Here is a 144,179-nt window from a genome sequence, read left to right on the forward strand (position 1 = left end):
TCAGAGTAAGGAGTAAGCTGCTCTTATTCTGCCTTGCTGTTACTTTTACATCACCTCCCCCATGTCAGAGTAAGCTGCTCTTATTCGGCCTTGCTGTTGCTTTCATATCACCACGTCCATGTCAGAGTAAGCTTCTCTTATTCTGCCTTGCTGTTACTTTTATATCACTGCGTCCATGTCAGAGTAAGCTGCTCTTATACTGCCTTGCTGTTGCTTTCATATTACTCGCCCATGTCAGAGTAAGCTGCTCTCATTCTGTCTTGCTGTTTGTATTTGTATTTGTTTATTTATAACGCGCAAACCATCAGGCCCGGGGGCATCAGGGCGCAATTTGTACAGGGTTGCAAGAAAAGAACATACAGGGAGATAAATTACAAAAAGTATAACAATACAGCGTAATAAACAATACAGCATAATAAACAGACTTAATAATTACATATCTTACACATGGTACAGTGGTACAGTGTCCCAAGGCTCTGCAGAGGAAGTATCCCTGCGGTAGTTGGGAAAGGAAGTAGACCGGAAATCGTGCAGGGAAAGGCGGGTTGGGTAAGTAGGAACGATGTCTGACACAGCTATTGCTGGTCAAAGAGCCAAGATTTAGTTTTCTTCTTGAAGGCGTTGAAGGCGTCTTCAGCTCTGATGGCAGCGGGGAGGGTGTTCCAAAGTTTGGAGGCTAGGACAGGGAAGCTAGTGCCTCCTGCTTTTTGGAGCTTAAACCTAGGGATAGTCAGGCAGTGAGTCTGAGCAATTCTTAGTGGTCGGGCAGTGGAGTGGCGCGTAAGCCGACTGCAGAGATAGATCAGAGCCTTGTTGGCTAGGCATTTGTGCATGAGGGCAAGCGTGTTTAGGGAAATTCTCTGCTTCACGGGTAACCACCTAAGGCTAGCTCTGGCTTCTGAGATGTGGTGGTTACGAGGTATGTTCAGAGCCGCTCGAATAGCATTGTTCTGGGTGGTTTGGAGTTTGGACAGATTTTCTTGGCTGGTGCCTAGATATAGGGCACTGCAGTAATCTATTTTTGCCATGATAAGTGTTCTCGCTAGTGTGACGCTATTGTGGGTGGTGAGGAATGGTCTACAGGCTGAAATGAGTTTGCACGTGTAGGCGGAGGTGGATCTGACTGCATTAGTTTGACGTGACAAGGAAAAGGTGGAATCCAAGTAAAAGCCTAGTGTTTTGGTGTCTTTCGAGACTTGTATGGAGTTGCCGTCTATGATGAATGACTGATAGGATGGCTCCAGTTTGCTCAGGCGTTGTGAAGTACCTAGAATAAGTAGCTCCGTCTTATCGTCGTTCAGACATAGTTGGTGCTGGGCCATCCAGGCTTGGATGACCAGGTAGACGTCATTGAGGGCCTTGGTGTCAGCAAGATAGTCACCCGAGATGGGAATGAGTATCTGGGTGTCGTCCGCATAGTTGGTGTAGGAGACACCCAGATAATCGAGCACATCGAAGAGTGGTTTTGTAAAGATATTGTAAAGGGTAGGAGACACGCAAGAGCCCTGAGGAACACCGCAATGAATAGGGGAGGGAACTGCGGCAGCGGAGGGTGCAAAGACCCTCATAGATCTGTTGCTCAGGAAGGATTTGATCCAGGCCGCTGCGGAGGGAGAGAAGTTGGCAGCAGAGTGGAGGTGCCTGCAAAGGATCTGGTGGTTAACCAAATCAAATGCGGCGGAAAGGTCGAGGAGTAATAGCATTGCTAATTTGCCCTTGTCCTTCAGGACTTCGATCTGGGTTTTTAGGTCTAATAGAGCCGTTTCGGTCTCGTGTCTGGGCCGGAATCCGGATTGTCATAGACCTAGCAGATTGTTTGATTCAAGGTAGTTTTGGATCTGCAGGTAAGCTGCACGGTCCAGTATCTTCAGCAAGAATGGTACTGTAGTAATAGGTCGGAAATTCGTAGGTATGTTTGTGTCAAGGGAAGGTTTTTTTAGTAGCGGGATCACCCAGGCGTCTTTAAGGTTGTCCGGGACAACACCTGTTTCAAAGGAAGAGTTAATGAAGGCTGTAATGAAAGGGGCTAGGTCATGGGCAGAGTCCTTAATGATGGGAGCTGGGCACGGGTCACCTTGGCAGTTGGAAGGTTTCATCCTGAGGATGATATTTTCTACTTCGAAGATAGTGAGAGGTGCGAAGGTGAAGGGTTTGATGTTGGCAGAGTTGGAGGGGGTGGGCCTAGTGGGGGAGGATGAGCGGTTGTCACGCCTCAGGCAGTCCTGCTTATCTTTTATTTTAGATTGGAGCATAGAGATTTTGTTTAGGAGGGCTGCTTGAATGTTAGCACACCATTTACTGTCTTTTGTGCAAGTGTCTGGCGGGGATACTGGGGTTTCGAGCTCTTTTAGGACTCTGAAGAGTTCCTTGGAATTAGAGGCGGCTTGTGTGATACGATTATTAAGCGATTCTTTTTTAGCAATGATGATGGCGTCTTTATAAATGAGGGAGGCGAGGAGGAAGCCGTCTTTATGCTCATCAGATGGGTGGCTTTTCCACCGGTTTTCAGCACAGCGTTTGGCTTTGCGAAGGATTCTTAGCTGTGGAGTGAACCATGGAGTTGAGGTGTGCTCGTGGTTTAGCCTTTCTAAGTTTAGTCGGTGCTAAGGTGTCAATGGCCGTGAGCATCGTTTGGTTGTAGATGTCTGCAAGGGAGGTGGGATCAGAGCAGGCGTTGGTCGCCGCATTAAGAGAGGGGAGTAACAGTGGGAGGAGATGTTCTCTTGTTATATTTTTTTTATTGCGGGTGGGAGGGCTGGGGCTATAGGTGTTGGGGCTCGCGGGGAAGCTTCAATGTTAAATGTTATGATGTGATGGTCAGACCATAAGCAAGGGGAGTTATTGAGGACCTGGATGTTGCAGTTGGAGCCGGCGAACCAATCAATGGTCCTGCCTTTAATATGGGTCGGTTCTTGTAAGTACAAGGTGAGGCCTAGGTCAGTAAGAGCATACTCCAGATCAGTTGCTACAGGATCCTTAGGGTCGCCGCGACCAAGATTGAGGTCACCTAAGATTATTGTTTGGGAGTTGTTTTTAGTATTGTCAAGAAGAAGAGTGGAAATTTCGCTGACAAAGGTGGGTGCCGGCCCTGGGGGCCTGTAGATAAGGTGAAGGGTGGCCGTTTGGTTAGGTGTTAGTAGTAATTTGATTGTCAGCAGTTCAGCTGATTCGGGTTTGGAGTCGGATACCACTCTTAGGTCAAGGGAGTTTTTGTGGATGAATGCCACGCCACCGCCTCTAGTATGGGCAGAGGAGCGGTCACAGCGTGTAATGCCATAGTCAGGCGGTAAGGCCAAGGATCGAGAAGGGCCAGAGGAGGCATGTAGCCAGGTTTCGGATATAGCAATGAAGTCAAGGTTGGCAGTAGTGATAAGGTCGGCTATGTCAAGAGCATGTGCTGTGAGGGATCTAGCATTGATGAGGGCACCCTTGAACACAGGCAATTTAACCCCTGAGGACTTGGTTTTGCAAGTGGCGGAGGGCGAAGGCGGGCTGGGTGGTGTGAGTGGGGCTTGCTTAGTGGTGTGGGTGCGGGAAGGACGAATACGGAAACTGGTGCCTAGTCTCTTGTTCCTGAGCGTAAGGGGGCAAGGTTGGTTAGGGGTTGGTTTAGTGGCAAAGTGTTTGAGCCAGAGAGCAGGGTCATTAAGGTATTGGTTAATCTGGTTGCAGGGGTGGTGAGCGTCAACGGAAGTTGCTGAAGGACACGTAGAGGGTGTCAAAGTCATGGTGGGTGACGCTGGGTCACGTAGGTAAGGGCAGGCCAGGATATTAACCTCAAAGGTAGGAGTGGTTGACTTGGGTGGTTGAGTGAGTGGGGCAAGGTATGTGGTTAGGAGGTGGTGCAGTAGAAGGCGCACGCTGATGTGCATGATGGTGGTGCTGGCTGACAGAAGTAGGTTCCCTATGAGCTAGTTGAGAGGGACAAGTTAGGGTCTGCTTGAGTGGGCCTGGTGAGATAATGGAAGGGGGGGAGGATGCTATGGTATGGCTGGACACAATTGAAATGGTCTGTAAGCGACCTTAGGCACAACACAATTGAAATGGTCTGTAAGCGACCTTAGGCACAACACAATTGAAATGGTCTGTAAGCGACCTTAGGGACAACACAATTGAAATGATCTGTAAGCGACCTTAGGCACAACACAATTGAAATGGTCTGAAAGCGACCTTAGGCACAACACAATTGAAATGGTCTGTAAGCGACCTTAGGCACAACACAATTGAAATGATCTGTAAGCGACCTTAGGCACAACACAATTGAAATGGTCTGAAAGCGACCTTAAGGCACATAAGGCGCAAAATACTTATGGTATACTAAGGTTCGAGAGATTCAAGGGAGGCTTGAAACACATTCAAATAATAGTGGCCCAGGGTACATGCCTAGAGTAGTGTCCCCGGTGCTGGCATGCGTGATTCTACTCCTTGAAATGACGGACCAAGTAGAAAATGGAGTACAGGTAAAGGCGACTGAGGGGGAGTCGTATCATTGCAATGTCAGAAAAGGAGCCAGGACAGGGGCGAAGTACTTACAGTGGGTTCACTTAGTATGAAAGAGGGTATTTGGATACTTGCTTGCGATAGCTTGCCTCGGACTTTGCGGAAAGGCGGTCGGGGAGGTTGAATTGAGCAGGGGGGGTGGCCACGCCGCGCTCCCATGCGCGTAACAGGCGCAGGAACAGGCCTTTGTGTGGCCTTCGTGCTGGCCACCAGCGGATGAAAGCAGTTTTACACTGCTTCGAGCGAGGATCAGCCTCGCTTTCGTGCCGCGCGGCGCCCGGCATGCGGGAGTCAGGCACCCTTGAAGACAGGGTCAGGCAGGCCCTTCGATGGTGCCGGCGAGGTTCTGGGATGCACTCCGTGTGCGTAGAGTAGATGGGAGGGGGGGCTCCTGCCCTCTACCCTCAGCGAGGAAGGATGGAATGGGGGCACAGGCGCAGGAACAGGCCTTTGTGTGGCCTTCGTGCTGGCCACCGGCGATTCCGCCTACCGGCGGATGAAAGCAGTTTTACACTGCTTCGAGTGAGGATCAGCCTCGCTTTCGTGCCGCGCGGCGCCCGGCATGCGGGAGTCAGGCACCCTTGAAGACAGGGTCAGGCAGACCCTTCGATGGTGCCGGCGAGGTTCTGGGATGCACTCCGTGTGCGTAGAGTAGATGGGAGGGGGGCTCCTGCCCTCTACCCTCAGCGAGGAAGGATGGAATGGGGGCACAGGCGCAGGAACAGGCCTTTGTGTGGCCTTCGTGCTGGCCACCGGCGATTCCGCCTACCGGCGGATGAAAGCAGTTTTACACTGCTTCGAGCGAGGATCAGCCTCGCTTTCGTGCCGCGCGGCGCCCGGCTTGCGGGAGTCAGGCACCCTTGAAGACAGGGTCAGGCAGGCCCTTCGATGGTGCCGGCGAGGTTCTGGGATGCACTCCGTGTGCGTAGAGTAGATGGGAGAGGGGGCTCCTGCCCTCTTCCCTCAGCGAGGAAGGATGGAATGGGGGCACAGGCGCAGGAACAGGCCTTTGTGTGGCCTTCGTGCTGGCCACCGGCGATTCCGCCTACCGGCGGATGAAAGCAGTTTTACACTGCTTCGAGCGAGGATCAGCCTCGCTTTCGTGCCGCGCGGCGCCCGGCATGCGGGAGTCAGGCACCCTTGAAGACAGGGTCAGGCAGGCCCTTCGATGGTGCCGGCGAGGTTCTGGGATGCACTCCGTGTGCGTAGAGTAGATGGGAGGGGGGGCTCCTGCCCTCTACCCTCAGCGAGGAAGGATGGAATGGGGGCACAGGCGCAGGAACAGGCCTTTGTGTGGCCTTCGTGCTGGCCACCGGCGATTCCGCCTACCGGCGGATGAAAGCAGTTTTACACTGCTTCGAGCGAGGATCAGCCTCGCTTTCGTGCCGCGCGGCGCCCGGCATGCGGGAGTCAGGCACCCTTGAAGACAGGGTCAGGCAGGCCCTTCGATGGTGCCGGCGAGGTTCTGGGATGCACTCCGTGTGCGTAGAGTAGATGGGAGGGGGGGCTCCTGCCCTCTACCCTCAGCGAGGAATACTTTGATATCCACTTATCCATGTCAGAGTAAGCTGCTCTTATTCTGTCTTGTTGTTTCTTTGATATCACCTCGCCCATGTCAGAGAAGGCTGCTCTTTTCTGCCTTGCTGTTACTTTCATATCACCTCGTCCATGTCAGAGTAAGCTGCTCTTATCCTGCCTTGCTGTTACTTTCATATCGCTTCGTCCATGTCAGAGTAAACTGCCCTTATTCTGTCTTGCTGTTACTTTCATATCACGTCGCCCATGTCAGAGTAAGCTGCTCTTATTCTGTCTTCTGTTACTTTCATATCACCTCGTCCATGTCAGAGTAAGCTGCTCTTATTCTGCCTTGCTGTTACATTTATATCACCTCATCCATGTAAGAGTAAGATGCTCTTATTCTGGCTTGCTGTTACTTTGGGATCACCTCATCCATGTCAGAGTAAACTGCTCTTATTCAGCCTTGCTGTTAATTTCATATCCCCTCGTCCATGTCAGAGTAAGCTGCTGTTAGTGTGCCTTTCTGTTACTTTGATATCACAGTGTCCATGTCAGAGTCACCTGTTCTTATTCTGCCTTGCTGTTAGTTTCATATCACCTCATCCATTTCAGAGTAGGCTGCTCTTATTCTGCCGTGCTGTTACTTTCAAATCACCTCCTCCGTGTCAGAGTAAGCTGCTCTTATACTGCCTTGCTGTTACTTTCACATCACTGCGTCCATGTCAGAGTAAGCTGCTATTATTCTGCCTTGTTGTTACTTTCACATCACTACGTCCATGTCAGAGTAAGCTGCTATTATTCTGCCTTGCTGTTACTTTGATATCACCTCATGCATGTCAGAGTAAGCTGCTCTTATTCTGCCTTGCTGTTACTTTCATATCCCCTCGTCAATGTCAGATTAAGCTGCTCTAAGTCTGCCTTGCTGTTACTTTCATATCACCTCCCCCATGTCAGAGTAAGTTGCACTTATTCTGCCTTGCTGTTACTTTGATATCACCTCATCCATTTCAGAGTAAGCTGCTCTTATTCTGCCTTGCTGTTACTTTCATATCCCCTCGTCAATGTCAGATTAAGCTGCTCTAAGTCTGCCTTGCTGTTACTTTCATATCACCTCCCCCATGTCAGAGTAAGTTGCACTTATTCTGCCTTGCTGTTACTTTGACATTACCTCGTCCATGTCAGAGTAAGCTGCGCTTATTCTGCCTTGCTGCTACTTTCATATCACCTCCCCCATGTCAGAGTCATGCTGGAGCAGTCGCTGTGAAGCACTCCCTGTGCTTCTCTTAGGTGAGCCTCACTCATGAGTGCGCAGTGCATCCCCTCAGGCACCCGAAGCCCACTGCCTGCACCACGCCGCCGAAAGAGCCTCCCAAAATGGCCGCCGCCATTGTTTACTGCGTTGCCTAGCAACGCGTCTCGTTCATCTGCTTGCCAGCCCGCCGGCAGGCGGAAGCCGGCCCAATCGAGGAAGGCCCAGAGAGCAAGGCCCTTCCTGTTTGCCCCTGCCCCTCACTTCTGGCAGCATCTCTACAGGGCAGGAGCCCTCCTCGCACCCGGAGGATCCAGCCTTTGATGCCTCCCCCAGCCCCGATCGACCGCCGACCTTCAACACGGTCTGCAGGAGCAGCCGTGGCCATCTGTACAGCGCTGCTGGAGCAGTCACTGTGAAGCACTCCCTGTGCTTCTCTTAGGTGAGCCTCACTCACGAGTGCGCAGTGCATCCCCTCAGGCACCCGAAGCCCACTGCCTGCACCACGCCGCCGAAAGAGCCTCCCAAAATGGCCGCCACCATTGTTTACTGTGTTGCCTAGCAACGCGTCTCGTTCATCTGCTTGCCAGCCCGCCGGCAGGCGGAAGCCGGCCCAATCGAGGAAGGCCCAGAGAGCAAGGCTCTTCCTGTTTGCCCCTGCCCCTCACTACTGGCAGCATCTCTACAGGGCAGGAGCCCTCCTCGCACCGGGAGGATCCAGCCTTTGATGCCTCCCCCAGCCCCGATCGACCGCCGACCTTCAACACGGTCTGCAGGAGCAGCCGTGGCCATCTGTACAGCGCTGCTGGAGCAGTCGCTGTGAAGCACTCCCTGTGCTTCTCTTAGGTGAGCCTCACTCACGAGTGCGCAGTGCATCCCCTCAGGCACCCGAAGCCCACTGCCTGCACCACGCCGCCGAAAGAGCCTCCCAAAATGGCCGCCGCCATTGTTTACTGCGTTGCCTAGCAACGCGTCTCGTTCATCTGCTTGCCAGCCCGCCGGCAGGCGGAAGCCGGCCCAATCGAGGAAGGGCCAGAGAGCAAGGCCCTTCCTGTTTGCCCCTGCCCCTCACTTCTGGCAGCATCTCTACAGGGCAGGAGCCCTCCTCGCACCGGGAGGATCCAGCCTTTGATGCCTCCCCCAGCCCCGATCGACCGCCGACCTTCAACACGGTCTGCAGGAGCAGCCGTGGCCATCTGTACAGCGCTGCTGGAGCAGTCGCTGTGAAGCACTCCCTGTGCTTCTCTTAGGTGAGCCTCACTCACGAGTGCGCAGTGCATCCCCTCAGGCACCCGAAGCCCACTGCCTGCACCACGCCGCCGAAAGAGCCTCCCAAAATGGCCGCCGCCATTGTTTACTGCGTTGCCTAGCAACGCGTCTCGTTCATCTGCTTGCCAGCCCGCCGGCAGGCGGAAGCCGGCCCAATCGAGGAAGGGCCAGAGAGCAAGGCCCTTCCTGTTTGCCCCTGTTCGCCTCTGGAGTCCCGGAGTCGGCCCTCCCTGGACTCAAAGGCTACGTGAGTAGAACACCACACACCAAGGCTGCTCTGCACTGCCCCAGACTCTGAATTGCGTAAATTCTTAAATTTGCTTATATCACTATATGATTCTACTTTGCAAGTCACTCCTCGAATCTGTAATTTCTGCACATGTATCATTGCAATGCCAAAATCCTGTACTCTTGATTCAAAATGCCTCATTTCGTACTTATAGACAGTGAATGCTTTTTGCACATTTCTACCATCTGACATCCTCTAGGCAACTAGCGCCTCGCACTACTAGAACCACCGCTGCTCAGTCTCGCCTCCCTCCACGTGCACAACAGAGTACTCCAGCATGCTACCAGGGCTGCACCACCAGACTAGCACTCTACTACTCATAGGCACACTCCTCGCCACCGCAATATATGGACGACATTATCTACACTCGTGCTTACCTAGCCCCAGCATCATGATGCAATCCAACACAAATTCTACACCTTCTCACACTAGTCCCAACACCGCGCATCCTCACTCCTCTACACCTAATAGCTGCACCAGACTGTGCAGACTGAGGACACGCACACTACTTAGGTCCTTCTCATCGCAACACATCCCAACATCACACAGAAACTATAGACTAGGTTCTCGCACATCCGTCTCCCACAACCTTTTGGCCAGGATTCCTCACATCCTCACACCGTGTACTAACCTCACACCCACCCCTAAACCACCCACCCCACCCAACCTCAAGCAGAAAAAACAAATGAAACAGCGGCCTCCCAACAGAAGTCAGGTAGCACCAACACTCAAATGCGCATTACTTAACACTCGATCGCTCACCGCCCATGCCCTAGAAATCAACGAGCTCATCTCCAGCCTCGACTTAGATCTGCTAGCCATCACAGAGACTTGGCTACATGAAGCTTCAGGCCCCGCCATTACCCTAGCTGTACCAGTAGGCTACTCCATCCTTAGACAAGACAGACCTACAAAATCAGGGGGAGGGGTTGCCATAATCTATAAAGACATCCACCATATCAGACCCACACCCCACACTTGGGAAGGGAATGCAGACATACTATCGGCCAAACTACCCCTCTCTCACAACAACACCATTAACATTCATGTCATCTACCGGCCCCCAGGACTCCCAGCCGATTTTCAAGGGCAAATCACGCATATTCTCAGCGAAAACCTAAAAAAATCCACCAAAACCTTACTCCTAGGTGATCTTAATCTAGGCTATAATGACCCAAAGGACAAAACAGCAACCTCCTTCCTCAAGGACCTCTCCAACCTAGACTTCATACAAAAAATCGTGTCACCCACCCACACCAAAGGCAGAACTCTTGATTGGCTGGCCGACCATAACTGCAGCTCCTCTATCACATCCAATGCATTCCTCCCTTGGACAGATCACAGCTGCATACAATTCTCTATCCCTACGATACCTACCAAAAAAACACTAGTACATAAATCCGCCACCTTAGCCAGAAGCTCCAAAAAATTAACTGCAGACAATCTACGCCCCCTTCTCAAAACCCCATGCCTCGCCCCTCCTTTCCCACAAGATCCTAACATCCTAGCAGACATACTCAAGGATACGCTCACCAATGCTATAAATTTCATTGCTCCTCTAGAAGAGAAAAAAGAAAAAAAATCTTTCCATTCAAACGCATGGTTCACAGAGGACCTCCAAGCTCTGCGTAACAAAAAGCGCCAAGAACTTAAAAACTGGCAGGCCAACCCATGCGACACCACCAAAGACTTATTCAAAGACACCGCAAAAAAATACAAAACCGCCATCTTCAATGCCAAATCTGAATCATACAACCGTCGAATATTAGACTCAAAGTGCCACTCAAGAGAACTCTTCTCTATCTTTAAAGAGCTCACAGTGCCTCCCACTTCCTCTGACGAGATCATTAAGGATGAAGGCTGGTGCAACAGTATCCAAGCCGCCATGCTCAACAAAATAGACATCTTACAAAACAAAATCCGTGACCACTACAATACCTTGCCGAAACAGAGTCGGCACTTAGATTCCCAATCGCCTAGCAAAACCACTAACATCCCCAAATTTGCATTTAAAGAAGTTTCAGAACTAGAAGTCCTGGACATACTGAAACATTTGAAACCATCGACTTGCAAAGCCGATACATGCCCCCCTAAGTTAATCAAGGACTGCGCTGAACCACTTGCCCCAATCATTACCGCATTCATTAATGCCTCATTCAAGACTTGTTCTGTCCCAGACAGTCTTAAAGAAGCTTGGGTGCGCCCACTTCTAAAAAAGCCCACTCTCGACCCCACGGTGCCTAACAACTACAGACCTATAACAACAGTCCCCTTCCTTCTCAAGATTCTAGATAAAGTGGCACACAGCCAAATCCAACTATACCTCGAATCTAACTCCATCCTAGGTACCAGACAGTCAGGCTTCCGCAAAGGTCATGGAACAGAGACTGCTCTGCTGGACCTTAAAAACCAAATAACCAAGATATTGGACTCAGGTAAACCCGCCCTTTTACTTCTCCTCGACCTCTCTGCGGCATTCGACCTAGTGGACCACAAGACCCTCACCTCACACCTCTCCCACTCCGCACATTTCTCTGACCAAGCCACCTCCTGGATAACATCATTTCTTGAAGGGAGGGCCATGAAAGTCTTTTCAAACACTTCTAGCGCAACACCATCCATAATACACTGCGGTGTCCCTAAAGGCTCTTGTACAGCACCTACGCTTTACAATTTATTCACTAAGCCCCTATTCGAGAAACTTGATGCACTTGGGATTGCCTACACCAATTACGCTGACGACACCCAAGTGCTCCTCCCTCTAACAGGCTCATACCACAAAGACGCCCTAGCTCTAAAACTCACTTACGCCACCATTCAAGCCTGGATGGCCACTAACGGCCTATGTCTTAACGGGGATAAGACTGAAATCCTTATCCTCGGCCAAAAATCCACACTGGCCAGGCTAGATAGTTGCTATGCCAATTTCAACATCGACAACTGCACTATCCCAGTCCTATCTTCTGTGAAAACGCTAGGGGTCTACATTGATGCAACCCTGTCCATGGACAAACAAGTTAGTGCCATTGCCTCCGCATCTGCACTAAGCACTAAACTCATCAACGCCATCAAACCATTCCTCTCCAAAGAAAACTGCCTTTCAATAGCAAGAGCTACCATAGGCGCTAAACTTGACTATTGCAATGCACTCCTAGCCGGCACCTCTGAAAAAAACCTAAACAAACTTCAGGTCACCCAAAATAACGCTCTAAGAGCAGCCTTAAACATCTCCAAAAGGGACCACATCACACTGGCAAGAGAATCAGTTCACTGGCTCCCTGTCAAAGAACGCATCACCTTCAAGGTACTGACTACTACCCACAAATGTATCCACCACACTGCACCATCATATCTCTCAGACACCATTCTCAGACCGACCTCATCCAGACCTACCAGACTGTGCTACACTAACCAACTCACTGTACCACGCATCAACAAGATTACAGCAGGAGGGCAGGGTTTCCCCTACATAGCACCAAAACTTTGGAACAATCTCCCCCACGTTCTAAGAGCAGAAGGCTCCCTCACAGCGTTCAGAAAAAAACTCAAAACCTCTCTCTTTAACTAAATTTCCTCTACCTACAGCCAATCAGGCACACATTGCTAAATATTGCTACTGCCCAAACTTGTATGCCTGTATGCCTCTATGCTGTAACTAAGACGCGCTTTTCCTGTAACCAGCGCTATTCTGTAACCAGCGCCACGATGCCTCAGGGCTGATTCTGTGCGCTTAACAAATACGAATAAATAAATAAATAAATAAATAAATAAGAGTAAGCTGCGCTTATTCTGCCTTGCTGTTGCTTTCATATCACCACGTCCATGTCAGAGTAAGCTTCTCTTATTCTGCCTTGCTGTTACTTTTATTTCACTGCGTCCATGTCAGAGTAAGCTGCTATTATTCTGCCTTGCTGTTACTTTCATATCACCTCCTCCATGTCAGAGTAAGCTGATCTTATACTGCCTTGCTGTTGCTTTCATATCACTCGTCCATGTCAGAGTAAGCTGCGCTTATTCTGCCTTGCTGTTGCTTTCATATCACCACGTCCATGTCAGAGTAAGCTTCTCTTATTCTGCCTTGCTGTTACTTTTATTTCACTGCGTCCATGTCAGAGTAAGCTGCTATTATTCTGCCTTGCTGTTACTTTCATATCACCTCCTCCATGTCAGAGTAAGCTGCTCTTATACTGCCTTGCTGTTGCTTTCATATTACTCGCCCATGTAAGAGTAAGCTGCTCTTTTTCTGCCTTGCTGTTGCTTTCACATCACTGCGTCCATGACAGAGTGAGCAGCTCTTATTCTGCCTTGCTGTTACTTCCATATCACTGCATCCATGTCAGATTAAGCTGCTCTAATTCTGCCTTTCTGTTACTTTCATATCACCACTTCCCTGTCAGAGTAAGCTGCTTTTATTCTGCCTTGCTGTTGCTTTCATATTACTCGCCCATGTCAGAGTAAGCTGCTCTTATTCTGACTTGCTGTTGCTTTCATATCACTGCGTCCATCTCAGAGTAAGCTGCTCTTATTCTGCCTTGCTGTTACTTTCATATCACTGCGTCCATGTCAAAGTAACCTGCTCTTATGTTGCTTGCTGTTACTTTCATATCACCTTGTCCATGTCAGAGTAAGCTGCTCTTATTCTGCCTTGCTGTTACTTTCATATCACCTCGTCCATGTCAGAGTAAGCTGCTCTTATTCTGCCTTGCTGTTACTTTCATATCACCTCATCCATGTCAGAGTACGCGGCACTTATTCTGCCTTGCTGTTACTTTGATATCACCTCATCCATGTCAGAGTAAGTTTCTCTTATTCTGCCTTGCTGTTACTTTTATATCACTGCGTCCATGTCAGATTAAGCTGCGCTTATTCTGCCTTGCTGTTACTTTCATATCACCTTGTCCATGTCAGAGTAAGCTGCTCTTATTCTGCCTTGCTGTTACTTTCATATCACCTCATCCATGTCAGAGTACGCGGCACTTATTCTGCCTTGCTGTTACTTTCATATCACCTCGTCCATGTCAGAGTAAGCTGCTCTTATTCTGCCTTGCTGTTACTTTCATATCACCTCATCCATGTCAGAGTACGCGGCTCTTATTCTGCCTTGCTGTTACTTTCATATCACCTCGTCCATGTCAGAGTACGCTGCTCTTATTTTGCCTTGCTGTTAATTCCATTTCCCCTCGCTCATGTCAGAGTAAGCTGCTCTTATTCTGCCTTGCTGTTACTTTCATATCACCTCGCCCATGTCAGAATAAGCTGCTCTTATTCTGCCCTGCTGTTACTTTCATATCACCTTATCCATGTCAGAGTAAGCTGCTCTTATCCTGCCTTGCTGTTGCTTTCATATCACTGCGTCCATGTCAGAGTAAGCTGCTATTATTCTGCCTTGCTGCTACTTTCATATCCCCTCGTCCATGTCAGAGTAAGCTGCGCTTATTCTGCCTTGCTGTTGCTTTCATATCACCACGTCCATGTCAGAGTAAGCTTCTCTTATTCTGCCTTGCTGTTACTTTTATTTCACTGCGTCCATGTCAGAGTAAGCTGCTATTATTCTGCCTTGCTGTTACTTTCATATCACCTCCTCCATGTCAGAGTAAGCTGCTCTTATACTGCCTTGCTGTTGCTTTCATATTACTCGCCCATGTAAGAGTAAGCTGCTCTTTTTCTGCCTTGCTGTTGCTTTCACATCACTGCGTCCATGACAGAGTGAGCAGCTCTTATTCTGCCTTGCTGGTACTTTGATATCACCTCGCCCATGTCAGAGTAAGCTGCTCTTATTCTGCCTTGCTGTTACTTCCATATCACTGCATCCATGTCAGATTAAGCTGCTCTAATTCTGCCTTTCTGTTACTTTCATATCACCACTTCCCTGTCAGAGTAAGCTGCTTTTATTCTGCCTTGCTGTTGCTTTCATATTACTCGCCCATGTCAGAGTAAGCTGCTCTTATTCTGACTTGCTGTTGCTTTCATATCACTGCGTCCATCTCAGAGTAAGCTGCTCTTATTCTGCCTTGCTGTTACTTTCATATCACTGCGTCCATGTCAAAGTAACCTGCTCTTATGTTGCTTGCTGTTACTTTCATATCACCTTGTCCATGTCAGAGTAAGCTGCTCTTATTCTGCCTTGCTGTTACTTTCATATCACCTCGTCCATGTCAGAGTAAGCTGCTCTTATTCTGCCTTGCTGTTACTTTCATATCACCTCATCCATGTCAGAGTACGCGGCACTTATTCTGCCTTGCTGTTACTTTGATATCACCTCATCCATGTCAGAGTAAGCTTCTCTTATTCTGCCTTGCTGTTACTTTTATATCACTGCGTCCATGTCAGATTAAGCTGCGCTTATTCTGCCTTGCTGTTACTTTCATATCACCTTGTCCATGTCAGAGTAAGCTGCTCTTATTCTGCCTTGCTGTTACTTTCATATCACCTCATCCATGTCAGAGTACGCAGCACTTATTCTGCCTTGCTGTTACTTTCATATCACCTCGTCCATGTCAGAGTAAGCTGCTCTTATTCTGCCTTGCTGTTACTTTCATATCACCTCATCCATGTCAGAGTACGCAGCTCTTATTCTGCCTTGCTGTTACTTTCATATCACCTCGTCCATGTCAGAGTACGCTGCTCTTATTTTGCCTTGCTGTTAATTCCATTTCCCCTCGCTCATGTCAGAGTAAGCTGCTCTTATTCTGCCTTGCTGTTACTTTCATATCACCTCGCCCATGTCAGAATAAGCTGCTCTTATTCTGCCCTGCTGTTACTTTCATATCACCTTATCCATGTCAGAGTAAGCTGCTCTTATCCTGCCTTGCTGTTGCTTTCATATCACTGCGTCCATGTCAGAGTAAGCTGCTATTATTCTGCCTTGCTGCTACTTTCATATCCCCTCGTCCATGTAAGAGTAAGCTCCCCTTATTCTGCTCGCGTCCATGTCACAGTAAGCTTCTCTTATTCTGCTGTGCTGTTACTTTTATTTCTCTGCGTCCATGTCAGAGTAAGCTGCTATTATTCTGCCTTGCTGTTACTTTCATATCACCTCCTCCATGTCAGAGTAAGCTGCTCTTATACTGCCTTGCTGTTGCTTTCATATTACTCGCCCATGTCAGAGTAAGCTGCTCTTTTTCTGCCTTGCTGTTCCTTTCACATCACTGCATCCATGACAGAGTAAGCTGCTCTTTTTCTGCCTTGCTGTTACTTTCATATCACCTCATCCATGTCAGAGTAAGCTGCTCTTATTCTGCCTTGCTGTTACTTTCATATCACCTCCTCCATGTCAGAGTAAGCTGCTCTTATTCTGCCTTGCTGTTACTTTCATATCACCTCATCCATGCAAGAGTAAGCTGCTCTTATTCTGCCTTGCTGTTACTTTCAAATCACTGCGTCCATGTCAGAGTAAGCTGCTCTTTTTCTGCCTTGCTGTTACTTTCACATCACTGCATCCATGACAGAGTAAGACGCTCTTATTCTGCCTTGCTGTTACTTTCATATCACCTCGTCCATGTCAGAGTAAGCTGCTCTTATTCTGTCTTGCTGTTACTTTCATATCACCTCGCCCATGTCAGAGTAAGCTGCTCTTATTCTGTCTTCTGTTACTTTCATATCACCTCGTCCATGTCAGAGTAAGGTGCTCTTATTCTGCCTTGCTGTTACATTTATATCACCTCATCCATGTAAGAGTAAGATGCTCTTATTCCGGCTTGCTGTTAATTTCATATCCCCTCGTCCATGTCAGAGTAAGCTGCTGTTAGTGTGCCTTTCTGTTACTTTGATATCACTGTGTCCATGTCAGAGTCACCTGTTCTTATTCTGCCTTGCTGTTAGTTTCATATCACCTCATCCATTTCAGAGTAGGCTGCTCTTATTCTGCCGTGCTGTTACTTTCATATCACCTCCTCCGTGTCAGAGTAAGCTGCTCTTATCCTGCCTTGCTGTTACTTTCATATCACCTCCTCCGTGTCAGAGTAAGCTGCTCTTATACTGCCTTGCTTTTACTTTCACATCACTGCGTCAATGACAGAGTAAGCTGCTCTTATTCTGCCTTGCTGTTACTTTCACATCACTGCGTCCATGTCAGAGTAAGCTGCTATTATTCTGCCTTGCTGTTACTTTCATATCACTTCGTCCATGTCAGAGTGAGAAGCTCTTATTCTGCCTTGGTGCTACTTTCATATCCCCTCGTCCATGTAAGAGTAAGCTCCCCTTATTATGCTCGCGTCCATGTCACAGTAAGCTTCTCTTATTCTGCCTTGCTGTTACTTTCATATCACCTCCTCCATGTCAGAATAAGGTGCTCTTATTCTGCCTTGCTGTTGCTTTCATATCACTCGCCCCCATGTCAGAGTGAGCAGCTCTTATTCTGCCTTGCTGTTACTTTGATATCACCTCGCCCATGTCAGAGTAAACTGCCCTTATTCTGCCTTGCTGTTACTTTCATATCACTCGCCCATATCAGAGTAAGCTGCTCTTATTCTGCCTTGTTGTTACTTTCATATCACTGCATCCATGTCAGAGTAAGCTTCTCTTATAGAGCCCTGCTGTTACTTTCACATCACTGCGTCCATGTCAGAGTAAGCTGCTATTATTCTGCCTTGCTGTTACTTTCATATAACTTCGTCCATGTCAGAGTGAGAAGCTCTTATTCTGCCTTGGTGCTACTTTCATATCCCCTCGTCCATGTAAGAGTAAGCTCCCCTTATTATGCTCGCGTCCATGTCACAGTAAGCTTCTCTTATTCTGCCTTGCTGTTACTTTCATATCACCTCCTCCATGTCAGAATAAGGTGCTCTTATTCTGCCTTGCTGTTGCTTTCATATCATTTGCCCATGTCAGAGTGAGCAGCTCTTATTCTGCCTTGCTGTTACTTTGATATCACCTCGCCCATGTCAGAGTAAACTGCCCTTATTCTGCCTTGCTGTTACTTTCATATCACTCGCCCATATCAGAGTAAGCTGCTCTTATTCTGCCTTGTTGTTACTTTCATATCACTGCATCCATGTCAGAGTAAGCTTCTCTTATAGAGCCTTGTTGTTACTTTCATATCACTGCGTCCATGTCAGAGTGAGCAGCTCTTATTCTGCCTTGTTGTTACTTTGATATCACCGCATCCATGCCAGAGAAGGCTGCTCTTATTCTGCCCACGTCCACGCCAGAGTAAGGAGTAAGCTGCTCTTATACTGCCTTGCTGTTACTTTCATATCACCATGTCCATGTCAGAGTAAGCTGCTCTTATTCTGCCTTGCTGTTACTTTGACATTACCTCATCCATGTCAGAGTTAGCTGCTTTTATTCTGCCTTGCTGTTACTTTCATATCACCTCCCCCATATCAGAGTAAGCTGCTCTTATCCTGCCTTGCTGTTACTTTTACATCACCTCCCCCATGTCAGATTAAGCTGCGCTTATTCTGCCTTGCTATTACTTTCATATCACCTCCCCCATGTCAGAGTAAGCTGCTCTTATTCGGCCTTGCTGTTGCTTTCATATCACCACGTCGATGTCAGAGTAAGGTACTCTTATTCTGCCTTGCTGTTACTTTTATATCACTGCGTCCATGTCAGAGTAAGCTGCTCTTATTCTGCCTTGCTGTTACTTTCATATCACCTCCTCCATGTCAGAGTAAGCTTCTCTTATACTGCCTTGCTGTTACTTTCACATCACTCGCCCATGTCAGAGTAAGCTGCTCTTATTCTGCCTTGCTGTTACTTTCACATCACTGCGTCCATGACAGAGTAAGCTGCTCTTATTCTGCCTTGCTGTTACTTTCATATCACCTCGCCCATGTCACAATAAGCTGCTCTTATTCTGCCTTGCTTTTACTTTCATATCACCTTGTCCATGTCAGAGTAAGCTGCTATTATTCAGCCTTGCTGTTACTTATATATCACCACGTCCATGTAAGAGTAAGCTTCTCTTATTCTGCCTTGCTGTTGCTTTCATATCACTGCGTCCATGTCAGAGTAAGCTGCTCTTATTCTGCCTTGCTGTTACTTTCATATCACTCGCCCATGTCAGAGTAAGCTGCTCTTATTCTGTCTTGTTGTTTCTTTGATATCACCTCGCCCATGTCAGAGAAGGCTGCTCTTTTCTGCCTTGCTGTTACTTTCATATCACCTCGTCCATGTCAGAGTAAGCTGCTCTTATCCTGCCTTGCTGTTACTTTCATATCGCCTCGTCCATGTCAGAGTAAACTGCCCTTTTTCTGTCTTGCTGTTACTTTCATATCACCTCGCCCATGTCAGAGTAAGCTGCTCTTATTCTGTCTTCTGTTACTTTCATATCACCTCGTCCATGTCAGAGTAAGGTGCTCTTATTCTGCCTTGCTGTTACATTTATATCACCTCATCCATGTAAGAGTAAGATGCTCTTATTCTGGCTTGCTGTTACTTTGGGATCATCTCATCCATGTCAGAGTAAGCTACTCTTATCCTGCCTTGCTGTTACTTTCATATCGCCTCGTCCATGTCAGAGTAAACTGCCCTTTTTCTGTCTTGCTGTTACTTTCATATCACCTCGCCCATGTCAGAGTAAGCTGCTCTTATTCTGTCTTCTGTTACTTTCATATCACCTCGTCCATGTCAGAGTAAGCTGCTATTATTCTGCCTTGCTGTTACTTTCATATCCCCTCGTCCATGTCAGAGTAAGCTGCTGTTAGTGTGCCTTTCTGTTACTTTGATATCACTGCGTCCATGTCAGAGTGAGAAGCTCTTATTCTGCCTTTCTGTTAATTTCATATCACCTCATCCATTTCAGAGTAGGCTGCTCTTATTCTGCCGTGCTGTTACTTTCATATCACCTCCTCCGTGTCAGAGTAAGCTGCTCTTATACTGCCTTGCTGTTACTTTCACATCACTGCGTCCATGACAGAGTAAGCTGCTATTATTCTGCCTTGCTGTTACTTTCATATCACTGCGTCCATGTCAGAGTGAGAAGCTCTTATTCTGCCTTGCTGTTAATTTCATATCCCCACGTCAATGTCAGATTAAGCTGCTCTAAGTCTGCCTTGCTGTTACTTTCAATCACCTCCCTCATGTCAGAGTAAGTTGCACTTATTCTGCCTTGCTGTTACTTTGACATTACCTCATCCATGTCAGAGTTAGCTGCTTTTATTCTGCCTTACTGTTACTTTGATATCGCCTCGTCCATGTCAGAGTAAGCTGCTCTTATTCTGTCTTCTGTTACTTTCATATCACCTCGTCCATGTCAGAGTAAGGTGCTCTTATTCTGCCTTGCTGTTACATTTATATCACCTCATCCATGTAAGAGTAAGATGCTCTTATTCCGGCTTGCTGTTAATTTCATATCCCCTCGTCCATGTCAGAGTAAGCTGCTGTTAGTGTGCCTTTCTGTTACTTTGATATCACTGTGTCCATGTCAGAGTCACCTGTTCTTATTCTGCCTTGCTGTTAGTTTCATATCACCTCATCCATTTCAGAGTAGGCTGCTCTTATTCTGCCGTGCTGTTACTTTCATATCACCTCCTCCGTGTCAGAGTAAGCTGCTCTTATCCTGCCTTGCTGTTACTTTCATATCACCTCCTCCGTGTCAGAGTAAGCTGCTCTTATACTGCCTTGCTTTTACTTTCACATCACTGCGTCAATGACAGAATAAGCTGCTCTTATTCTGCCTTGCTGTTACTTTCACATCACTACGTCCATGTCAGAGTAAGCTGCTATTATTCTGCCTTGCTGTTACTTTCATATCACATCGTCCATGTCAGAGTGAGAAGCTCTTATTCTACCTTGGTGCTACTTTCATATCCCCTCGTCCATGTAAGAGTAAGCTCCCCTTATTATGCTCGCGTCCATGTCACAGTAAGCTTCTCTTATTCTGCCTTGCTGTTACTTTCATATCACCTCCTCCATGTCAGAATAAGGTGCTCTTATTCTGCCTTGCTGTTGCTTTCATATCACTCGCCCATGTCAGAGTGAGCAGCTCTTATTCTGCCTTGCTGTTACTTTGATATCACCTCGCCCATGTCAGAGTAAACTGCCCTTATTCTGCCTTGCTGTTACTTTCATATCACTCGCCCATATCAGAGTAAGCTGCTCTTATTCTGCCTTGTTGTTACTTTCATATCACTGCATCCATGTCAGAGTAAGCTTCTCTTATAGAGCCTTGTTGTTACTTTCATATCACTGCGTCCATGTCAGAGTGAGCAGCTCTTATTCTGCCCACGTCCACGCCAGAGTAAGGAGTAAGCTGCTCTTATACTGCCTTGCTGTTACTTTCATATCACCATGTCCATGTCAGAGTAAGCTGCTCTTATTCGGCCTTGCTGTTGCTTTCATATCACCACGTCCATGTCAGAGTAAGGTGCTCTTATTCTGCCTTGCTGTTACTTTTATATCACTGCGTCCATGTCAGAGTAAGCTGCTCTTATTCTGCCTTGCTGTTACTTTCATATCACCTCCCCCATATCAGAGTAAGCTGCTCTTATCCTGCCTTGCTGTTACTTTTACATCACCTCCCCCATGTCAGATTAAGCTGCGCTTATTCTGCCTTGCTATTACTTTCATATCACCTCCCCCATGTCAGAGTAAGCTGCTCTTATTCGGCCTTGCTGTTGCTTTCATATCACCACGTCCATGTCAGAGTAAGGTGCTCTTATTCTGCCTTGCTGTTACTTTTATATCACTGCGTCCATGTCAGAGTAAGCTGCTCTTATTCTGCCTTGCTGTTACTTTCATATCACCTCCTCCATGTCAGAGTAAGCTTCTCTTATACTGCCTTGCTGTTACTTTCACATCACTCGCCCATGTCAGAGTAAGCTGCTCTTATTCTGCCTTGCTGTTACTTTCACATCACTGCGTCCATGACAGAGTAAGCTGCTCTTATTCTGCCTTGCTGTTACTTTCATATCACCTCGCCCATGTCACAATAAGCTGCTCTTATTCTGCCTTGCTTTTACTTTCATATCACCTCGTCCATGTCAGAGTAAGCTGCTATTATTCAGCCTTGCTGTTACTTATATATCACCACGTCCATGTAAGAGTAAGCTTCTCTTATTCTGCCTTGCTGTTGCTTTCATATCACTGCGTCCATGTCAGAGTAAGCTGCTCTTATTCTGCCTTGCTGTTACTTTCATATCACTCGCCCATGTCAGAGTAAGCTGCTCTTATTCTGTCTTGTTGTTTCTTTGATATCACCTCGCCCATGTCAGAGAAGGCTGCTCTTTTCTGCCTTGCTGTTACTTTCATATCACCTCGTCCATGTCAGAGTAAGCTGCTCTTATCCTGCCTTGCTGTTACTTTCATATCACCTCGCCCATGTCAGAGTAAGCTGCTCTTATTCTGTCTTCTGTTACTTTCATATCACCTCGTCCATGTCAGAGTAAGGTGCTCTTATTCTGCCTTGCTGTTACATTTATATCACCTCATCCATGTAAGAGTAAGATGCTCTTATTCTGGCTTGCTGTTACTTTGGGATCACCTCATCCATGTCAGAGTAAGCTACTCTTATCCTGCCTTGCTGTTACTTTCATATCGCCTCGTCCATGTCAGAGTAAACTGCCCTTTTTCTGTCTTGCTGTTACTTTCATATCACCTCGCCCATGTCAGAGTAAGCTGCTCTTATTCTGTCTTCTGTTACTTTCATATCACCTCGTCCATGTCAGAGTAAGGTGCTCTTATTCTGCCTTGCTGTTACATTTATATCACCTCATCCATGTAAGAGTAAGATGCTCTTATTCCGGCTTGCTGTTAATTTCATATCCCCTCGTCCATGTCAGAGTAAGCTGCTGTTAGTGTGCCTTTCTGTTACTTTGATATCACTGCGTCCATGTCAGAGTGAGAAGCTCTTATTCTGCCTTGCTGTTAATTTCATATCACCTCATCCATTTCAGAGTAGGCTGCTCTTATTCTGCCGTGCTGTTACTTTCATATCACCTCCTCCGTGTCAGAGTAAGCTGCTCTTATACTGCCTTGCTGTTACTTTCACATCACTGCGTCCATGACAGAGTAAGCTGCTATTATTCTGCCTTGCTGTTACTTTCATATCACTGCGTCCATGTCAGAGTGAGAAGCTCTTATTCTGCCTTGCTGTTAATTTCATATCCCCACGTCAATGTCAGATTAAGCTGCTCTAAGTCTGCCTTGCTGTTACTTTCATATCACCTCCCTCATGTCAGAGTAAGTTGCACTTATTCTGCCTTGCTGTTACTTTGACATTACCTCATCCATGTCAGAGTTAGCTGCTTTTATTCTGCCTTACTGTTACTTTCATATCACCTCGTCCATGTCAGAGTAAGCTGCGCTTATTCTGCCTTGCTGTTGCTTTCATATCACCATGTCCATGTCAGAGTAAGCTTCTCTTATTCTGCCTTGCTGTTACTTTTATTTCACTGCGTCCATGTCAGAGTAGGCTGCTCTTATTCTGCCTTACTGTTACTTTCATATCACCTCCCCCATGTCAGAGTAAGCTGATCTTATACTGCCTTGCTGTTACTTTCATATCCCCTCGTCAATGTCAGATTAAGCTGCTCTAAGTCTGCCTTGCTGTTACTTTCATATCACCTCCCCCATGTCAGAGTAAGCTGATCTTATACTGCCTTGCTGTTACTTTCATATCACTCGCCCATGTCAGAGTAAGCTTCTCTTACACTGCCTTGCTGTTACTTCCATATCACTGCATCCATGTCAGAGTGAGCTGCTCTAATTCTGCATTTCTGTTACTTTCATATAACCACTTCCCTGTCAGAGTAAGTTGCTCTTATTCTGCCTTGCTGTTACTTTCATATCACCTCCTCCAAGTCAGAGTAAGCTGCTCTTATTATGCCTTGCTGTTACTTTCATATCACTGCATCCATGTCAAAGTAACCTGCTCTTATGTTGCGTTGCTGTTACTTTCATATGACTGTCTCCATGTCAGAGTAAGCTGCTCTTATTCTGACTTGCTGTTACTTTCATATCACTGCATCCATGTCAAAGTAACCTGCTCTTATGTTGCGTTGCTGTTACTTTCATATGACTGTCTGCATGTAAGAGTAAGCTGCTCTTATTCTGCCTTGCTATTACTTTCATATCACTGCGTCCATGCCAGAGTAAGCTGCTCTTATTCTGCCTTGCTGTTACTTTCATATCCCCTCGTCCATGTCAGATTAAGCTGCTCTTATTCTGCCTTGCTGTTACTTTCATATCCCCTCGTCCATGTCAGATTAAGCTGCTGTTATTATTCCTTGCTGTTACTTTCATATTACCTCGTCCATGTCAGAGTAAGTTGCTCTTATTCTGCCTTGCTGTTACTTTCATATCCCCTCGTCCATGTCAGATTAAGCTGCTCTTATTATTCCTTGCTGTTACTTTCATATTACCTCGTCCATGTCAGAGTAAGTTGCTCTCATTCTGCCTTGCTGTTACTTTCATATCACCTCATTCATGTCAGAGTAAGCTGCACTTATGTTGCCTTGCTGTTACTTTGATATCACCTCGTCCATGTCACAGTAAGCTGCTCTTATTCTGCCTTGCTGTTACTTTCATATCCCCTCGTCCATGTCAGAGTAAGCTTCTCTTATTCTGCCTTGCTGTTACTTTCATATCACTGCCTCCATGTCAGAGAAGGCTGCTCTTATTCTGCCTTGCTGTTACTTTCACGTCACCTCACCCATGTCTGAGTAAGCTGCTCTTATTCTGCCTTGCTGTTACTTCCATATCACTGCACCCATGTCAGAGTAAGCTACTCTTATTCTGCCTTGCTATTACTTTGACATTACCTCGTCCATGTCAGAGTAAGCTGCTATTATTCTGCCTTGCTGTTACTTTCACGTCACCTCACCCATGTCTGAGTAAGCTGCTCTTATTCTGCCTTGCTGTTACTTCCATATCACTGCACCCATGTCAGAGTAAGCTACTCTTATTCTGCCTTGCTATTACTTTGACATTACCTCGTCCATGTCAGAGTAAGCTGCTATTATTCTGCCTTGCTGTTACTTTCACGTCACCTCACCCATGTCTGAGTAAGCTGCTCTTATTCTGCCTTGCTCTTACTTCCATGTCACTGCACCCATGTCAGAGTAAGCTACTCTTATTCTGCCTTGCTATTACTTTGACATTACCTCGTCCATGTCATAGTAAGCTGCTATTCTTCTGCCTTGCTGTTACTTTCATATCACCTCTCCCATGTCAGAATAAGCTGCTCTTATGCGCCCTTGCTGTTACTTTGACATTACCTCATCCATGTCAGAGTAAGCTGCTCTTATTCTGCCTTGCTATTACTTTCATATCACCTCATTCATGTCAGAGTAAGCTGCACTTATGTTGCCTTGCTGTTACTTTGATATCACCTCGTCCATGTCACAGTAAGCTGCACTTATGTTGCCTTGCTGTTACTTTGATATCACCTCGTCCATGTCACAGTAAGCTGCTCTTATTCTGCCTTGCTGTTACTTTCATATCACTGCCTCCATGTCAGAGAAGGCTGCTCTTATTCTGCCTTGCTGTTACTTTCATATCCCCTCGTCCATGTCAGATTAAGCTGCTCTTATTCTGCCTTGCTGTTACTTTCATATCCCCTCGTCCATGTCAGATTAAGCTGCTGTTATTATTCCTTGCTGTTACTTTCATATTACCTCGTCCATGTCAGAGTAAGTTGCTCTTATTCTGCCTTGCTGTTACTTTCATATCCCCTCGTCCATGTCAGATTAAGCTGCTCTTATTCTGCCTTGCTGTTACTTTCATATCCCCTCGTCCATGTCAGATTAAGCTGCTGTTATTATTCCTTGCTGTTACTTTCATATTACCTCGTCCATGTCAGAGTAAGTTGCTCTTATTCTGCCTTGCTGTTACTTTCATATCCCCTCGTCCATGTCAGATTAAGCTGCTCTTATTATTCCTTGCTGTTACTTTCATATTACCTCGTCCATGTCAGAGTAAGTTGCTCTCATTCTGCCTTGCTGTTACTTTCATATCACCTCATTCATGTCAGAGTAAGCTGCACTTATGTTGCCTTGCTGTTACTTTGATATCACCTCGTCCATGTCACAGTAAGCTGCTCTTATTCTGCCTTGCTGTTACTTTCATATCCCCTCGTCCATGTCAGAGTAAGCTTCTCTTATTCTGCCTTGCTGTTACTTTCATATCACTGCCTCCATGTCAGAGAAGGCTGCTCTTATTCTGCCTTGCTGTTACTTTCACGTCACCTCACCCATGTCTGAGTAAGCTGCTCTTATTCTGCCTTGCTGTTACTTCCATATCACTGCACCCATGTCAGAGTAAGCTACTCTTATTCTGCCTTGCTATTACTTTGACATTACCTCGTCCATGTCAGAGTAAGCTGCTATTATTCTGCCTTGCTGTTACTTTCACGTCACCTCACCCATGTCTGAGTAAGCTGCTCTTATTCTGCCTTGCTGTTACTTCCATATCACTGCACCCATGTCAGAGTAAGCTACTCTTATTCTGCCTTGCTATTACTTTGACATTACCTCGTCCATGTCAGAGTAAGCTGCTATTATTCTGCCTTGCTGTTACTTTCACGTCACCTCACCCATGTCTGAGTAAGCTGCTCTTATTCTGCCTTGCTCTTACTTCCATGTCACTGCACCCATGTCAGAGTAAGCTACTCTTATTCTGCCTTGCTATTACTTTGACATTACCTCGTCCATGTCATAGTAAGCTGCTATTCTTCTGCCTTGCTGTTACTTTCATATCACCTCTCCCATGTCAGAATAAGCTGCTCTTATGCGGCCTTGCTGTTACTTTGACATTACCTCATCCATGTCAGAGTAAGCTGCTCTTATTCTGCCTTGCTATTACTTTCATATCACCTCATTCATGTCAGAGTAAGCTGCACTTATGTTGCCTTGCTGTTACTTTGATATCACCTCGTCCATGTCACAGTAAGCTGCACTTATGTTGCCTTGCTGTTACTTTGATATCACCTCGTCCATGTCACAGTAAGCTGCTCTTATTCTGCCTTGCTGTTACTTTCATATCACTGCCTCCATGTCAGAGAAGGCTGCTCTTATTCTGCCTTGCTGTTACTTTCACGTCACCTCACCCATGTCTGAGTAAGCTGCTCTTATTCTGCCTTGCTGTTACTTCCATATCACTGCACCCATGTCAGAGTAAGCTACTCTTATTCTGCCTTGCTATTACTTTGACATTACCTCGTCCATGTCAGAGTAAGCTGCTATTATTCTGCCTTGCTGTTACTTTCACGTCACCTCACCCATGTCAGAGTAAGCTGCTCTTATCCTGCCTTGCTGTTACTTTCATATCACCTCGCCCATGTCAGAGTAAGCTGCTCTTATTCTGTCTTCTGTTACTTTCATATCACCTCGTCCATGTCAGAGTAAGGTGCTCTTATTCTGCCTTGCTGTTACATTTATATCACCTCATCCATGTAAGAGTAAGATGCTCTTATTCTGGCTTGCTGTTACTTTGGGATCACCTCATCCATGTCAGAGTAAGCTACTCTTATCCTGCCTTGCTGTTACTTTCATATCGCCTCGTCCATGTCAGAGTAAACTGCCCTTTTTCTGTCTTGCTGTTACTTTCATATCACCTCGCCCATGTCAGAGTAAGCTGCTCTTATTCTGTCTTCTGTTACTTTCATATCACCTCGTCCATGTCAGAGTAAGGTGCTCTTATTCTGCCTTGCTGTTACATTTATATCACCTCATCCATGTAAGAGTAAGATGCTCTTATTCCGGCTTGCTGTTAATTTAATATCCCCTCGTCCATGTCAGAGTAAGCTGCTGTTAGTGTGCCTTTCTGTTACTTTGATATCACTGCGTCCATGTCAGAGTGAGAAGCTCTTATTCTGCCTTGCTGTTAATTTCATATCACCTCATCCATTTCAGAGTAGGCTGCTCTTATTCTGCCGTGCTGTTACTTTCATATCACCTCCTCCGTGTCAGAGTAAGCTGCTCTTATACTGCCTTGCTGTTACTTTCACATCACTGCGTCCATGACAGAGTAAGCTGCTATTATTCTGCCTTGCTGTTACTTTCATATCACTGCGTCCATGTCAGAGTGAGAAGCTCTTATTCTGCCTTGCTGTTAATTTCATATCCCCACGTCAATGTCAGATTAAGCTGCTCTAAGTCTGCCTTGCTGTTACTTTCATATCACCTCCCTCATGTCAGAGTAAGTTGCACTTATTCTGCCTTGCTGTTACTTTGACATTACCTCATCCATGTCAGAGTTAGCTGCTTTTATTCTGCCTTACTGTTACTTTCATATCACCTCGTCCATGTCAGAGTAAGCTGCGCTTATTCTGCCTTGCTGTTGCTTTCATATCACCATGTCCATGTCAGAGTAAGCTTCTCTTATTCTGCCTTGCTGTTACTTTTATTTCACTGCGTCCATGTCAGAGTAGGCTGCTCTTATTCTGCCTTACTGTTACTTTCATATCACCTCCCCCATGTCAGAGTAAGCTGATCTTATACTGCCTTGCTGTTACTTTCATATCCCCTCGTCAATGTCAGATTAAGCTGCTCTAAGTCTGCCTTGCTGTTACTTTCATATCACCTCCCCCATGTCAGAGTAAGCTGATCTTATACTGCCTTGCTGTTACTTTCATATCACTCGCCCATGTCAGAGTAAGCTTCTCTTATACTGCCTTGCTGTTACTTCCATATCACTGCATCCATGTCAGAGTGAGCTGCTCTAATTCTGCATTTCTGTTACTTTCATATAACCACTTCCCTGTCAGAGTAAGCTGCTCTTATTCTGCCTTGCTGTTACTTTCATATCACCTCCTCCAAGTCAGAGTAAGCTGCTCTTATTATGCCTTGCTGTTACTTTCATATCACTACATCCATGTCAAAGTAACCTGCTCTTATGTTGCGTTGCTGTTACTTTCATATGACTGTCTCCATGTCAGAGTAAGCTGCTCTTATTCTGACTTGCTGTTACTTTCATATCACTGCATCCATGTCAAAGTAACCTGCTCTTATGTTGCGTTGCTGTTACTTTCATATGACTGTCTGCATGTAAGAGTAAGCTGCTCTTATTCTGCCTTGCTATTACTTTCATATCACTGCGTCCATGCCAGAGTAAGCTGCTCTTATTCTGCCTTGCTGTTACTTTCATATCCCCTCGTCCATGTCAGATTAAGCTGCTCTTATTCTGCCTTGCTGTTACTTTCATATCCCCTCGTCCATGTCAGATTAAGCTGCTGTTATTATTCCTTGCTGTTACTTTCATATTACCTCGTCCATGTCAGAGTAAGTTGCTCTTATTCTGCCTTGCTGTTACTTTCATATTCCCTCGTCCATGTCAGATTAAGCTGCTCTTATTATTCCTTGCTGTTACTTTCATATTACCTCGTCCATGTCAGAGTAAGTTGCTCTCATTCTGCCTTGCTGTTACTTTCATATCACCTCATTCATGTCAGAGTAAGCTGCACTTATGTTGCCTTGCTGTTACTTTGATATCACCTCGTCCATGTCACAGTAAGCTGCTCTTATTCTGCCTTGCTGTTACTTTCATATCCCCTCGTCCATGTCAGAGTAAGCTTCTCTTATTCTGCCTTGCTGTTACTTTCATATCACTGCCTCCATGTCAGAGAAGGCTGCTCTTATTCTGCCTTGCTGTTACTTTCACGTCACCTCACCCATGTCTGAGTAAGCTGCTCTTATTCTGCCTTGCTGTTACTTCCATATCACTGCACCCATGTCAGAGTAAGCTACTCTTATTCTGCCTTGCTATTACTTTGACATTACCTCGTCCATGTCAGAGTAAGCTGCTATTATTCTGCCTTGCTGTTACTTTCACGTCACCTCACCCATGTCTGAGTAAGCTGCTCTTATTCTGCCTTGCTGTTACTTCCATATCACTGCACCCATGTCAGAGTAAGCTACTCTTATTCTGCCTTGCTATTACTTTGACATTACCTCGTCCATGTCAGAGTAAGCTGCTATTATTCTGCCTTGCTGTTACTTTCACGTCACCTCACCCATGTCTGAGTAAGCTGCTCTTATTCTGCCTTGCTCTTACTTCCATGTCACTGCACCCATGTCAGAGTAAGATACTCTTATTCTGCCTTGCTATTACTTTGACATTACCTCGTCCATGTCATAGTAAGCTGCTATTCTTCTGCCTTGCTGTTACTTTCATATCACCTCTCCCATGTCAGAATAAGCTGCTCTTATGCGGCCTTGCTGTTACTTTGACATTACCTCATCCATGTCAGAGTAAGCTGCTCTTATTCTGCCTTGCTATTACTTTCATATCACCTCATTCATGTCAGAGTAAGCTGCACTTATGTTGCCTTGCTGTTACTTTGATATCACCTCGTCCATGTCACAGTAAGCTGCACTTATGTTGCCTTGCTGTTACTTTGATATCACCTCGTCCATGTCACAGTAAGCTGCTCTTATTCTGCCTTGCTGTTACTTTCATATCCCCTCGTCCATGTCAGAGTAAGCTTCTCTTATTCTGCCTTGCTGTTACTTTCATATCACTGCCTCCATGTCAGAGAAGGCTGCTCTTATTCTGCCTTGCTGTTACTTTCACGTCACCTCACCCATGTCTGAGTAAGCTGCTCTTATTCTGCCTTGCTGTTACTTCCATATCACTGCACCCATGTCAGAGTAAGCTACTCTTATTCTGCCTTGCTATTACTTTGACATTACCTCGTCCATGTCAGAGTAAGCTGCTATTATTCTGCCTTGCTGTTACTTTCACGTCACCTCACCCATGTCAGAGTAAGCTGCTCTTATCCTGCCTTGCTGTTACTTTCATATCACCTCGCCCATGTCAGAGTAAGCTGCTCTTATTCTGTCTTCTGTTACTTTCATATCACCTCGTCCATGTCAGAGTAAGGTGCTCTTATTCTGCCTTGCTGTTACATTTATATCACCTCATCCATGTAAGAGTAAGATGCTCTTATTCTGGCTTGCTGTTACTTTGGGATCACCTCATCCATGTCAGAGTAAGCTACTCTTATCCTGCCTTGCTGTTACTTTCATATCGCCTCGTCCATGTCAGAGTAAACTGCCCTTTTTCTGTCTTGCTGTTACTTTCATATCACCTCGCCCATGTCAGAGTAAGCTGCTCTTATTCTGTCTTCTGTTACTTTCATATCACCTCGTCCATGTCAGAGTAAGGTGCTCTTATTCTGCCTTGCTGTTACATTTATATCACCTCATCCATGTAAGAGTAAGATGCTCTTATTCCGGCTTGCTGTTAATTTCATATCCCCTCGTTCATGTCAGAGTAAGCTGCTGTTAGTGTGCCTTTCTGTTACTTTGATATCACTGCGTCCATGTCAGAGTGAGAAGCTCTTATTCTGCCTTGCTGTTAATTTCATATCACCTCATCCATTTCAGAGTAGGCTGCTCTTATTCTGCCGTGCTGTTACTTTCATATCACCTCCTCCGTGTCAGAGTAAGCTGCTCTTATACTGCCTTGCTGTTACTTTCACATCACTGCGTCCATGACAGAGTAAGCTGCTATTATTCTGCCTTGCTGTTACTTTCATATCACTGTGTCCATGTCAGAGTGAGAAGCTCTTATTCTGCCTTGCTGTTAATTTCATATCCCCACGTCAATGTCAGATTAAGCTGCTCTAAGTCTGCCTTGCTGTTACTTTCATATCACCTCCCTCATGTCAGAGTAAGTTGCACTTATTCTGCCTTGCTGTTACTTTGACATTACCTCATCCATGTCAGAGTTAGCTGCTTTTATTCTGCCTTACTGTTACTTTCATATCACCTCGTCCATGTCAGAGTAAGCTGCGCTTATTCTGCCTTGCTGTTGCTTTCATATCACCATGTCCATGTCAGAGTAAGCTTCTCTTATTCTGCCTTGCTGTTACTTTTATTTCACTGCGTCCATGTCAGAGTAGGCTGCTCTTATTCTGCCTTACTGTTACTTTCATATCACCTCCCCCATGTCAGAGTAAGCTGATCTCATACTGCCTTGCTGTTACTTTCATATCCCCTCGTCAATGTCAGATTAAGCTGCTCTAAGTCTGCCTTGCTGTTACTTTCATATCACCTCCCCCATGTCAGAGTAAGCTGATCTTATACTGCCTTGCTGTTACTTTCATATCACTCGCCCATGTCAGAGTAAGCTTCTCTTATACTGCCTTGCTGTTACTTCCATATCACTGCATCCATGTCAGAGTGAGCTGCTCTAATTCTGCATTTCTGTTACTTTCATATAACCACTTCCCTGTCAGAGTAAGCTGCTCTTATTCTGCCTTGCTGTTACTTTCATATCACCTCCTCCAAGTCAGAGTAAGCTGCTCTTATTATGCCTTGCTGTTACTTTCATATCACTGCATCCATGTCAAAGTAACCTGCTCTTATGTTGCGTTGCTGTTACTTTCATATGACTGTCTCCATGTCAGAGTAAGCTGCTCTTATTCTGACTTGCTGTTACTTTCATATCACTGCATCCATGTCAAAGTAACCTGCTCTTATGTTGCGTTGCTGTTACTTTCATATGACTGTCTGCATGTAAGAGTAAGCTGCTCTTATTCTGCCTTGCTATTACTTTCATATCACTGCGTCCATGCCAGAGTAAGCTGCTCTTATTCTGCCTTGCTGTTACTTTCATATCCCCTCGTCCATGTCAGATTAAGCTGCTCTTATTCTGCCTTGCTGTTACTTTCATATCCCCTCGTCCATGTCAGATTAAGCTGCTGTTATTATTCCTTGCTGTTACTTTCATATTACCTCGTCCATGTCAGAGTAAGTTGCTCTTATTTTGCCTTGCTGTTACTTTCATATCCCCTCGTCCATGTCAGATTAAGCTGCTCTTATTATTCCTTGCTGTTACTTTCATATTACCTCGTCCATGTCAGAGTAAGTTGCTCTCATTCTGCCTTGCTGTTACTTTCATATCACCTCATTCATGTCAGAGTAAGCTGCACTTATGTTGCCTTGCTGTTACTTTGATATCACCTCGTCCATGTCACAGTAAGCTGCTCTTATTCTGCCTTGCTGTTACTTTCATATCCCCTCGTCCATGTCAGAGTAAGCTTCTCTTATTCTGCCTTGCTGTTACTTTCATATCACTGCCTCCATGTCAGAGAAGGCTGCTCTTATTCTGCCTTGCTGTTACTTTCACGTCACCTCACCCATGTCTGAGTAAGCTGCTCTTATTCTGCCTTGCTGTTACTTCCATATCACTGCACCCATGTCAGAGTAAGCTACTCTTATTCTGCCTTGCTATTACTTTGACATTACCTCGTCCATGTCAGAGTAAGCTGCTATTATTCTGCCTTGCTGTTACTTTCACGTCACCTCACCCATGTCTGAGTAAGCTGCTCTTATTCTGCCTTGCTGTTACTTCCATATCACTGCACCCATGTCAGAGTAAGCTACTCTTATTCTGCCTTGCTATTACTTTGACATTACCTCGTCCATGTCAGAGTAAGCTGCTATTATTCTGCCTTGCTGTTACTTTCACGTCACCTCACCCATGTCTGAGTAAGCTGCTCTTATTCTGCCTTGCTCTTACTTCCATGTCACTGCACCCATGTCAGAGTAAGCTACTCTTATTCTGCCTTGCTATTACTTTGACATTACCTCGTCCATGTCATAGTAAGCTGCTATTCTTCTGCCTTGCTGTTACTTTCATATCACCTCTCCCATGTCAGAATAAGCTGCTCTTATGCGGCCTTGCTGTTACTTTGACATTACCTCATCCATGTCAGAGTAAGCTGCTCTTATTCTGCCTTGCTATTACTTTCATATCACCTCATTCATGTCAGAGTAAGCTGCACTTATGTTGCCTTGCTGTTACTTTGATATCACCTCGTCCATGTCACAGTAAGCTGCACTTATGTTGCCTTGCTGTTACTTTGATATCACCTCCTCCATGTCACAGTAAGCTGCTCTTATTCTGCCTTGCTGTTACTTTCATATCCCCTCGTCCATGTCAGAGTAAGCTTCTCTTATTCTGCCTTGCTGTTACTTTCATATCACTGCCTCCATGTCAGAGAAGGCTGCTCTTATTCTGCCTTGCTGTTACTTTCACGTCACCTCACCCATGTCTGAGTAAGCTGCTCTTATTCTGCCTTGCTGTTACTTCCATATCACTGCACCCATGTCAGAGCAAGCTACTCTTATTCTGCCTTGCTATTACTTTGACATTACCTCGTCCATGTCAGAGTAAGCTGCTATTATTCTGCCTTGCTGTTACTTTCACGTCACCTCACCCATGTCTGAGTAAGCTGCTCTTATTCTGCCTTGCTGTTACTTCCATATCACTGCACCCATGTCAGAGTAAGCTACTCTTATTCTGCCTTGCTATTACTTTGACATTACCTCGTCCATGTCAGAGTAAGCTGCTATTATTCTGCCTTGCTGTTACGTTCACGTCACCTCACCCATGTCTGAGTAAGCTGCTCTTATTCTGCCTTGCTGTTACTTCCATGTCACTGCACCCATGTCAGAGTAAGCTACTCTTATTCTGCCTTGCTATTACTTTGACATTACCTCGTCCATGTCAGATTAAGCTGCTATTCTTCTGCCTTGCTGTTACTTTCATATCACCTCTCCCATGTCAGAATAAGCTGCTCTTATGCGGCCTTGCTGTTACTTTGACATTACCTCATCCATGTCAGAGTAAGCTGCTCTTATTCTGCCTTGCTGTTACTTTGACATTACCTCATCCATGTCATAGTTAGCTGCTTTTATTCTGCCTTGCTGTTACTTTCATATCACCTCCCCCATGTCAGAGTAAGCTGCTCTTATTCTGCCTTGCTGTTACTTTTATATCACCTCCCCCATGTCAGAGTAAGCTGCGCTTATTCTGCCTTGCTGTTACTTTCATATCACCTCCCCCATGTCATAGTAGGCTGCTCTTATTCTGCCTTGCTTTTACTTTCATATCACCACGTCCATATCAGAGTAAGCTGCTCTTATCCTGCTTTGCTGTTACTTTTATATCACTGCGTCCATGTCTGAGTAAGCTGCTCTTATTCTGCCTTGCTGTTACTTTCATATCACCTCGCCCATGTCAGAATAAGCTGCTCTTATTCTGCCCTGCTGTTACTTTCATATCACCTTATCCATGTCAGAGTAAGCTGCTCTTATCCTGCCTTGCTGTTGCTTTCATATTACTGCGTCCATGTCAGAGTAATCTGCTCTTATTCTGCCTTACTGTTACTTTCATATCACCTCGTCCATGTCAGAGTAAGCTGATCTTATACTGCCTTGCTGTTACTTTCATATCCCCTCGTCAATGTCAGATTAAGCTGCTCTAAGTCTGCCTTGCTGTTACTTTCATATCACCTCCCCCATGTCAGAGTAAGCTGATCTTATACTGCCTTGCTGTTACTTTCATATCACTCGCCCATGTCAGAGTAAGCTTCTCTTATACTGCCTTGCTGTTACTTCCATATCACTGCATCCATGTCAGAGTGAGCTGCTCTAATTCTGCATTTCTGTTACTTTCATATAACCACTTCCCTGTCAGAGTAAGCTGCTCTTATTCTGCCTTGCTGTTACTTTCATATCACCTCCTCCAAGTCAGAGTAAGCTGCTCTTATTATGCCTTGCTGTTACTTTCATATCACTGCATCCATGTCAAAGTAACCTGCTCTTATGTTGCGTTGCTGTTACTTTCATATGACTGTCTCCATGTCAGAGTAAGCTGCTCTTATTCTGACTTGCTGTTACTTTCATATCACTGCATCCATGTCAAAGTAACCTGCTCTTATGTTGCGTTGCTGTTACTTTCATATGACTGTCTGCATGTAAGAGTAAGCTGCTCTTATTCTGCCTTGCTATTACTTTCATATCACTGCGTCCATGCCAGAGTAAGCTGCTCTTATTCTGCCTTGCTGTTACTTTCATATCCCCTCGTCCATGTCAGATTAAGCTGCTCTTATTCTGCCTTGCTGTTACTTTCATATCCCCTCGTCCATGTCAGATTAAGCTGCTGTTATTATTCCTTGCTGTTACTTTCATATTACCTCGTCCATGTCAGAGTAAGTTGCTCTTATTCTGCCTTGCTGTTACTTTCATATCCCCTCGTCCAAGTCAGATTAAGCTGCTCTTATTATTCCTTGCTGTTACTTTCATATTACCTCGTCCATGTCAGAGTAAGTTGCTCTCAGTCTGCCTTGCTGTTACTTTCATATCACCTCATTCATGTCAGAGTAAGCTGCACTTATGTTGCCTTGCTGTTACTTTGATATCACCTCGTCCATGTCACAGTAAGCTGCTCTTATTCTGCCTTGCTGTTACTTTCATATCCCCTCGTCCATGTCAGAGTAAGCTTCTCTTATTCTGCCTTGCTGTTACTTTCATATCACTGCCTCCATGTCAGAGAAGGCTGCTCTTATTCTGCCTTGCTGTTACTTTCACGTCACCTCACCCATGTCTGAGTAAGCTGCTCTTATTCTGCCTTGCTGTTACTTCCATATCACTGCACCCATGTCAGAGTAAGCTACTCTTATTCTGCCTTGCTATTACTTTGACATTACCTCGTCCATGTCAGAGTAAGCTGCTATTATTCTGCCTTGCTGTTACTTTCACGTCACCTCACCCATGTCTGAGTAAGCTGCTCTTATTCTGCCTTGCTGTTACTTCCATATCACTGCACCCATGTCAGAGTAAGCTACTTTTATTCTGCCTTGCTATTACTTTGACATTACCTCGTCCATGTCAGAGTAAGCTGCTATTATTCTGCCTTGCTGTTACTTTCACGTCACCTCACCCATGTCTGAGTAAGCTGCTCTTATTCTGCCTTGCTCTTACTTCCATGTCACTGCACCCATGTCAGAGTAAGCTACTCTTATTCTGCCTTGCTATTACTTTGACATTACCTCGTCCATGTCATAGTAAGCTGCTATTCTTCTGCCTTGCTGTTACTTTCATATCACCTCTCCCATGTCAGAATAAGCTGCTCTTATGCGGCCTTGCTGTTACTTTGACATTACCTCATCCATGTCAGAGTAAGCTGCTCTTATTCTGCCTTGCTATTACTTTCATATCACCTCATTCATGTCAGAGTAAGCTGCACTTATGTTGCCTTGCTGTTACTTTGATATCACCTCGTCCATGTCACAGTAAGCTGCACTTATGTTGCCTTGCTGTTACTTTGATATCACCTCGTCCATGTCACAGTAAGCTGCTCTTATTCTGCCTTGCTGTTACTTTCATATCCCCTCGTCCATGTCAGAGTAAGCTTCTCTTATTCTGCCTTGCTGTTACTTTCATATCACTGCCTCCATGTCAGAGAAGGCTGCTCTTATTCTGCCTTGCTGTTACTTTCACGTCACCTCACCCATGTCTGAGTAAGCTGCTCTTATTCTGCCTTGCTGTTACTTCCATATCACTGCACCCATGTCAGAGTAAGCTACTCTTATTCTGCCTTGCTATTACTTTGACATGACCTCGTCCATGTCAGAGTAAGCTGCTATTATTCTGCCTTGCTGTTACTTTCACGTCACCTCACCCATGTCTGAGTAAGCTGCTCTTATTCTGCCTTGCTGTTACTTCCATATCACTGCACCCATGTCAGAGTAAGCTACTCTTATTCTGCCTTGCTATTACTTTGACATTACCTCGTCCATGTCAGAGTAAGCTGCTATTATTCTGCCTTGCTGTTACGTTCACGTCACCTCACCCATGTCTGAGTAAGCTGCTCTTATTCTGCCTTGCTGTTACTTCCATGTCACTGCACCCATGTCAGAGTAAGCTACTCTTATTCTGCCTTGCTATTACTTTGACATTACCTCGTCCATGTCAGATTAAGCTGCTATTCTTCTGCCTTGCTGTTACTTTCATATCACCTCTCCCATGTCAGAATAAGCTGCTCTTATGCGGCCTTGCTGTTACTTTGACATTACCTCATCCATGTCAGAGTAAGCTGCTCTTATTCTGCCTTGCTGTTACTTTGACATTACCTCATCCATGTCAGAGTTAGCTGCTTTTATTCTGCCTTGCTGTTACTTTCATATCACCTCCCCCATGTCAGAGTAAGCTGCTATTATTCTGCCTTGCTGTTACTTTTATATCACCTCCCCCATGTCAGAGTAAGCTGCGCTTATTCTGCCTTGCTGTTACTTTCATATCACCTCCCCCATGTCATAGTAGGCTGCTCTTATTCTGCCTTGCTTTTACTTTCATATCACCACGTCCATATCAGAGTAAGCTGCTCTTATCCTGCTTTGCTGTTACTTTTATATCACTGCGTCCATGTCTGAGTAAGCTGCTCTTATTCTGCCTTGCTGTTACTTTCATATCACCTCGCCCATGTCAGAATAAGCTGCTCTTATTCTGCCCTTCTGTTACTTTCATATCACCTTATCCATGTCAGAGTAAGCTGCTCTTATCCTGCCTTGCTGTTGCTTTCATATTACTGCGTCCATGTCAGAGTAATCTGCTCTTATTCTGCCTTACTGTTACTTTCATATCACCTCGTCCATGTCAGAGTAAGCTGCTCTTATTCTTCCCTGCTGTTACTTTGATATCACCTCGCCCATGTCAGAGTAAGCTGCTCTTATTCTGCCTTGCTGTTACTTTCATATCACCTCGCCCATGTCAGAGTAAGCTGCTATTATTCTGCCTTGCTTTAATTTCATGTCACTGCGTCCATGTCAGAGTAAGCTGCTCTTATTCTGCCTTTTTGTTACTTTCATATGACCTTGTCCATGTCAGAATAAGCTGCTCTTATTCTGCCTTGCTGTTACTTTCATATCACCTTGCCCATGTGAGAGTAAGCCTCTCTTAGTTTGCCTTGCTATTATCTTCATATCACCTTGTCCATGTCAGAGTAAGCTGCTCTTATTCTGCCTTGCTGTTACTTTCATATCACCTACTCCATGTCAGAGTAAGCTGATCTTATACTGCCTTGCTGTTGCTTTCATATCACTCGCCCATGTCAGAGTAAGCTGCTCTTATTCTGCCTTGCTGTTACTTTCATATCCCCTCGTCAATGTCAGCTTAAGCTGCTCTAAGTCTGCCTTGCTGTTACTTTCATATCACCTCCCCCATGTCAGAGTAAGTTGCACTTATTCTGCCTTGCTGTTACTTTGACATTACCTCGTCCATGTCAGAGTAAGCTGCGCTTATTCTGCCTTGCTGTTGCTTTCATATCACCACGTCCATGTCAGAGTAAGCTTCTCTTATTCTGCCTTGCTGTTACTTTTATTTCACTGCGTCCATGTCAGAGTAAGCTGCTATTATTCTGCCTTGCTGTTACTTTCATATCACCTCCTCCATGTCAGAGTAAGCTGCTCTTATACTGCCTTGCTGTTGCTTTCATATTACTCGCCCATGTAAGAGTAAGCTGCTCTTTTTCTGCCTTGCTGTTGCTTTCACATCACTGCGTCCATGACAGAGTGAGCAGCTCTTATTCTGCCTTGCTGGTACTTTGATATCTCCTCGCCCATGTCAGAGTAAGCTGCTCTTATTCTGCCTTGCTGTTACTTCCATATCACTGCATCCATGTCAGATTAAGCTGATCTAATTCTGCCTTTCTGTTACTTTCATATCACCACTTCCCTGTCAGAGTAAGCTGCTTTTATTCTGCCTTGCTGTTGCTTTCATATTACTCGCCCATGTCAGAGTAAGCTGCTCTTATTCTGACTTGCTGTTGCTTTCATATCACTGCGTCCATCTCAGAGTAAGCTGCTCTTATTCTGCCTTGCTGTTACTTTCATATCACTGCGTCCATGTCAAAGTAACCTGCTCTTATGTTGCTTGCTGTTACTTTCATATCACCTAGTCCATGTCAGAGTAAGCTGCTCTTATTCTGCCTTGCTGTTACTTTCATATCACCTCGTCCATGTCAGAGTAAGCTGCTCTTATTCTGCCTTGCTGTTACTTTCATATCACCTCATCCATGTCAGAGTACGCGGCACTTATTCTGCCTTGCTGTTACTTTGATATCACGTCGTCCATGTCAGAGTAAGCTTCTCTTATTCTGCCTTGCTGTTACATTTATATCACTGCGTCCATGTCAGATTAAGCTGCGCTTATTCTGCCTTGCTGTTACTTTCATTTCACCTCCCCCATGTCAGAGTAAGCTGCTCTTATTCGGCCTTGCTGTTGCTTTCATATCACCACGTCCATGTCAGAGTAAGCTTCTCTTATTCTGCCTTGCTGTTACTTTTATATCACTGCGTCCATGTCAGAGTAAGCTGCTCTTGTTCTGCCGTGCTTTTACTTTCATATCACTCGCCCATGTCAGAGTAAGCTGCTCTTATTCTGCCTTGCTGTTACTTTCACATCACTGCGTCCATGACAGAATAAGCTGCTCTTATTCTGCCTTGCTGTTACTTTCATATCACCTCATCCATGTCAGAGTATGTGGCACTTATTCTGCCTTGCTGTTACTTTGATATCACCTCATCCATGTCAGAGTAAGCTTCTCTTATTCTGCCTTGCTGTTACTTTTATATCACTGCGTCCATGTCAGATTAAGCTGCGCTTATTCTGCCTTGCTGTTACTTTCATATCACCTTGTCCCTGTCAGAGTAAGCTGCTCTTATTCTGCCTTGCTGTTACTTTCATATCACCTCATCCATGTCAGAGTACGCGGCACTTATTCTGCCTTGCTGTTACTTTCATATCACCTCGTCCATGTCAGAGTAAGCTGCTCTTATTCTGCCTTGCTGTTACTTTCATATCACCTCATCCATGTCAGAGTACGCGGCTCTTATTCTGCCTTGCTGTTACTTTCATATCACCTCGTCCATGTCAGAGTACGCTGCTCTTATTTTGCCTTGCTGTTAATTCCATTTCCCCTTGCTCATGTCAGAGTAAGCTGCTCTTATTCTGCCTTGCTGTTACTTTCATATCCCCTCGCCCATGTCAGAGTAAGCTGCTATTATTCTGCCTTGCTGCTACTTTCATATCCCCTCGTCCATGTAAGAGTAAGCTCCCCTTATTCTGCTCGCGTCCATGTCACAGTAGGCTTCTCTTATTCTCCTGTGCTGTTACTTTTATTTCACTGCGTCCATGTCAGAGTAAGCTGCTATTATTCTGCCTTGCTGTTACTTTCATATCACCTCCTCCATGTCAGAGTAAGCTGCTATTATTCTGCCTTGCTGTTGCTTTCATATCACTCGCCCATGTCAGAATAAGCTGCTCTTATTCTGCCTTGTTGTTACTTTCATATCACTGCGTCCATGTCAGAGTGAGCAGCTCTTATTCTGCCTTGCTGTTACTTTGATATCACTGCGTCCATGTCAGAGAAGGCTGCTCTTATTCTGCCCACGTCCACGTCAGAGTAAGGAGTAAGCTGCTCTTATACTGCCTTGCTGTTACTTTCATATCACCATGTCCATGTCAGAGTAAGCTGCTCTTATTCTTCCTTGCTGTTACTTTTATATCACTGCGTCCATGTCAGAGTAAGCTGCTATTATTCTGCCTTGCTGTTACTTTCATATCACCTCCTCCATGTCAGAGTAAGCTGCTCTTATACTGCCTTGCTGTTGCTTTCATATTACTCGCCCATGTCAGAGTAAGCTGCTCTTTTTCTGCCTTGCTGTTACTTTCACATCACTGCATCCATGACAGAGTAAGCTGCTCTTTTTCTGCCTTGCTGTTACTTTCATATCACCTCATCCATGTCAGAGTAAGCTGCTCTTATTCTGCTTTGCTGTTACTTTCATATCACCTCCTCCATGTCAGAGTAAGCTGCTCTTATTCTGCCTTGCTGTTACTTTCATATCACCTCATCCATGCCAGAGTAAGCTGCTCTTATTCTGCCTTGCTGTTACTTTCACATCACTGCGTCCATGTCAGAGTAAGCTGCTCTTTTTCTGCCTTGCTGTTACTTTCACATCACTGCATCCATGACAGAGTAAGACGCTCTTATTCTGCCTTGCTGTTACTTTCATATCACCTCGTCCATGTCAGAGTAAGCTGCTCTTATTCTGTCTTGCTGTTACTTTCATATCACCTCGCCCATGTCAGAGTAAGCTGCTCTTATTCTGTCTTGCTGTTACTTTCATATCACCTCGTCCATGTCAGAGTAAGGTGCTCTTATTCTGCCTTGCTGTTACATTTATATCACCTCATCCATGTAAGAGTAAGATTCTCTTATTCCGGCTTGCTGTTAATTTCATATCCCCTCGTCCATGTCAGAGTAAGCTGCTGTTAGTGTGCCTTTCTGTTACTTTGATATCACTGTGTCCATGTCAGAGTCACCTGTTCTTATTCTGCCTTGCTGTTAGTTTCATATCACCTCATCCATTTCAGAGTAGGCTGCTCTTATTCTGCCGTGCTGTTACTTTCATATCACCTCCTCCGTGTCAGAGTAAGCTGCTCTTATCCTGCCTTGCTGTTACTTTCATATCACCTCCTCCGTGTCAGAGTAAGCTGCTCTTATACTGCCTTGCTTTTACTTTCACATCACTGCGTCAATGACAGAGTAAGCTGCTCTTATTCTGCCTTGCTGTTACTTTCACATCACTACGTCCATGTCTGAGTAAGCTGCTATTATTCTGCCTTGCTGTTACTTTCATATCACTTCGTCCATGTCAGTGTGAGAAGCTCTTATTCTGCCTTGGTGCTACTTTCATATCCCCTCATCCATGTAAGAGTAAGCTCCCCTTATTATGCTTGCGTCCATGTCACAGTAAGCTTCTCTTATTCTGCCTTGCTGTTACTTTCATATCACCTCCTCCATGTCAGAATAAGGTGCTCTTATTCTGCCTTGCTGTTGCTTTCATATCACTCGCCCATGTCAGAGTGAGCAGCTCTTATTCTGCCTTGCTGTTACTTTCATATCACTCGCCCATATCAGAGTAAGCTGCTCTTATTCTGCCTTGTTGTTACTTTCATATCACTGCATCCATGTCAGAGTAAGCTGCTCTTATTCTGCCTTGTTGTTACTTTGATATCACCGCATCCATGCCAGAGAAGGCTGCTCTTATTCTGCCCACGTCCAAGCCAGAGTAAGGAGTAAGCTGCTCTTATACTGCCTTGCTGTTACTTTCATATCACCATGTCCATGTCAGAGTAAGCTGCTCTTATTCTGCCTTGCTGTTACTTTGACATTACCTCATCCATGTCAGAGTTAGCTGCTTTTATTCTGCCTTGCTGTTACTTTCATATCACCTCCCCCATATCAGAGTAAGCTGCTCTTATCCTGCCTTGCTGTTACTTTTACATCACCTCCCCCATGTCAGATTAAGCTGCGCTTATTCTGCCTTGCTATTACTTTCATATCACCTCACCCATGTCAGAGTAAGCTGCTCTTATTCGGCCTTGCTGTTACATTTATATCACCTCATCCATGTAAGAGTAAGATGCTCTTATTCTGGCTTGCTGTTACTTTGGGATCACCTCATCCATGTCAGAGTAAGCTACTCTTATCCTGCCTTGCTGTTACTTTCATATCGCCTCGTCCATGTCAGAGTAAACTGCCCTTTTTCTGTCTTGCTGTTACTTTCATATCACCTCGCCCATGTCAGAGTAAGCTGCTCTTATTCTGTCTTCTGTTACTTTCATATCACCTCGTCCATGTCAGAGTAAGGTGCTCTTATTCTGCCTTGCTGTTACATTTATATCACCTCATCCATGTAAGAGTAAGATGCTCTTATTCCGGCTTGCTGTTAATTTCATATCCCCTCGTCCATGTCAGAGTAAGCTGCTGTTAGTGTGCCTTTCTGTTACTTTGATATCACTGCGTCCATGTCAGAGTGAGAAGCTCTTATTCTGCCTTGCTGTTAATTTCATATCACCTCATCCATTTCAGAGTAGGCTGCTCTTATTCTGCCGTGCTGTTACTTTCATATCACCTCCTCCGTGTCAGAGTAAGCTGCTCTTATACTGCATTGCTGTTACTTTCACATCACTGCGTCCATGACAGAGTAAGCTGCTATTATTCTGCCTTGCTGTTACTTTCATATCACTGCGTCCATGTCAGAGTGAGAAGCTCTTATTCTGCCTTGCTGTTAATTTCATATCCCCACGTCAATGTCAGATTAAGCTGCTCTAAGTCTGCCTTGCTATTACTTTCATATCACCTCCCTCATGTCAGAGTAAGTTGCACTTATTCTGCCTTGCTGTTACTTTGACATTACCTCATCCATGTCAGAGTTAGCTGCTTTTATTCTGCCTTACTGTTACTTTCATATCACCTCGTCCATGTCAGAGTAAGCTGCGCTTATTCTGCCTTGCTGTTGCTTTCATATCACCACGTCCATGTCAGAGTAAGCTTCTCTTATTCTGCCTTGCTGTTACTTTTATTTCACTGCGTCCATGTCAGAGTAGGCTGCTCTTATTCTGCCTTACTGTTACTTTCATATCACCTCCCCCATGTCAGAGTAAGCTGATCTTATACTGCCTTGCTGTTACTTTCATATCCCCTCGTCAATGTCAGATTAAGCTGCTCTAAGTCTGCCTTGCTGTTACTTTCATATCACCTCCCCCATGTCAGAGTAAGCTGATCTTATACTGCCTTGCTGTTACTTTCATATCACTCGCCCATGTAAGCTTCTCTTATACTGCCTTGCTGTTACTTCCATATCACTGCATCCATGTCAGAGTGAGCTGCTCTAATTCTGCATTTCTGTTACTTTCATATAACCACTTCCCTGTCAGAGTAAGCTGCTCTTATTCTGCCTTGCTGTTACTTTCATATCACCTCCTCCATGTCAGAGTAAGCTGCTCTTATTCTGCCTTGCTGTTACTTTCATATCACTGCATCCATGTCAAAGTAACCTGCTCTTATGTTGCGTTGCTGTTACTTTCATATGACTGTCTCCATGTCAGAGTAAGCTGCTCTTATTCTGACTTGCTGTTACTTTCATATCACTGCATCCATGTCAAAGTAACCTGCTCTTATGTTGCGTTGCTGTTACTTTCATATCCCCTCGTCCATGTCAGATTAAGCTGCTCTTATTCTGCCTTGCTGTTACTTTTATATCCCCTCGTCCATGTCAGATTAAGCTGCTGTTATTATTCCTTGCTGTTACTTTCATATTACCTCGTCCATGTCAGAGTAAGTTGCTCTTATTCTGCCTTGCTGTTACTTTCATATCCCCTCGTCCATGTCAGATTAAGCTGCTCTTATTATTCCTTGCTGTTACTTTCATATTACCTCGTCCATGTCAGAGTAAGTTGCTCTTATTCTGCCTTGCTGTTACTTTCATATCACCTCATTCATGTCAGAGTAAGCTGCACTTATGTTGCCTTGCTGTTACTTTCATATCCCCTCGTCCATGTCAGAGTAAGCTTCTCTTATTCTGCCTTGCTGTTACTTTCATATCACTGCCTCCATGTCAGAGAAGGCTGCTCTTATTCTGCCTTGCTGTTACTTTCACGTCACCTCACCCATGTCTGAGTAAGCTGCTCTTATTCTGCCTTGCTGTTACTTCCATATCACTGCACCCATGTCAGAGTAAGCTACTCTTATTCTGCCTTGCTATTACTTTGACATTACCTCGTCCATGTCAGAGTAAGCTGCTATTATTCTGCCTTGCTGTTACTTTCACGTCACCTCACCCATGTCTGAGTAAGCTGCTCTTATTCTGCCTTGCTGTTACTTCCATATCACTGCACCCATGTCAGAGTAAGCTACTCTTATTCTGCCTTGCTATTACTTTGACATTACCTCGTCCATGTCAGAGTAAGCTGCTATTATTCTGCCTTGCTGTTACTTTCACGTCACCTCACCCATGTCTGAGTAAGCTGCTCTTATTCTGCCTTGCTGTTACTTCCATGTCACTGCACCCATGTCAGAGTAAGCTACTCTTATTCTGCCTTGCTATTACTTTGACATTACCTCGTCCATGTCAGAGTAAGCTGCTATTCTTCTGCCTTGCTGTTACTTTCATATCACCTCTCCCATGTCAGAATAAGCTGCTCTTATGCGGCCTTGCTGTTACTTTGACATTACCTCATCCATGTCAGAGTAAGCTGCTCTTATTCTGCCTTGCTGTTACTTTGACATTACCTCATCCATGTCAGAGTTAGCTGCTTTTATTCTGCCTTGCTGTTACTTTCATATCACCTCCCCCATGTCAGAGTAAGCTGCTCTTATTCTGCCTTGCTGTTACTTTCATATCGCCTCCCCCATGTCAGAGTAAGCTGCGCTTATTCTGCCTTGCTGTTACTTTCATATCACCTCCCCCATGTCATAGTAGGCTGCTCTTATTCTGCCTTGCTTTTACTTTCATATCACCATGTCCATATCAGAGTAAGCTGCTCTTATCCTGCTTTGCTGTTACTTTTATATCACTGCGTCCATGTCTGAGTAAGCTGCTCTTATTCTGCCTTGCTGTTACTTTCATATCACCTCGCCCATGTCAGAATAAGCTGCTCTTATTCTGCCCTGCTGTTACTTTCATATCACCTTATCCATGTCAGAGTAAGCTGCTCTTATCCTGCCTTGCTGTTGCTTTCATATCACCTCGCCCATGTCAGAGTAAGCTGCTAATATTCTGACTTGCTGTTACTTTCATGTCACTGCGTCCATGTCAGAGTAAGCTGCTCTTATTCTGCCTTTTTGTTACTTTCATATCACCTTGTCCATGTCAGAGTAAGCTGCTCTTATTCTGCCTTGCTGTTACTTTCATATCACCTTGCCCATGTGAGAGTAAGCCTCTCTTAGTTTGCCTTGCTATTATCTTCATATCACCTTGTCCATGTCAGAGTAAGCTGCTCTTATTCTGCCTTGCTGTTACTTTCATATCACCTTGTGCATGTCAGAGTAAGCACTCTTATTATGCCTTGCTGTTACTTTCATATCACCTCGTCCATGTCAGAGTAACCTGCTCTTATTTTGCCTTGCTGTTAATTTCATTTTGTCTTGTCCATGTCAGAGTAAGCTTCTCTTATTCTGCCTTGCTGTTACTTTCATATCACCTCGCCCATGTCAGAGAAGGCTGCTCTTTTTCTTCCTTGCTGTTACTTTCATATCACCTCATCCATGTCAGAGTAAGCAACTCTTATTCTGCCTTGCTGTTACTTTCATATCACCTCGTCCATGTCAGAGTAAGGTGCTCTTATTCTGCCTTGCTGTTACTTTCACATCACTGCGTCCATGACAGAGTAAGCTGTTCTTATTCTGCCTTGCTGTTACTTTCATATCACCTCACCCATGTCAGAATAAGCTGCTCTTATTCTGCCTTGCTGTTACTTTCATATCACCTCGCCCATGTCAGAGAAGGCTGCTCTTATTCTGCCTTGCTGTTACTTTCATATCACCGTATCCATGTCAGAATAAGCTGCTCTTATTCTGCCTTGCTGTTACTTTCATATCACCTCGCCCATGTCAGAGAAGGCTGCTCTTTTTCTGCCTTGCTGTTACTTTCATATCACCTCACCCATGTCAGAGTAAGCTGCTCTTTTTCTGCCTTGCTGTTACTTTCATATCACCTCATCCATGTCAGAGTAAGCTGCTATTATTCTGCCTTGCTGTTACTTTCACATCACCTCGTCCATGTCAGAGTAAGGTGCTCTTATTCTGCCTTGCTGTTACTTTCATATCACATCGCCCATGTCAGAGTAAGCTGCTATTATTCTGCCTTGCTATTACTTTCATGTCATTGCGTCCATGTCAGAGTAAGGTGCTCTTATTCTGCCTTGTTGTTACTTTCATATCACCATATCCATGTCAGAGTAAGGTGCTCTTATTCTGCCTTGTTGTTACTTTCATATCACCATATCCATGTCAGAGTAAGCTGCTATTATTCTGCCTTGCTATTACTTTCATGTCACTGCGTCCATGTCAGAGTAAGGTGCTCTTATTCTGCCTTGTTGTTACTTTCATATCACCATATCCATGTCAGAGTAAGGTGTTCTTATTCTGCCTTGTTGTTACTTTCATATCACCTCTTCCATGTCAGAGTAAGCTTCTCGTATACTGCCTTGCTGTTGCTTTCATATCACCTCGTCCATGTCAGAGTAAGCTGCTGTTAGTCTGCCTTTCTGTTACTTTGATATCACTGTGTCCATGTCAGAGTAGGCTGCGCTTATTCTGCCTTGCTGTTACTTTCATATGATTGTGTCCATGTCAGAGTAAGCTGCTCTTATTCTGCCTTGCTGTTACTTTCATATGACCCTGTCCATGTCAGAGTAAGTTGCTCTTATACTGCCTTGCTGTTACTTTCATATGACCGTGTCCTTGTCAGAGTAAGCTGCCCTTATTCTGCCTTGCTGTTACTTTCATATAACCTCGTCCATGTCAGAGTAAGCTGCTCTTATACTGCCTTGCTGCTACTTTCATATCACCTCATTCATGTCAGAGTAAGCTGCCCTTATTCTGCCCTGCTGTTACTTTCATATCACCTCGTCCATGTCAGAGTAAACTGCCCTTATTCTGCCTTGCAGTTACTTTCATATCACCTCGTCCATGTCAGAGTAAGCTGCTCTTATTCTGCCTTGCAGTTACTTTCATATCACCTCGTCCATGTCAGAGTAAACTGCCCTTATTCTGCCTTGCAGTTACTTTCATATCACCTCGTCCATGTCAGAGTAAACTGCCCTTATTCTGCCTTGCAGTTACTTTCATATCACCTCGTCCATGTCAGAGTAAACTGCCCTTATTCTGCCTTGCTGTTACTTTCATATGACCCTGTCCATGTCAGAGTAAGCTGCTCTTATACTGCCTTGCTGTTACTTTCATATGACCGTGTCCTTGTCAGAGTAAGCTGCCCTTATTCTGCCTTGCTGTTACTTTCATATAACCTCGTCCATGTCAGAGTAAGCTGCTCTTATACTGCCTTGCTGCTACTTTCATTTCCCCTCGTCCATGTCAGAGTAAACTGCCCTTATTCTGCCTTGCAGTTACTTTCATATCACCTCGTCCATGTCAGAGTAAGCTGCTCTTATTCTGCCTTGCAGTTACTTTCATATCACCTCGTCCATGTCAGAGTAAACTGCCCTTATTTTGCCTTGCAGTTACTTTCATATCACCTCGTCCATGTCAGAGTAAGCTGCTCTTATTCTGCCTTGCAGTTACTTTCATATCACCTCGTCCATGTCAGAGTAAAGTGCCCTTATTCTGCCTTGCAGTTACTTTCATATCACCTCGTCCATGTCAGATTAAAAATGCTCTTATTCTGCCTTGTTTGTACTTTCATATCACCTCTTCCATGTCAGAGTAAGCTGCTCCTATTCTGCCTTGCTGTCACTTTGATATCACCTCGCCCATGTCAGAGTAAGCTGCTCTTGTTCTGCCTTGCTGTTACTTTCATGTCACTGCGTCCATGTCAGAGTAAGCTGCTCTCATTCTGCCTTGCTGTTACTTTCATATCACCTCGTCCATGTCAGAGTAAGCTGCTCTTATTCTGCCTTGCAGTTACTTTCATATCACCTCGCCCATGTCAGAGTAAGCTGCTCTTATTCTGCCTTGCTGTTACTTTCATATCACCTCGCCCATGTCAGAGTAAGCTGCTATTATTCTGCCTTGCTGTTACTTTCATATCACCTCATTCATGTCAGAGTAAGCTGCCCTTATTCTGCCCTGCTGTTACTTTCATATAACTTCGCCCATGTCAGAGTAAACTGCCCTTATTCTGCCTTGCAGTTACTTTCATATCACCTCGTCCATGTCAGAGTAAACTGCCCTTATTCTGCCTTGCAGTTACTTTCATATCACCTCGTCCATGTCAGAGTAAGCTGCTCTTATTCTGCCTTGCAGTTACTTTCATATCACCTCGTCCATGTCAGAGTAAACTGCCCTTATTCTGCCTTGCAGTTACTTTCATATCACCTCGTCCATGTCAGAGTAAACTGCCCTTATTCTGCCTTGCAGTTACTTTCATATCACCTCGTCCATGTCAGAGTAAACTGCCCTTATTCTGCCTTGCTGTTACTTTCATATGACCCTGTCCATGTAGAGTAAGCTGCTCTTATACTGCCTTGCTGTTACTTTCATATGACCGTGTCCTTGTCAGAGTAAGCTGCCCTTATTCTGCCTTGCTGTTACTTTCATATAACCTCGTCCATCTCAGAGTAAGCTGCTCTTATACTGCCTTGCTGCTACTTTCATATCACCTCATTCATGTCAGAGTAAGCTGCCCTTATTCTGCCCTGCTGTTACTTTCATATAACTTCGCCCATGTCAGAGTAAACTGCCCTTATTCTGCCTTGCAGTTACTTTCATATCACCTCGTCCATGTCAGAGTAAACTGCCCTTATTCTGCCTTGCAGTTACTTTCATATCACCTCGTCCATGTCAGAGTAAGCTGCTCTTATTCTGCCTTGCAGTTACTTTCATATCACCTCGTCCATGTCAGAGTAAACTGCCCTTATTCTGCCTTGCAGTTACTTTCATATCACCTCGTCCATGTCAGAGTAAACTGCCCTTATTCTGCCTTTCAGTTACTTTCATATCACCTCGTCCATGTCAGAGTAAACTGCCCTTATTCTGCCTTGCTGTTACTTTCATATGACCCTGTCCATGTCAGAGTAAGCTGCTCTTATACTGCCTTGCTGTTACTTTCATATGACCATGTCCTTGTCAGAGTAAGCTGCCCTTATTCTGCCTTGCTGTTACTTTCATATAACCTCGTCCATGTCAGAGTAAGCTGCTCTTATACTGCCTTGCTGCTACTTTCATTTCCCCTCGTCCATGTCAGAGTAAACTGCCCTTATTCTGCCTTGCAGTTACTTTCATATCACCTCGTCCATGTCAGAGTAAGCTGCTCTTATTCTGCCTTGCAGTTACTTTCATATCACCTCGTCCATGTCAGAGTAAACTGCCCTTATTTTGCCTTGCAGTTACTTTCATATCACCTCGTCCATGTCAGAGTAAGCTGCTCTTATTCTGCCTTGCAGTTACTTTCATATCACCTCGTCCATGTCAGAGTAAAGTGCCCTTATTCTGCCTTGCAGTTACTTTCATATCACCTCGTCCATGTCAGATTAAAAATGCTCTTATTCTGCCTTGTTTGTAGTTTCATATCACCTCTTCCATGTCAGAGTAAACTGCCCTTATTTTGCCTTGCAGTTACTTTCATATCACCTCGTCCATGTCAGAGTAAGCTGCTCTTATTCTGCCTTGCAGTTACTTTCATATCACCTCGTCCATGTCAGAGTAAAGTGCCCTTATTCTGCCTTGCAGTTACTTTCATATCACCTCGTCCATGTCAGATTAAAAATGCTCTTATTCTGCCTTGTTTGTACTTTCATATCACCTCTTCCATGTCAGAGTAAACTGCCCTTATTTTGCCTTGCAGTTACTTTCATATGACCATGTCCTTGTCAGAGTAAGCTGCCCTTATTCTGCCTTGCTGTTACTTTCATATAACCTCGTCCATGTCAGAGTAAGCTGCTCTTATACTGCCTTGCTGCTACTTTCATTTCCCCTCGTCCATGTCAGAGTAAACTGCCCTTATTCTGCCTTGCAGTTACTTTCATATCACCTCGTCCATGTCAGAGTAAGCTGCTCTTATTCTGCCTTGCAGTTACTTTCATATCACCTCGTCCATGTCAGAGTAAACTGCCCTTATTTTGCCTTGCAGTTACTTTCATATCACCTCGTCCATGTCAGAGTAAGCTGCTCTTATTCTGCCTTGCAGTTACTTTCATATCACCTCGTCCATGTCAGAGTAAAGTGCCCTTATTCTGCCTTGCAGTTACTTTCATATCACCTCGTCCATGTCAGAGTAAGCTGCTCTTATTCTGCCTTGCAGTTACTTTCATATCACCTCGTCCATGTCAGAGTAAACTGCCCTTATTTTGCCTTGCAGTTACTTTCATATCACCTCGTCCATGTCAGAGTAAGCTGCTCTTATTCTGCCTTGCAGTTACTTTCATATCACCTCGTCCATGTCAGAGTAAAGTGCCCTTATTCTGCCTTGCTGTCACTTTGATATCACCTCGCCCATGTCAGAGTAAACTGCTCTTGTTCTGCCTTGCTGTAACTTTCATGTCACTGCGTCCATGTCAGAGTAAGCTGCTCTCATTCTGCCTTGCTGTTACTTTCATATCACCTCGTCCATGTCAGAGTAAGCTGCTCTTATTCTGCCTTGCAGTTACTTTCATATCACCTCGCCCATGTCAGAGTAAGCTGCTCTTATTCTGCCTTGCTGTTACTTTCATATCACCTCGCCCATGTCAGAGTAAGCTGCTATTATTCTGCCTTGCTGTTACTTTCATGTCACTGCGTCCATGTCAGAGTAAGCTGCTCTTATTCTGCCTTTTTGTTACTTTCATATCACCTTGTCCATGTCAGAGTAAGCTGCTCTTATTCTGCCTTGCTGTTACTTTCATATCACCTTGCCCATGTGAGAGTAAGCCTCTCTTAGTTTGCCTTGCTATTATCTTCATATCACCTTGTCCATGTCAGAGTAAGCTGCTCTTATTCTGCCTTGCTGTTACTTTCATATCACCTTGTCCATGTCAGAGTAAGCACTCTTATTATGCCTTGCTGTTACTTTCATATCACCTCGTCCATGTCAGAGTAACCTGCTCTTATTTTACCTTGCTGTTAATTTCATTTTGCCTTGTCCATGTCAGAGTAAGCTTCTCTTATTCTGCCTTGCTGTTACTTTCATATCACCTCGCCCATGTCAGAGAAGGCTGCTCTTTTTCTTCCTTGCTGTTACTTTCATATCACCTCATCCATGTCAGAGTAAGCAACTCTTATTCTGCCTTGCTTTTACTTTCATATCACCTCGTCCATGTCAGAGTAAGGTGCTCTTATTCTGCCTTGCTGTTACTTTCACATCACTGCGTCCATGACAGAGTAAGCTGTTCTTATTCTGCCTTGCAGTTACTTTCATATCACCTCACCCATGTCAGAATAAGCTGCTCTTATTCTGCCTTGCTGTTACTTTCATATCACCTTGCCCATGTCAGAGAAGGCTGCTCTTATTCTGCCTTGCTGTTACTTTCATATCACCGTATCCATGTCAGAATAAGCTGCTCTTATTCTGCCTTGCTGTTACTTTCATATCACCTCGCCCATGTCAGAGAAGGCTGCTCTTTTTCTACCTTGCTGTTACTTTCATATCACCTCACCCATGTCAGAGTAAGCTGCTCTTTTTCTGCCTTGCTGTTACTTTCATATCACCTCATCCATGTCAGAGTAAGCTGCTATTATTCTGCCTTGCTGTTACTTTCACATCACCTCGTCCATGTCAGAGTAAGGTGCTCTTAATCTACCTTGCTGTTACTTTCACATCACTGCGTCCATGACAGAGTAAGCTGTTCTTATTCTGCCTTGCCGTTACTTTCACATCACTGCATCCATGTCAGAGTAAGCTGCTCTTATGTTGCCTTGCTGTTACTTTCATATCACATCGCCCATGTCAGAGTAAGCTGCTATTATTCTGCCTTGCTATTACTTTCATGTCACTGCGTCCATGTCAGAGTAAGGTGCTCTTATTCTGCCTTGTTGTTACTTTCATATCACCATATCCATGTCAGAGTAAGGTGCTCTTATTCTTCCTTGTTGTTACTTTCATATCACCATATCCATGTCAGAGTAAGCTGCTATTATTCTGCCTTGCTGTTACTTTCATGTCACTGCGTCCATGTCAGAGTAAGCTGCTCTCATTCTGCCTTGCTGTTACTTTCATATCACCTCGTCCATGTCAGAGTAAGCTGCTCTTATTCTGCCTTGCAGTTACTTTCATATCACCTCGCCCATGTCAGAGTAAGCTGCTCTTATTCTGCCTTGCTGTTACTTTCATATCACCTCGCCCATGTCAGAGTAAGCTGCTATTATTCTGCCTTGCTGTTACTTTCATATCACCTCATTCATGTCAGAGTAAGCTGCCCTTATTCTGCCCTGCTGTTACTTTCATATAACTTCGCCCATGTCAGAGTAAACTGCCCTTATTCTGCCTTGCAGTTACTTTCATATCACCTCGTCCATGTCAGAGTAAACTGCCCTTATTCTGCCTTGCAGTTACTTTCATATCACCTCGTCCATGTCAGAGTAAGCTGCTCTTATTCTGCCTTGCAGTTACTTTCATATCACCTCGTCCATGTCAGAGTAAACTGCCCTTATTCTGCCTTGCAGTTACTTTCATATCACCTCGTCCATGTCAGAGTAAACTGCCCTTATTCTGCCTTGCAGTTACTTTCATATCACCTCGTCCATGTCAGAGTAAACTGCCCTTATTCTGCCTTGCTGTTACTTTCATATGACCCTGTCCATGTCAGAGTAAGCTGCTCTTATACTGCCTTGCTGTTACTTTCATATGACCGTGTCCTTGTCAGAGTAAGCTGCCCTTATTCTGCCTTGCTGTTACTTTCATATAACCTCGTCCATGTCAGAGTAAGCTGCTCTTATACTGCCTTGCTGCTACTTTCATATCACCTCATTCATGTCAGAGTAAGCTGCCCTTATTCTGCCCTGCTGTTACTTTCATATAACTTCGCCCATGTCAGAGTAAACTGCCCTTATTCTGCCTTGCAGTTACTTTCATATCACATCGTCCATGTCAGAGTAAACTGCCCTTATTCTGCCTTGCAGTTACTTTCATATCACCTCGTCCATGTCAGAGTAAGCTGCTCTTATTCTGCCTTGCAGTTACTTTCATATCACCTCGTCCATGTCAGAGTAAACTGCCCTTATTCTGCCTTGCAGTTACTTTCATATCACCTCGTCCATGTCAGAGTAAACTGCCCTTATTCTGCCTTGCAGTTACTTTCATATCACCTCGTCCATGTCAGAGTAAACTGCCCTTATTCTGCCTTGCTGTTACTTTCATATGACCCTGTCCATGTCAGAGTAAGCTGCTCTTATACTGCCTTGCTGTTACTTTCATATGACCGTGTCCTTGTCAGAGTAAGCTGCCCTTATTCTGCCTTGCTGTTACTTTCATATAACCTCGTCCATGTCAGAGTAAGCTGCTCTTATACTGCCTTGCTGCTACTTTCATTTCCCCTCGTCCATGTCAGAGTAAACTGCCCTTATTCTGCCTTGCAGTTACTTTCATATCACCTCGTCCATGTCAGAGTAAGCTGCTCTTATTCTGCCTTGCAGTTACTTTCATATCACCTCGTCCATGTCAGAGTAAACTGCCCTTATTTTGCCTTGCAGTTACTTTCATATCACCTCGTCCATGTCAGAGTAAGCTGCTCTTATTCTGCCTTGCAGTTACTTTCATATCACCTCGTCCATGTCAGAGTAAAGTGCCCTTATTCTGCCTTGCAGTTACTTTCATATCACCTCGTCCATGTCAGATTAAAAATGCTCTTATTCTGCCTTGTTTGTACTTTCATATCACCTCTTCCATTTCAGAGTAAGCTGCTCCTATTCTGCCTTGCTGTCACTTTGATATCACCTCGCCCATGTCAGAGTAAGCTGCTCTTGTTCTGCCTTGCTGTAACTTTCATGTCACTGCGTCCATGTCAGAGTAAGCTGCTCTCATTCTGCCTTGCTGTTACTTTCATATCACCTCGTCCATGTCAGAGTAAGCTGCTCTTATTCTGCCTTGAAGTTACTTTCATATCACCTCGCCCATGTCAGAGTAAGCTGCTCTTATTCTGCCTTGCTGTTACTTTCATATCACCTCGCCCATGTCAGAGTAAGCTGCTATTATTCTGCCTTGCTGTTACTTTCATGTCACTGCGTCCATGTCAGAGTAAGCTGCTCTTATTCTGCCTTTTTGTTACTTTCATATCACCTTGTCCATGTCAGAGTAAGCTGCTCTTATTCTGCCTTGCTGTTACTTTCATATCACCTTGCCCATGTGAGAGTAAGCCTCTCTTAGTTTGCCTTGCTATTATCTTCATATCACCTTGTCCATGTCAGAGTAAGCTTCTCTTATTCTGCCTTGCTGTTACTTTCATATCACCTTGTCCATGTCAGAGTAAGCACTCTTATTATGCCTTGCTGTTACTTTCATATCACCTCGTCCATGTCAGAGTAACCTGCTCTTATTTTGCCTTGCTGTTAATTTCATTTTGCCTTGTCCATGTCAGAGTAAGCTTCTCTTATTCTGCCTTGCTGTTACTTTCATATCACCTCGCCCATGTCAGAGAAGGCTGCTCTTTTTCTTCCTTGCTGTTACTTTCATATCACCTCATCCATGTCAGAGTAAGCAACTCTTATTCTGCCTTGCTTTTACTTTCATATCACCTCGTCCATGTCAGAGTAAGGTGCTCTTATTCTGCCTTGCTGTTACTTTCACATCACTGCGTCCATGACAGAGTAAGCTGTTCTTATTCTGCCTTGCTGTTACTTTCATATCACCTCACCCATGTCAGAATAAGCTGCTCTTATTCTGCCTTGCTGTTACTTTCATATCACCTTGCCCATGTCAGAGAAGGCTGCTCTTATTCTGCCTTGCTGTTACTTTCATATCACCGTATCCATGTCAGAATAAGCTGCTCTTATTCTGCCTTGCTGTTACTTTCATATCACCTCGCCCATGTCAGAGAAGGCTGCTCTTTTTCTACCTTGCTGTTACTTTCATATCACCTCACCCATGTCAGAGTAAGCTGCTCTTTTTCTGCCTTGCTGTTACTTTCATATCACCTCATCCATGTCAGAGTAAGCTGCTATTATTCTGCCTTGCTGTTACTTTCACATCACCTCGTCCATGTCAGAGTAAGCTGTTCTTATTCTGCCTTGCCGTTACTTTCACATCACTGCATCCATGTCAGAGTAAGCTGCTCTTATGTTGCCTTGCTGTTACTTTCATATCACATCGCCCATGTCAGAGTAAGCTGCTATTATCCTGCCTTGCTATTACTTTCATGTCACTGCGTCCATGTCAGAGTAAGGTGCTCTTATTCTGCCTTGTTGTTACTTTCATATCACCATATCCATGTCAGAGTAAGGTGCTCTTATTCTTCCTTGTTGTTACTTTCATATCACCATATCCATGTCAGAGTAAGCTGCTATTATTCTGCCTTGCTATTACTTTCATGTCACTGCGTCCATGTCAGAGTGAGGTGCTCTTATTCTGCCTTGTTGTTACTTTCATATCACCATATCCATGTCAGAGTAAGGTGTTCTTATTCTGCCTTGTTGTTACTTTCATATCACCTCTTCCATGTCAGAGTAAGGTTCTCGTATACTGCCTTGCTGTTGCTTTCATATCACCTCGTCCATGTCAGAGTAAGCTGCTGTTAGTCTGCCTTTTTGTTACTTTGATATCACTGTGTCCATGTCAGAGTAACCTTTTCTTATTCTGCCTTGCTGTTACTTTCATATCACCTCGTCCATGTCAGAGTAGGCTGCGCTTATTCTGCCTTGCTGTTACTTTCATATGATTGTGTCCATGTCAGAGTAAACTGCTCTTATTCTGCCTTGCTGTTACTTTCATATGACCCTGTCCATGTCAGAGTAAGCTGCTCTTATACTGCCTTGCTGTTACTTTCATATGACCGTGTCCTTGTCAGAGTAAGCTGCCCTTATTCTGCCTTGCTGTTACTTTCATATAACCTCGTCCATGTCAGAGTAAGCTGCTCTTATACTGCCTTGCTGCTACTTTCATATCACCTCATTCATGTCAGAGTAAGCTGCCCTTATTCTGCCTTGCTGTTACTTTCATATAACTTCGCCCATGTCAGAGTAAACTGCCCTTATTCTGCCTTGCAGTTACTTTCATATCACCTTGTCAATGTCAGAGTAAACTGCCCTTATTCTGCCTTGCAGTTACTTTCATTTCCCCTCGTCCATGTCAGAGTAAACTGCCCTTATTCTGCCTTGCAGTTACTTTCATATCACCTCGTCCATGTCAGAGTAAGCTGCTCTTATTCTGCCTTGCAGTTACTTTCATATCACCTCGTCCATGTCAGAGTAAACTGCCCTTATTCTGCCTTGCAGTTACTTTCATATCACCTCGTCCATGTCAGAGTAAGCTGCTCTTATTCTGCCTTGCAGTTACTTTCATATCACCTCGTCCATTTCAGAGTAAAGTGCCCTTATTCTGCCTTGCAGTTACTTTCATATCACCTCGTCCATGTCAGAGTAAAATGCTCTTATTCTGCCTTGTTTGTACTTTCATATCACCTCTTCCATGTCAGAGTAAACTGCTCCTATTCTGCCTTGCTGTCACTTTGATATCACCTCGCCCATGTCAGAGTAAGCTGCTCTTGTTCTGCCTTGCTGTTACTTTCATGTCACTGCGTCCATGTCAGAGTAAGCTGCTCTCATTCTGCCTTGCTGTTACTTTCATATCACCTCGTCCATGTCAGAGTAAGCTGCTCTTATTCTGCCTTGCAGTTACTTTCATATCACCTCGTCCATGTCAGAGTAAACTGCCCATATTCTGCCTTGCAGTTACTTTCATATCACCTCGTCCATGTCAGAGTAAGCTGCTCTTATTCTGCCTTGCAGTTACTTTCATATCACCTCGTCCATGTCAGAGTAAACTGCCCTTATTCTGCCTTGCAGTTACTTTCATATCACCTCGTCCATGTCAGAGTAAGCTGCTCCTATTCTGCCTTGTTTGTACTTTCATATCACCTCATCCATGTCAGAGTAAGCTGCTCCTATTCTGCCTTGTTTGTACTTTCATATCACCTCATCCATGTCAGAGTAAGCTGCTCTTATTCTGCCTTGCTGTTACTTTCATATCACCTCACCCATGTCAGAGTAAGCTGCTATTATTCTGCCTTGCTGTTACTTTCATGTCACTGCGTCCATGTCAGAGTAAGCTGCTCTTATTCTGCCTTTTTGTTACTTTCATATCACCTTGTCCATGTCAGAGTAAGCTGCTCTTATTCTGCCTTGCTGTTACTTTCATATCACCTTGCCCATGTGAGAGTAAGCCCCTCTTAGTTTGCCTTGCTATTATCTTCATATCACCTTGTCCATGTCAGAGTAAGCTGCTCTTATTCTGCCTTGCTGTTACTTTCATATCACCTTGTCCATGTCAGAGTAAGCACTCTTATTATGCCTTGCTGTTACTTTCATATCACCTCGTCCATGTCAGAGTAACCTGCTCTTATTTTGCCTTGCTGTTAATTTCATTTTGCCTTGTCCATGTCAGAGTAAGCTTCTCTTATTCTGCCTTGCTGTTACTTTCATATCACCTCGCCCATGTCAGAGAAGGCTGCTCTTTTTCTTCCTTGCTGTTACTTTCATATCACCTCATCCATGTCAGAGTAAGCAACTCTTATTCTGCCTTGCTTTTACTTTCATATCACCTCGTCCATGTCAGAGTAAGGTGCTCTTATTCTGCCTGGCTGTTACTTTCACATCACTGCGTCCATGACAGAGTAAGCTGTTCTTATTCTGCCTTGCTGTTACTTTCATATCACCTCACCCATGTCAGAATAAGCTGCTCTTATTCTGCCTTGCTGTTACTTTCATATCACCTCGCCCATGTCAGAGAAGGCTGCTCTTATTCTGCCTTGCTGTTACTTTCATATCACCGTATCCATGTCAGAATAAGCTGCTCTTATTCTGCCTTGCTGTTACTTTCATATCACCTCGCCCATGTCAGAGAAGGCTGCTCTTTTTCTACCTTGCTGTTACTTTCATATCACCTCACCCATGTCAGAGTAAGCTGCTCTTTTTCTGCCTTGCTGTTACTTTCATATCACCTCGCCCATGTCAGAGAAGGCTGCTCTTTTTCTACCTTGCTGTTACTTTCATATCACCTCGTCCATGTCAGAGTAAGGTGCTCTTAATCTACCTTGCTGTTACTTTCACATCACTGCGTCCATGACAGAGTAAGCTGTTCTTATTCTGCCTTGCCGTTACTTTCACATCACTGCATCCATGTCAGAGTAAGCTGCTCTTATGTTGCCTTGCTGTTACTTTCATATCACATCGCCCATGTCAGAGTAAGCTGCTATTATTCTGCCTTGCTATTACTTTCATGTCACTGCGTCCATGTCAGAGTAAGGTGCTCTTATTCTGCCTTGTTGTTACTTTCATATCACCATATCCATGTCAGAGTAAGGTGTTCTTATTCTGCCTTGTTGTTACTTTCATATCACCTCTTCCATGTCAGAGTAAGGTTCTCGTATACTGCCTTGCTGTTGCTTTCATATCACCTCGTCCATGTCAGAGTAAGCTGCTGTTAGTCTGCCTTTTTGTTACTTTGATATCACTGTGTCCATGTCAGAGTAACCTTTTCTTATCCTGCCTTGCTGTTACTTTCATATCACCTCGTCCCTGTCAGAGTAGGCTGCGCTTATTCTGCCTTGCTGTTACTTTCATATGATTGTGTCCATGTCAGAGTAAACTGCTCTTATTCTGCCTTGCTGTTACTTTCATATGACCCTGTCCATGTCAGAGTAAGCTGCTCTTATACTGCCTTGCTGTTACTTTCATATGACCGTGTCCTTGTCAGAGTAAGCTGCCCTTATTCTGCCTTGCTGTTACTTTCATATAACCTCGTCCATGTCAGAGTAAGCTGCTCTTATACTGCCTTGCTGCTACTTTCATATCACCTCATTCATGTTAGAGTAAGCTGCCCTTATTCTGCCTTGCTGTTACTTTCATATAACTTCGCCCATGTCAGAGTAAACTGCCCTTATTCTGCCTTGCAGTTACTTTCATATCACCTTGTCAATGTCAGAGTAAACTGCCCTTATTCTGCCTTGCAGTTACTTTCATTTCCCCTCGTCCATGTCAGAGTAAACTGCCCTTATTCTGCCTTGCAGTTACTTTCATATCACCTCGTCCATGTCAGAGTAAGCTGCTCTTATTCTGCCTTGCAGTTACTTTCATATCACCTCGTCCATGTCAGAGTAAACTGCCCTTATTCTGCCTTGCAGTTACTTTCATATCACCTCGTCCATGTCAGAGTAAGCTGCTCTTATTCTGCCTTGCAGTTACTTTCATATCACCTCGTCCATTTCAGAGTAAAGTGCCCTTATTCTGCCTTGCAGTTACTTTCATATCACCTCGTCCATGTCAGAGTAAAATGCTCTTATTCTGCCTTGTTTGTACTTTCATATCACCTCTTCCATGTCAGAGTAGGCTGCTCCTATTCTGCCTTGCTGTCACTTTGATATCACCTCGCCCATGTCAGAGTAAGCTGCTCTTGTTCTGCCTTGCTGTTACTTTCATGTCACTGCGTCCATGTCAGAGTAAGCTGCTCTCATTCTGCCTTGCTGTTACTTTCATATCACCTCGTCCATGTCAGAGTAAGCTGCTCTTATTCTGCCTTGCAGTTACTTTCATATCACCTCGTCCATTTCAGAGTAAAGTGCCCTTATTCTGCCTTGCAGTTACTTTCATATCACCTTGTCCATGTCAGAGTAAAATGCTCTTATTCTGCCTTGTTTGTACTTTCATATCACCTCTTCCATGTCAGAGTAAGCTGCTCCTATTCTGCCTTGCTGTCACTTTGATATCACCTCGCCCATGTCAGAGTAAGCTGCTCTTGTTCTGCCTTGCTGTTACTTTCATGTCACTGCGTCCATGTCAGAGTAAGCTGCTCTCATTCTGCCTTGCTGTTACTTTCATATCACCTCGTCCATGTCAGAGTAAGCTGCTCTCATTCTGCCTTGCAGTTACTTTCATATCACCTCGTCCATGTCAGAGTAAACTGCCCATATTCTGCCTTGCAGTTACTTTCATATCACCTCGTCCATGTCAGAGTAAGCTGCTCTTATTCTGCCTTGCAGTTACTTTCATATCACCTCGTCCATGTCAGAGTAAACTGCCCTTATTCTGCCTTGCAGTTACTTTCATATCACCTCGTCCATGTCAGAGTAAGCTGCTCCTATTCTGCCTTGTTTGTACTTTCATATCACCTCATCCATGTCAGAGTAAGCTGCTCCTATTCTGCCTTGTTTGTACTTTCATATCACCTCATCCATGTCAGAGTAAGCTGCTCCTATTCTGCCTTGCTGTCACTTTGATATCACCTCGCCCATGTCAGAGTAAGCTGCTCTCATTCTGCCTTGCTGTTACTTTCATATCACTCGCCCATGTCAGAGTAAACTGCCCTTATTCTGCCTTGCAGTTACTTTCATATCACCTCGCCCATGTCAGAGTAAACTGCCCTTATTCTGCCTTGCAGTTACTTTCATATCACCTCGTCCATGTCAGAGTAAACTGCCCTTATTCTGCCTTGCAGTTACTTTCATATCACCTCGCCCATGTCAGAGTAAAATGCTCTTATTCTGCCTTGTTTGTACTTTCATATCACCTCTTCCATGTCAGAGTAAGCTGCTCCTATTCTGCCTTGCTGTCACTTTGATATCACCTCGCCCATGTCAGAGTAAGCTGCTCTTGTTCTGCCTTGCTGTTACTTTCATGTCACTGCGTCCATGTCAGAGTAAGCTGCTCTCATTCTGCCTTGCTGTTACTTTCATATCACCTCGTCCATGTCAGAGTAAGCTGCTCTCATTCTGCCTTGCAGTTACTTTCATATCACCTCGTCCATGTCAGAGTAAACTGCCCATATTCTGCCTTGCAGTTACTTTCATATCACCTCGTCCATGTCAGAGTAAGCTGCTCTTATTCTGCCTTGCAGTTACTTTCATATCACCTCGTCCATGTCAGAGTAAACTGCCCTTATTCTGCCTTGCAGTTACTTTCATATCACCTCGTCCATGTCAGAGTAAGCTGCTCCTATTCTGCCTTGTTTGTACTTTCATATCACCTCATCCATGTCAGAGTAAGCTGCTCCTATTCTGCCTTGTTTGTACTTTCATATCACCTCATCCATGTCAGAGTAAGCTGCTCCTATTCTGCCTTGCTGTCACTTTGATATCACCTCGCCCATGTCAGAGTAAGCTGCTCTCATTCTGCCTTGCTGTTACTTTCATATCACTCGCCCATGTCAGAGTAAACTGCCCTTATTCTGCCTTGCAGTTACTTTCATATCACCTCGCCCATGTCAGAGTAAACTGCCCTTATTCTGCCTTGCAGTTACTTTCATATCACCTCGTCCATGTCAGAGTAAACTGCCCTTATTCTGCCTTGCAGTTACTTTCATATCACCTCGTCCATGTCAGAGTAAGCTGCTCTTAATCTGCCTTGCAGTTGCTTTCATTTCCCCTCGTCCATGTCAGAGTAAACTGCCCTTATTCTGCCTTGCAGTTACTTTCATATCACCTCGTCCATGTCAGAGTAAGCTGCTCTTATTCTGCCTTGCAGTTACTTTCATATCACCTCGTCCATGTCAGAGTAAACTGCCCTTATTCTGCCTTGCAGTTACTTTCATATCACCTCGTCCATGTCAGAGTAAGCTGCTCTCATTCTGCCTTGCTGTTACTTTCATATCACCTCGTCCATGTCAGAGTAAACTGCTCTTATTCTGCCTTGTTTGTACTTTCATATCACCTCATCCATGTCAGAGTAAGCTGCTCCTATTCTGCCTTGCTGTTACTTTCATATCACCTCATCCATGTCAGAGTAAGCTGCTCTCATTCTGCCTTGCTGTTACTTTCATATCACTCGCCCATGTCAGAGTAAGCTGCTCTCATTCTGCCTTGCTGTTACTTTCATATCACCTCGTCCATGTCAGAGTAAGCTGCTCTTATTCTGCCTTGCAGTTACTTTCATATCACCTCGTCCATGTCAGAGTAAACTGCCCTTATTCTGCCTTGCAGTTACTTTCATATCACCTCGTCCATGTCAGAGTAAGCTGCTCTTATTCTGCCTTGCAGTTACTTTCATATCACCTCGTCCATGTCAGAGTAAAGTGCCCTTATTCTGCCTTGCAGTTACTTTCATATCACCTCGTCCATGTCAGAGTAAAATGCTCTTATTCTGCCTTGTTTGTACTTTCATATCACCTCTTCCATGTCAGAGTAAGCTGCTCCTATTCTGCCTTGCTGTCACTTTGATATCACCTCGCCCATGTCAGAGTAAGCTGCTCTTGTTCTGCCTTGCTGTTACTTTCATGTCACTGCGTCCATGTCAGAGTAAGCTGCTCTCATTCTGCCTTGCTGTTACTTTCATATCACCTCGTCCATGTCAGAGTAAGCTGCTCTTATTCTGCCTTGCAATTACTTTCATATCACCTCGTCCATGTCAGAGTAAACTGCCCATATTCTGCCTTGCAGTTACTTTCATATCACCTCGTCCATGTCAGAGTAAGCTGCTCTTATTCTGCCTTGCAGTTACTTTCATATCACCTCGTCCATGTCAGAGTAAACTGCCCTTATACTGCCTTGCAGTTACTTTCATATCACCTCGTCCATGTCAGTGTAAGCTGCTCCTATTCTGCCTTGTTTGTACTTTCATATCACCTCATCCATGTCAGAGTAAGCTGCTCCTATTCTGCCTTGTTTGTACTTTCATATCACCTCATCCATGTCAGAGTAAGCTGCTCCTATTCTGCCTTGCTGTCACTTTGATATCACCTCGCCCATGTCAGAGTAAGCTGCTCTCATTCTGCCTTGCTGTTACTTTCATATCACTCGCCCATTTCAGAGTAAACTGCCCTTATTCTGCCTTGCAGTTACTTTCATATCACCTCGCCCATGTCAGAGTAAACTGCCCTTATTCTGCCTTGCAGTTACTTTCATATCACCTCGTCCATGTCAGAGTAAACTGCCCTTATTCTGCCTTGCAGTTACTTTCATATCACCTCGTCCATGTCAGAGTAAGCTGCTCTTATTCTGCCTTGCAGTTGCTTTCATTTCCCCTCGTCCATGTCAGAGTAAACTGCCCTTATTCTGCCTTGCAGTTACTTTCATATCACCTCGTCCATGTCAGAGTAAGCTGCTCTTATTCTGCCTTGTAGTTACTTTCATATCACCTCGTCCATGTCAGAGTAAACTGCCCTTATTCTGCCTTGCAGTTACTTTCATATCACCTCGTCCATGTCAGAGTAAGCTGCTCTTATTCTGCCTTGCAGTTACTTTCATATCACCTCGTCCATGTCAGAGTAAACTGCCCTTATTCTGCCTTGCAGTTACTTTCATATCACCTTGTCCATGTCAGAGTAAACTGCCCTTATTCTGCCTTGTTGTTACTTTCATATCACCTCGTCCATGTCAGAGTAAACTGCCCTTATTCTGCCTTGCAGTTACTTTCATATCACCTCGTCCATGTCAGAGTAAACTGCCCTTATTCTGCCTTGCTGTTACTTTCATATCACCTCGTCCATGTCAGAGTAAACTGCTCTTATTCTGCCTTGTTTGTACTTTCATATCACCTCATCCATGTCAGAGTAAGCTGCTCCTATTCTGCCTTGCTGTTACTTTCATATCACCTCATCCATGTCAGAGTAAGCTGCTCTCATTCTGCCTTGCTGTTACTTTCCTATCACTCGCCCATGTCAGAGTAAGCTGCTCTCATTCTGCCTTGCTGTTACTTTCATATCACCTCGTCCATGTCAGAGTAAGCTGCTCTTATTCTGCCTTGCTGTTGCTTTGATATCACCTCGTCCATGTCAGAGTAAGCTGCTCCTATTCTACCTTGCTGTCACTTTGATATCACCTCGCCCATGTCAGAGTAAGCTGCTCTCATTCTGCCTTGCTGTTGCTTTGATATCACCTCGCCCATGTCAGAGTAAGCTGCTCTTATTCTGCCTTGCTGTCACTTTGATATCAGCTTGCCCATGTCAGAGTAAGCTGCTCTTATTCTGCCATGCTGTTACTTTCATATCACCACATCCATGTAAGAGTAAGCTGCTCTCATTCTGCCTTGCTGTTATTTTCATATCACCTCGCCCATGTCAGAGAAGGCTGCTCTTTTTCTGCCTTGCTGTTACTTTCATATCACCTCGTCCATGTCAGAGTAAGCTGCTCTTATCCTGCTTTGCTGTTACTTTCATATCACCTTGTCCATGTCAGAGTAAGCTGCTCTTATCCTGCTTTGCTGTTACTTTCATATCACCTTGTCCATGTCAGAGTAAGCTGCTCTTTTTCTGCCTTGCTGTTACTTTCATATCACCTCGTCCATGTCAGAGTAAGCTGCTCTTATCCTGGTTTGCTGTTACTTTCATATCACCTTGTCCATGTCAGAGTAAGCTGCTCTTATTCTGCCTTGCTGTTAATTTCATATCCCCTTGTCCATGTCAGAGTAAGCTGCTGTTACTCTGCCTTTCTGTTACTTTGATATCACTGTGTCCATGTCAGAGTAGGCTGCTCCTATTCTGCCTTGCTGTCACTTTGAAATCAGCTCGCCCATGTCAGAGTAAGCTGCTCTCATTCTGCCTTGCTGTTATTTTCATATCACCTCGCCCATGTCAGAGAAGGCTGCTCTTTTTCTGCCTTGCTGTTACTTTCATATCACCTCGTCCATGTCAGAGTAAGCTGCTCTTATCCTGCTTTGCTGTTACTTTCATATCACCTCGTCCATGTCAGAGTAAGCTGCTCTTATTCTGTCTTGCTGTTAATTTCATATCCCCTTGTCCATGTCAGAGTAAGCTGCTGTTACTCTGCCTTTCTGTTACTTTGATATCACTGTGTCCATGTCAGAGTAAGCTGCTCTTATACTGCTTTGCTGATACTTTCATATGCCTGTGTCCATGTCAGAGTAAGCTGCTATTATTCTGCCTTGCTGTTACTTTCATATCACTGTGTCCATGTCAGAGTAAGCTGCTATTATTCTGCCTTGCTGTTACTTTCATATCACTGCGTCCATGTCAGAGTGAGCAGCTCTAATTCAGCCTTGCAGGTACTTTCATATCACCTCATCCATGTTAGAGTAAGCTGCACTTATGTTGCCTTGCTGTTGCTTTCATATCACCACGTCCATATCAGAGTAAGCTGCTCTTATCCTGCTTTGCTGTTACTTTTATATCACTGCGTCCATGTCTGAGTAAGCTGCTCTTATTCTGCCTTGCTGTTACTTTGATATCACCTCGCCCATGTCAGAATAAGCTGCTCTTATCCTGCCTTGCTGTTGCTTTCATATCACTGCGTCCATGTCAGAGTAAGCTGCTATTATTCTGCCTTGCTGTTACTTTCACATCACCTCGTCCATGTCAGAGTAAGGTGCTCTTATTCCGCCTTGCTCTTACTTTAATATTACTGCACCCATATCAGAGAAACCTGCTCTTATATTTATTGAGCGCGCACCTAGCTCTGAGAAGCAATAGAGCGCTTTGCAGAGGGGATGGTCATAGACCCAAGAAGGTCTACTCCCCTATGTGATAAAATGTATGTGATAAAATGTGATTGGTCCCTGCAGCCACTCCCCTCCGGAGCATCCCGGGAATGCAGCTTCCACCATCTTAAATTGTACACTAGAGGTGCTTTCATCTTCAGCCCACAGTCATGAGGGTGAACTAGAGGTGCCTTCATCTTCAGCCCACAGATATGAGGGTAACTAGAAGTGCCTTCATCTTCAGCCCACAGATATGAGGGTGACTAGAAGTGCCTTCATCTTCAGCCCACACCCATGAGGGTGAACTAGAGGTGCCTTCATCTTCAGCCCACAGCTAATAGGGTGAACTAGAGGTGCCTTCATCTTCAGCCCACAGCCATGAGGGTGAACTAGAGGGGCCTTCATCTTCAGCCCACAGCCATGAGGGCTGGGCTGAATGTGAAGGAGGGGTTTTAGGCCCCCTGCACAGGGTCTCCTTGGAGACCCAAGTCGCACTTTCATTTGATTGGGTTGACGACGGTCCGGCAAGGACAGCCCCCTGCTGTGTGATTGACAGCCAGGCTGTGTGAATGGGGGAACACTGCATAAAAAACAGGTCTTTGGGACTTGGAAGGCAGATTTGCCACTGGATCGAGAGAACTGAAGAGAAGCTGAAAGAAGAGGACCCCTACCACGAATGAACCCCCCGGTGAAGCCCTGCTGCGGGTCCGAATCTCCAAACTTCGATGACAGAGAAGATCTGCAAGGAATCTTCTTCCCTTGAGCTGGTGGGACTAACCAGCTCACCAAACACCAAGCAAGGCCTCCCTCCTCTGGTCGAATTTGCTGTACAGAGCTGCAGTGAACCGGATAGCGAGGAGGACCGGACCCTGTTTGGGTTTTAAGGTGCTCACCTTTTATTTGTTGCTTTGCTCTGCTGCTGGTTTCTTCTCTGGGCAGTGCAGGACCCTCCAGTCTTCCTACTTCGTGTCAGTCCAACAGTCACTTCAGGAACCGTGAGCCTGCAGGATCTGCCAGGAACTTCTGCCTCAGCTACAGCATTCTTCTGCTTTTAAGGTACTGTGCAAACCCGGTTGTTCGTTCAGTCTAACCGCGGTAAAAGTGTTTGAAATCTTTTTTCAATCTGAGGGCTTGTCCTTCTCTACTCTTTTAACTAACTTTTCTTCCGACCAACTTCGTTTCGAACTCTTGGCAAAGACTTAACCGTGAACTACTCTGAACTGTGTGATCCTCTGCAAAGACTCTGAACCATTAACATTGTCCCAGGCCTATTGATTTGAATCCTCATGGTAGCCTGCCTTTTCTAGATTGCCCTGCCTACTTACTTGTTGGTGCTGCTTAATTTTGTATAACCTTGTCTTTCCCTCCCTTTTAAATTGCTGGAGTGCCATTTTGCTCTCTCTTCATTTTGAGCTTAACTTGTCCAGAATTCATTGGGTGTTGTGTGGTATATATTAAGAGTGTGATTTTTCTGCTGCTTTACTTAGTGAACTGGTTTACAACTGATGGGTAAATAAAATGTATATTCTTTTACTCAGAAACCTTGAGTCAGTGTTTGTTTGAACCATAGTAATTGCTGTCCTTTGTGTAACTATTGGTACTGCTCACTTTACTCTTGAGATAAGTCTGGCTGCTCAGCCATCGCTACCACTTTACTGTGCAGTACAGGCTTGTACCAAAGGTGAATTTGTACTTGCACTTGTAGTCTTAATTGTGTGTGGTGTTCCCAAAGGGTACTGCATATGATTCTGCCTAAAACCTTCATCTACACCCACAGCTATGAGAGTGAACAAGGGGTGCCTTCATCTTCAGCCAACAACCACGAGTGTGAACTAGAGGTGCCTTCATCTTCAGCCCACAGCCATGAGGGTTAACTAGAGGTGCCTTCATCTTCAGCCCACAGCTGTGAGGGTGAACTAGATGGGCCTACATCTTCAGCCCACAGATCTGAGGGTGAACTAGAGGGGCCTTTATCTTCAGATGACAGCCATGAGGGTGAACTAGAGGGGCCTTCATCTTCAGCCCAAAGCCATGAGGGTAAACTAGAGGGGCCTACATCTTCAGCCCACAGCTAAGAGGGTGAACTAGAGGTGCCTTTATTTTCAGCCCACAGCCATGAGGGTGAACTAGAGGTGCCTTCATCTACAGCCCACAGCTATGAGGGTGAACTGGAGGTGCCTTCATCTTCAGCCCACAGCCATGCGGGTGAACTAGAGGTGCCTTCATCTTCAGCCCACAGCCATGAGGGTGAACTGGAGGTGCCTTCATCTTCAGCCCACAGCCATTGGGTACACTAGAGGTGCCTTGATCTTCGGCCCACATCCGTTAGGGTGACCTAGAGGGCCTACATCTTCAGCCCACAGCTATGAGGGGGAACTAGAGGTGCGTACATCTTCAGACCACAACCATGAGGGTGAACTACAGGGGCCTTCATCTTCAGCCCACAGCTAGGAGGGTGAACTAGAGGGGCCTACATCTTCAGCCCACAGCTATGAGGGTGAACTAGAGGTGCCTTTAACTTCAGCCCACAGGCATGAGGGTGAACTAGAGGTGCCTTCATGTACAGCTCACAGCTCTGAGGGTGAACACGAGGTGCATTCATCTTCAGCCCACAGCCATGAGGGTGAACTAGAGGTGCCTTCATCTTCAGCCTACAGCCACCAGGGTGAACTAGAGGTACCTTCTTCTTCAGCCCACAGCCATGAGGGTGAACTAAAGGTGCCTACATCTTCAGCCCACAGCCATGAGGGTGAACTAAACGTGTCTACATCTTCAGCCCACAGATATGAGGGTGAACTAGAGGTGCTTTCATCTTTTGCCCTCAGCCATGAGGGTGAACTAGAGGTGCCTTCATCTTCAGCCCACAGCCATGAGGGTGAACTGGAGGTGCCTTCATCTTCAGCCCACAGCCATTGGGTAAACTAGAGGTGCCTTGATTTTCGGCCGGCAGCTGTTAGGGTGACCTAGAGGGGCCTACATCTTCAGCGCACAGCTATGAGGGGGAACTAGAGTTGCCTACATCTTCAGACCACAACCATGAGGGTGAATTAGAGGGGCCTTCATCTTCAGCCCACAGCTATGATGGCGAACTAGAGGGGCCTACATCTTTAGCCCACAGCTATGAGGGTGAAATAGAGGTGCCTTTAACTTCAGCCCACAGGCATGAGGGTGAACTAGAGATGCCTTCATCTACAGCCCACAGCCACGAGGGTGAACTAGAGGTGCCTTCATCTTCAGCCCACAGTCATGAGGGTAAACTAGAGGTCCCTTCATCTTCAGTCCGCAGCCATGCAAGGGAACTACAGGTGCCTTGATCTTTAGCCCACAGCCACGAGGGTGAAGTAGCGGCGCCTTCATATTCAGCCCGCAGCCATGAGGGTGAACTAGAGGTACCTTCATCTTCAGCCCACAGCCATGAGGGTGAACTAAAGGTGCCTTCATCTTCAGCCCACAGATATGAGGGTGAACTAGAGGTGCCTTCATCTTCAGCTCACAGCCATGAGGGTAAACTCGAGGCACCTTCATCTTCAGCCCGCAGCTGTGAGGGTGAACTAGAGGGGCCTACATCTTCAGCCCACAGCTATGAGGGTGAACTAGAGATGCCTACATTTTCAGCCCACAGCCATGAGGCTGAACTAAAGGTGCCTACATCTTCAGCCCACAGATATGAGGGTGAACCAGAGGTGCTTTCATCTTCTGCCCACAAAACTAGAGGTGCCTTCATCTTCAGCCCACAGCCATGAGGGTGAACTGGAGGTGCCTTCATCTTCAGCCCACAGCCATTGGGTAAACTAGAGGTGCCTTGATTTTCGGCCGGCAGCTGTTAGGGTGACCTAGAGGGGCCTACATCTTCAGCGCACAGCTATGAGGGGGAACTAGAGGTGCCTTCATCTTCAGCCCACAGGCATGAGGGTGAACTAGAGATGCCTTCATCTACAGCCCACAGCCACGAGGGTGAACTAGAGGTGCCTTCATCTTCAGCCCACAGTCATGAGGGTAAACTAGAGGTCCCTTCATCTTCAGTCCGCAGCCATGCAAGGGAACTACAGGTGCCTTGATCTTTAGCCCACAGCCACGAGGGTGAAGTAGCGGCGCCTTCATATTCAGCCCGCAGCCATGAGGGTGAACTAGAGGTACCTTCATCTTCAGCCCACAGCCATGAGGGTGAACTAAAGGTGCCTTCATCTTCAGCCCACAGATATGAGGGTGAACTAGAGGTGCCTTCATCTTCAGCTCACAGCCATGAGGGTAAACTCGAGGCACCTTCATCTTCAGCCCGCAGCTGTGAGGGTGAACTAGAGGGGCCTACATCTTCAGCCCACAGCTATGAGGGTGAACTAGAGATGCCTACATTTTCAGCCCACAGCCATGAGGCTGAACTAAAGGTGCCTACATCTTCAGCCCACAGATATGAGGGTGAACCAGAGGTGCTTTCATCTTCTGCCCACAAAACTAGAGGTGCCTTCATCTTCAGCCCACAGCCATGAGGGTGAACTGGAGGTGCCTTCATCTTCAGCCCACAGCCATTGGGTACACTAGAGGTGCCTTGATCTTCAGCCCACAGCCGTTAGGGTGACCTAGAGGGCCTACATCTTCAGCCCACAGCTATGATGGGGAACTAGAGGTGCGTACATCTTCAGACCACAACCATGAGGGTGAACTACAGGGGCCTTCATCTTCAGCCCACAGCTAGGAGGGTGAACTAGAGGGGCCTACATCTTCAGCCCACAGCTATGAGGGTGAACTAGAGGTGCCTTTAACTTCAGTCCACAGGCATGAGGGTGAAAAAGAGGTGCCTTCATGTACAGCTCACAGCTCTGAGGGTGAACACGGGGTGCATTCATCTTCAGCCCACAGCCATGAGGGTGAACTAGAGGTGCCTTCATCTTCAGCCCACAGCCACCAGGGTGAACTAGAGGTACCTTCTCCTTCAGCCCACAGCCATGAGGGTGAACTAAAGGTGCCTACATCTTCAGCCCACAGCCATGAGGGTGAACTAAACGTGCCTACATCTTCAGCCCACAGATATGAGGGTGAACTAGAGGTGCTTTCATCTTTTGCCCTCAGCCATGAGGGTGAACTAGAGGTGCCTTCATCTTCAGCCCACAGCCATGAGGGTGAACTGGAGGTGCCTTCATCTTCAGCCCACAGCCATTGGGTAAACTAGAGGTGCCTTGATCTTCAGCCGGCAGACGTTAGGGTGACCTAGAGGGGCCTACATCTTCAGTGCACAGCTATGAGGGGGAACTAGAGTTGCCTACATCTTCAGACCACAACCATGAGGGTGAATTAGAGGGGCCTTCATCTTCAGCCCACAGCTATGATGGTGAACTAGAGGGGCCTACATCTTTAGCCCACAGCTATGAGGGTGAAATAGAGGTGCCTTTAACTTCAGCCCACAGGCATGAGGGTGAACTAGAGATGCCTTCATCTACAGCCCACAGCCACGAGGGTGAACTAGAGGTGCCTTAATCTTCAGCCCACAGTCATGAGGGTAAATTAGAGGTCCCTTCATCTTCAGCCCGCAGCCATGCAAGGGAACTACAGGTGCCTTGATCTTTAGCCCACAGCCACGAGGGTGAAGTAGCGGTGCCTTCATATTCAGCCCGCAGCCATGAGGGTGAACTAGAGGTACCTTCATCTTCAGCCCACAGCCATGAGGGTGAACTAAAGGTGCCTTCATCTTCAGCCCACAGATATGAGGGTGAACTAGAGGTGCCTTCATCTTCAGCCCACAGCCATGAGGGTAAACTCGAGGCACCTTCATCTTCAGCCCGCAGCCGTGAGGGTGAACTAGAGGTGCCTACATCTTCAGCCCACAGCTATGAGGGCGAACTAGAGGTGCCTACATCTTCAAACCAAAACCATGAGGGTGAAATAGAAGGGCCTTCTTCTTCAGCCCACAGCCACGAGGATGAACTAGAGGTGCCTTCATCTTCAGCCCACTGTCATGAGGGTAAACTAGAGGTGCCTTCATCTTCAGCCCGCAGCCGTGAGGGGGAACTTCAGGTGCCTTCATCTTCAGCCCACAGCCATGAGGGTGAACTAGAGGTGCCTTCATCTTCAGCCCACAGCCATGAGGGTGAAGTAGAGATGCCTTCATCTTCAGCCCGCAGCCATGTGGGTGAAATAGAGGGGCCTACATCTTTAGCCCACAGCTATGAGTTTGAACTAGTGGTGCATTTATCTTCAGCCCACAGCCATGAGGGGGAACTAGAGGTGCCTTCATCTTCAGCCCACAGCCATGAGGGTGATCTAGAGGTGCCTTCATCTACAGTCCACAGCCACGAGGATGAACTAGAGGTGCCTTCATCTTCAGCCCACTGTCATGAGGGTAAACTAGAGGTGCCTTCATCTTCAGCCCGCAGCCGTGAGGGGGAACTTCAGGTGCCTTCATCTTCAGCCCACAGCCATGAGGGTGAACTAGAGGTGCCTTCATCTTCAGCCCACAGCCATGAGGGTGAAGTAGAGATGCCTTCATCTTCAGCCCGCAGCCATGTGGGTGAACTAGAGGTGCCTTCATCTTCAGCCCACAGCCATGAGGATGAACTAGAGGTACCTTCATCTTCAGCCTACAGCCATGAGGGTGAACTAAAGGTGCCTACATCTTCAGCCCACAGATATGAGGGTGAACTAGAGGTGCCTTCATCTTCTGCACGCAGCCATGAGGGTGAACTAGAGGTGCCTTCAGCTGCAGCCCACAGCCATCAGGGGGAACTAGAGATGCCTACATTTTCAGCCCACAGCCATGAGGCTGAACTAAAGGTGCCTACATCTTCAGCCCACATATATGAGGGTCAACTAGAGGTGCTTTCATCTTCTGCCCACAGCCATGAGGGTGAACTAGAGGTGCCTTCATCTTCAGCCCACAGCCATGAGGGTGAACTGGAGGTGCATTCATCTTCAGCCCACAGCCATTGGGTACACTAGAGGTGCCTTGCTCTTCGGCCCACAGCCGTTAGGGTGACCTAGAGGGCCCACATTTTCAGCCCACAGCTATGAGGGGGAACTAGAGGTGCGTACATCTTCATACCACAACCATGAGGGTGAACTACAGGGGCCTTCATCTTCAGCCCACAGCTAGGAGGGTGAACTAGAGGGGCCTACATCTTCAGCCCACAGCTATGAGGGCGAACTAGAGGTGCCTTTAACTTCAGCCCACAGGCATGAGGGTGAACTAGAGGTGCCTTCATTTATAGCTCACAGCTCTGAGGGTGAACACAGGGTGCATTCATCTTCAGCCCACAGCCATGATGGTGAACTAGAGGTGCCTTCATCTTCAGCCCACAGCCACGAGGGTGAACTAGAGGTACCTTCTTCTTCAGCCCACAGCCATGAGGGTGAACTAAAGGTGCCTAAATCTTCAGCCCACAGCCATGAGGGTGAACTAAACGTGCCTACATCTTCAGCCCACAGATATGAGGGTGAACTAGAGGTGCTTTCATCTTTTGCCCTCAGCCATGAGGGTGAAATAGAGGTGCCTTCATCTTCAGCCCACAGCCATGAGGGTGAACTGGAGGTGCCTTCATCTTCAGCCCACAGCCATTGGGTAAACTAGAGGAACCTTGATCTTCGGCCGGCAGCCGTTAGGGTGACCTAGAGGGGCCTACATCTTCAGCGCACACCTATGAGGGGGAACTAGAGTTGCCTACATCTTCAGACCACAACCATGAGGGTGAATTAGAGGGGCCTTCATCTTCAGCCCACAGCTATGATGGTGAACTAGAGGGGCCTACATCTTAAGCCCACAGCTATGAGGGTGAAATAGATGTGCCTTTAACTTCAGCCCAAAGGCATGAGGGTGAACTAGAGATGCCTTCATCTACAGCCCACAGCCACGAGGGTGAACTAGAGGTGCCTTCATCTTCAGCCCACAGTCATGAGGGTAAACTAGAGGTCCCTTCCTCTTCAGCCCGCAGCCATGCAAGGGAACTACAGGTGCCTTGATCTTTAGCCCACAGCCATGAGGGTGAACTAGAGGTGCCTTCATCTTCAGCCCACAGCCACGAGGGTGAAGTAACGGTGCCTTCATATTCAGCCCGCAGCCATGAGGGTGAACTAGAGGTACCTTCATCTTCAGCCCACAGCCATGAGGGTGAACTAAAGGTGCCTTCATCTTCAGCCCACAGATATGAGGGTGAACTAGAGGTGCCTTCATCTTCAGCCCACAGCCATGAGGGTAAACTCGAGGCACCTTCATCTTCAGCCCGCAGCCGTGAGGGTGAACTAGAGGGGCCTACATCTTGAGCCCACAGCTATGAGGGTGAACTAGAGGTGCCTACATCTTCAAACCACAACCATGAGGGTGAACTAGAGGGGCCTTCATCTTCAGCCCACAGCTATGAGGGTGAACTAGAGGGGCCTATATCTTCAGCCCACAGCTATGAGGTTGAACTAGTGGTGCCTTTATCTTCAGCCCACACCCATGAGGGTGAACTAGAGGTGCCTTCACCTTCAGCCCACAGCCATGAGGGTGAACTAGAGGTGCCTTCATCTACAGTTCACAGCCACGAGGGGAGGGTGAACTAGAGGTGCCTTCATCTTCAGCCCACTGTCATGAGGGTAAACTAGATGTGCCTTCATCTTCAGCCCACAGCCGTGAGGGGGAACATCAGGTGCCTTCATCTTCAGCCCACAGCCATGAGGGTGAACTAGAGGTGCCTTCATCTTCAGCCCACAGCCATGAGGGTGAAGTAGAGATGCCTTCATCTTCAGCCCGCAGCCATGTGGGTGAACTAAAGGTGCCTCCATCTTCAGCCCACAGATATGAGGGTCAACTAGAAGGGCCTTCATCTTCTGCACGCAGCCATGAGGGTGAACTAGAGGTGCCTTCATCTGCAGCCCACAGCCACGAGGGTGAACTAGAGGTACCTTCATCTCCAGCCCACAGCCATCAGGGTGAACTAGAGGTGCCTACATCTTCAGCCCACAGATATGAGGGTGAACTAGAGGTGCTTTCATCTTCTGCCCACAGCCATGAGGGTGAACTAAAGGTGCCTTCATCTTCAGCCCACAGCCATGAGGGTGAACAGGAGGTGCCTTCATCTTCAGCCCACAGCCATTGGGTAAACTAGAGGTGCCTTGATCTTCGGCCCACAGCCGTTAGGGTGGCCTAGAGGGCCTACATCCTCAGCCCACAGCTATGAGGGGGAACTAGAGGTCCGTACATCTTCAGACCACAACCATGAGGGTGAACTAGATGGGCCTTCATCTTCAGCCCACAGCTATGAGGGTGAACTAGAGGGGCCTACATCTTCAGCCCACAGCTATGAGGGTGAACTAGAGGTGTCTTTAACTTCAGCCCACAGGCATGAGGGTGAACTCGAGGTGCCTTAATTTACAGCTCACAGCTCTGAGGGTGAACAAGGGGTGCATTCATCTTCAGCCCACAGCATGAGGGTGAACTAGAGGTGTCTTCATCTTCAGCCCACAACCATGAGGGTAAACTAGAGGTGCCTTCATCTTCAGCCCGCAGCCATGCAGGGGGACTACAGGTGCCTTCATCTTTAGCCCACAGCCATGAGGGTGAACTAGAGGTGCCTTCATCTTCAGCCCACAGCCATGAGGGTGAACTAGAGGTGCCTTCATATTCTGCCTGCTGCCATGAGGGTGAACTAAAGGTGACTTCATCTTCAGCCCACAGCCACGAGGGTGAACTAGAGTTGCCTTCATCTTCAGCCCACAGCCATGAGGGTGAACTAAAGGTGCCTACATATTCATCCCACAGATATGAGGGTGAACTAGAGGTGCCTTCATCTTCTGCCCGCTGCCATGAGGGTGAACTAGAGGTGCCTTCATCTTCAGCCCATAGCCACGAGGGTGAACTAGAGGTGCCTTCATCTTCAGCCCACAGCCACGAGGGTGAACTAGAGTTGCCTTTATCTTCAGCCCACAGCCATGAGGGTGAACTAAAGGTGCCTTCATCTTCTGCCTGCTGCCATGAGGGTGAACTAAAGGTGACTTCATCTTCAGCCCACAGCCACGAGGGTGAACTAGAGTTGCCTTCATCTTCAGCCCACAGCCATGAGGGTGAACTAAAGGTGCCTACATATTCATCCCACAGATATGAGGGTGAACTAGAGGTGCCTTCATCTTCTGCTCGCTGCCATGAGGGTGAACTAGAGGTGCCTTCATCTTCAGCCCATAGCCACGAGGGTGAACTAGAGGTGCCTTCATCTTCAGCCCACAGCCACGAGGGTGAACTAGAGTTGCCTTTATCTTCAGCCCACAGCCATGAGGGTGAACTAAAGGTGCCTACATCTTCAGCCCACAGATATGAGGGTGAACTAGAGGTGCCTTCCTCTTCTGCCTGCTGCCATGAGGGTGAACTAAAGGTGACTTCATCTTCAGCCCACAGCCACGAGGGTGAACTAGAGTTGCCTTCATCTTCAGCCCACAGCCATGAGGGTGAACTAAAGGTGCCTACATATTCATCCCACAGATATGAGGGTGAACTAGAGGTGCCTTCATCTTCTGCCCGCTGCCATGAGGGTGAACTAGAGGTGCCTTCATCTTCAGCCCATAGCCACGAGGGTGAACTAGAGGTGCCTTCATCTTCAGCACACAGCCACGAGGGTGAACTAGAGTTGCCTTTATCCTCAGCCCACAGCCATGAGGGTGAACTAAAGGTGCCTACATCTTCAGCCCACAGATATGAGGGTGAACTAGAGGTGCCTTCATCTTCTGCCTGCTGCCATGAGGGTGAACTAGAGGTGCCTTCATCTTCAGCCCACATGCATGAGGGTGTCTAGAGGTGCCTTCATCTTCAGCCCACAGCCATCAGGGTGAACTAAAGGTGCCTACATCTTCAGCCCACATATATGAGGGTGAACTAGAGGTGCCTTCATCTTCTGCCTGCTGCCATGAGGGTGGACTAGAGGGGCCTTCATCTTCAGCCCACAGCCATGAGGGTGAACTATAGGTGCCTTCATATTCAGCCCACAGCCATGAGGGTGAACTAGAGTTGCCTTCATTTTCTGCCCACAGCCACGAGTGTGAACTAGAGTTGCCTACATCTTCAGCCCACAGATATGAGGGTGAACTAGAGGTGCCTTCATCTTCTGCCCGCTGCCATGAGGGTGAACTAGAGGTGCCTTCATCTTCAGCTGAAAGGGGCCCCTAGGGGTCCCTTACGTTCAATGGAAACAAGGCGAGTCAGCACACACGATAGATACGCCAGGCACGAGGTTGTATTCCCAAAGCTAGGATTTATTGCAAAGCAAAAGTCTCAGTTGGCCAACTCGGTCTCACGCCCCGCGACGTGCATCTCTAGACCTCGAGGGACGCAAGAGAGTAAATTACGTACATCAGTTACGTATATACAAAATGCATATCAAACAATCAGCTATGACATGTTTAACACCCCCCTTTATTGGGTTTCTTTGAACTCGGTGTGATGATTTATTTTATTTTTATTTTATTGATGGACACTTTCGACAACTATGAAACCTTCAAATATCTATTCTATTAACAATTTGCAATTTGTGAGTGCGGAGACATCTTTCAGTTGTTGAACAGAACACAGCGCTTCTGTTCTTGGAAGCGAGCTACATACGGGGGAAGAGTTGCATTCCAGACCTTGCTATCTATGAGGTGCTATTTGTGTCCTGGGAGCCGACACGCTCTAACGGGGCTCAGCAAGGGGGGCCGTAAGAAGAGCATAATTAAAGCCTTTAACTGCTTTATTCTAACATATTCTACCATATAACGAGACTGTCTGGCAGCTGCAAAATGATTAAATGCCCTGCAGCTCTGCTTCAAGGCTACATTCGGGAGGGAGCCGGGCATTCTTCCTGGCACTGCCTACGTTGTGTTTCAACAAACTTTTGTTATCCTCGTGGCCCTGCGGCCTTGTCCTTTCACGTGCAGACAACAATGTTTTACAGTCGAGCAGTATAAGAAGAAAATGTACTGCGAAGCAATAAGAACAGAAAGCAATGAGCAATGTTTAGAAAACAAAATGGCGATTCTTGTTACATAAAAATGGCTGTTCATTGGCAAACTCGGAAACCTATATTCTGTCATATCGTGCATGAGACGGTTGGCCCACGGCCATCAGAATACTTTTGCGGTCACATATGAGAGGTATCCATTTTTCTAGACTGACAAACCCTCCTTTGGCCGTATGCCAAACGTCTCATCTATTTATTGTAAGCTCCTCTAATGATGATAAGTATGAAGTACTTATGTCTGAATTTTTCATGCTATCGTAAACATCATCATCTTCATCAATATCTATAGCCATCAATTCTTTTACTGTTTTAATCTCATTTGTGTCTTGCTCAGCTCGACCATGAGTTTGTTTTTTTTTGTCATCATATGCTTACATCCCTCAGTACATCCCTGGGTTACCTCAGCGCAAACTATTGGTAGGCAGTGTATGCAACAACAGCACGTTATGAATATTCCAAACACCACTACTAATATCGAGATCAACTTCCATCCCCAAGAGCGCAGTATTCCCCAAAACCAGGACTCTATTCCCCAGCCTCCTTCTCCAGTAGGGAGTTCGGAGCTTAGGACATGCATTTTCTTTATTGCTTCAAAAATCGTAGGGGAATAGTCATCTACAAATACACAACATGCTGATCCCACTATTTTGCAAATTCCCCCACGATCAACCAGGATCACATCGAGAGCCATTCTATTTTGCAGCATCATTAACCTGATTCCTTTTTCTTCCAACGTCATGTTAAATAGTCTATCTGTTGTTACATGTATCGCATCCTTTAGTATTCTAGACAACTGCCTTATGTTATAGGAGTTTACTACCTGGGACAGGAATGGTACGAAGGATTTTGCTATGTCCGTCGCCATCAAAACACCTTTGCTACTCCTTCGTTGTCTTGATCTGGACAGCCTGGTCATGTCTGCTGTTTCAAGGAGGAACACTCCCGGTAACAGTAGACCTAGGTAACATGTACCTCCCCAGTTTCTGGGCAACCATGGATATGCTTTTTTTTCTCCACATATGAAATAGACAGGATCTCCCACATATACTGGTTCTATCTCCCATTTTAATACCGCTGTATTTATGCATCCAGTAAATGTTCCTACTGAATAGGAGCCTTTCTTTTTTAGACAAAAAGGGACAGTTCTCAGGTTATAATTCACTGTGTAAGAAGGGGGAACTGCATCTTTGTTCTGATCTGTTCTTACACGAAACGTCATCACAGATGTTTTAACTGGTGGGGACAATCTATCTTGTCTATTTTGTCGTGTTATTTTTTGCATACTTTTCCTCGTAGGTTCTGGGGTCATCACTTGTGCTTTATGGAATATGGAACAACCTACAGGCCTCATAATTATTTCCTCAAATTCATTCATGTTTGTTCTGTCTAATTAACCCGTACCACTCTTATTCCATTTCCCATAGAGCATTGCACTTCAAGATGCACTACATGCATCTTGAAGTGCTGGTAATGGCTGTACATACCAACCTATTCCTTTCCCAGCATGCTGCGGTAAATGGGCACATACCCAGCAATTTGTTTTTTTTAGAATTGCATGTGTCATATTCATAATCAGTAACAGCGTATTGTTCCCATACCCTTCCCTGTGTCTTTCTTCCATTGGGGACAAGGTATAAGTAATAACCTGAACCAGGCTTCCAGTAGTGGATATATTAACTATTGGTAAAAACATTCCCAATGGGTGTATCGATTCCACATACCATAATACTAATGCTGTCGTTATTGGTGCTACCACACTCATGAAGCACATGATTACTGTCAGTGCCAGCATACAATTCTTTTTACCATGCGTTTTTCTTAAGCTTACAGTCTTTAACAATTAACTCATTCTCAGCAGCGGTGCAGGAGTAGGCTGAAACTGGTCTCGACATGTTTCTCATCGTCCTTCTTCTTTCTGACAAAGTTCGTCATGGATATCTCTCTTCGTTGCACTTGTCCAAATGTCAAAAGAGTTCACCGGAATTGTCACTGTTCAGTCTGCCAGCCCTTCATAGCCTGGATTGCTTATTTGTTTTAGGCAAAATCACTTGTCCTTTCTCATACTGCTCAGAGCACTTTTGATCAGTTATCTTTTTGCCTTAGTACCATGTGCGCCCAGCTTGTCCGCTCTGGTTCCTGACACATGTACTTTTTATGATCGTACCGAGGAGCCGCGAGCGTTGAATTGTCTGATTTGCACAACTCTCACACTTCTCTCCTCTACACCTCTGATTCCTTCTCCATCCGTGAGTGGAACCAGAGGCAAAAAACACCAAAGATCTGTAGATCACTTTGTCTTTCGAGGCCGCAAATTATACCGCCTCACTCCTGGTATCGTGTGATCCGTAAACAGTGCTGATGCACTTCCAGAATCAGGCTCAAAGTCAGCCTGTGGCGCTACTGCAGGTGCTGGTGAGCGCTGCGCCAGTGATGCAGATTCTGTCTCTGGCGTGCTGGCAAGTGCTGGTGGGCACCAAAAGGCGTACACGTTTAGTTTCTGCTGGTATTTGCAAGGCAGATTTCGTGTCGGCCAACAGTGATGTTGATTCTGCTGGGCAACGTTGTGGCACTCTTTGGCCTTCCCCCTCTTTGGCAATCGTCTCAGGCTTTGTTTCGAGTTTCACTTCTCTTTTGGGCAGATTTGGTGGCTTCTTACTGGCAACAGTTTCTTCTGTTTTTGGGACCGCTGCCTCTTTCCGGTCGTCTGGGTCAGGCAAGTCTTTCAGTGACGTAGGAACCTTTTTGGCATGGGTGGCATGGATCCACGACTTCCGTCCATCCACCCGTATCGCCATCTGCGCTGCCAAGAGAACTTGATAGGGGCCGCGCCACCTGGGTACTAACGATGATTTTCTTTCAACATTTTTAAGCAGCACCCAGTCGCCTGGCTCCAGTGCATGCCCCGAACCGGTGTATCTCACTGGTAGAGCCTCCTGCACCTGCTGATGAATCAAACGCAATTTCTGCATTAAAAGGCCACAATAAGTACTAAGCACAGGATGTTCTACCTCTCTAAGTCGTTTTGGCTGAGGTGCGCACCAAACATTTGCCGGCCTCCCCATTACGATTTCGTACAGGGAGAGCCCAGTTTTAGCCTGTACAGACGTACGCATGCATAATAGCGCTATTGGTAATGGATCCACCCAACTGAACTTGCTTCCCGCACATATTTTACTGATCTTTGACTTGAGAATCCCGTTGTGCCTCTCCACAAGACTGGCCGAACTCGGATGCCTTGAACTATGGAATCTCTTATCGATCTGAAGACCCGCACATATCTGTAACACCACAGCACCCACAAAATGCGGGCCATTATCTGACCATAAGACACGGGGCAAGCCAAAACGGGAAAAATATTCTTTAAGCATTACTTTTGCCGTGCTCATTGCTGTGCAGGTATATGCCTCCAGCCACTTACTGAATGCACAAATCACCACTAGGACATATTTCAAATTTTGGCATCTCTCCATCTCTATGAAATCAAAATGGATCACCTCAAAAGGCATAGAGGGCGGGCCAAAACTGCCTATTGGAGTCACTGTTCCCTTTCCTACATTGTGTTGTAAACACGTGATACAGTTCTGCACCAACCTCTCTGCATTCTTCTTTATGTTTACATTCTGCCATACTGTGGATAGGTGCTGTATTATCTTTTTCGCACAGATGTGGGTAGGGCTGTGGGCCATTGTGACCATCGCATTTACATAGGAATTTGGCAACATCCAGTTTTTAGTTTTCTTGTCCCCCCAACAACCCTCCAGATGGTTTATAGTCATAATGTAGAAAGTCAAAATGTACAAAGTGAAAGGAAGCGCCCCCAATTTCAGCACGATCCTCCCCGCAATGAGAGACAATAAGGGACTCTCCCGTAGTGGGAATAAGACCAAGACAGAGTGCGGGTGAGCGTAAGTGGGAGTTTATCCAAAGAATAGGGCATGCAAAGAACTCTGCAACCTCCGAGAGCGCTCTGTCTGACAATAGCAAAGACAGGCGTATTTCTAATACAAAAAACGTCATCAGAACCTACACACTATAGGGGGCACAAGTTAATTGGGATTGGGTGGCGTCGACTAACTATAGGTGTTGCTGCAGCGTGGTTGGTCTTGGCGTGAGGACGTCACTGGTCAGCCTCGTGGGTTGGGTTGGGCCTGGCAGGCCAGCTTGAGGTCATCCGAGCGGTGTTGGTATGCTGGGGCAGCCTGTGACAAAGATGAATACCTTTCCTGACTCGTTTGCCCTAGGCCATGCACACTGCAGTTATTCAAGAAACGACATCTAAGTTCATCAATAAATCGCTCAGCAGTTTGTCTTATAAAATAAACGCAACACATGAGGAATGCACCTCGTGAGAGGTCCGGTGGTTGTCGGTTGGGGTGAGATTTACCTGTGTCCTATTGACCGGTATTTTAGGTCGAGGGGCTGGGCTCTGGGGCCTGAGCCGAATGATACATGTCTGTCTGCCGCGTTAGAAGTTATTATATAAATGGGTCTCTGTGTCTTGTCCCAGTGATGGGGGTCGTCTTTGCACGGGGTCATGATTCTTGGGGTGGTCTAGGGGGGGGTTGTGGAATTTACGAGAGGGTGCTGGTAGATCAGTGGATTTAAACGTGGGTTTATTACCGTGCTGTAAATAACACAGGTGGCGGGCTGTGGCCTTGGGTGCGGTACCGGGGCCTCTGACTCTCTGAAGCGGCTCCAGCTTGGTTGGGGGAGGTGAGGGAGCGCGGCACAGGCCTTAGCTTCTTTATCTGGCAGGCTTGGTAGGGTGGGAGGGAGAATGGCCTTGCATATATTCACAAAGGTTTTTTCCTCGTGCGTTGCTAACTTTTGAATGCAGAACTTTTATAATGTTCCGCCTTATTTTGATGTTATTTAAACACACATATATATTTCAATTTCGTTACACATTTCTTTAATACAGTCGGTCCGAGTACCTTTTCGTTACTTAACATTATATTTACTACATGGTGTGATTATTTTATGTACATTAGACGTTACACGAGGTAGTTCTAGGTTATGGCCTACAGAAATTGATGCTCGCTGCTTTAGGTGATTAAGAAAACATATATGAGTTCAGGTTTCTACATAAAATTGTAAGAACACTTATACAGATAAAGGCTATACATTTGGTCGACATCTTTCTCTGTGGTTATAGCAGCACTAGTCCAGACCTGGGGTGGTATCATGTAACGTTACATCTTTATGGTTTATTCACAGTTTACAGGATCTGTTTAAACAGAGGTAGTTCGTTAATACCAATACTTGAATTATTTTCTACTTTCTTCAGATAGTGATGCTTCAGCTTTTTTCCCGTCACCCCGGCCTCGCGGACCAGGTCATGCGGGGTGCAATATTACATTGTGAACGATAAAATGTTACAGTGTTAGCATCTCGGGTTAGCTCATACCCGACTTTCTCATGGGAACGCGCTCGCAGCGGATCTACCAGGGCTACTGCGGCGGCGGAGATGCATGAAAGGCCCTCCAACGGTGGGGGCCTCGTTACAGTGTGCTGAACTCACGCCATGTTTGCTAAACAAGATGGCTTCTAGGCCTAACTGAATTTTGGTATATGCAGGGAACGGATATGTGTGGGCAATGTCGTCGGCGGGTGACCCCTCCTCCACCTGGGCCCGGGTGGCATGAGGGGACGGCCACCGAGTCATGGTCCTCACCTGGGGAGAAGGCTGCAGGTGAGGAGGGCCTCGCGGCCAGTCCTCCCCTACATTTCCCCCCTTTCGTTACTAAAGTAACGAATTCTTTAGCTCTTCTAATCTTCTACATTCTTGCTCCTCTATCACTGCGTCATCCCATGCAGGTGTTCCTTTTCTAGGCATCCAGGCTCTGCATACCCCCCTCAAGCTCTCACCTCTTCTAGCATACTCATCTGGGGTACATGTTAAATATATACAGTCACCAGTTTCTTCCAAGTCTACCCAGACCTCCTCATACCATTCCAGTTCCACATCTCGGGGTTCTTTGATAGTGGTGTGCCATAGTTTATCTACTATGTACTTATCACGGCACATAGGCACTAACTGGTATCTGGGAGTGTTATCTGTTCCTGTCTGTACATGTACTTCTTGTGTCGCCTTAATTGTACCACCAGAGTTGCCCATTGTCACCATCATCATTGCACCGTTAGGGACTGCGTTAGCACAACATCGGAGGCCCACCTGGCACAGGCAGAACACCACGAGGAGGACCACCACAACTGGTATCAAGAACTTCATCGCCATTCCAAGCCATGAGGGAACCCAGGAGAAGATATTGTCGAACCATGAGCTATCTTTAGCCCCACCTTCCAGCTTCATCTTCTCTCCCAGGTTATGTACTGCTTCAATGACGTGGGACAGGGACCCATTTTCTGCGTCTTCAGAAGGTACGAACGTGCAGCACGCACTTCCTATTTTTCGGCAAACACCTCCATCGATCGCTGTTAGCAGGTCCAGAACATACCTGTTCTGCATGGTCATTAGTCGCAGAGCTCGTAGTTCCACCTTTATTATGTTGAACCCTTCTTCAGTGTCATTGGCCAGCTGAATCAGTTCCCACCGTGTGATCTGGAGCCATTTTGCATTTGCTCTTGCTTGGACACTTGAAACTAGTGAGGCAAAAAATGTTTCCACGGAGCTGAACAGGCGATACCTGTCTGGGATCTGTGCCAATAAATCGGATGATGCTTGTGATATGTAGTTTGATGCTCGCTTGTTCCGTGATAGCTCCTCTTCTTTCCCTCCGGAGGACAGGACATAGAGGTGCGCTTCTGCAGTGGGAGACGTCGCATCCTTGTTCACGTTTCCTTGCGTCCTTTTATTTTCGTCGACGTGACTTTCTGGAATCACCATTAGGGCCGAATGCAAAGTGGCCATTGAGCAGCTGCCACTCCATGCCTGGGGAAGGTGCAAGTAAGCCTGATTCCCGCATACCCAGTATGTGTCCATTAGTGCTGCTGTTCCTTTTTTCATGTCTGGGATGGTGAGAGTTTTGTTACAGTTTTTATTCGTTCCCATTGCCACTTTTCCTTCTCCCTTGAAACATAGTTCGTTTTGTATTTCACTTTGTAGCTTGAAGGGTTTCTCCATCGCTGTTACCCATGTTAGTTTAGAGATGTGTTCTTTCCATATTGGTAAGCACGTTTTTTCCATCCACCGCAGCTTGTCTGGTTGGACACCTCTCAGTGCTTCCGCTTTGCACAGTACTTCTTCATCTTTCCATTTGTTTTCGGAAAACAGCGTCCCTTGTATTGCAAAGAAAGGTTCTTTAAGACAGACCACTCCAGACGCTTTTGAATAGCACGTTTTGTTGTCCTGTATCATTTTGAAAGAGACATCGTGTGCTTGGAAGGTGTTCTTTATTCTACACAGTGTGAGATGAAGGAGACATTGGGCATCCACAATGGGCAATTCTCTTGGCAACAACACTTTGGGTGTACCTGATGCATGGGGGATGAGCGAACAGACATAGCAGCTTTCATTGGTTGTCTGTTTAGCTGTTGTACTCATATCTGCATACCATTTATTTGCTTGGTGGGGGTGTCGTGGGTCTTCCATCTTGTCTAATCCTAACCCATAATACTCATCATACCCCCTCCTGCTTGTCTCTCTTCTTCGCCTACTTCTCTCCCCCCTCCTATACCTTTTAGTTTCGATAGGTGAAATAATAGGCCCCCCTCTCTCATTCCCACCCCCCTTTTCCAATTCCTCATATAGGAGCTTGTGTTCTGTCATCGTAATTACTTTTCCATTTTCCTCAATAAACAACAAATCGCTGTTTTGTATCGGGGCGGGAAGGGTAGTGGGGCTGTTATATATTTCAGGTAGGGGCATTGTGTCATTTTCCATATCTTTATATCTTGATTGTGACGGGGCAGCAGTGGGTGGTGCAGTGTAGTAACCCCATACAAGGCGTGATCCATCCCAGACCAAAAAATCACCTTCTTTAATATTCATACTTGTAATTGAATTCGTGCTAGGGGCAAGGGTGGTGTTACTCCCCCCTCCCCCCTCGTTCATCTCGGTAGAGATGAACGCTATGACCCAATATGTCACTAGGCAAAATATTGAGATGAAGAACACAATAACACACATTGATAAACCACATTCGTATGAATATGTCAATTTATCTACTAACATTTCTCTAAATCTAACAAATCTATTAGTTGCAGGCTGCCCATTCGATGCCATAGTAAATCCTGTTTGAAACATAAAAGTGCATTAAGTACAAGCATGTAAACATTTATAACGTTGTGACATTTTTTCGACAAAGTATGGGAGTGGGTGAGGGAGGGGGTGTGTCCACAGACAAGGTAACTTTACAATCATTACTATCCGTACGTTATTTCATATATAAAGAGGAAAGTCGAGAGAAAAAAAAACTTCTCCAAAACCAAAAAAAAACACAAAAACCTTCAAAAGTTGTAAAAAATTATATATATATATACACATATTTATTTCAGTACACTTGTCCTGCGCCAGTCGCGTTCAAGGTTCATCACTTAATGCACACAAAATTCCCATCATTCATTCTGCACAACTTCATTGTCCGCAGTTGCCTGTGCCTCGTCCTGTACCTCACCTTCCACGGCGCTATAGGCTCTGCGTACGTCTGTCAAATGTACCCAGTATCGTAGGCCCTTCACCTTTACTGCTGTGGGTGTGCAAAACACTACCTCATAAGGGCCATGGAAACGTGGCGCATTCCACCTTCGCACAAAACTTCTGACATATATGAGGTCACCAGGCATTAGTTGTAATGGTTTTTCAGGCAGTATCTCTGTTTCTGTTGTGTTCCCCTCCTCTCTTGTAGAGGGGGGGGCTAGTTGCTTCGCAATTACGCGCGCTGCCCGTGTCAGTTTTTTCAAATACTCTGTGAACTCCTCTCCCAATATCGCTGCACTTCTGTGTGCATCAGAACGTTCACGGAGAGGCGAATGCACTGTGTGCATTCTCCTTCCCGTGACGATCTCATGCGGGGACAAATGGTGGTCTTTACTTGGCTGATTTCGTAACTCAAACAGGGCCAAAGGCAGGCAGTACATCCAGGTCTTTTTAAGGGAAAAACACAGTTTTGACAATCTGCTTTTTAACAGACCGTTCATCTTTTCCACTACGCCATTACTTTGAGGATGATAAATCGAACATAATTTGTGCTTTATTCCCAGTAGCGTAGTCACTTCCTTGAATAGTTCATTAACAAAATGCGTGCCGTTGTCTGAGCGAATAACTTCGCAAATCCCCCAGCGCGGGAACACTTCCCGCACTAGGAACTTCGCGGCGCCCTTCGCATCAGGGCGCGCACAGGGGCCTGCCTCCACCCACCTCGAAAATGGACATACAACCACAATCATGTAGCGAGCCCCGTTACATCTTTCTCCCATGTCTACATAATCAATGTGGAGCTCTCTGAATGGGCCATTTGGTTTTGGTATCGTTCCTCTCAGTGTGCGCAATGTCATACCTGAGTTGTAAATCTGACATGTCGTGCATTCTAAAGCCAGCCTTGTGATGTGTTCATGGAGGCAAGGTGCAAACCAATCTTCTTGTATGTCCGCCATTATGTGTTGCTTTGCGTTATGTGCGGGAAAGTGTAGTTGTTGAAATGCTATTTCTAACAATGTAACTGGCATTACCGCTTTTCCTGAACTTTTTTGTCGCCACAATAAATCAGTCGGCGATTTGCTGCATCCCCTCTTAGTCCACAGCAATTTTTCTTCTGCACTAGCTCCCTCTTGCAGCTCTATTATTTCCTGTGTGGGCATCATGTTGTATCCTGTGGGGACCTCTTGGCTTGCTGTGTGGTGCAACATGTACTCTCCTACTACACCTTTCTGTAAATACGAAGCTTCTTTGGCAGCGGCGTCTGCTGCCGCGTTCCCCAAAGATATAAAATCTGTATTTGTGGTGTGGGCTTGGCATTTTACGATGGCCACTGCCGTGGGGTCTTGCAGGGCCTCAATCAGTTCTTTCAATAATTCTGCATGCTGAACCGGTGTTCCATCTGCTCGTCGAAACCCTCTCCGCCCCCACCGTGCCAACCCGCCGTGTACTGTTGTTGTCATGTATGCTGAGTCGGTATATATTGTCACTGCGCACCCCTTGGCGGCATGCAATGCTTCTATTAGCGCTATTAGTTCTGCTGCTTGGGCTGAATAGTGTGATGGGAGGCGGTGTTGCACTAGTGTCTCGTATTCATCTTCCTCTAATCGTACAACTGCCATACCCACATGTTTCTCTCCTGTCTCCATGTCTATTGATGCTGACCCGTCCACGAAATACACCTCTCCCTCGTTCAAAGCATTCTCAAAAATCACTTGATCCTGACCTTCGTCACCTGTGTATGTAGCGCAGTTGTGGTTCTGCATGTCCTCTACGGTGCACGCCTCTGTGATGAATGTGGCCGGGTTCACTGTTTTACATCTTACTATGTGGATGTTTGCGCTGGACAGTATTATTTCATATGCTGTGGCGCGTTGTGTCGTCAATGTGCTCTTTGATCGCTCTAATATTGCAAAGAGTGAGTGTTCCACAAACAGTGTCACAGGACAGCCCATCACTATCGTGGCACTTTTCTCAATCGCGAACGCGGCTGCAGCTAGGGATTGCTCGCACGCGAAATGACCTTGCATTACTGCGTCTAGGGTGCCACTATAGTAAGCCAGTGGTTTGTGCCCTAACGATGTCTTTTGTGTCAGTACTGCTGTCATCAGTGTTCCTTTGCAGTGTGAAAATAAGAAGAATTCGCGCCCATAATCTGGATTTGCCAGTACTGGAGCGCTTGATATCAGCTCTTTTAGTGAGTTAAATGCTGTGTTCATCTCTTCTGTCCATTCTATGTGTTTGTTTTCCTGCTGTGCCTCTTTTAGTGCCTGTAACAAGGGCCTTGTGTATGCTGCATAATCCAATATCCATGCTCGGCAATAGTTGCACATACCCAGAAATTTCTGCATCTCTTTTACTGTTTTGGGCTCCCCAACTGCTCTAATCGCCTGTGCCCTGTCTGGTATGATCCGCTTGCCATCCTTTGATATCAGCTGTCCCAAGTATAGGACCTCTGTTAGACAGTATTGTAACTTCCCCTTGTCCACCTTGTACCCTTTATTGGCCAATAATGTCAGGAGTGTTATTGAGTCCCTTCTACACTCTTCCTCAGTTTGTGCACAGATCAATAAATCATCAACGTACTGAATCACTGTGCTTTCTACAGACAAATTCCCCAGATCTTCATGTAGTACCCTGTTGAATATGCTTGGGCTCTCGCAATATCCTTGTGGTAGTCTGCAGTGTTCGAACCTCCTCCCCCCTAGTGTAAACGCTGTTAAGTACCTGCTCTCCTCTGCTAAGGGAATCGAGAAAAATGCATTTTTTAAGTCAATAACTGTGAAGTGGGATGCCGTTTTCGGAATGTTGCACAGTATTGTCGCCGGGTTCGGCACTAAAGGGAACTCCTTCTGAATCACATCATTGAGTGGGCGTAAATCCTGTATCATCCTCCATGAACCTCCCTTCGCCTTTTTAATCGGGTAAATGCATGTGTTGCATGGGGAGTTTGAGGGCACTATTATTCCTTGTGCTAGCAGTGCATCTAGTGTCTCTCTGATCCCTTCTTCTGCTTCGCGTGACAATGGATATTGTTTTACCCGGGGTAGAATTGCTCCCGGTTTCAGTTTTATTACCACAGGCTGAACCCCATGTAATAACCCCACATCATGGGGGCCATTTGTCCATATGTTAGTGGGTACTAACCTCATGTCGTCATCAAAAAATGCATGTGGTGCTCCTACTACTGCCATTAATTCAACTTGAGTTTTTCTGGCTGTAACTACAATGTCGCACGGCATTGCTAGTTCCATCACTATTTCGCCATCTGTCTCAGTGTCAGAAAATAGCTCCTCGTCCGAGAGCTCCCTCAGTGGGATATTTGCATTTGTACACAGTACTGTCCGCCACTCACATCCTTCCATGTCAACGCCAATCACACATATTCTGTTTGCTGACACGTGTACTGCGTGTAAATCCAACGATAGCACTGACCCGGGAGCTGTATCGGGGCTCACTATGGGGCGGAAAAGGAATTCGGCTGGAATCCTCCAATCCATCCTTTTTAGTTCTGGTACTATGAGAGCCAATGTTCTCATGCCCTCAACAAACATCTCCTCGTTTCTTGGTAACCCTCTGATCTCTTGCATGATTGTGTGGCCGTGTATTACTGCTAATATGCGGAGGGGGCATATGCCTGGCGTCGAACATACGATACCGCTCCCTGTGAATGATATTGTCATATTTAGTTTGCTTAAGAGATCTCTCCCCAGCAAATTAATGGGAGAGTGTTCATAGTACAGTAAGGGTGCTTTCACTGTTTTACCCCCCACTGTCACATCCAATGCCTCTGTGTAAGGAACTTCAATTACAGCCCCAGAGAACCCCTGCGTCTCTAACGTTCTATTAGATAACGGGAACCGGCCCTCTCTAATGCATGATTTCTCCGCTCCCGAATCCACCATGAATATGAACTGCTTGTCCCCTATCTGCGCTCCTATCAATGGTTCCTCTGATGCATTGTGGGTCGTAGATAGTACTGGACACGCAAGTGCTCTCTGTGGGCTGTCCTATGCGGGGTGTCTCATTGCCCCCCCTTGATCAAAAATGTTCCCCGAAACTACTGACACCCCGCTGTAAGGTGCGGGAGCAGGCGCTCCGTTAGCTACTGTGGCGAAAGTGTTACCTGGCGTGTATTGCATATTGTCATTATTCTGTGGGTGGTTTTGTGTTCTGTACTGATGTCCGTGTAGTTGTGCGTTACTTCTTTGTCCTACATTTTCTGGTTGTTGGTATTGTCCCATGGGGAGGCCGTAGGGGCTTCCTGGGTGGGGGTGACCGTACTGTTCTGTCTCCTGGAACCCGTTGTTTTGTCTGCTCCTGCACTCTCTTGAGTAGTGCCCCCATCTCCCACAATTCCAGCAGCTCCCCTGTGGACCTCTGGGACCCTGCCACCCATTTCCTCCCATTCCTCCATACCCTTGTCCTCCTCTTCGGCCCCTGTACCCACCTCTTCCCCCTCTTGGGGCCCACTCTTGCCACGTTGGACCTCCGTTCTGCTCCTGCTCAGTCCACTGTCGTTGTCCTTGTCCTGCCCAATTTGCTGCTATTCTTCCTTGTATTGCTATTTGCCCCTCCTCTCCTTCGTCTCCCTCCCTCATGAGTGGGAGCCCTGCTACCGCTGCTGCAACCTTCACCAGTTTTGATTGTACCAACTTCGCCTCGTCTGCCAACCTTTTCTGTGCTACTTCCCTCTCTCTCTCTTTGATCCTTTTGCAATGGTGCACTATTATACTTTGGATCTCTGGCCACCCCTTTGCCTCAACGCCCGCTATTTTATCGAGTGCCTTCTGCACCTCTTTTGGGAGCCCTCTCTTAATGATAAAATAAAATAGAGATGTGGATTGGTGCCAGGGCGTGCCCGTTTCCGCTCTCCACATCTCCTGCACCCGGAGAATGTAATCCATAGCATCCTCCCCGTCATTCATTGTACATTGCATTACTGACTGTAAATCAGGGGTATCTGGGAATGTCTCCCGCAGTGCGTCCCACACCCTTGCTCGTACTGTATTAAAGGAAGCCCCATCATGGCGATCACAGTCCAACGTCACGGCCGGGAAACCAGCCTTAGCCCATACTCTGTCCGCTTGATCTCCTACTGCGGTTACTAGTAGGCTTTTCACATCGCCTACTGCCAACGGTATGCCGGCGGTATGTTTCTCAAATGCATATATCCACTTGCTCGCCCCTCCTGACAGCTGGGGCAATAATTTCATTAAATTAGCCTTATCCATCTGAGCCCATGGTATATAGTTTGGTCTCCCCCCCCCTCTGTGTATCAATGGAAGTTGTAACTTCCCTTTTGCGGTTGCACCCTCCCTTTCCTTAGTCGCTGCTGACTCCAATGACGCCATCTTCCCCACCCTATTTCTTAGTCGTCCCATCCATTCGTCGTCTATAGTCCCTAGCGAACATGCACCGTCCACCTCCTCGCTTTCCCCTCCTACTGCCATACTCAACCTATCACTCTCATCCAACCCTCCTCTGACATCACATAACAAGTCCTCTCTGATCCCTCTCTCTCGTGATACATCACCAATGCTCCCTTCTACTGCTCCTACCTCTATTATTCGTGTCGGCTCTTCCTCAATTCTGAACAGTATTTCCCCCTTTTTCCATCCTTCCTCAATTTGTCTACTTTCGCTCGACGCTCTAGACGTGCGTCCTGATTGTGTAGGGGCGCACGCCGTGCGCTCACATATGTCTTTTATTCTTGAGAGTTCATCCCTTGCCACAGTAAGCCTCGACTCTAAGTCACTCGTTAGCTTCTCTATATCCACCCTCTGTGTGCTTCCCTGGGCGCGCTCTCTGGTGCTTTCGTATGGCGGGGGGGCTGTTGGTCTTTGTGGTGTACCAGTTGTGGGGGGAGGCACATAAGTAGGGTCGCTATATCCTGCTGCGGGGGCTGGTTTAGGCAATATCGGGTACAAACTAATCACCTCCGCAGGTTGTTCTGTACGTAGCTGTTCCTTTTCCTCTCTTGGAATCATCAGTGGATTATCTGTGGTGGAAGGTAGATCAATATTTGGTGCCGGAGCTTTGGGTGGGGGTACTTCCTCAAACAATCTCCAGAGGTCTAATATCTCCTTCCTATTTTGCCATTGTTTCCCCTTATACTTGAGGCTAATGCATGCTCGTACCATATCAAGAACGCTTTTGTCAAAAGACCCTCCCTCGGGCCAAATCTGGGGCAGACCCTCCCCTTTCAATTCTGTTACCCATTGATCGTGATATTTATTTATTCGTTCAGCGTATCCCGGTAAGCTCTTACAAATGTGTGACAAGGGAGTTTCGGCCCCCATCCTCTAAATCACTAACACAGCCGTGTCCACCTTCTTTACTTTTAGTTAGGTGTAGATATGTGTATGTATACCTTTATGGCACAGACAAGAGCGGACGTCTCGAAAATTATCACCCAATTTTATTCACTGCGCAAATCCTTTCTCACTCACCATAGCTCATCTCCTTCCCATTCCCATACACTCTCATGTGATTCCGCTTGCAACTGATCAAGTACTAGTTATGGTCAACACTCTCTGGCGCCACCTCGCGGTCAACCGGTCGTCTCCAACACTCACACGGTGCGCGCACCCTTCACAATGCTTTTCCACTCACACCTCGTCTCTTTTTTTTTTTCTCCCTTTCCTCCCTGGCCAGCTGTCCCTGTTTTTCTGCTAAGGTTACTATGTTCACGTCTGTACGTGCCACTACTTAATCCCCTCTCCTACAAATGTGCTCCCTATTTTATAGTTCTTCTACGAGTATATTTACCTTATACCCTTTTCGCTTTCTCCCCCTGCCCCGTGGAATGGAAAAAAGAAATAGAGAGAGTAGCAATCACTAAAAAATATTCCCGGTGTCTCCCTTTGCCAGACACCAATAACTTATTTCTTACTTCTTCATATATTCCCAGTACTAGTTTAGATAGCACTATGCGGCGCCGCCTTCCACCCCCTTTCGGAGCTAGGTTTCCGTCACTTCTACCACTTCACTTATTTCTTACTCCTAATGGCCATATGCAAAGAAAAGATAAAGAAAGTTTCAAGACCCGTCTTTAGTAGACCCCCGTTATTCTTCTCCTCTACCTGTCCCCGTTCTTCTGTTCACAATTTCCCCTCCCTTCCCCTTTACGATCGCTCGCACTCAGTACTCACGTGCCCGTCTTGAACCGATAGTCTCCGAAACTGGGTCCGTCCAGGCAGTGTCACCGGTAACTCAACGGTCAGCCCCTGGCTCCGGCGAGCGGCACTCAAAGGGGATTTTTTTCCAATCGGGATCCCGTACCCTTTCTCATTGAGTGCGCACTTCTTATTGTGCCGGTCGCCGTTGGCGGGCAGCCTCCCGGAGCCGGCTCACCGTGCGTATCCCTTCTCGACCGGAGATTCTCGTGCCACAAGGGGGTCGTTAAAAAGGAGTTAGGAAAAATAATTTGGAGATATCACGCTATCGGGGTCACCACTGAAAGGAAGCGCCCCCAATTTCAGCACGATCCTCCCCGCAATGAGAGACAATAAGGGACTCTCCCGTAGTGGGAATAAGACCAAGACAGAGTGCGGGTGAGCGTAAGTGGGAGTTTATCCAAAGAATAGGGCATGCAAAGAACTCTGCAACCTCCGAGAGCGCTCTGTCTGACAATAGCAAAGACAGGCGTATTTCTAATACAAAAAACGTCATCAGAACCTACACACTATAGGGGGCACAAGTTAATTGGGATTGGGTGGCGTCGACTAACTATAGGTGTTGCTGCAGCGTGGTTGGTCTTGGCGTGAGGACGTCACTGGTCAGCCTCGTGGGTTGGGTTGGGCCTGGCAGGCCAGCTTGAGGTCATCCGAGCGGTGTTGGTATGCTGGGGCAGCCTGTGACAAAGATGAATACCTTTCCTGACTCGTTTGCCCTAGGCCATGCACACTGCAGTTATTCAAGAAACGACATCTAAGTTCATCAATAAATCGCTCAGCAGTTTGTCTTATAAAATAAACGCAACACATGAGGAATGCACCTCGTGAGAGGTCCGGTGGTTGTCGGTTGGGGTGAGATTTACCTGTGTCCTATTGACCGGTATTTTAGGTCGAGGGGCTGGGCTCTGGGGCCTGAGCCGAATGATACATGTCTGTCTGCCGCGTTAGAAGTTATTATATAAATGGGTCTCTGTGTCTTGTCCCAGTGATGGGGGTCGTCTTTGCACGGGGTCATGATTCTTGGGGTGGTCTAGGGGGGGGGTTGTGGAATTTACGAGAGGGTGCTGGTAGATCTGTGGATTTAAACGTGGGTTTATTACCGTGCTGTAAATAACACAGGTGGCGGGCTGTGGCCTTGGGTGCGGTACCGGGGCCTCTGACTCTCTGAAGCGGCTCCAGCTTGGTTGGGGGAGGTGAGGGAGCGCGGCACAGGCCTTAGCTTCTTTATCTGGCAGGCTTGGTAGGGTGGGAGGGAGAATGGCCTTGCATATATTCACAAAGGTTTTTTCCTCGTGCGTTGCTAACTTTTGAATGCAGAACTTTTATAATGTTCCGCCTTATTTTGATGTTATTTAAACACACATATATATTTCAATTTCGTTACACATTTCTTTAATACAGTCGGTCCGAGTACCTTTTCGTTACTTAACATTATATTTACTACATGGTGTGATTATTTTATGTACATTAGACGTTACACGAGGTAGTTCTAGGTTATGGCCTACATAAATTGATGCTCGCTGCTTTAGGTGATTAAGAAAGCATATATGAGTTCAGGTTTCTACATAAAATTGTAAGAACACTTATACAGATAAAGGCTATACATTTGGTCGACATCTTTCTCTGTGGTTATAGCAGCACTAGTCCAGACCTGGGGTGGTATCATGTAACGTTACATCTTTATGGTTTATTCACAGTTTACAGGATCTGTTTAAACAGAGGTAGTTCGTTAATACCAATACTTGAATTATTTTCTACTTTCTTCAGATAGTGATGCTTCAGCTTTTTTCCCGTCACCCCGGCCTCGCGGACCAGGTCATGCGGGGTGCAATATTACATTGTGAACGATAAAATGTTACAGTGTTAGCATCTCGGGTTAGCTCATACCCGACTTTCTCATGGGAACGCGCTCGCAGCGGATCTACCAGGGCTACTGCGGCGGCGGAGATGCATGAAAGGCCCTCCAACGGTGGGGGCCTCGTTACAGTGTGCTGAACTCACGCCATGTTTGCTAAACAAGATGGCTTCTAGGCCTAACTGAATTTTGGTATATGCAGGGAACGGATATGTGTGGGCAATGTCGTCGGCGGGTGACCCCTCCTCCACCTGGGCCCGGGTGGCATGAGGGGACGGCCACCGAGTCATGGTCCTCACCTGGGGAGAAGGCTGCAGGTGAGGAGGGCCTCGCGGCCAGTCCTCCCCTACAAAAGTCAAAATGTCAAAAAATAAATGTAGAAAAAAAAATGTCGAATTTTATTTTATGATGTTTTTTATTCGAAATGGGGGGGTTCCCCCGCCAACCCCCCTTTTTTTTCTTTTTTTTTTGTTTTACCCATTTTTTTTTATTCCCGGACCCCAAAATAAATATATCATTAAAAAAGAGTGAATTCGACATTTTTTTTCTACATTTATTTTTCGACATTATTGTCATTCTACATTTTATTTTCGACATTTTGACTGACCACGCCTCCAGATCTAATTCCGCAGAGCCCTCAGCCCACCCTTGTATTTCATCGGCCGTGGCTTCGGCCTGCATTTCTTTGACAGTGGCAATTCCATCTTCTATCATACAGGGTACTTCCTCAGTCTGGACTGTCATCATTTTATTACTCAAATCAGTGGCAGTTTGTTTCGCAATCCTGTCTGAAAATGCGTTTCCTTTTCCCACTTTACATGTTATTTTTTTATGTGCCTCGCATTTCACTATTGGTAGGCGCTTTGGAAACATGAGTGCAGACAGCAATCGTACAATCAAAGGGCCATGTTGAATTCTGGCCCCATGTGATGTCAAGAAACCCCTCTCTGCCCACAGTCGACCAAAGTTATGAACCACCCCAAAAGCATACTGACTATCAGTATATATATATTCACGTTCAAATTTTCAGAAATGTCGCAGGCTCTGGTCAGTGCTATTATTTCTGCGGCTTGTGCCGAGTTGTAGGGGATTCTTTTGCTTTCTATAACACTCTCTAGGGTAGTTATAGCGTACGCGGCAGTTGTCGTGCCGTCAGGTAATTTAAAACATGAGCCGTCACAAAATAACTCTCCATCTGGCTCTTTCTGTTGGGTGTCTGTCAAATCAACCCTCCCCTTCGTTTCTTCCTCAGTAACCATTAAACAATCACGGGGGGGTGAATCGTTGTCACCAATTTCTTCTATGGGTAGTGGCATTATTTCTGCAGGATTCAAAGCGCTACACCTCATAATTTGGATATGGGGCGCGAACAAAATAATCTCATATCTTGTCAGTCTAGCAGAGGTGAGGTGTTGCGTCTGTGTCCTATTTAATAGAACGTCTATGGCATGTGGCACCATCAGAATTAAAGTATGCCCCAATACCATCCCTTCCGTTGGTTTCACTGACGCAGCAGCCGCCGCGACGGATCGCAAACATCGTGGTAGTGCGCGCCACAGGGTCCAACGCAGAAGAAAAATAGCCGCACAGCCTATTTCTTCCACCTTGTTCCTGTGTCAAAACCGCCAATGCACATCCTTCACTCTCGCTCACAAATAGTCTGAAGATCTTTTTATAGTTAGGAGTGCCTAAAACTGGAGCCAAGCATAATGCAGTTTTCAATTGCTCAAATGCTTTTGACATTCCTCATCCCACTGTAAAGGCATAACCGCATCCTTTCTAGTCAAATTCACCATCGGTTTCACAATTAACTTAAAATTACCAATCCATTGTCGGCAATATGAAGCCATGCCTATTATGGCTCTGACTCCTTTCTGTGTCTTTGGAATAGGCATACAAGAAATACTTTCTATGCATTCTGGCGTTAGCCTTCTCCCTTCTTTCGAAAGTAGGTAGCCCAAATAGGCCACCTCCTTTCGATTATATTTAAATTTCTTCAAACTAGCTTTATGGCCATGTGCTGCTAGGTGTGACAGTAGTAATACAGTGCTCTCTTTACAAATCTCCTATGTGTCAGCAGCTAATAATAGATTGTCTATGTATTGCAAGAGTACACAACCCACAGGTAAGTCTAGCATGTCTAGCCGCTCTTTCAATGCTCTACTGTAAATACTCGGACTTTCTGTGTAACTACACTAAAATATTCTGCTGAAACAGGTATCATGTCAGTATCATGTCAATATTGTAGTGACATCTGGCACTAAAGGAAATTGTGGATCTACTACTTTGTTTAGCGCGTGCAAATCAATTATAAAATGGTATGGTACTTCATTGCCTCCTTTTTTATAAACTGGAAGAATCGGGCTGTTTCATGTACTGCCTGTAATTTCTTCAATCACCCCTAATTTCAACAAATCTGTAACAATACTCTTCACTCCTTTCTCACATTCAGCCGAAATTCTGTATTGGGGAATTCGCGGTAGGGTAACACCTTCTTTCAAAATTATTTTTACTGGCTCTATTTTCAAGCATCCTACATCGTTGTCATGCATTGCCAATATAGAGGTTGGCACTGTACTTAGTTCTCCTGGTAAAGTTTCAGACATGAATTCTGACACAGGGGCATCTTGTGGCCAAATCGTTAGGAACACCCCGTCTGCCGTGCAATGTATAACTGCACCTATTTTTTTTCAACAAATTTAATCCCAACAGGTTCTCACCACAATTTCCTGTCAGGAGAAATGGACAATGCTCAGCGAACGGACCTATGGTAACTGGGACTGGTTGGGACATGGGGTTAATGACCGGTGTACCTGCGAACCCTACGGAAACATTCTTTTGCCCTGACAGTGGTATCTCCGGGACCAAGTGATGGTCTATTGAACACTTCTGCGCTCCTGTATCTACAAGGAAGCGGTGCTCCTTATTCCCGACTCGCATTTCTACGTAGGGTCCTCTCTTATTCGTGGGCTGTCCTATTGGGGAAATAACACATCATCCAATGTGTAGTCACCGCTGTTACTGTAATACGTGTTTGGCTGTGTATCAAAAATATTCTCATTTCTCCCTCTGTTTCCTCCACCCTGATCACTGTTCTGTTGGCTGTGCTGGCCCTGAGTCTGGTTAGGAGCACTTTGGTTTTGGGCTTGGTTTTGATTACCTCCATTATTATGATGCTGCTGCATACTATTCCTATTTGGTCCATTCGCTCCTTGGTGCCCACTGTGCTGTCTTCTCTGACCAGACCCATTTCTATTCTGCAGATGTGGACATTGCGCTCGCCAGTGTCCTTTCTCCTTACAGTACGCACACTGATTTGGTCCCAATGGCCCCCCATGCATATTCGAATGACTCCTTCCTTGTGCGTTCCCTCTCCCTCTATTATGTCCTGCTACTTGCTGCAGCAGCACCCGTGTCTTCAGATTTACCCTATGCTTTTCCTCTTTCTCTTTTTTCGCATTTACTCTATTCTCGTAATATTGGGCCATGTGTAATACTTCACCCAACGTTTTTGCTTGCCATGCACTTTCTGATGTCATTATTAGTTTCTGAATTGGAAGTATTAACCCCCTCACATACTTATCAACAAATAGTCTTTTCCCCGCCTCTGTGCTCACATCCTGCCCGCTGAAGTCTGTAAATACTTCCTCAAACCTATTAAAATAGTCTGTTGCTAGCTCATCCTTGCCCTGTACACATGCAGTTTACTTGTCCCATTGAATTCTTTTCTCTGGGATAATTTCTTTTAATTTCTATATTATGCGTCCTGGTAATGCTACCATGTTCGCTCCCGGTGTCCCTCCAACCGCCTTATTCCTGTCTTCTATAATTAAATCCGCCCATGTGGCGTGAAGGCCGTTACGTCATCCTGCAGGATTCTTTCTTATATCGGGAATCGTCTGTTTTATGTTATTCACCTCCTGTCTGGAGAAGGGGACATGCACATATTGGGCGGTATAATGGGCTGGCGTTACCTGCACCGCTGCGTTGTCTGTTGCGGGAACCTCTATTTTTGGCAAAAGGTAGGTGGCACCTCCCTCATAGGGAATGCCCCACTTACCGTCCCTCCCCCTTCTCTCAGGTGTAACAATATTCCCAGATCAAGCGATAGGGCTGTTTCTCCTGTTCCTCGCTCCAATGCTCTTTTATATATTGCTAGTACTTCGGGGGGGGCTGGCCTTGTCGCTTTTTATATCCTTATCTATTAAGTGTTCAGCCATCGACTGCAGTGCTTTTCTTTTCATGGGCAAGGAATATTCATCAAATATCTCATGTATCGGGGGGGCGCTGTTGCGCTCGATGAAGATGGCCGCCTTCTGAACAGCTCCGTTCCGCGAGGCGCTCCTTTTCTTATAATCATCCTGTTTGCTTTGGCGTTTCACCACCTAAACCACGGAGGGGAAGGCTGGTGTGTCGGGGACCCTGCTGTTTTCATCCTGTCCTCCGGAGTTCACTTACCGCCGAGCTTTTGGCCCCTGCGGGTTGAGCGGGAGCGGGTGCTTCCTCCGATCCTCTGCGGGGCTCCAGGGAGTCTCATCCGAGTCCCGCGGCTCGCGGCCTCCCGTTGGGGGAGGGGCGTTGTTCCCGCCCTGCGCACCAGCCTACTACGGCCCTTCGGGAGAGCGGCTGACGGGCGCTGGACCTTCATCGGAGCCGAGAGCGGTTGCTCCGCCGCCCCGTCCTGGGCGGTGTGCCGATTCAGACCGGCTCCGGGCGGCGAGTGGGTCCCTGGTCTCCGCGGATTGCACCAGACTGGCAGGCGGCCTCCGTCGGAGTGGAACCGCTCCTGAGGTACGCATTATCCCCGCTGGACTCCCTCTCATGCGCGTGTGCGCAGCGCCTAGCCTGGGGCAGAATCCACATTTTGACTGCATCCTGTTGCCCTCCCCGGCTGCCCCGTTCCCCGGGCCCATTAACCTGCACCATAAACTGGCCGGGGGACGGCGGGAGGTGCCTGCTCCTACCTACAGTTGGTTTCTTCACGGTGCCGGGGTGCACCCCGACCCCCTGAATCTCCTGTACGGACCCACCTTGATTCGGGTCGACTAGAGGGCTGGCCGCCTGGCGGTCTTCCCGCAGCTCGGCGGCTGCCGGGGGCTACTCCTGGTTCTCTTGCTGGTCCCCCTGGCCCTAGCCTCCTCAGGGTCCCGGAGGTACACTTGTGGATCACTGGCCATTACACACAGCGGCTGGCCTGGACGACACTCCTGCCCTTGACCTGCGACAACACCGCATCTCCTGTCACATTTCTGGTACTCCTTACCGGCGTCCCTCACCCTTCCCTACCGCCCCGGACCTGGTTTCAACTCTTGCCGACATCATGTCAACGAGGACGGGAAAGAAGCAATCCTCTATCAACATGTTTGCTAAGCCTTCGGGGGGAACTGGTGCTGAGACGCTCTCACAGGAACCATCCACAGCACATGAACCGGAACCATCAGAATCTCAGAAAATGATGGAATTCATCCGTGAAGGGTTCACCACAATACACAGTAAACTAGACGACATGAATGGTACGATATCCTCCATCAAGGCACACATGGAGAGGACGGATGGTCGGGTGACTGAGATCGAATCATGTATGAGTACCGCTGAAGATGGTCTGGGCTCACTCCGGGCGGAGGTCTCCACGTTATCCACACGCTTGAAAGAGGTGGAGAAAAAGAATGAGGACCTCGAGTCTCGCTCAAGGCGCAACAACCTCCGTATAATCGGGGTTCCGGAGGATGGCATACAAGAACCCATGGAAGACTACGTGGAGAACATGCTCCTCCGACTCCTCGATTCCCCAAAACTCTCCACTCAATTTGCAATCGAGAGAGCCCACCGTGCACTTACAGCGAAGCCCAGACCTGGCGCTCCTCCTCGCCCTATAATAGCCAGGGTCTTAAATTTTCGTGACCGGGATACCCTTCTCAGGGCGGCGAGAATCAAGGGAGACCTTTTGTTGGGCTCAGCCAGAATCCACTTATACCCGGACTTTTCGATGGCGGTCCAGCGCGAGCGCAAATCCTTCCTGGCGGTGAAGAGACGATTACGCGACCTCCAGGTCAAGTATGCTATGTTATACCCCGCCAAACTCCGGATTGAACATGCGAACCGAGTATATTTCTTCACGCTACCGGAGGAAGCCTCTAAGTTCATGGATGAACACTTTCCCGGTTAAACCATACTTGCATTAATCCCTGCTTTTGCTTGGGTCTTGGTTCGTTGGCCCACATACTGCACTTTTGGTAAAGCGCGTAGTGCTCTTGTTGTGGAATCGGCACCACATAGCCCTAACCCAGGACTCGGTTGGTCCCACTACGTGCCGTCAATCCTGGTTGCATTACTGCAGGGGCCCTGGGCCGGGGAGATACCACCTATCTCGTCCTGTGGACACCGTTCTGAAAATATGCTTGTCTTTGTTTTTTCTCTATGAGATGCAGCTGTTGGTGTGGGTTGTGAATCTCCAAAGTAACCCCTTGTTTCCAATATCGGGTCTAAACACACACACCATCCCATACAAGCTGTTCGGATGACTCCTACATACAATCTTGTTAAATTGGTTCATTATTTATGATCATGCCTGCCTCCCCTCCCCCGCGGGGACATCCCCACATGTCTCACGCCTTTATTCCCAGGCATTATGTTAATCCTCAAATTGCCTCAAGGTGCGGAGCTCCGCCGTCAGGCCGACTCACAGGCCCCCCAGGCGTTGATGCCATTGTGTTGTATTTGGTTTGTTACCTATGGGGTTTTCATCTCTCCGATTGGGGGAGGGATGTGGGAGGGGGTGGGTGGTAGGGGAGTTAACGTTAAAAAAGGCTTGGTAATTACGGTGAAGGTAGAGTTCAGAGCACCAGGGGATCTATGTCACCACGGCCCTGACAGCAATGGGGTCCAATTATGGGGGGCACTGTTCCATCCACCTGTGTTTCTCCATGTCTACTTCGAGGGTGTCGGGTGAGGAAACCCTTACATTCCTGAGTTGGAACGTGCGGGGGCTGGGGAACTTCAGGAAAATGAGGCTACTACAGCTTCAGGCCGAACGACATGGGATTAAGATCCTGTTTCTTCAGGAGACACATGCTGTAACTGAGCACTGTGAGAAGTTCGCCAAAGGATGGGGACCACAGAGGTACTATACCTCCTATTCCACACAAAGCCGGGGGGTGATGACCCTAATTCATAAGAGTATCAGATATAACCCCATAGCCACGACAATAGACCCCCTGGGCCGATTCGTTCTGCTTCATGGCATATTACAGAATAGGGAAGTGACCCTACTAAATATCTACGGCCCCAATATCGATGATCCCGAATTTTTCACACATCTCGCGTCCCTTCTGGATGGTTTCCCGTTGGTGCCCATTCTCTGGGGGGGCGACTTTAACACAATACTGGATGTGGATCTCGATAGATCTGGTTCTCGCCCTCGTCACCTTACCAAGGCCGCATATGCTACACTGTCTTCGCTTCCCCGCCTGGCCCTGTTTGATGCATGGAGGCTTCTTCACCCCGACTCCCGCACCTTCTCCTTCTATTCCTCGGTGCATGATTCCTTTTCCCGCATTGATAGATGGCTAGTCTCTGATACATTCATAAAAAGCATCTCAAACATGTCGATTCTCCCCAGGACTCTCTCCGACCACTCACCAGTAACTATTACCCTATCCTGGGGCTCGGATCAGGTCCGTAACAGGAACTGGAGGATGAAGCCACTCTCACTCCTCGACCCGGTCTTCAGTTCAGAATTGGAATCGGCAATTGAGGAGTTCTTTGAGATCAACTCCGGTTCCGTCTCATCACAAGCCACCCTCTGGGAAACTTTTAAAGCCTACATCAGAGGCATCGCCCTCTCTAAAGAAAATGGCATCCTTAGAAATATCCGTAGGGAGATCGCCGAGAGCGAGGCCACACTGTCCGACCTGGAGGCCCAATATTCACAGAAACAAACTTCTGAGACCCTTGCCTCGATCGGCACGGAGCTAGACACCTTCCGCGCTCTTGCGGATCGCGAACAGAGATTTCTCGATAACCCTGGGCTGGCAAGGAGATATGGTGAGGGTGAACGCCCGTCTCGTCTCCTGGCTAGGCTTCTCCGCCGCGAGTTTGGTTCCCCACCCATTCCTGGCATTGAGAGACCTGATGGATCCCTAGCCACTTCCCCCGGCGATATTAATTCCGAATTCCTCTCCTTTTATCAATCCCTGTATGCTAACTCAGATACAGCCACCATAGCTGAAATAGACACCTTTCTGGACGGGCTTCCCCTCTCGGTTCTCTCCCCCGATACCATCGAGGCCCTTGAGAGCCCATTTACTTCCTTGGAACTCTCGGAGGCCATAGACTCCCTCTCATCAGGCAAATCCCCGGGATCTGACGGAATACCGGTTGAGTTCTATAAACGGTTTAAGACCTTGCTACTCCCTCAATTGGTCGCGCTCTGGGAGGAATCGTTGATGGCGGGTCAGCTCCCACCCACGCTCCGCGAAGCCACTATCACAGTCCTGTTAAAACCGGGCAAATCCCCTACTCAATGCGGTTCTTACCGTCCACTATCGTTAATCAATTGCGACGTCAAGATTTATGCTAAATTAATGGCTTTACGCCTGGCCCCCTTCATGCCACATATCATTCATCCTGACCAGGCGGGGTTTATTCCGGGACGCTCTACCTCCTTAAGTCTGAGGCGCCTTTTCAATATTATAAGTAGGGTGAGCCCGGACGTCCACGCCGTGGCCGCCACACTCGATATGCAAAAAGCCTTTGATTCCGTTTCATGGAGTTATCTCTGGCGTGTACTTGATAAATGCAAATTCGGTCCCACGTTCCTGTCCTGTGTCAAGCTTCTATACTCAAATCCAGTGGCCAGAGTCCGCACCGAGGACCGCTGCTCTTCTCCCTTCCAAATAGCTAGGGGTACTAGACAGGGTTGTCCCTTTTCTCCATTAATTTTTGCAGTGGCGATGGAACCGTTCGCGGACATGCTCTGCCAATTCCACTCCCATAGAGGTCTACGCACCGCCGGGATCTCGGATATAGTTTCCCTATATGCTGACGACGCTTTACTTTTTATTCGGTCTCCTGAGTTCAACCTTGCCCCAATTTTGGAGGATGTTGTCCTCTTCGGTAGTATTTCTGGCCTGACGGTTAACCGCGCTAAATCAACTCTTTTCCCGCTCACCCCCAGCACACTCCCCCCTCCCGATACTTTTGGATTCACGTGGGCCCAATCTGAGGTTACATACTTGGGTGTAGTGGTGTCGCGACACATTGATCGGGTTCTCGAGAAGAACTATCTAGTATACCTCACAAATCTCACGCAAAAGGTTCGGGGTTGGAACAACCTCCCTATTTCACTGGCAGGGAGGGTGGGAATACTGAAGATGGTGGTACTCCCTCAGCTATTGTATAGATTCGCCAATATCCCACAATGGCCGGGAGTCGAGTTCTTTCAGTCATTAACACGGATCCTCAACACCTTCCTCTGGCACTCCGGGGCGGTCCGCCTTAAGTACAAGACGCTGGCCTCTCCGATGGAGTTGGGTGGTTTCGGTGCACCCGACTTTCTCAAGTACTGGCTAGCAGCCCAGCTTCAACACATTGCACATTGGTTCAACGTATCCGACCCTCCCCCCCATGTCAGGCTAGAAAGATTGTCGGTTGGTGACCGCGATATTAGATCCCTGGTGATCGCACCTATCCCAATGGAATCGGGCTCATTGGACCCGGTGCGGTGCACATCTCTGGCTTTATCCAAAACTTGGCAATTATTGGGCACCACCCATCCCTTTCATGGTAACTTCCCGATCTGGAACTTTCTCCCGGGAATCCCACAGGTTCCCCCCTCGGTTGTTCGCACATGGGCTGGGGCAGGATTTGAATTGCTCCGAGACATATTTGTAGATGGTAATTTCATGGAATGGCCTGACCTCCCTTCGCCCCTCAGACAGCGTCCTTCGGTATGGCTTCAATATTCATCCCTCCGTAGAGTCCTCAAACATAAGTACCAGTGCTTCCCAGCACTACCGCCGGATGAGCTGGCGATCACTGAATTGACCTCTCCTTACCCAATGAGGGGAAAAACTTCCAGACTATACACCTTGTTACAATCCAGATCGCCCCCTTCATTCTCTAAACTAAAGCATGCTTGGGAGTCTGACCTTGGGGTGGAAGTCACCGAAGACCGATGGTCCCATATGTGCTCACGTATCCAGAGGGTCTCATTTAACTCCCGATTTAAACTAATTCAATTTAAGCTACTCCACAGGTACCATTATACCCCAGCCAGACTACACCGTATGTCGAATAATTCCTCCCCTAGATGTCCTAGATGTGGCTTTGATGGAGCTGGCTACTTTCACATGATATGGTCATGCCCCCGCCTCACCCAATTTTGGGACGCTGTTTGCTCCACTGTCTCGTCGATACTCGACCACCCTATCCCCCCTAGCCCAATGAAATGCTTGTTCCATGACTTTCCCGACCTCCACCAAGATTCTAGGAGACTGGCTGGCCTCTGTATGCTTCTGGCTGTTCGGGCGATACTACTCTGCTGGCTTCGACCTACCATTCCGACACATGCAAAGTGGCTTAGAGCGGTCACTTGGGCTTCCGATACGGAGGAATCTTGGGCGGTACATCAGCCCGCCTGCTCTAGGCCCAGAGACATCTGGTTGAAGTTCCGATTATTTATGTCTCCCCCCGACACTGACTCAGGTCCTACATCCCCAGTGCCTTCCTCTTGTTGACCCCCAGCCCTCCCCTGAACGGCCCCTTACCGGGTCTTGCACTGTCCTGCTACTCCCCATTGCTGGCGAGTCGAGCCCCTCGACCTGTTCTATGAGACTGTGTTGTATTAAGTTGTTTGATTTTATATGCTCTTGTTGCTCACCTGTATCTGTTCTACCAAGCTGAATAAAAATAAAAGTTTAAAAAAAAAAAAAATATCTCATGTATCTCCATTGCGGGGACACTGGTATTCGACATCCATTTTAACGCCTCTCGTATGCACACCTTCAATTTGTCACCTCTCTGTATTGACGACATTGAATGTCGCCGCTGTATATATGGTTCTACCGCTTCCTTTCTATCTCTCCTGATATCCCTACCCCTATACCCAGGTGCAGCAAACATTTCGGCATATTCATTATCCAGTTCATTTTTAAGCTCAAAAAATCCATATACATGTTCCCTTACTTCTTCATCTCTTTCTCTACAACGTGCTAATGCATTCAAATCTAACAATCGCTGCGGTGGTAATTTCCCAATTAATTGTTTCCATCTCTCCACCAAATATTCACCCATGCATTTCAACACTACCTGTTTCTCGTTGCTTCTTCGGAAGTCATACATCAAATCCAATGCTGCCGTCCCATCATTCCCGTCTATATACATTTCTGCCTCTTGCTGCAATTCCACCTTCCTTTCTTTGCTAATCGCACTGCGAGTTACCCTTCTGGATCCATCTTGTTCAGTCCCACCTCTCGCTCCCGTGGTTTCAACTTCAACCCCGGGAGGGACGGATGGTACCGAGTCTGTGTCTAGGGTGGGAGGTGCGGATGGGACAATAGGAACGGAAAGTGTCTTTTGTGGGCCTGGCTGGTTAATAGGAAGTGCTACGTGCGCGGTCTGTGGCTGTGGGAGGGCTTGAGCTACGGGAGGGAGGGTTTGGGCTACAGGAGGGATCTGAGCAATAGTTACTGGCGTGCTCGTCCTCGCTTCTGGTCTTGGCCCTCGTTTTGTATTTGTTAACATATTTTCTATCAAATCATCTGCTATATGCAGTTCTCGTTGCGGGTATATTTTGTCTACGTTCAACTGGTCACGTCTACCTGACCTCCTCAGACTCTCTGTCCACTCCTCCTCCTCTTTTTCTTCTGCTACCTCATCCTTTGATTTATGCCTACACGCATGCTTCGCTCTACTTCTATAACGGAGCATAGCTTCCCTTCTCCAGTCCTTAACGATGTTGAATGCTGCGGGACGCGCTTTCTTTCTTATCAACACTCTTTCCAGGTTATCTATTCTCGCTACCTCGAAACTACCACGAATCGGCCACTGATGATGGACAATTTCGACTAATATGACACCTTCAAATATCTATTTTATCACTTGCTTTCTGGTTTGCCTATGCCAAGTCTCACAAAATATTATCGCTCTCACACCATACTTCACATACATCTGATACGCCGGCGTTCCCCCAGGTGGTGCAATTTGGCCATCTTCCAAAGATTGTCTACCGCAGCGGGAAAGCCCCCCTAGGGTGGACAATACGCCAGGCATGTTTCAACCTACCCCTTTGCTAATCAATCTTACTCTGGGTGTTTGATTTTGCAAAGTCAACTCTCAACCAATATCAGGGTTATTTCGAATCGGGGTATGACTCTCCTGATAAATCAATTTGTCCTCCAGGACACAATTCGTCCGTATACAGACGCAACCAATGACGTCGTGTCTGCGTTCCTTGGCTTTTGCCTCGTTTCGGGACCCTCGCCTCCTTGTCCTCTGGCCCGGTACGTCGATCATGGATCAGATGTGTGCAGATCTGCAAAGGAATCTCTCATCTCTTCTACAGGGCGCCCCAAACACTTCTTGATCCCCGCTCGATCGTCCCGTCCTCGCCGTTCTCCGCCTTTACTCTATTACAACGTACACGATGGAACAAGTGGGGGAGGGTCCCTATTCGGGCGCCATCTTGATGGGGGCCCCTAGGGGTCCCTCACGTTATGGAAACAAGGCAAATCACCACACACGATAGATACGCCAGACACGAGGTTGTATTCCCAAAAGCTAGGGTTTATTGGAAAGCAAATAGTCTTAGTTGGCCAACTCGGTCTCACGCCCCGCGACGTGTATCTCTAGACCTCGAGGGACGCAAGAGAGCGAAAAACATACATCAGTTACATATATACAAAATGCACATCATACAATCAGTTGTGACATAGTTAACACTACCCTTTATGGGGTTTCTTTGAACTCGGTTTGATGATGGACAATTTCGACTAATATGACACCTTCAAATATCTATTTTAGCAACAATATGCAACATTGCAAGTGTAGAGACATCTTTCCTTTGTTGAACAGAACACAGTGCTTCTGTTCTTGGAAGCAAGCTACATACAGGGGAAGTGGCACATTCCAGACCTTGCTATCTTTGAGTTGCTATTCGTGTCCTGGGAGCCGACACGCTCTACTGGGCTCAGGAGAGGGGGGCCGTAAGAAGAGCATAATTTAAGCCTTTAGCTGCTTTATTCTAATATTTTCTACCATATAACAATGACCCCCATGCATATTATTCGAATTGCTCCTTCCTTGTGCGTTCCCTCTCCCTCTTTTATGTCCTGCTACCTGCTGTAGTAGCACCCCTACTATCGTCCGCAGCGCTTCTATTCTTATCTGCAAAGGGTACTCATTACATATCTCATTTATTTCCCCTACCGAAGTCTTAGGGTTCGACATCCACCTCATCGTTCCTCGCATCCATGCCTGCAATCTTTGTCTATCACCTATCTGTCCGGGTGGCGGCAAGGATTTCTGCATATACATCCTTGACGCTTTCTTCCTATCTCTCCTGATATCCTTACTCCTATACCCAGGTGCAGTAAACATTTCAGCATAATCATTATCCAATTCATTTTTAATCTCGAAAAGTCCATATACATGTTCCCACACTTCTTCATCTTTTTCTCTACAGCGTGCTAATGCATTCAAATCTAACAATCGCTGTGGCGGTAATTTCCCAATTAACTGTTTCCATTTCCCCACCAAATATTCACCCATGCATTCCAACACTACCTGTCTTTTGTTATTTCTTTGGAAACCATACATCGAGGCCAATGCTGCCGTCCCGTCATTCCCGTCTATGTACATTTCTGCCTGTTGCTGCAATTCCACTTTTCTTTCCTTGCTGATCGTGCTGCGAGTTACCCTTGTGCATCCACCTTGTTCAGTCCCACCTCTCGCCCCTGCGGTTTCAACTTCAACCCCGGGAGAGACGGACGGTACCGAGTCTGTATCTAGGGCGGGAGGTGCGGATGGGACAACAGGAATGGGAAGTGTCTGCTGTGGCCTTGCTGGCTACTGGGAGGTGCTACGTGTGCAGTCTGTGACTGTGGGAGGGTTTGGAGGGTTTGAATTACGGGAACGGCTTGAGTTACGGGAGGGAGAGTTTGGGCTATGGGAGGGGCTTGAGCAATGTTTACTGGCGTGTTTGTGTTCGTCTCTGACCTTGGGCCTGGTTTTGTATGGATCAATATGTTTTCTATCAATTCATCTGCTATGTGCAATTCCCGTTGTGGGTATATTTTTTCTATGTTCAATTGGTCGCATCTACCTGACCTCCTTAGACTCTCCGTCCACTCCTCCTCTTCCTTTTATTCCGCTACTTCATTTCTCGATTTATGCCTGCACCCATGCTTCGCTCTACTTCTAAGTCGGAGCATTGCTTCCCTTCTCCAGTCCTTAATAGTATCAAATGCTGCAGGACGCGCTTGCTTTCTTATCAACACCCTGTTAGGAGGTGGTTACATTTACTTCATTGAGTTTACAATCACATCAATTCAGCTGCTGCCATGTAACCTAGTTACCAAGGAACCTTTATTGTTATGATTAACAAAGGTTCCACATTCTAGCAGCAGAGAGAGAGAGGATTGAGAGCAGGAGGACAGCCACAGCTGGGGGCCTTTCTCTTGGATGAACTAAAGAAATAAAGCCTCTCTATAAAGACAAGCATCAGCGTGAAGCGTGGTCATTTACATATTAACAGTGGCGACGAGGATTGGGCCAAGGAGAAAAGGCCCCCAGCAGCAGCAACACTGCAGCAATATTGATTACAGTTTGGATGCAAATGGACGGAGTGTTACACTAGATGTGTTGTGCAATAGCAGGCGAGAAACACGGCCATCCTCCTGGAGCGGAGTAAACCAGCAAAGCGCATTTTGGAGCGGAGCACCAAGAAAGAAGTCAGTGCCTGGCAGTGGAGAGAACCATAAAAGCATACTGGAGCTGAGCACGAATATTGAGGAGGTTGGATGACCTGTGGATCACAAATTGGATCACCTGTGGATTACGGAGGAGGCTGACCTGTGGATCACAAATTGCAACTACCACAGACAGCGCTGACAATATCAGCACAGGTTCCACCTGAAATCACACCTTATAAAATTTAAGTACAAGTAAGTGACAGTGTGGCTGTGTAAGGTTTCCTACCTGGGGGTGACATTAATTAATTCACAACATGGCAAACGTCCCAGCCCCAATTTTCTTCCTGCCTACACCAGGTGAGCCCAGAGTGCGTTGGATAGACTGGAAAGAGGGTTTTCAAAAATATGCACTGGCAGCATTTGGACCCAATTTCTCCAATGAGCGCAAAGAGGCGCTCCTATTTCACTGTTTAGGTGCCGCAGGACAGGAAGTGGTCAAAAAACTACCAGAACCTCCAGACATTCCTGATGGGGGTCCATATGAGAAAACATTAGCAAAATTAGACAAACACTACTGTGTTGAAGAAAATATAATTCTTGAAAGGTACAAATTTGCCACGAGAACTCAAAAAACTGGAGAGAGTATTGAGGAATTTGTAACTGCTCTTAGAGGTTTAGCCATCAAATGTAGATTTGACCATTGTCGAGATGAGCATGTCAGGGACCAACTCATGATTAAGTGTTCTAATGATAACATCAGGAAGGAGTTATGGAAGGAAAGAAATCCTTCTCTTGATAGAGCAATTGAGATAGCGAAAATGATAGAACACACAGACAAATGTATACAAATGCTTCAAGTGGATAATACATCTCAAGATAAGCCCAAAACTGATGACAATGAAGCTGCCATACATAAGGTTTCGAGAGTGATGCAGAGAGGTGCGGCAACGGCGCGTCGCACTTGGCAAATGGGTAGGAGACCTGAGGGTCGCCAAGGCCCCTTTACCAGAGCATGGGGACAAGGATCATCTACCAGAGGGTCGCCCAGTGAGAATGTTACATTCAGGGGTGGCAGGGACTCTGGTTATCCTAGAGGTGCATCAATTAGGAGGTGTTTCAGATGTGGGAGTCTATATCACAAAGCATCTGACAAAGAATGTTATGCATCAAACATTATATGTAATGAATGTGGGGTCAGAGGACACATGGCTAGATGCTGTAGGAATTTTTATACCGCCCCAAGTCAAATACATGAAGTCAATGCAGATCAAGAATTTATATCAATTGATGATGCTGGTAGAGAAGTTATATTTTCAGTCAATGCCATTGATGGGAAGGTCAAGAAAAAGAAACCATATGCAACTGTGTTAGTTGGAGGGGTGCCAGTATCAATGCTCATGGACAGTGGAGCAGATTATACTTTGATAAGTGTGCAAGTGTGGAAGGAGAAATTTGGATGTTGTACATTGTGGGAGAATGTAGTCAGAGCAAATGGTTATGGAGATGTGCCCATAGAAATTTTAGGGTGCTTTGAAGCTGAGCTCCAATTCAAAGACAGGAAGGCGTTAGGGACTATCCATGTAGCCAACAGAGGTGGAGAGCTGTTGTCCTGGAGCGATCAGGCAGAGCTCAAGATAAGACTTGAAGCAAGCCACCCAGAACAGGTTTTGACTGTTGAAGGTGGAAAATCCGGTGGAAAATCGGTCTCGAGCATTGTTATGGAAGGGGCCAGAGGGCATATGAGTGGCACTAAGTTAGGGTGCTTGAAGGGATTTGTGCACAAAATTCGTTTGAAAAGGGGTGCCATTCCCAAAGTTGCCAAATTACGGACCATTCCCTTGGCCCTGAGAAAAGATGTAGAGAGTGAATTGAATAAAATGGAAAGTGAAGGGGTGATAGAGAGAATTGATTCCTCAGAGTGGGTTAGTCCTATTGTAATAGTGAGAAAGAGCAGTGGATCTCTGCGGATATGCATAGACCTTAGACACCTGAATAAAAATGTAGTGGCTGACAAATTTCCTTTACCCAGAATAGATGATTTATTGGCAGGGGTGTCTGATTCCAAAGTATTTTCTCTTATTGACCTCAAATCTGCATATCACCAAGTAGAATTACACCCTGATTCGAGAGATCTCACAGCTTTCATTACCCCTATTGGCCTTTTCAGATGTATAAGAATGCCATTTGGATTGATTTCAGCAGCTAGTGTATTTCAGAACGTCATGTACAGATTACTGGGAGGAGAGAGAGGTGTCATGTGTTACCAGGATGATGTGCTAGTATGTGGGAAAAATGAAGCAGAACATGATAAAAGGTTAGAGAGAGTGTTGAACATATTCAAAGAGGCTGGCCTTACAGTATCGTTAGAGAAATGCATATTCAAAACTGACAAAGTTGAATATCTAGGTCATGAAATTACAGGTGAAGGGATCAAACCCAAAGAAAAGGCCATAGAAGCTATTCGCAAGATGGAAGCACCAAAATCCAAAGCAGATATACTATCTTTTCTAGGTCTGGTTGAATTTTATGGCAAGTTTGTTAGAGGGTTGGCAAATTTGTCAAAGAACATGAGGATGTTGACTCGTAAAGGTGTTACGTTCAAGTGGAATGAATCTTGTGAGGAAGAGTTTGGTAAGATTAAAGATGCTATAGTCAATGCACCCATCTTGAAAACGTTTGAAGAAAGTAGACATTCATTACTATTTGTGGATGCAAGTGACTATGGTATTGGGGCAGTCCTAATGCAGGAAGATCAGAAGGGCTTACACACCATAGCATTTGCCTCTAGATCTCTCAAAGGACCTGAGAACAGATATTCAGTGGTAGAAAAGGAAGCATTGGCTTGTGTCTGGGGAGTGGAAAAGTTCAAAAGATATTTGTGGGACAGAGAATTCACAGTATGTACAGACCATAAACCCCTAATAGGAATATTTACCAAAGGTGGTCTGGAGGGAGTCTCCAGACGTATCATGAAGTGGGTGACATCCCTACAAGGCCTGCAATATGATATGCTTCACATTAGTGGTGAAACCAACGTAGTTGCTGATGCCTTATCCAGATCAGTAGTGAGAGAAACCGTGTCTGAGGAGTCTCCTCTGACTCGTGAGAAAGGTGTTGAAATATTTCAGGTTCATGAGTCAGTAAAGAAAGAGGAGTGGGACAATGCATGTTCAGAGGATGAATTGTACCAGAGAGTTTTAACATTGGTGACGCAGAACAGAATAAGAAACTATATTGGTGATTTAGGCGGGTTTGCCAAAGTTAAGGAAGAACTCTGGATTGATAAAGGATACTTACATAGAGGACATCAGATGGTTGTACCTATTAAAATGAGAAAACTAATAATTGAGCTAGCTCATGTTGGGCGTTTGGGACTGCCTAGAACCAAAGGCTTGGTTAGAGCAGAATTTTGGTGGCCTAATCTTGACAAAGACACTGAAGAAGTGGTCAACAATTGTTGTGATTGCATTGAAGGTAATAAGGGTCTCAGGATTCAAAAAGTACCCATGACTGTTAGAAAGCCATCCACAGTTCCATGGGATGAGGTTGCTTTAGACTTACTAGGGCCTTTCAATATCAAGGGTGGGAGAGACACCTATGTACTGGTTGTCATAGATTTATTATCCAAGTGGCCCGAAATATTTACACTAAGAGACATATCCAGCAGTAGCATCATTAAATGTTTGGAGCAATTATTTTGGAGAGAGGGATTCCCCAGAAAGTGTTTATCAGATAATGGGACCCAATTGGTTTCCAAGGAATTTAGAGAGTTCTTGAGTAACCATGGAATAGAACAAGTAACCACTTCATTATATCATCCCCAGACCAATGGGTGTGTAGAACGCTTCAACCACACTCTCATGGATGCAATTAGAATTGCGGTAGCAACAGGAGGTGACTGGATCAGGACCATAATGGAGAGAACATTCCAATATAGACTAGCACCACACAGTGTTACGGGTGTATCCCCATTTGAACTATTAAGAGGGAGGAAACCTAACTCACACATGTGTCCAGGCTGGATGGGAAGGTCAAAATTCGTAGGAATAGATCTGGAGGGAGTGAGAGAGAAGATATTTGAATCTGGGGTCAGATCCAAGGAGCAATATGACAGGAAGAATGCTTGTAGAGAATTCAGTCTTGAGGAAGGTGATTGGATCAAGATCAAACTTCCCACCAAGGTGCGCAAAGGTGCATCCATATTTTCACAGCCCAAACAAGTTGTTAAAGATTTGGGATCTTCGGTGCTTGTTAAAGGGGGTGGAGTCTGGAACAAGGAGAGGATAACAATTTGCAAAAAGGTAAACAACAACTTGTAACTGCACTGCAAGGTATTTAAAGCAATTTAATTATTTCTTCATATAGCGGTGTATCAGATACTATGTAAATAATGAACTACTTATGTTCAATGAAATCTATTATCTAGTTTAGGCAAATACTTATATTTTGGTAAAAGGAAGGGAGGTGTTAGGAGGTGGTTATTGAGTTTACAATCACATCAATTCAGCTGCTGCCATGTAACCTAGTTACCAAGGAACCTTTGTTGTTATGATTAAGCAAAGGTTCCACATTCTAGCAGCAGAGAGAGAGAGGATTGAGAGCAGGAGGACAGCCACAGCTGGGGGCCTTTCTCTTGGATGAACTAAAGAAATAAAGCCTCTCTATAAAGACAAGCATCAGCGTGAAGCGTGGTCATTTACATATTAACACACCCTTTCCAGGTTGTCTATTCTCGCTATCTCAAAACTCCCATTTATCGGCCACTGATGGTCCTGTTGCTTTCTGGTTTTCCTATGCCAAGTCTCACAGAATATTATCGCTCCCACACCCTATTTCGCATACATGTCATACGCCGGCGTTCCCCCAGGTGGTACAATTTGGCCATCTTCCAAAGATTGTCTACCGCAGCGGAAAAGTCCGGCTAGAGTGGACAATACCCCAGGCATGTTTTCAACCTCCCCTCGATTAATCAACCTTACCCTGGGCGTTTGATTTTGCAAAGTCAACTCTCAACCAATATCAGGATGCTTTGAATCGGGGAATGACTCACCTGATAAATCAAGTCGTCTGTATACTGACGCACCCAATGACGTTGTGTCTGCATTTCTTGGCTTCAGCCTCGTTTCGGGACCCTCGCCTCCTTGTTCTCTAGCCAGGCACGTCGATCAGGGATCAGATGTGTGCAGATCTGCAAAGGAATCTCTCATCACTTCTACAGGGCGCCCCGAACACCTCTTGATCCCGGCTTGATCGTCCCGTCCTCGTCGTTCTCCGCCTTACTCAATTATAACATATGCGATGGAACAAGTGGGGGAGGGTCCCTATTTGGGCGCCATCTTGAAAGGGGCCCCTAGGGGTCCCTTACATTCAATGGAAACAAGGCGAGTCACCACACACGATAGATACGCCAGACACGAGGTTGTATTCCCAAAGCTAGGGTTTATTGCAAAGCAAAAGTCTCAGTTGGCCAACTCGATCTCATGCCCCGCGACGTGTATCTCTAGACCTCGAGGGATGCAAGAGAGTGAACTACGTACATCAGTTACATATATACAAAATGCATATCAAACAATCAGTTATGACATGTTTAACACCCCCTTTATTGGGTTTCTTTGAACTCAGTGTGATGATGGACACTTTCGACAACTATGACACCTTAAAATATCTATTCGAGTAACAATTTGAGTGCGGAGACATCTTTCAGTTGTTGGGAAGCGAGCTACATACGGGGGAAGAGTTGCTTTCCAGACCTTGCTATCTATGAGGTGCTATTCGTGTCCTGGGAGCCGACATGCTCTAACAGGGCTCAGCAAGGGGGGCCGTAAGAAGAGCATAATTCAAGCCTTTAACTGCTTTATTCTAACATATTCTACCATATAACGAGACTGGCTGGCAGCTGCAAAATGATTAAATGCCCTGCAGCTCTGCTTCAAGGTTACATTCGGGAGGGAGCCGGGTATTCTTCCTGGCGCTGCCTATGTTGTGTTTCAACAAACTTTTGTTATCCTCGCGGCCCTGCGGCCTTGCCCTTTCACGAGCAGACAACAATGTTTTACAGTCGAGCAGTGTAAGAAGAAAATGTACTGCGAAGCAATAAGAACAGAAAGCAATGAGCAATGGTTAGAAAACAAAATGGCGATTCTTGTTACATAAAAATGGCCGTTCATTGGCAAACTCGGAAACCTACATTCTGTCATATCGTGCATGAGACGGTTGGCCCACGGCCATCAGAATACGTTTGCGGTCACATATGAGAGGTATCCATTTTTCTAGACTGACACAGCCCATAGCCACGAGGGTGAACTAGAGGTGCCTTCATCTTCAGCCCACAGCCATGAGGGTGAACTAAAGGTGCCTACATCTTCAGCCCACAGCAATGAGGGTGAACTAAAGGTGCCTACATATTCAGCTCACAGATATGAGGGTGAACTAGAGGTGCCTTAATCTTTAGCCCACAGCCACGAGGGTGAACGAGAAGTGCCTTCATCTTCTGCCCGCAGCCATGAGGGTGAACTGGAGGTACCTTCATCTTCAGCCCACAGCCATGAGGGTGAACTAGAGGGGCCTTCATCTTCAGGACACAGATATGAGGGTGAACTAGAGGTGCCTTCATCTTCTGCCCGCAGCCACGAGGGTGACCTAAAGGTACCTTCTTCTTCAGTCCACAGCCATGAGGGTGAAATAAAGGTGCCTACATCTTCAGCCCACTGATATGAGGGTGAACTAGAGGTGCCTTCATCTTCTGCCTGCTGCCATGAGGGTGAACTAGAGGTGCCTTCATCTTCAACCCACAGCCATGAGGGTGAACTAGAGGTGCCTTCATCTTCATCCCACAGCCATGAGGGTGAACTAGAGGTGCCTTCATCTACTGCCCACAGCTATGAGGGTGAACAAGGAGTGCCTTAATCTTCAGCCCACAGCCATGAGGGTGAACTAGAGGTGCCTTCATCTACAGCCCCCATCTATGAGGGTGAACTAGAGGTGCCTTTATCTTCAGCCCACAGCCATGAGTGTGAACTAGAGGTGCCTTCATCTTCTGCCCGCAGCCATGAGGGTGAACTAGAGGTGCCTTTATCTTCAGCCCACAGAGACAAGGGTGCAGTAGAGGTGCCTTCATCTTCAGCCCACAGCCATGAGGGTGCAGTAGAGGTGCCTTCATCTTCAGCCCACAGCAATGAGGGTGAACTAAAGGTGCCTACATCTTCAGCTCACAGCCATGAGAGTGAACTAGAGGTGCCTTCATCTTTAACGATGACTTGAAATGTTAATAATAGTTAAACAATAGGGGGCTGGGAATGCCAGCAAAGTGAAACACAACGGGCCAATGTTCTGCTCACAAGAAATGGAAAAAACAGAAATAAATGCTGCAGGGGTTACGAGTTGCCTCTGACTTTGCACATTATGCATCTTATCTGCCCACACACAGCCACAAAGATCAGTAAAAAAGTAACCAGAAAAAGTAAAGCCTGTCTTAAACTGCTGAGCATCTTACTTTTAGGGGCAATAGTTGAAACACACATATATATGCCCAGATGGCAGCGACATAGTGTGGTTTATACCAGCATGAAGAGTGCCACGAGCCTGGGTCTTGGGTGGCTCAAGCATGACCAGCTCTTTCTTTCTCTGTGTGTGCATTTAGTTAGGGTATGTCTCTCATGTTGCTTTTTATTGTTAGGTAACTGTTCCCTTGAGGCTGGACCTTGCATTTCTGATGACCCCTTAAGTGCTTGTGGAGGCTCTTGTTATTCATCTTCACAGCACATCCAGCTGCCACTAATGTGCTCTGTTGAGAGCACGCCAGGGGGAGTGACTAATTCCACAGCAAGACCCCTGATGTCCAAGTCTGACAGAAGTGAGTACGCACTCACTAACCCTCCCTCATTATCCTAGACAGGATGGGAATTGAGTTCCACCAGCGCCCACCGTGCTGTACTCCAAGCTGACAATGGCCCAGCCTTTTCAGGCAAAGCCTTAAGTGAGGCCCTACCAGGCTGTGTTTGAACTCTACACTTCTCAAACCCGTTTTGCCCACAAGCTAATGGAGTCATAGAGAAAGCCAATGGGATAGTAAAGCAAGCCTTGACTAAATGCATCCTTTATTCTGGTGCTTATTGGGTGAATCATGTACCTATAGTGCAGCTCATTATACATAATCTACCTCGTCTTTCTCAATATCAGGGAAAAACGTCTAATGAGTTGCTATTTGGCGCTATGTATATGCCTGACTTACACAATCCTTGTAGTTCTTTCCAGGCCAGGCCAGCTGCGTCCTATAAATGTCCTGCGAGACTCCATTCATGGTGACGAAGCACCAGAGCACGACAACAAGTCGCAGAATACTTTGAAATCTGGGGTCTACATCCTGGAGAAGAAACACAACAAAGAAGCACTTGGACCATGCTACAGAACAGCTTTGAAGGCACAGAAACTCATTGGCTCGAGAACAGCAGTCCTACCAGCCCTGCCTCCTAAGAAAGGTATTCATCAAGTGTCCGTCGACTACCTTAATCCAGATCCAGATGGTTACGCCCATGTTCCCAATGGAGGAGATTCTATCTTGAACAATCTGACATGCAGGCAAGAATAGAAGAACATGTCACTTTAACGATTACTCAAGAAACCTATGAGACATTGTGTATTTTTCCAGGAACAGAAGAGCCAGAAACAAGGGTAGAAGAAAAGTCAAGTGCAAGTTCCATCCAAAGCATTTTAGAACACCCAAAGTACACAACGATCTGTACAATATTTGTTGGAGCAGTGGAGCTGTTCAACACCTTGCTGTGGATAAGTCTACTCACCTTTTTTGTCTTATTGAATTCAGGACATTTTTTAATCCCAATGGAGAACCCAATGATCAGCAGACTGTTGAACATTTCAACTTCAGGCGTAGCACATACACTACACCCAACTCATACAAGGGAGGTGCGGGCAGCTGATGGGGTTGGAGTCCCACCACAAATAAGTATATACCCACTAGAGTTAGGGCAATTCTGGACACACCAGTATAGAAACTACAGTCAGCCTAGTGAGCAACTTCAGGTACATACACTATCAGTAATAGATGGATCTAGGATAGCGTCTCCTAAAATGCAGGTCTCAGACACCTGCAGGGACCGGTTGAGAGCCAAGATAGATGCCTTTGATCTAGGTGCTCTGTTAGATCCTGAAGATGATCTAGAAAGGTTAGATGACATTGTACATCATGTATGTTTTGTGAAATATTTAGTGCTGTGGATAGAAAGAACTTACTGCAAGCATTGTCCCGTTCCTTATTTGAACTCGCTACTAGAGTTTAAGGCACAATTCCCTTATGTATCAAAGCTCCACGTGGAGGGTGAGCTTGAAGGGCTGAATGAATATATATTCCCCCCACCACCTGCAAATGGCCGGTTTATGTGGTCCACACATTCCCTGGTGTATGATAAAACATTCTATGCCACCATCAAAGAGAAAACATGGCAAGAGTCAGCCTCTCTTAACATGACATGGGGGGGCAAACCTTGGAAAGCAAATGGAACAGACACTCTATATTTAGCATGTAGAAATTCACATTGGATGTATTTCCTTAATCACACTCATTTTGCGGTAATGTGTAGTACAGACCATTTACCCACGTATCCAGATTTGAAGGCCAAAGAAGTTGACCTTTGGTGGATTACTAAGCAGCTTAACCAAGCAATAGAGGAAAACAAATATGAAAATATTACATATGACACAGGCATTCCAGTAGACTGGCATCTTGGCACCAATGAATGTGGTAAACATCATAAAGGTATAGGCGTAGGACCTTGCATGGCTTGGGCTTTATGCAATAGCTCACATACCTATGCCATAGCTATGGGTAAAGCAAGCCAACTAATGGCAAAGGAAGCACCTCTAAATGAGGTCATTAGCAAGATAGACAGATGGAGATGGTCAGGGAATTGGTTGGCAATCCTAGACTGGATAGGTCACCTAGAAAAGGCTAGGAACAAAAGGGTGGTGAATAAAGCAGAACCTACTTGTAAGAAAGCTGTCCTGGAACTACAGAAACTGGATGGACAGTCCGTAGAGATGGGCCTTCTTATCGTTGATGACAACTTCATTGCATTGCAGCAAGGAATCTGCAAGCTGAGAGATGTGCTAGTGGACATGGTGCAGATTATCCGGGAAGACATGGCAACTTTACAAGATGAACAACACGCAGTTGTCGAACTTCTGAAGATCACAGACTTCCTGGTCACACTGACTACAGGTGTTCCAGACTGGACTACCATCACGTGGTCGGAGCAACTGACAGAACTGAGCCTATCAAGACAGGCTCAGGGACAGGCCATTTCAGTGTCCACCTACATTCTGCTGAGCGTAATCAAAAAGGCTTTTTATGGAATATCATCGTGGGACAAATACCTTATGTCCTGGAAACTTAATGGGACCCTGAATATTCCCATGCCAGCAAGAGCACCACTGTTGTGGGAAGAATCGCAGTCCTGGGGCGCCATACATCAAGTAGAAAATCAATGGATACAAACTATCTGTGACGTGCCCTATACCCATGCCTGTGTGGCGCATGGGACCTGTACGGCTCATCTGTACTCCCTGAAAGACTGTGTGGGAACGTTCCATGCAAGATGTCAGGACATCGCTAAAATCCGCCCATGTGGGCAGAATTTGAATTACACCAAATACACGCTGAGTTCCATTCGAATGGAAACCTTTCATAGTAGAGTTCTACTACTACATAATGGTTCCTACATTGTGCAGTTCAATGCTTCATGCTGGGGTGTGGCTGTGGGATCTACCAGCCCGATCACTGTCTCAAAGAAGGTAAAATGTTGCAACATTAGCCTTCAGCCCCCAGTGTGGACTGAACTGGTGCTCTTAAAATGGCCTGTAGTCAAGCTATCATCTCTGAAGTTACCGCAGTTATCATTAAAACTGGCATATCTCCTGAATATGAAGGTACACATCACTAGCACCACAGAAACATTAGTGGGAGCTTCAAAGAGGGCATTGCAAGCAGTCAGAAACTTGCTGGAGAAAACACTGGACTGGCTAAAAGAGATTCAAGCCCACCTGGAAAGCTCCACTTCAAACAAGGGGAGCTCCATCCTGGTATCCATCCCCAACTGGCTGACGAAAACAGTCTTTTCCTTCAACCCATTGAAAAGCATATTGGACTTCTTTGAAAACATAGGCTCGGGGATCACCCTGTGCACTACATTCTGGCAGCTGTGTTCACCCTGATCATCATTTTATTTCATTGTGACAAGTATCAGAAAACCTGTTCAATGCACCAAAACTGAAACCTGACTCACAAATGAAAACTGTTTGGACCTTCTTCGTATGGAGAACATCTACCCATCTCTGCTTCATCTATAGACATACATCATTAACTGGAAGTCGTCTACGGACCAGCTCCTGCTCCAGCCGGCTCTTCTCAAGAAGATACATGTAACCAGTGAAGATCCAGAGTGAACAATTTGTAGCAACTAAGTAGCAGCTGATGATCTTCATGCTCTTTTGTCTTTTCACTCTTATTTCTATGACTCCTAAGATGCCTTCACAGCTTGTTTTAAGGCCCATAGGGGCTGTGGCATATGTATTGGGGTATTATGAGAATTTATCAGCCTGGCTGGTGTATTTTATTAGGATTGTATCCAGCACAACTTACAGGAATGTTCACTGGTGCTATGTGTGCCCTTTCCCTTTCTCATAAGGGGAATTTCAAAAGAGTACAATGGGAGAGTACAAGACTGTCTACCATGGATTGATAACCTAATATCAGCAAATAATGTATGTGCTCATTATAGATTCTGCTTGGCTTAGTAAGACAAGTGTAAGATTCGTACTATGACTGCAATATACATTGGAAGTGTTCTTTAGAAATGAACAATGTCAATGGGCTCTTTTTAAGATTTTACAACTTAAGTAGAATCAAATAATTACATTTTTTTACTAGTTCCTTTTGCCGAGACTATACCCCATGTTGTCTCTCAAAATGTCCTTTATTCTTAGAAAGTGTCAGATTTAAACCAATGATCGGTGTTCTCCCGGAAGCACCAGTGCTTATATTTGTATGATGGCCAGTGATTGTGCTGTAACCCGGCACATGTTTTACTGTAGGAAGAAGCACCAACCATTAACAAAAGGTAGAACATAACAAACACAGTATCTATGCCTATAGTCCTTTGCGGCTTACATGGTCTGTCAAAACCTGTCAGGGCCTATCCATGTACTCCTCAAACCCTCCTCCCCCGTATGGACAATGGACTGGACCCTCCCTCAGTGTGATCATTTTCCATGTTACATGCTTCCCACCATTGAGAATGCCTCTGTTACTACTAACTATAAAAAAAACACATCCCGTTCAGGATATCTTTTTTTCCTCTGGTCGGACTGTTGTCATCAATGGCTGGTTTGGCTCTAGCAAATGTGCAACTGACAATGGGACTCCCATCCACACAGATAGGGAAAGAGACAGAGCTTGAGCTAGAAGGCCGTATGATGCACCGGGTACAGCAAGTCACTTCTGCAAGGATGTGCACTGTAGTCATCTTTCTCTTAACCACAATCTACCAAAGTTTGTCTCAAGTATCTACAACTTCAGTTTATATCTCATCACAATAGCAGATACCCAACTGGTGAGCTGCTAAACAGTAATTCTGGTTCAGAGAGGTTTGCAGAGGTCAAACCCCTACTTCCTGCAATAGACCTGGAGACTGTCCTTGTTGCAGGATCCCCATTGGGCTTTTACAAACGGTTCATCACTGGGTCTTCTTTAGGCGCCTTCATTCAATCACTGGAACAATATATCAAATACAGAAGAACGGGGAAAACATGTCAGCAAATGAGATCAATTGCCGCAAACATGGTTGGTCAGTTTACACATGTGTTGCCTTTCACGTGATATCAGAAGCTAACACTGATGGATTAAAAATAGGATAGGTCTGAAGGTCTGAGTGAGCATGTGTATTTCAATAACATAGTCTGAGTGAGTGTGAGTACTTGCAGTTATTATTATTGAACAAGACCAGAGTTCTGCGACATTACGAGCAGAGATCTAAATAGTTACTATTCTATGACAAGACTGGAGGCGAGCATTATGCTTCATCTTCCTTTATTTCTACTCTTCAGCAGTTCAACAAACATGTACAACAAAATCCTGAAAAGTGTCTTAAAACTAACAACTTTTTTTTTTTTTTCAAAACTACAAAATCCATGATCCTCTGTAGTCCATGCCCCTCCACCAGTCACAATCCACTTCCTGTGCCTGGACTCCTCCTCTTCTTTTACTGCTCTTCAAGCAGATAAGTACTATTTCCTTTCCTCTCCGAATGTCTGTGGATATATGGGCTGACTGAAGAGAGGAACTGTAGATGGAAAGATCAGATGTTGAGTGTGGTTTGCAAGGGGAACGTGAGATAATTAGTTTAGAGACGTTTTCACCGCAAATGTCACACTACGCGCGAGCGCGTCAAGCTTGAAATTCTCCCTAATACAGGAGCAGTCGCCGAGTGGGTATCGGCGGGGCCCCAGGGAATTCCCTTGATCTATAGGGACCGCCGTGAGGCTGACGGCCCCGTGCCGTATACCCGACACTTCAGGGGCTCGGTCAGCCTCACGAGCAATAGGCAGGTCGCGCACGGAGTCAGAGCGCAAAGCGTGAGGCGGATCGCCTCATCAGCATAGCCCCCACCCGCGGGTGGGCGGAGCTAGCGCGTGAAGCGCGGAGCGGCTCGCTCCAACAACATAGCCCCCACCCGCGGGTGGGCGGAGCCTACACGCGCTGAGGCGCGTAGCGTCATCGCGAAGCGGCGAAGGCTTATTACCTTCGCCAGCGTTCGTGGACACGGAGTTTTTCCTCCCGACTCCAACTAGTAGGAGAAAGGAGTCTAGCGAACAGACGATCGCGCGCGCAGCTCGATCAGCTGGGACACGGACCTCAGCACCGTGTATAGAACTTAACAGCAAGAGCTGGAAGACTCGGGCATTGGAGCCCTACGCTGCCAAGAGGCAGTTGGAGAGTTGAAAGTGGATTGGAGGCCGGAGGGCTGAAAAAAGACAAAGGTGCAGCCACATATATAAAAAAAAAAAAAAAAAAAACAATAACATCATAAGAGAGAGTGGGCGTGCTAAGACACCTGTCCCAGGTATTTTAGGCACAGAGCACAAAGGAACATGTCAGACTTTGAGTGGAGTGAGGAGGAGCAATCCCAGGACCTCGCTGCCAGCTTCAAGCAAGTGCTGGGTAGCTCTCTTATAGATGCAGTGGCGGAAGGGGTGAGACCCCTACAAGAGAGGCTGGAGACGTTAGAGGCTATACTCTCCCAGCCAAAGACCAGCACCAAAGCGGATAAACGCACGCCCACAGAACCCTTGAATGAAGGGCAGAAGGGGAGTAAACAAGCCCTAAAGAGAAAATCCTCTGACGACCCCCGGGGCTCATATGAGGAGGCGATAGAAAAGGCCTCGGAGGTGCCTGACGCTTTTGCTAAGCTTAAAGAAGCGTACCTACAAAAGCAGGCAGTGCCGAACCTCACGACCCCCGCTCCCGGGGAAGACAATATGGGAGAGGACCTTAGCTCGGAGGAAGAGCTAGTAGATGAGCAAGGCTCTTTAGGAGATGAAGAAGGCGAGGAAGTTGACTGGCCTAGACCCAGTGGGGGCAAGAAAGCGAGGAAGGAGAAACACCTCGTAGAAAACGAGGAGGATATGTTCGACCCAGACAGCATTCATAATCCGAGGTCCACCGAGTGGCAACCATCCCCCCGAGTGACCCAGTATATGGCGGCAAGATTACGCAAGCCACTAGACAAGGAAGTGAGACAGCGCCTACGGGCAGAGTGCCCGCGCCCAGATTTGCCAGGAAAGGTGGCGGAAGCACCGGAGCTCGACCCAAAAATGCTGACTTTTGTAGCCAAGGCCAGTAAGGATCCCCGGAAGGGGATTGATAGATCCTGGAAGTCCTGTCAGGAGAAGTTACTAGATTTAGCTGGTCCGCTAGCAAAAATCATGGACCTCGCAGAGAGGGCGAAGGACACGGGTGAAGAGGTTGATCCGGAAGCCCTCGCAGGGTGGGCTCAGAGAGCCGTCTGCCTGCTTGGGAACGCGAATTGTGCCATCGCGGCTGAGAGAAGGAAGGGCCTATTGCTCAAGATAGACTCAAAATTGAGCGACTTATCGTCATATGAAGCAGGGGAAGGCGCACAAGGCCTCCTATTCGGAGAGACCTTCGGGAAGGAGATGGGCCGGTTCGTAGGAACATTCGCATCACTAGAGAAGGCCCAAGGATCTATTCGCAAGATATTCCCCAGCAGAGTTTTTGGAGGGACCGGCCGCTACAGAGGTCGCGCTGCCGGTCGCTACCAAGGAGGGAGAAGACCTCAGAACACCAGGGCACAATACTGGGAGAACAAGAGCCAAGACACCTTTTTCCCATCCAGGGGGAGATTCCCAAGAGGCCGAAGGTCCAGAGGATTGGGAAGAGGTCAAGGATTTACGCCAGGTGAGAGCGATTATGTATCCCCCAGTAGGGGGGAGGACGCGCAGATATTTAGAGAATTGGCGCAAGCTTTCAAGCGATTCCTGGATACTGCAGACCGTCAGCGGTCTGCATCTAGATTTTATAGAGACCCCAGTGCAGCGATACGAACCGCGGAGCCAGAGATTAGCGCAAGCGGAACAAGCATGGCTAGACAGCGAGATAGCGCAGCTAGTGACCAAGCAGGCGATAGAGAAATGCGAGACAGCCCCGAAGTTTGTGAGCAATATGTTCCTAGTGCACAGGAAGGAGAAAGTACGCCCGGTGATAAATCTCAAAGAGCTGAATGGCTGGATCATATATCGACACTTCAAGATGGAAGGCGTCCATCAGCTCAGAGACTCCCTAAGAGAAGGAGATTGGTTGACGCGTCTAGATCTAAAGGACGCTTACCTCACAGTACCCGTTCTAGAGGAGTACAGACCATTTCTAGCTTTTCGCTGGCGAAGTCGTTTCTGGCAATTCAAATCGATGCCATTCGGTCTTGCTTCGGCACCATGGGCATTTACAAAGCTAATGAAGCCAGTATCGGCAGCGATCAGGGAGAAAGGAATAAGGCTTATTATTTACCTGGACGATCTCCTGCTGCTGGCAGAAGACCGGGAGGTATTAGTATACCAAACGAGATGGGTGCAGGACCTTCTGACCTCACTAGGATTTCTAGTGAACACGGAAAAGTCAGATACCGTACCAGCACAGAGGTTAGACTTCCTGGGATTCATTCTAGACACCAAGAAGGCGACCTTAGAGCTTCCAGCTCGGAAGATGAGAGACATCAAGAGAGAGATCAGAGTATGCTTAGAGAAGCAACAAGTATCCCTCAGGACATTAGCGAGAATAGTTGGGCTTCTAGCAGCATCTATCCAGGCCATTTTTCCGGGGCCACTGCACTACCGTGCACTGCAGAGATTGAAAATAAAGCATCTGCAGCTAGGTCTGAGGTACCATCAACAAGTGCCGCTGGATCAGGACTCGATTACAGAACTAGAATGGTGGTTAAAGAATATGGACGCTTGGAATGGGCGAGCCATATTCGGAGACAGACCGGATTTGATAATAGAATCAGATGCCAGTCGGAAAGGCTGGGGAGCCAGATGTGGGTCTTTACAGACCGGAGGCAAGTGGAGCGAAGAGGAGCTTCGTCTACACATAAACTGCCTAGAGCTCCTGGCAGGATCATTCGCGATCAAAGCCTTTACGAAAGAAAGAGTGAAATCTTGTGTCCTGCTGAAGATGGACAACATATCAGCAGTGCGCTACATCAACCATTTGGGGGGTACGAGATCCAAGATGCTCGCAGAGTTAGCGAAGGACCTGTGGCATTTCTGCCTACAATCAGGGACGTCGGTGACAGCAGAGTACCTGCCAGGAACACTGAACGTAGTAGCAGATTGGAACTCTCGGTACCTGACGGATTCCAGCGATTGGAGACTGGATCCAGCAGTGTTTCAGAGACTGGACACGAGATGGGGACCATTACAAGTAGACCTGTTTGCTTCCCGGCTCAATACGCAGAGGAGCAAATATTTCAGCTGGAGGCTGGATCCGGGAGCGCTGGGGACAGACGCGTTCCTACAAGAGTGGATAGGAGGTCCGCATTACGCTTTCCCCCCCTTCGCGATGTTGAGCAGAGTATTGGCGAAATGTCGGAGGGAGAAAGCAGAATTGGTATTAGTAGCACCATTATGGAAGTCTCAGGTGTGGTTCCCCACCTTAATGGAACTAGTGTCGGACATTCCGAGAGTCCTCCCCGACGAGGAGCGACTACTCATGGACCCAGCTGGGTCGTGTCATCCTCTGAGAGTGAGAGGGACACTCCCGCTAGTCGCGTGCAGGATATCCGGAAACGGTGGGCCTTGCCAGGAATTTCGGCGCAGGCTGCGCAGCTTATCGCGGAATCCTGGGCCCCATCCACTAGGAGGAGCTATGACTCAGCTTGGGCAAAATGGACAAGCTGGTGCAAGAACAGAGGTGTTCATCCCGTTTCAGCACCTGTAGTGGAGATTCTGAACTTTCTAGCGAACTTATTACAGAGCGGGAGAGCTTTCCGTACTATAGGAGTGTACAGATCGGCGATTTCTGCGGGTCACATGCCATTAGAGGGCGTCCCGGCAGGGGAACATCCGGCGGTGGTGAGGCTCATCAGAGGAGCTAGATTCAAAGCGCCACCGGAACCCAGGTATACCACGACATGGGAGGTGTCTACAGGACTGCGTCTTCTAGCGAGTTGGACGACCAATAAATATCTCTCGCTTAAGCAATTATCTGGAAAGCTAGCGATGCTGCTATGCTTGATCTCCTGCAAAAGAGTATCGGACGTGAGAGCACTAGAAGTTAACAGACGATCCTTCGGGCCGGAGGGAGTTACATTCTCCATAGTCAGAAGGACCAAGACAGGGACGTCTACGGTACATTATCCGTATTTCCCGAGTAATTCGAAATGGTGCGTGGCACGATGCATTAAGGAGTACGAGAATAGAACGGCAGAGCATAGAGCAGCGAATAATACTCAGTTATTAATAGCACGTAGGAAGCCCTATCACGCAGTTGCATCGGCTACCATCGCAAGATGGGTCAAGGAGGTTATGCAGGCAGCAGGTTTGAATGTGAGCACGTATGGAGCTCATTCGGTGAGGGGGGCCATGGCCTCGTCCGCCGTGAGAGCAGGAGTGCCTTTGAGTGAGATAATGCTGGCAGCAGATTGGTCAAGCGAGAGGACGTTTAAAGAATTTTATTTTAAGCCAGCGGAAAGTTTAGCAAATATGGTGTTGGGTAAGCTTTGAACAAGCATAATGCTCGCCTCCAGTCTTGTCATAGAATGTAGATTACCCCTGCTATCTGCGCAGGGAGTATTAATTCTATTAAAGACTAGGAGGCGAGCATTAAATTCCCACCCGAGTCTGGTACTAAGTATACAATGGCGATGATTTATTATGTATCAGTACGAGACGTTGGCACCACCCTATCATAATCTTTTGTTGCTCTTTTTCATAGGAGAGGATCAGAAGAATAACTGATGGTGAAGACAGAGCAGAGAGAGTCAGGAGCCCAGAGCATTTGCAGCGATTAAGTTAAAAGTCCAAGAGAGCCTTCGCACAGTTGCCAAGGATCAGTTAGAGACTTTCAGAGCGAGTAAAAGCAGAGGAGGAGTCCAGGCACAGGAAGTGGATTGTGACTGGTGGAGGGGCATGGACTACAGAGGATCATGGATTTTGTAGTTTTGAAAAAAAAAAAAAGTTGTTAGTTTTAAGACACTTTTCAGGATTTTGTTGTACATGTTTGTTGAACTGCTGAAGAGTAGAAATAAAGGAAGATGAAGCATAATGCTCGCCTCCTAGTCTTTAATAGAATTAATACTCCCTGCGCAGATAGCAGGGGTAATCTACATTATCAAGAGCAGAGCTCTGAATGACTGTATCATCAAATGTCGGAGCGCAGAGTGACCCTAGGCACTGTCAAGATGAAAGTCATTGTAAAATTGAGCAGAGCTTGGATAAGGAACACAGGGGAGTGTTATGTATTTTTAGTTTTAACTATACTTAGGGCATGAAGTGTGACTGTAATTCCAAGCCATGTATTTACTTGTTTTACATTGGTTGGAGTGCGCTTAACCCTGGGCCGTTTAGGCGCTATTTACATGCAGGAACAACAGACAGCTAACAAATGGTAGGTTACACTAGCAGAAGAGGTTAGTCATTAGTCGTATGCAGAAAATGTTGTAGGATGGTCCTGATCTCAGAGCAGGAGGAAGTGAGTTCCAGAGAGTGGCGGCAGAGACCGGGAAGCTACAGCCTCCCACTTTCGATTGTTTGAACTTGAGAATGGTTAGACAGTTGTGGTGAATGGTTCGAGTAGCCCTGGCGGTCTTGGTTCTAGACAGTCTCTGGTCCCGATAGCATGTTGCAGTATTTGAGAGACATTGGTGAGTAATTGTGAGGATTTTGAACTTTATCCTTTCTCTGATGGGGAGTCAATGAGTTTATTTTCTTAAAACTGATAGGTGGTTGTGTCTGTTGAGTCAAAGGGTCGCACACAGGGCATTGTTCTGGATGATTTGTAGTATATTTAAGTTTTTTTCTGTGGTGCCACAGAGGAGGGAGTTAGAGTAATCCAGTCTGGAACCAATGATGGCACTGGCAATATTGCTGTAGTTCTTGGTGTAAACAAAGGGTCGGCTCACATTGAAGAGTCTGGTGGCATATGTGGTGGAAGAGGCAATTGCATTGCCATGGCGTGGCATGCTCAAAGTGGTATCTAGGTGGAAGCCAAGATCTTGACAACAGGAGAGACGTGTATGGTGTGACTGTCAATGATAAATGATTGATAGGCTGGGTTCTGATTGGTTATGCGGGCTGGGTTGCCTATGAGGCGAACCTCTGTTTTGTTGTCGTTGAGACAAAGGTGGTGGGTAGCCATCCAGACATGGATAATTTCATAGATGGCATTAATTAATGAATAGATTAATTAATTTGCACAGAGTCCTAAGTATGAGTCCCTAGTGCAATGCATTTTTAATATATTTACGAAATGTGTGGGATTCTCAATTAAGTGCAGAAACTAATGTTTTGTTTAGATTTCCAGGCTTCACGCCAGGCCTTATCTTTGTTATAGTACTTGCGAGAACATTGTGTAAACTAAGTCTCTGACTGTATTCTAACAGTCTGGGAAGTGATCCAAATAGTCCTGTTCATTATGATAAACAAAGACGAAATGTTCTAGTAAACTAAAACATTACACAGCTTCTGGCACAGTCAGAGGTTATTTAGCAATTAGTTGTTGCTCCCAACTGGGTGAGCAGTCGAGGCAACCTATTACCGACTTTGCTTTGGACATAAACAAGCTTATTGCTTCTGTTAGACGGTGGGCACTGATAATGAGCTAATGACCAAAGCCAGGTGTATTGCTTCTGTTAGATGCTGGGTACTGATAATGAGCTAATTACCTAAGTGAAGCGCTTTGATTCTGTTAGATGCTGGGCAGTAATAATGAGCTAATGACCTAAGCCAATCTTTTTGCTTCTGTTTGACGCTGGACACTGATAATATGCTAATAGGAGGAGTTGACATCTTACGCTCATATAATTTAAAAGGCTGATTTCTGAAGGCAGAGGCAGGAGATTAGCTGTTCTGATAGAGCTGGCAGATGAAACATGAGGCAGATGGAAGGCTGGGAAAACAACCAATAAGAAAGTACTTGGAGCATTATCTTCTATGGAGAAGGGAGGGGTCGTAGTTGCTCCTTTTTTCTTTGCTTGATTATGTAGCCACTACATAGAATTTTTGGATATTTGTCTTTTTTGGAATTTGAGTATCGAAAAGTACTCTGGCTATCTGCCTTTGAGAAGAACTACTGTTTTCAATGGAGCTGCATGGAGGTTAACCTTACCCATAGCAATCAGCTCACACCTCCTCATAATTTACTATTGCTGTCTGACACCATAGGCTCTTCCAATTGACACTGCATCCTTTTATTTGTTCAAAAAATTCCTTTTTGCTGTTTTTGACAAAAGGAATCATGGTTATTCTGATAGGTGGTATTTAATGATTTTTCCAATTGGCTGTGATAGCTTTGGAATTTTTCTTGGATTGTGCAGACTGCTCCAGGCATCCAGTCTTCTCCAGCCCTTATCTATATACCTGTAACAAATAGTGAGTAGGAGAGGTTTTACCCATCTGTAATATCACCTTCAGAAAGATGTGAGGTATTGAAAGGTCAGGTGGTTCTATGAGGAAGTCTAGCAAGATCTGATGAGCTAGGCAGTTATTTTTGAGGTGGCTATTATGTGTATGAGAAGGTTGATTAGTCTTGAGTATACTTAGAGGCAATGACAATGATTGTTGTATGTATATTCATTAATAACCTTTTGCATCTTAAGTGTGTTGTGTATAGTGACAATAATAGCAGCAATGTTTCTTTATGACTTATTTCTGATACTTAGATTATTTTGATTATGCATGAGAGTGTAAGAAGCATTCATTTACTGTTCATTACTGAGAATTTTGTCAGAAGCATTTGAACATGAATAGTATGTGTCGGGCATCTATTTGAAGTACTATGTATTGATATGTTATAAATGGTGCACGTCTTTAATACACATGCAAAGGGTTACTGGAAGCTTTGAGCAGTGGACATTAGTAACTGAGAACAGCCACCCACTGCAGGGGGTTGACTGCCCGCTCTCTTTACTGCTGCACAGAGACAGGTATATGCTTTTCGCTGCCTCCATTCCTACCACAGCCCCTGCTGGGGTGGTCTTGGACACTCCCCTGGGGTGGGATGGAAAGCTCTGCGAGGTAGGGGTGACAGAATTCACACTAGCAGGAGGATTCGGAGAGGTGTGGATGTACACAACCACAAGCAGATTCATTTGGTCACATACTGCCATTATATAACCAGTTGAGACAGACCTAATGCATCTTTAATATGGGACATATCTAATTCTTAACCTACTACCCTAACACCCACACAACCAGTGCATGGGTCATAATGCAGCATGGATCATACAAACCAAGCACTCCAAATTCTAAATTCTACCATCAACTCTTGCTACCTCACCATGCACCTACATTAACTCGCTCACAAGTGATGGGTACTTGAATGTAAAACACCAACACCAATCATCAAAGCAACCACACACAAAAGCCATTCACACCTCCATGCAGACATGGTAACTTCTGGCCAACCTCACACAATGTATGTATTAGCAACTTCCACACTGCTTCATCTGTTTATACTAAGAAGCCCCAGAGCCTGCCTTTTTACTAGCAGGATTTATAGTGCCTAGAGGCCATAGTAATGGTATACCATCACATGACATAATGCCTAGACACAGTCAACACAGACCTCCTTGTATCCTCCTATGGCAATATAAAGCTAACATGGGCACAAGTAATGCCATCAAATCCCAGGTTAGTGTCATCAAATTCCTATACATTTAAAAGAGCTATATGTCCAGTCACTCACACAAAGGCTTCACACACTGCTGTTATTTACTAAGGGATTGCCAGTATAGACCCAGTGTTGCGCAGTGTTGCCTCTCTCCTAGCCATTCCCTTACTGTGGCTACTATCTATCGGCCACCTGGTCAGATGTCCTCCTTTCTCTCCAAGTGGGCGGACCTCTCCTCTTCGCTCCTGGTCTCAACCACTCAACTCCTCCTTCTTCGAGACTTTAACATCCACCTGTCCTTCCTCTGGACTCTTCTGTGACCTTTGTGACTCTCTCTTACTCACTATTCTCCCCTCTGCCCCGACTCACTCTGCAGGGCACACTCTGGATGTTCTGATCTCCTCAGACCTTCCCTTTCTATCCCTCTCACGACTCTCCTCTCCTGGAGTGATCACTTTCTCCTTTCCTCCAATCTCACCCTCTCTATCCCTCAGGCCACGCCAACTCCAGCACTACCACCCACCTTCTCGGTCAACCGACCCATGAAGCATGTGTCAGTTGAGGCATTCGCCGCCATTTTCTCACACCCCCTCTTCCTTTGGCTGACTCACACCCTGACACAGCCCTTTCCATGCTCCACTCTGCTATTTCTGATACTCTTGATGTTCTTGCCCCTGTCACGAGGATCCGCCTGAAGCCCAAAGCCAAGTGGAACTCTTGGCACGACTCAGACCTTGTCACCCTTAAACGCAAGTGCAGGGTGGATGATAGGAAATGGTGTGCTACTGGTACATCCTCTGACAAACTGACCTGCCGCCTACTCCAAAGGCAAAACCGGCTCTCTGTCCACACCAAGAAGAGAGACCGCATCCAAGCCTGCGTCTCTGCAGCATCCAACAAATCAGCTGAACTCTTTAAAATCTGCAAGGAACTGGCTAATACAGTTGCAGTCTCTACCTCTCCTGTCCCTTCCCAGGCCATCTGCACAGCTCTTGCTTCTCATTTCATCTCTAAAACCCAGGACATCCTGTCCTCTCTCTCCTCCTCTCCCCTTCCTCCCGCTACTCCCTGCTCTTCCTCTGGCCCTTCTTTGGCCAGCTCTCCTCCCCCCTTCCCTGCCTTTCCCTGTTTTCCAGACAAGTCCGATCTATAAAAGTCTCCTCAAAACATGTTCACCCTTGCTCCTCCAAAACCATCAAGGACCACATTGGCTCCTGCCCTGGCCGACTTCTGCAACCACTCCTTTGCCACTTTTCCCCTCCCCCCTAAAGCACTCCCTTGTGCACCCTCTTCTTAAGAAACCCTCTGCTGACCCGTCTTGTCCGGCCAAATATCGCCCAATCTCCATCACTCCTTTCCCGGGCAAACTCCTGGAAAAGCTAGCCATCTTCCAGCTTAATATTCACACTGAATCAGAAACCCCCTGTGTCATCATCTTACTTGAGCTCTCTTCTGCCTTTGATACGGTCAACCGAGCCATCCATCTTAATTGCCTCCGAGATAACCTGGGCATCACCGGTCAGGCCCTGGCTAGGCTGACTTCTTTCCTCTCTGACTGACCCTCCCAGGTTCAACTTGGGTCCTTCCTCTCCTCTATCTCTATCTCTACCTGTGGTGTTCCCTGGGGTCTAACCTCTCTCCCTGCTGTTTAATCAATACCTGGCACTTCTTGCCCACCACATTGCCACACTCTGCCCCAACTTTCAGTGCTATGCGGACGATACCCAGCTCATTTTCAGGCTACCCTCGGCCTCCTCTTCTCCTTCTCTCATCTCTGACTGTCTTTCCGCTATCCAGGAGTGGTGTGCCGCCAATGATCTCTGCCTTAATGCCAGTAAGACAGAGATTTTCCTCATCGGCTCACCCGCTCCCTCCTTTCCTGTCACTCTCTGGTTGGCTTCTCTTTACCCTCTTCCTGCAGCCACCTGTGAGGCCAAAAGCCTCAAGCTCATCTTCGACTCCACACTCTCCTTCTCTCCTCAAATCTCTGATGTCTCCAAGAGTTCACACTACCAGCTGCACCTCCTCAGAGGTATTCTTCCTTTCCTCTCCTTCCCTCAGAAGCTCACTGTCTCCAGAGCTCTGGTGCTCTCTAGGTTGAACTACTGCAACAGCCTCTTTATAAATCTGCCTGCCTCTACTCTCCGTCCTCTGCAACTCATCCAGAACAGGACTGCAAGACTTGTCCTCCTCCGCCAGTCGCACCCATGCGTTGCCTTCCTGGCAACCCCACACTCGGCACTGTCTCTGTATCCCTACAGTCCCTCTACCAGCACTTGACACCAGGTGTCTGCACTTATCCTTGCACTTGCCTCCAGCTGGCCATACTTACTATGTTATTAGTCTATTTTCCCATGTACTGCACTCTCCCCTCCACCTCTCCCATGCACTTCCCCGCCTTCCCCTTCCCATGCACTTGCGCGATCTGAATGACACCTGGCCTAGTAGGATCGCTCTCTGTCTTCCCTCTGTACCCCCTCCCTTGCCTCGTTGCGCCTTGAAACACATGTGTATAGGCGCGTTACAAATTCCATATCATATCATATCATGATATGCACATACTGCCAACTAAACTCAGGTTATTGCCGTCAAATGGTTACTTAGTCCAACTCCATGCTAGATGTTGGCATCAAATGCATGTTTTACCTCACAACGTGCCTACTAGTGCCATCATATGCCCAGGTCCTTCCATTAACATACAAGTTCTGTCAACATAACTCTGATATACTCATAATAGGTATGTTATTGCAACTATATGCTGGGTGTTGCCAACATTGGTTCAGGTACATATACCACATCTACTCACAACCATGTGTAGTGATACCCCATCATACACTAGAACGCTCAGCCAAGTACACCCACAAACATGTCTCCACCCATGCAAGAAAACACACATATACAAGAATGTATGTTGACACAGACATTCACCCACGCAAAAAAGCTTCACTCCACTTGCACACCATCTGGAGATTATACAATTACGGTGCAGCATTTACTGCGACCCTCAAAAATGTCAAACTTTTTTCTTTTGACCCCCTTTTTTACCCCCTATATATGTGGGGGGATGGTTTCAGTATATAATGGATGAAGGTGGGGCTGCGGGGGGTTTCCCCCAAATATATATATGGGGTGAAAATGGGGTTGAAATAAAAAAAGTCTGCATTTTTGGGGGTCGTAGTAAACGCGGCGCAGTAATCACATAGATGCCACCATCTGTACGCGTGCAGCCTCATAAGTTATGATGTTGAATATTTATTGCACAGCACCTATCACCACCACCCTGATATTGATTCACCTTAACCTTGTCAAGAGGTAGCATAATGTGACTCTGCAAGGTTGGCTCCAGACCTCAGTCGGTGGAGAGAAAAGAAGAGGGTTTGGGGTGGGATGGAGATTAGAAAGTCAGCAGAGGAGCAAATAGTGACAAGGTACTCAATGGGTCACAAGAAAAATCCAATAGGCTTACAGGATTTATTATACAAAAGCTGATACTAAAACAGGTTATTAGGCTCACATGTCTCGGTGGGATGCCTGTACACCTTTCCTTCAAACTTTGATGGAGCTCAAACCTCTCTAGCCCAGTCTGCCTACTCCAACAGGTCATACTGCCGTGCCAATTCACTAGAGCCAAGGTACCCTACTATCAGCTAGTCTACCTGTGTTGTAGCAAGGGTCTAATGGGCCTGGCTTTATCTCTCTGCCTCCTGCTTGGACTTCCTAGGTGACCTGGTCGGCTAGTTTGGTTGACCTGGTGTCCTTTTCCTCCAGATGACCATCTCTGAAACTTTTCTTTAATCGCCTTTCACCTCTTCTTCTCCACCCACTCCACTGTGTGTCCCTCTCCTTCTCTCTCTAGTAGTCTTACGCTCCCTCGCCTTTCTCCTGTCTCCACTCTCCAGCTGAACTCTCCCTTCTCTCTACACTCCATCTCCTGGTCTTACGGTCTCACTACCCATTCTCCTGTCTCCACCTGCCAACTCCCCCGATCATATCCACTTTCCTCCAAATGTCCCTCCTCCCACCTCAGCCCCTACTTTCCCCTCCACCTTCTGCTTCTCACATCCTTCTCTCTCACACACACCTACCTTCAAATCCCTTCCCTGATCCCCCTTCATTGAGCCATTCTTTCCCTCACTCACATATACACTGCCAGATTGGTGCCACTCTCTCAGTTTCAAACACTTATCCTCAGTCTCCTTGAAAACCTCCTCCACCTGCTACACCCTCCTTTCAGGTCTCTTGGACTCCTTCCTGCTCCACCATCCTCATCCAAACACCTCTCACTGTCAATTGATTCTGCCAGATTTTTATAGCCCTCCCCTTCCTGCCCAGAAGCTTTCCTCTGCTCCCATTGTTTACCTGAGTCAGCTGCTCCCCTGGACCAATCTCTCTCTGCGATATCACCTTCAGGCACGGCACTCTCTGAGGAAGTTTTCATAGTGACCTCTAGCATGACCCCCTTTTCAGCCTCCATGTTTGCAAGGTGGTCAGCAAGGACACTTTGTTCTCTAAGTCTCTCTTTCACTCTGTAAGCCAGTGGTTAAACAGGGTTTGGGGCTTGTTGCTAGATCTCCCCTGTTCTTGGGCAATCTCTTCCTAGCCCCTGCTCGTCCGCACCTGCCCCTTTGTTCTTCTGTAGGCAGGCTTTGTGGGATAATAGTTAGGTCTCCCAATTCGGCTCCTGAATAGAGAAGTCTAATCTATTCCAATTTGGGTAACCTGTCCATTTCTCCTGTTCCAAACTGGGTCTTGTCCATTGGGTGCAGGTGCATTGTGGCTAGAGGTGGGCTAGCCGAGTGAGGCCTGGGCTGGCCTGGGCTCCAACGGGGGCTCCAGCCCAACACTCATTTCGGACGGTACCACTGGATGCCACAAGCCTTCCACGGGCCCCACCAGCGCTGCTCAGTACACAGCACAAACACAAAAGGGCATTTCTTTCCATTATGCCGGCACAGGCAAAATGGAAAGAAAAGCCAATTTTATTTTACATATAACCATAACATTCATTTTGCCTGCACCGCTCGGGCAAAATGGAAAGAAATGCCCATATATGAAAAACAATAAACACCGCCCTGATGGCAGCTGGCCAGGGCTGTGTTTAATTGTTTTCCTTTTTTTGGGGCAGCCAGGGACTTCATGGGCTCGGCCCATGGTAGGCTCCTAAAGCCAGGCCTGACACGCAGTCTCAGCCCTGGTTCTGCCCTACCCATGAAATCCCTGGTCCCCCAGCTATAATGATGGCACTTGTAGCTTTTCTCTAATTACTGCTGGTTCCTAGTAACTATCCCCCATTCCAGCTGTCCGACGTGTCTGCTGCACTCCAGGGGTTCTGGAGTCTCTTGAGATCCACCTGGAAGAGAAGAGAAAGGGACCTGTAAAGGAAATTTCTTTATTTAGTAAGAGAAATCACAGGAAAAGCAATACATTTTCGGCACAAAAGCACGTACACAATTTACCATTGATAACAGAGCAGAGGAAATGGGTGAGAGAATGTGACTTGAAGACCAGATATTGCAGGGGAAGGTGGAAACATAAACCAGGGACACGGACAGGACTGAATGACAGAGGCACTGGATGGTGGAGAAAGTGATCAATTAAGGATGGAGGAGTGATGGAAAAGTGCTGTAGGGTTGTCCATGCAGGGTAGAGAGACAGGAAAACAGGGTGATGCAGAAGCGTAAAGCGCTAGGAAACAGGTTTTTCACAAATGAGGAGAGCTTTGAGGTTGGATTTAAATAGTGGTAGAGTTGGACTAGTATCACGAGGGCGAGGAAGAGCATTCCAGAGTAGGGGTGAGAGGAGTGAGAGAGGAAATGAGAGGGAACACACAGGGCTCGAGCGGTGGCAAGGAGGTGAGCTGAGGATGATTTTAATGACCAATGAGGAGAGTAGGGAGTGAAATGAGCCGATAGGTAGGGTGGGGCGAGTCCACAGACCGCGACGTTGAGGACTTTGTCCAGAGGTGAAAAAGCATAGTTGGGAAGACCATAGAGGAGATGTTAGGGAGAATTCTCCAGAATGGCTAATTTCCCTTGCCTACTGAGTCCCTCAGCTGCTTTGCTGGATTTCTAGGATTTATTTTTTCATCTGGTAAGAGTGTGAGCCTTTTTTTCCCACTCGTACATGTGTTTTGCTATGTGTTGTACATTTTTGTGTTCATGGATATGGAGTCTCACCAACTCCATAGACATCATCTTTTTAATGTGTGTCACGCAGCACCTTCAGTGTAGTGACACAGGGTTGTCTTTTTCAGACTTCCCACTGAAACTCAATTTTTCTGGGACCGACTACTGTCTCCCAGAATTATGTAAAGTTGCATTGACTTTATTAGTCTTTTTAAATCACAGACCGAGTACAAACTATCTTACATAGAGTACTGGAAAGGGTTAATAGTTATCCCTTTTTGTCTGTCTCTCATGGAACATTGTTTCGTTCCCTTTTCATTAAGATTTCGCTGGTGGCAGTGGTAACTACCCCATTATCTCTACCGCGATTATTTTAAATAGCCTTGGTACTGTTTTAGGCTATCTTAGTAGCCTCGAACTTAATCCAGCTGGACCAAATATTTTGGCGTGCTTCTGCACAGAAGTCCTCCTTAGGTGCCTGAATGTCTTTGGGGGACAGGATGTGAGGGAGGGGTTTGAGACTACCTGCACAGGGTCTCCTTGGAGACCCAAGTCGGACTCTCGTATGATTGGCTGAGGTGACTGTCCTGTCAGGACAGCCACCCTGCTGTGTGATTGACAGCCAGGCTGTGTGAATGGGGGAAAACTGCATAAAAAGCAGGTCTCTGGGACTGAGAAGGCAGAGTCGCCACTGGATCGAGAGAACCGAAGAGAAGCTGACAGAAGAGGACCTCTACCACGACGGAACCTCTCGGTGAAGCCAAGCTGTAAGTCCGAATGTTCAAACTTCAACAACAGGGAAGATCTGCAAGGAATATTCTCCCCCTGAGCTGGTGGGACAAACCAGTTAGCCAAACTGCAAGCCAGGCCTCCCTCCTCTGGTCAAATTTGCTGTGCACAGCTACAGTGAACCGGATAGCCAGAAGGAACGGACCCTGCTTGGGTTTTAATGAGCGCACCTTTTATTCATTGCTTTGCTCTGTTGCTGGTTTCTTCCCTGGGCGGTGCAGGATCCTCCAGTCTTCCTACTTCGTGTCAGTCCGACAGTCGCTTCAGGAACCGTGAGCCTGCAGGACCTGCCAGGATGTCTGCCTCAGCTACAGCCTTCTCCATTTAAGGTACTGTTCAGATCCGGTCGCCCGTTTCCTCCGACCGCGGTAAAAGCGCTTGAAGGCTTTTGCCAATCCGAGGGCTTGTCCTTCTCTATTCTTTAAAGTAACTTTTCGTCCGACCAACTTCGTTCTGAACTCTTGGCAAAGACTTAACCGTGAACTACTCTGAACTGTGTGATCCTCTGCATAGACTTTGGTCCATTGACTTTGGCCCAGGCCCCTTTATTTGATTTCCTCACTGTAGTTACTTTTTCTAGATTACCTTGCTTACTTAATTGTTGGTGCTGCTTAACTTTACTCTTGAGATAAGTCTGGCTGCTCAGCCATCGCTACCACTTTACTGTGTAGTACAGGCTTGTACCAAAGGTGATGTTGTTCTGTCACTTGTAGTCTTAATTGTGTATGGTGTTCCCAAAGGGTACTGCAAGTGATACAGGTGTTGGCAGTAAACCCAATTGGTAGCAGTCTGTACCACCCAGACTTACCTGGTAGCTGTGGCTGAGCAGCCAGACTTCTCTCAAGAAGAGTTAGACAGTATGTAGAGTATACACATTAGGTACAGAAATACAGTAGCACAAGTACCAGAGCTTTGGTATAAAAGTATATTATTATTTAAAAACACACTTGTAAAATACACTAACACTAATATGGCAAGCAAGTTCAAAACACAGTCACTTAGAAGTATATACACCTCCCTTAATCCTTATTAGACAAGTCTCAGTTAACACCACTTATTTCCAGACAGAGGTGAGCGCTTAACTAAAGATGGCACTCCAATAAGTTATCCAAAAAAGGGAGGGAAAAGGCAGAAAGTAAGAAAGCACACAACACAATACTTTAGAAATACTCAGCAGGGCAGGAAAGTCAAAGTCTACTGGTGGGCCAAAAGTTCAGAGGCCCGGCTCCCTCTTAGAGAGAGTGAGACACAAATGCGCCCAAGATCACACAGTTTAAAAGTCTTGAAAAGTCTTGCAGAGAGTTCATAATGAAGGGGTTTGGTTCAGAAAAATTCAGTAGCCAGCCTAGGGCCAACCCAAGTGGTAAGTGCAGGATTTAAGACACCCCACACAGACCGTTGCGAGGGAGGCCAGGCAGACACAGTACCTTTAAGTTGGAGAGGATCCTCCAGTGGGGGCAGTTGTTCCTGGCAGCGGGTGCAAGTCACAGCATCGTCCAGAGGAAGAGAAGATCTCGACGTGGAGGAAAGCTGAAGGTCGTTGCACTGCCAGGAAAGAAACCAGCCGCGGAGTTCTCTGGTTAAAAGGTACTACCCTTTTATTTGCGGTCGTGGTAAAACGTGGTATCCCGGCTGCCGGGCGCTTGCCACAGGCAAGGCAGCCACGAGATGGTCCTTGAAGGCGAAAAGGCGGGCAAACTGGTTATCCCCACCAGTCAAAGGAAGAAGACTCTTCGGATTGAAGATCTCCTCTGTCGTTTGAAGAAGTGGTGAGACGGTTCAGCAGGGCTCCACCGGTGGTGTCGTCGTTGCAGGTCGGCTCCGCTCTCCCTCTTCGGATTCTTAGGTCCTGTGGCGACGTCTGAAGTACCAGTCCCCAGAGCCCTGCTTTTATGCAGAAAACCCCCATTCACCAGTCCTAGCTGTCAATCAAACATGCTAAGTGGTGAGCCGGGCGGCTCACCACTGGGCCAATCATACAAGAGTGCGACTTGAGTTGCCAAGGCAATTCAGTCCAGGGTGCCTAAACCCCCCTCCCACACATCCTGTAAACCCAGACAAAGTGGCACCACTTTGGGAGGCTTCTGTGCAGAAGCCCGCCAAAAGTGGAACAAAGGGCTCGACTTGGGTTTGGAGTTACAGAGGCGAACACAAACGCCATTTTAAAACTGAGTCCTGGCGAAAAGACCCAACCGGGGAATAAATATTAAATAAATAACACAGCGGTATCTCTAACATCGCACCAAAAAGTGGTGCGTTTAAAATGAATGGGAAAATCCCATAGGAAATATTCTTAAGGAATATTTCGCGTGTTAACCACTGCCACCAGCCAGAAACTCGACAAGGGGGGACTGCACAGTGCCCCCTTGAAAACAGACTCAGGGGGATCTAATTAACCCCTTCCAGTACTTCGACAATATGATGGTTTGTACTGGTTCTGTTCACAAAATTGGACTAATAAAGCCAATGGTGACTTTACATGCCCTGGGAGATAGTAGTCAGTCCCAGGGTATGGAGTCTATATTTGGGGGTCACTATGACACCCCTGTGTTGCTGCAATGAGGGTGCTGTGTAACACACATACCCCAAAAACACATGAAGCCCTATGGAGTAAAAGACCCCATAGCCCATAAAACAGATTTCCAAGTCAAAGGATACCTCAAATCATGTCTAAGAGTGGGAGAAAAAGAGTCTCACTCTTAGCAGGAGAACAAAATAAACCCCTAAAATCCAGCAAAGCTGCTGGGGGACTCACTAGGTTTGGGAAATTAGCCTTAACAGAGAATTCTCCCTAACATACCAAAGGTGACGTTGTTCTGTCACTTGTAGTCTTAATTGTGTGTGGTGTTCCCAAAGGGTACTGCATGTGATTCTGCCTAACAGGAGACTGGCTCAGTAGTCCAATCTAGAAAGCACTAAAGAGGAGATCAGCTGTTTAGCAGTATTGAAAGGAATAATATGACCATTTTTTTCTGATATTGACGAGGTTGAGTCTGGCGGCAGTGGGAGATTTGGAGATGAAGAGTGAGAAGTTGTGTGATGGGTAGAAGATGACACCAAGGTAAAAAGCGGAAGCAGAGCAAGGAAGGTCATCAGGAGAGAAGAGAAGAAGAGAAGGAGAGGAAGAGATAACCTGTTTGGCTCTTCACATAGAATGATAGTCATCAGAGAAGAGAAAGGGGCACAAGGGCTCCAGAAACACACAAGGGTGCTGGGGACAAGAAGCACCTTCAGCTCCTCCTGTGCTGCTGATAGGGTCATACGTATGAGGAGCACAAGAATCAGAAAATAAAGAAAGGTAAAGATACTTGGGTTGAGGGAGAGGTAGTTGACTGTGATGGTAGGAATGTGTGTTTGTTGACTTTGATTAGACATCGGTCAGCATGAGATAAAATTACAGGAATGTAAAGGTTTCTTTAAAAAAATGCTTTACTGTGATGGCACTATATAGACAAGACAATTCAAGGTGCTAACTATAGATGACTTGCCCACCCCATATGCAAGCAAAAAATCTGGATCCACATATTGTGGCACCACAATAGACTATTGCATTCGAGTAACAGTGGAAACATGTTACGTTTTATATTCATCTCCTCAGTCCCTATTTGATAAGTTCTTACAATAGACTGTTATAAGGTGAGGCATTCGCTGTATTTGGATGGTGTTACTGAGGCATTCAATGTATTTGGATGGTTTTATTGCAGCATTTCGCTGTATTTGGATGGTGTTACTGAGGTATTTTCTGTTTTTGGATGGTGTTGCTGAGGCATTTACTGTATTTGGATGGTGTATTTGA

Source organism: Ambystoma mexicanum, chromosome 4p (assembly GCF_040938575.1).
Source record: "Ambystoma mexicanum isolate Mex_15411 chromosome 4p, UKY_AmexF1_1, whole genome shotgun sequence".
In the NCBI taxonomy this organism is placed as follows: Eukaryota; Metazoa; Chordata; class Amphibia; order Caudata; family Ambystomatidae; genus Ambystoma; species Ambystoma mexicanum.